This window comes from Akebia trifoliata, chromosome 5 (genome assembly GCF_017979445.1).
Source record: "Akebia trifoliata isolate Shusen 1 chromosome 5, ASM1797944v1, whole genome shotgun sequence".
NCBI lineage: Eukaryota > Viridiplantae > Streptophyta > Magnoliopsida > Ranunculales > Lardizabalaceae > Akebia > Akebia trifoliata.
This window is the reverse complement of record NC_141379.1, coordinates 30,820,132-30,964,310: the sequence shown is the minus strand read 5'-3', so window position 1 is coordinate 30,964,310 and position 144,179 is coordinate 30,820,132. Positions and strand designations below refer to the sequence as shown.

The following is a 144,179-nucleotide window of genomic DNA, read 5'->3' as shown; positions in this document are numbered from 1 at the left end:
ATTAAAAATTAAAAAATTCAACGAGAATCCAATTTTAAACTTTAGTTAACTGAAATCTTAAAAAATCTAGAAATTGATTCTTATCAAATATATATCTAGAAATATACTAAAATTAAAACTCTAAAAATCGAATAAATCTTTAAAAAATCTAGAAATTTTTTTTTTTTATTTGTATTGATTTTTTATATTGTAAAATAAATTAATTTTCAAATAAATATTTAAATATTTAAAAACTAAAAGCGTCATTATTATTATTATTATTATTATTATTATTATTTTATTAACGTTTTCTATTTTAAAAATTAATTTTAAAATATTTTTTAATAATTACACGTCTCTTAAAAATCTAGAAATTGATTCTTATCAAATATATATATATATATATATATATATATAGAAATATACTAAAATTAAAACTGTAAAAATCGAATAAATCTTTAAAAAAATCTAGAAATTAATTTTTTTTATTTGTATTGATTTTTTGTATTTTAAAATAAATTAATTTTCAAATAAATATTTAAATTTAAAAACTAAAAACGTCATTACTTAAGTACCGGTTTTACTAAATTAATTCTATTAAAAATTAAAAAATCCAACGAGAATCCAATTTTAAACTTTAGTTAACTGAAATCTTAGAAAATCTAAAATTTGATTCTTATCAAATATATATATATATATATATATATATATATATATATATATATATATATATATATATATATATATATATATATATATATATATGTATAGAAATATACTAAAATTGAAACTCTAAAAATTGAATAAATCTTTAAAAAATATAGAAATTAATTTTTTTATTTGTATTGATTTTTTTTCTATTTTCAAATAAATTAATTAAAAAATATTTCAACATGTAATTTTAATTTTATTGGTTCGATTTTCTCTTTTAAAAATTAATTTAAAAATATTTTTTTTAATAATTATTATTAACAAATCTGGTTTCTATTTCAATTCAAGCGGATACGTCTTTTCTCATAACGTTTAATACTTTTTTTTATTTGGATTTGAATTCAAGAGGATACGTCCCTTCTTAAAACGTTTCAGACATTTATCTTACGTTTTTTTAAAAAAAATATATATATTTTTTTAATATTATTATTAACTAATTTTTTTTATTTGAGTCTACTTTTCTATTTAAAAATTAATTTAAAATTATATTTTTTTAATAATTATTATTAACAAATCTCTTTTTTATTTCGAAAAAAATATTTTTTAAATCTTTGTTCATGACTCTTCGTTCGTTCACGATCCAGTATGAATCTTGAATCCTTTATGTACAACAATCTCCTTATGAAATCCACTAATCTCTCTCTCTCTCTCTCTCTCTCTCTTTCTCTCTATTTCTCTCCAATGTTCTTGCAACCCCACTTACAGATTCTTAAACAATCCCAAATCCCTCAAATAACAATCAAAAATCATTCTCATTTGATTCCAGCAAAGCTTAGAATTCCAAAAAAGGAGAAAAAAAACAGAGTCCCCTCAAGACGAATAGGTATCTTCTTATTTCTTTGGTTTGCTTTATTAAAGGTTGTTTAGTATCTAAATATTTTATTCTTTTCTCTTGTGGGTTTGTTTTTCTTCCCCTCATTTTATTTTGTGGATAACCAATTATTTTTGTTATTGATATCTATATGGTTTCATTGGGTATGAAATTAGATCTGAATATTATCTAAAAAAAGGATTAGATTCTTTAATTACTGTTCTATAGATTTTTCTTTATTTCATATATGTTTCTTTATTTATTCTTAGAATGTAGAATTCACGTTTTATTTTTTTTTCTGGAATTATGGTGTGAAATATGAGAATTTGTTCTGTAGGCGAGATTTTTGGGATCTAAGTTTATCTCTTTACAATGCCGATGTCCACTTAAGAATTCATGTTTGTTAGATAATTAATTCTGATCATGATGCTTCTTATTTATATCTGGAATTGGGTTTTTTTTTTTTTTTCTTTTTGTTCACTGTTTATTGCTGCAAATATTCATGGTGGTTTAATTTTTTATGGCAATTTTCATTAATAAAAATATAATTTCTAGTATGATTGGAGGGTGGATCGCTAATATATTTTTATTAATGATCTCAAAATCGAAAGTTGGCATTAAATAATTGTGGTGCTTCCTTCTTCTTGTTATTCTTTTTTATGTGTGTGTGTGTGTGTGTGCACATATGATAGATTTGAGATTCACGTGTTTGATCAAATTCCTAATAGAGGTTATGGTGACAAAATCAGGACATTATGTGTATATATATGTGTGTGTGTGTGTGTATTTCAGATTTTTTATGAATGGTTTCAGATTTTTCACCTCAAATTTCATGTATTTGTGTTAGAAAGTTGTTTTTAAACTTTAATCACTACTAACTATTTGACAATGCATGAGTGTTTGATCAACCGTTATATGGAGATCTTATCTAAAAAACAAATCCGTTATTTTAGGCTAACACTCCCATAATGTTATCTTCTTTTTCTTTTTCACTTTTTTTTATTATTTATCTATTAATTTTTTTTTTCTTTGTATGCAATGTGTGCATTTTTCATAGTGGGATTTGAGAATCTCATAAAGAATTTATAAATATTTTTTTAAGATTCATTATGTGTTGAGTAGCTTAATTATTTTTTTTAAGTCCTTTTACTTTTCTTTCTTTGAGTCCAAAGTGGATTGAGTTTTTTATAAGGAAAATCATGGGATTTGAATTAAAAAAAATCATTGGGAGGTAGAATTGTAGGAAACTAAAAAACTTGAGATTTTCTTATTGGGTTTACAATGTGAAATTCTAAATATTTATTGTTCTTTTAAAATTAAATCCTAAAATTATGTCTTTATTATCTCATAGCATCATCTTCAAATGTAGGACATGACTATTTTCAAGACAACAGCTCGTAAAAGAGTAGCACACTCTCGATATCGATTTGACACCCGTATTTAGCACAAATTATGGAATTGAATAACACTAAAGACCCGTGATATATTGCATGCAAGATTTGCAATAAAAAAGTTATTCAGGTTATATGAAAATATGATTGTCATAAATGCAACAAAACGGATGTTGATATTTTATACAGGAAAAATTTATAAAAATTAAATAAGAATATATTGAAGTTATTGTATCATATAAATATTTATATTTGTAATCATTCAAAAATAAAATTTTTATCTTATTGTTTTAATAGGTATATGATACGTTTATATGTTGCTGATGATACTGATAAAGTTTGGGTGACACTATTTGATACTGAGGTAGAAAAGTTATTCAAATGTTACGTCGATGTTCTCCGAATATTAAAGGTAATAAAATTTTAAACTACAAGGCTTACTTCAAAAATCAACTATTATTGTTAATAATACTATTACTAAATATAGATTGTAACTTACAAATTTTATATGTGCATTTACATTTTTAGGAAAGAAGACTTTCTAAAATTTAGCAATATTTTAGATAGTTGTTTATTCAAAAATTATCTTTTTGACATTAAAGTTCAACAGTACCAAAGTGGCAGCCATTTAAATATGTCATACCCTTGTGTGGGAATCAAGAATCTTGACGAATGAATATCTTAGATATGTACAGAGTCAAATGAAGAATAAATGAGATATAACAAAAGGTATATAAGAATGTTGGAATATAATATTATGCAATAACACTGGTGTAGGTTGGGATGATGTGAAATTTTAATTTATTGTAAATGATAGTTGATGATTGATGGTTGATGGTGATTTGGTAGATTGATGCTCATGTTGAGGCATGGTTGTATGATGATATGGGTTCAAGAGTTGAGTATGATATAATATGATTATAGAAGTTAAGTTTTTATCTCAAGATTTTCAATTCTAAAACTCCTTGTAGGTTTTTTTTTTTTTTAATTTTTTAATTTTTTTGGGAATTTCAATTTTTGTCTTGTATCTGTTCCAACAAATGGTGATTGGTTTCTTTCTTGAAAGCCCTTGTGATTTTGTAGATTGATAATCATGTTGAGGCATGGCTGTATGATAACATGAGTTTAAAAATTGACTATGATGTACTATGTTTGTAGGAGTTTTGTTTATATATCAAGATTCTTAAGTCTTGGGCTTCTTCTACATTCTCTTGACCCATTCAATGAATATTGGGTGAGTGATTCTTATCATTATACTTTTAAAAATGAGTGTATCTCCACTTATGTATTTGTGAAGTTAAGGATATAAAATAAAGAGGGTATTAAATTTAATCTCCAAATCTAATATTGCTTACTTAAATTAAAATCAAGACTGTTTAATTCATAAATGTCTTCGTCCTACTAAATATATTGTTTAATTCATTATTTTTCAGTTTGAATTTTGGGTCATATAGCTTGCACGTGCATCGCACATGCAGGACCCACTAGTCTCTCTAAAAATAAGATTGATTTTCTTTTATTAGATGATATATCCAATTTAATTGTATAGTCCAATGCAATTTCTATCTCGACTCGATGCATTGGGATTTGACTCCGAAACTATAAGAGTTGACTCTGGGTTAAGTGGCTGCAAAACCCAACCGAGTCAATTCTAGTGGACGAGTTCTAAAACTATAAGGTGGATGGGTTGGCAACTTAGCATGTCAAAGCTTATCTTTAGAGAATAGTGATAGTTTCTCCTCTCAAGAAATCCTAAATTGATTACTCTTCTTAACCTATTTTTTTTTTTTTTTTGATAAATAGCATTCTATTCATAAAACAACCAAATCGGTCGAGTTGACCAACTTGGGAAGACCTTACACAATAGCGCTACTCACGTTCAGATCCGCAAATCCCATCCCACTTGTACAAAAAGTCCTCAAAAAATAGACCCCTAAGCTCCTTATACACCTTAGACCAACAAAAGATAAAACCCAAGATAAACATGATCGTGTCTAGACAATCTTTTTGTTTTCCTTCGAATATACGCTTATTCCTTTCAAGCCACACCCCCCAACAAATTGCAAAAGGCGTAATATTCCAAAGCAATTTCTTTGTGCCACCAAACGAATAGCCCACTGACGACCAACCAATGAATAAATTCTTAATTGATTCCGGTAAGCATGTTGAAACCCCATATAAGTTAAGAAAATGAGTCCAAATCCCATGCGAGAACTTGCAATGAATTAAGAGGTGATCCGATGATTCTCCATTTTCCATACATAGCACACAACAACTTGCCCCACTCCATCCCCGTCGCATCAACAAATCTGTCGTTTGTATCCTTCCTAGAACCGCCGTCCACGTGAAGAATGCAATTTTGCTTGGCACCTTTGGACCCCAAATTGAGACATGAGGAAAAGGCGAGTCCCCATTATTGCACAAAGATTGGTAAAACGAGCGTACCGAGAATCTTCCATCCTTGCTTGCTATCCAAACTCTTTCATCTTCTCTTCCCGTACGGAGGTCGATACTTGAAGCCTCACCAACTAACCTACCAACTTCTTGAAGTTCTAAGTCATCAATGTCCCTTCGAAGTCCAAGATCCCATTCCACACCTCCATCCATAACTCTTCGGACAGATGTGATTGGTTGCCCTTTCTTCGAGGAAATGGAATACAAGGCTGAGAAAGTCTCCATTAGAGGTCGATTACCACACCAAGTGTCTTCCCAAAATCTTACTCGGTTGCCTTGACCCACCCTGAATTTTATTCTCATATTGAACAGTGGGATGATCCTCATGATACTCTTCCACAGCCCGCATCCATAAATTATCAAATCTTGTCCAAAAGACTTAAACTATTACATATAATAAATAATAATAATAAAAAACAAGAATATTGGTACTTTGAGTGTACGGGAACTTAACCTATGAATCTCAAAGTCTATTTAATACAATATCCGAATAGAAAATTCTTGTGTGTCCAAAGAAGGAACCTAGAGAGTCAGGGGATAACCGCCTCTTTTAAATAGTGAAAGTTGTCTAGTTATATAGCATGATAAGATACGTGTGCGACCTCAAATAGTTTAGTAATGTGAAGAAGATCACAATGATAAGAACGATCCATTACAGCGATGTTGATGAACTTCAAACTTTGAATAAAAACATTTTGTTGGTCAAAATACTCTAATTATATGTTATCTCTCAAAATGCAATTCTATAAAAACATGTTGTTGGATTTTTTTATTGGACATTAAATACATTGGGCACGTTAGATTGAAAAAAAAAGGGCTTGTTAGGAGCCTGATGAGTTTTGAACTCCAGCCAAAACATGCCTCGTAGACACTTTCTTATAAAATAGGAATGGAAAACTCAGATAAAAAATAAATAAAAAAATTCAGGTTAATCCAATGTGTTAGAAATGAATGGTCACCGAACTCCCAAATTTAAAATTGAAATTTACCGACGAAAAATAAGAAATTTTTTTTTCATATTTTTGATTGCCACAATATGACGCACAGGAAATTTCCTTACTTATTAAGAAAAATACTTTTCATCGAACCAATTGAATTTTTTCCTAACATTAGTCAACTTGAAAAATCAATTAATCAACTTGTCATGTATTGAAGACAAATAAAATAAGGATGAAAATTCTATCCCCTAAGAATTAGCTGAAATGATAAGGGCGACTGGATTTGCTCTATCACACCTTCGATTCTCTATATGCCTCTCCACATAAAGTGGTTATTTTAAATGTTGTACACGTGTAGGGTGTTTGGTACGAGCGGCCTGCCAAAGCAAAAAAAAGAAAAAAAGATGAAGATTCTATTCAATATCACTACGTCATAATTCGCCAAAAACGACTGTCCCTACAGTCGCAAATGGAGTCGTTTTAAAAGGAGTGATTTTTTAACTACGACAGCCTAAAACAGTCGGAAAAAATGACTGTCCTTGACAATCGGCAAAAAAACAACTATCTTCGATAGTCGGAAAAAACGACTATTGCTACAGTAAAATGAGGACATAACGACTGTCAGTGATTGTCGCTATAGGGTTTTTTTTGTTTTTTTAATTTATTTTACACCTACCCCCCTCACATGTTGCTAAATATTGGAGATACCCCCATATTTTGAAATTGATGACCTAGACCCCCAACTAACAACATGAAAAGACCCAAATGCCCCTCGTCTTTTAACTTTCATAACACTAACTATTTTCTAACTACCAATTATGCAAATCTAACTACCAATCCAAATTCTAGTCTACAATTTAAAATTATCGAGAATCCGTTATTAGGATCAATCTCAAATGCGTTCTTCAAGTCCAATGTCCAAATCAAGTGTCTCTATGTATGCTTCGGCTCTCCGGAAAAATGCTTTTACATTAATAGGTTCAAGCTTCAATACCTATTTTGAAACAAGTGAAGTAAATATAACAAATTTATTAAAACAAAATAACTTTGACGTGGACCAATCAAATGGAAATGCAATCAAGATTACCATTGAGCACAGCTTAGCGACTTCACTAAACTTCTTCAACTTAAGTTTGCAGGCAGCATTGAAAAACTTCCCCGGCTGCTTCTACTCTTCATTGAAAGTGCTATCGAACTCTACATATTTTGCAGCCTAACCGAAGCAGTCATGGAAACCATCTTGCACAATACATTGAAAAATATAAAGGGACTTGTAGAAAAACTATCGACTCACATTGAAAAGATTTCACGAAACCAAACAACCAACAACATTGTAGAAAGACACAATGGATAAGTAACTCTTGCAATGGAACTAAATAGACCATCAAAATAACAAAGACTATCAAAAGATTACCTTCAACTCTTTTTGAATTGACAACCGTATTCTCCTCTCTCAGCAAAAATTTCAAATCCACCTGAAAAGTAGTTCAACAAGTACATCAAAACAAATTCATCTTTTAACATGCATATTTACACAATACAATTAGCAACACAAAATTAGGAAAAATCAAATGGCATTGAGTGCACATGACCAATTTCAATACAATGCAGGTAAAAACTTTGCATCTATTAAAAAAACTGATGTATCAATTTTCAAAGAATTTGTATATCGAATCAAAGTAGTAACTAGGCATCTTATAAATCTTCAGAAAGATCTCCTTTGGAATGTCCATTTTGAAACTGTTCCAAACTCTATAAATAGACTGTTGAATTGAAGATATTAACCAGTGAAGATATGTATTACTGATTTCTACTGAAATTAATTGATTACTGATGCAAGGAACTAACACGGTGTGTTGCCCGGAACTGCAAGAAGACAAATGGAATGCATTGTAAAGATATAAAAAGTCAGGGAAAAAACAAAACAGATTTAGTAAGTTAAAGCATGCATCTCCAATTTAATTCAGATTTAGTTGCCAAATCAAGCTAACAAGTAATAATTGGTTTAACATATTAAAAAACATAATAGAAACACTCACATGGATTATCAAGACTAGGAAATTGACCATTGGGATTTTATTACTATTCTGCATGGAAAACAAATAGACACTCATTCAATAAAGCATTAATTCAAGGCATTTATACACGGTTTCAATGTCTACGTACGTGTTTTGGTCGCTCGGCTATCAGTAGCCATTAAAAGCACAAATCAACAATCTCCAACTTAATCAAATTGGAAAAAAAAATTCCTTTAATCAATAAATCTTGGTTGAAGATGCCATACCTTTCCAGAAGACTGCCCATACCCGGAATAACCGTATCTGTATTCAAGAGCATTCAAACAGAAAAACTACAGATCAAATTTCAGATGTAGTTTGGATTCAAAATGCTTACTTTTTGTTATTTACATGATTTCTACCATTGTAAGTAAAATATCATTAAGTTTCATCCAACCACCATACATAAATTTCTCAACAATACTCCAAGGCATAAGGCAGTCTAATCCTATATACCAAGGCATATCTCGCCATCACCTCAACACCAAGGCCTCCTACAATAACATATCGAAGCTAAAGATGACGACATGGTAGAAATTCAAAGCTTTATCCTAAAAAAAATTTAGGATCATCCAAATGAATAGTAATGCTAGCAATATGAAATAACTCTTCTAATTTGAAACAAGACCCCTCTTTAATCCGCCATCAGAAAGGGAAACCACAAAACCAATAAATAATTAGTGAATTATTTGCATACAAATACAAACCATGTTGATTGGGCTTGTTTCTCAGCAAGTCAGGGTTGTACTCATAGTTAATAAGATGAAGCTACATCAAACTCTAATAATTTTATAAATGAGCAAAAGAACTAATGCACAACAAGGAACTAGATTTATTAAATGTAGGGTTTTTTCTTGATAGGGGTGCTGTCCTTATATCTAGTTAGGTAAAATTGTATATAAATTTCTCCCTAATTCCTCACAATTCCAATTTTAAAGTGTTATGGAGATAAAACCCTGAATTATGGTGTTTGCAATCCATTTCTTGAACACATAGCAGTACAGTTGTAAATGCAACTGAAAAACATGCAAATTGCAGGAAAGTGATTGATTGCTTATTTGTGATTAGTATTAGGGTTTCATTAGAAAAAGGAGCAAAGTGAGATACTAAAAATGTGGAAACAGCAAAATGAAACAATAGAAACCACAAACTAGCACCTCTTAACAATGATTCCTACTTTTAAAAAAAATCCTCAAATAAAGAGACCCCCTAAGCACCTCGTGGTGCTGGACAGGAAGAAAACCACTTATTGAAACAGTTCATGAATCATGCCTTCCAACATAAATTTTTTGTTTAAATGTTGAATAAAAATCATGGGCAAGGTGGAGAGAATGTGAAACATACTTGGGATAGGAAGTAACAATCATTGAAATAAGTACTTGAAAAATTCTGAATTTAAAACTGTATTCATGTTCAATGAACTATCATACACTGTTAAGTCTCAATGAACTCCTTGTTTGACCATTAGCAAGTAGAAGCGGCTTAATGTTTTTTTTACTTTTAATAAGTAAAGATATTTCATTAGTTAAAATACGAAGAAAGGGAGTCAAGGCACACAAATATAGAAAAGGGTACAACTTAAAAATAGGTCCCATTTAAACCAAAAGTTTTCAAAAGCAGACCCCTTTGAACTCCTTAAATATTTTGCTTAAAGAAAAAAGGAAAAGAAAAGAAATTGGAAGTCCAACTATGGACATGAGAATTTCCCAAAAAGAATGCACCTTTCCTTCAGAGACTATTTTGTTTATCTCTTTCAGATTCTCCAACATAAGGAAAACAGGGTAAAAGACCATACAATTCTTTTACCTGATTGAAAGTTTTTTCATCATTGTTTTACCTATTGGTGATGAAGCAAAATTTTCCACGTCAACAGCCAACATACTGGGCTGCAAGGTAGTGAATTTTACATGAGAAGCAAGTTCCCAGTGAATGCACATATTTTAAAACCAATAACTTCTAAAGAATGAAGTGATAACTTTTCAACAATAAAAGAGGCAAAAATTGATATGTGCATGTTGAGCTGCAAGGTAGTGAATTGTGATTGTGATTGTGATTTCTACTCATCGAACATGGATTTAACATGAAAATGTGCATTAACTGGATCTAAAGAAATTCAAGGTGTATGAGACAAATCCACTAGAACTAACCTGAACAAATGTTTATTCAAATGCAGCAGCCATAAGACTATCCTGCTCAAAGGAAAAAAGAAAAGAATAAATAACTAAGAAAAAAAAAATGCACAACTGCCTAGTAGTTCAATAGGAACAATTGACATAAGGCTCATGTGTCAAGTAAAGAAAACATATTTCAAAAGATTTGAATTGCATTATAAAAGGCATTTTAAGCATTGAATGAAATAATACTTCAAGAGGTCATGATAAGAATGTTTCAAAAGATCTTTGCAAGGAAAATATTCTCTAAAACGTAAACCTCAACCTTCTAATCCATTTTTCAAAATAGAGAGCCTTTGAGATCATTCTCCATAGTTTATATTATTCTTTACGTTGATTTTGGGCTTGAACTCGTTTTATTTTCTCAATAATCACTGCAACCTACTTTCTCTTGTGCTTTAGATTTGTCCTAAATTCCTTCTACCATGATATCTGTAGACGCGTGATTTCGCCATTACGACGACCACATCTACAATGGTTTGGAGTCGCCACCATTCATTTTGTAAGTGGGTGTGAATGGTCACCCGATGTGCATTTTTTAAGAAAATGTGACATTTTGGCGTTTAGTGACTCACGATGGATAAAGGGGTAGTCAAACCTCGAGATTTGGGTAAGCGGCTCGGTTGAAGAAAAGGGAAGGTGTTAGGCACCCTTTCCTCCCCGCCACGTGGCGGTAACCTCAAATAATTCGATCATTTTGTTTTTTTAAAAGAAGGTGAAAAATGTGCCACGTGGGTGCATTTGTTCCCTAAGTAGGGATTCATTTTCGGCTTGATCATAGGGTCATTTCATTAATGAAAATGACCCATATGAACCTTAGCCTTGGGGCCCAACCATCAAAAAGGGTAAAATAAAATAGAAGAAGGGGGTGTTAGAAGAGGGAAAGAGTAGAAGGTTAGAGAAAGAGAGGGGGGTGTGCTTCAAACCCACCTTGTATCTTGTTTCTTCTTTTCTTCTTCTTGCTTAAGTCTTCTTGAGTCCTTAGTATAATATGAGAGTATGAGGATGGGAAGAGGTGATTAGAGAGAGTAGGGATTTCTTTTGTTTTAGTGAGACTTGTAGAGGATTTGTGAGAGAGAGTTGGTAAACTTGGTGAGAATTGGTGATGGTTGTTAGTAGAGAGAGTGTTGGGGAGAAGTTTTGTAATGAGAAGTTGGGGGCCATTTTTGGGAAGAGGAGGAGGGTATTTATAGATGTTTAGGAGTTATTTTAGGGATATAATGGGGTGAAGTGAAGAAAATGGGTAGAATGGTTATGAGTTTGAGAGAGAAGTGGGTGTAATTTAGAGGAGATTGGAGGGTATTTAGGTAAGGGGGGTTAAATGGGTGAGTTTTGACCCAAATGGTTTGGATCCTACCCAACCCATTTGGGTGGAGTGTTTGGTGAGGTAAGTTTAAGATGGTGGTTGAGATTAAATGGTGTTTGGTTTAAGAGAATGAATGATTTAAAGAGGTGGTTGATGATATTTTGGGAGGATGAAGGAGATGATGCCATGTGTTAAAGTGGGTGGAAATGAAGGGTTGGGATAGGTTGATGGGAGAGGTTGAGTGTTTGACTTGAGAGGATGGTGTAGGTTTAGGTTGTAGATGTAGGTTTTGTAGGGAATGATGAGGGTAGATTAGGGGAGGTATAGGTTAGGGGTGTGGGTAGATGTGTTTGATTTGAGAGAAAAGGTGATGGGTTGATGTGTGGGTAGATGGGATTTAAAGCAAATTAATGGGGTAGGTAGTTGGGTGAGGGAGGTGAGATGGGGTGATGACATGTGTCATCTTTTGATGATAAAAGAGTGATTGGTTGATGTGGGTTGTGGTTTATGGGTTAGGGTTGTGGGTTGGATAATGAATTGGATATGATTAATGATTTGTGGGCTTTGTAGTGTTGGGCTTGGGTTTTAGAAATGATTTTTACGAATACGGAGGCGGAGCGGTGATAGTAGAGGAGGGGTAGGCATCTCAAGTCTCACCTTTTTAATTTTTAATTTTTTTAGATTTTTGCAATCATTAATTTGATCAAAAATGCCACGTGTTGGCGAATCGGGCTTTTTAGGCCCGTTAGTGAAATTTATCGAAAATTTGACGTTTTTTATTTTGGAAGCGGAGCGGTGAATGTTGGGAAGTCGTAAGGTAGGCCGAGTCCTTTTGGTGGCCTCCTAAACCATTGAGAGGTCTTAGGGGCCTCGGTTTGGTAAAAATGTCCATTTTCAATGAGTTGGGCCCTTAAGGCCCGTTGGCCCATTTATTTGGAAAATCGATATTTTTGGGCCCTTTCGAGAAGTGGCCCGTTCAAATTGAGGTGTCTACAGCTGCCCTTCTTTGCAGGAATTGCGTGCAAAGAACTGCAAAGAATAGACTAAACCCCTATTTGTACGGGCCAGAAAAATTCTGTAAAAACACGATCTTAAATTATCGATTGTATTGAAGATTTTTGTGGAAAATGGTTACTCAAGCACGGGGTCTGATAGAGTTTTGCCTTATTAATTCATTGATCTCGATGGCGCGGAGCTCGTGTGAGATCTTTGATTTGATGAAAATTTGATGAGTTTTGAAATCCGACTATTTCTTCGATCGTGTTTTGACAAATCGGAGTTGAGTGCAACTCGAGAGGTTTTTTGAAATTCTTTTGATTTTTTTTTTTTTTTTTTTTTTTTTGTTACCTTCTTTTGTTGATTTTGCTCTGTTTCTATCATACGCTAACCCTCTCAATTCATGCATTGTCCTTTGATACCTTTGATCCTTTCAACGGTGCAAGCACTAAGGTTGTTAATAGTCGCCACAAATCCAAGAGAGTTTTGCCGTTGGAGCACAAGCAATATGGTTGTTAACAGCTGTCACTGATCCAAGAGAGAGTTTTGCAGTTGGAACCGAATCGACCAAGACCTGTTGCATTGGTGCTACTCTCTTGTAATATCAACATGTTGTTCTGACTGGAATTTGGAGTATTTACTCGCAGTAGAGAAACACAGTTACCAGGATCTCTACCATTAGCAATATGTGCCATTTCTTGCACAGCACCGCCGTTAGAAAGAATATCCCACTCACTTCTAAAGTTCTCATCGCGAAGGAAATTGAAAACTCCCTTTGGTGAGACTGGAAACTAGAAAGAAGTAGCTGCACTTAGCACAATACCAGGAGGCCTGTTGAGATCATCTATGTTTTTTCCAATCATGGCCCTTACATCTTCAGCGCCACTTCCCGATAATGTTGTCCATGTGTGAGCAGTAGAAGCACTTACACCAGAACAAAAACTCATCACCATTCTTTCAGCTAACTTCAACGTATTCTTTCGCCCTTCTTGACTTGTGATCACACCAACATCTCCAGCGGGCATGTTACTAGCCATAACATTTGCAAGGTGTTCACATTGTTGATCTAGGGTAGCAACCCAACGCTTTGCGCCAAACCCAAGGCTGGAGTTTAACCAGTGTTTTATATATACTATGAACTGCTTTATCATCCACTTCTACGTGTTCGACCCATATAACCTTGGAGTAACCATTTGACATTTCTTGGATTAAACAACCTGATGGCCTTCTTCGACATCTCGATATCGGGCTAGGACGCAAATGATCCGAGGAAACATCGACCACCGTCCAAATCCCCTTGACATGTTGTTTACAATACCTTACAAAGAAATTTTCTCAAGTCAGAACCAGAGGTGAAGGGACTTGAAATTCTACTGTCATCACTTGAAGGGCCCCATTGTAATTTTCTGCTACGCCTATTGATACGACTTCAAGAGTTGTTGCTTTTGAAACAATGTTAGAAAACACGGTGGACCACTGATTCACATCCCTAAGGATCTCAACAAGGTTAATGTGATTCATGATAACAACGGCAGTTTCTCGAGAAGCTTCTGATTTCGATAGTTTTGGTCCAATTCCCCTCGGGAATGTTTGTATGTACTCATCTTCACTTAGAATCTCATAAGCATCGTTACGGCCACGCATCCATAAGGATTTCCCTAGTTAGGTCATTCTTATAAACTCTTCCATTGCTACAACTGTAAGTTCGATGATCAATGGTTTATTACCTCAGTAGCCCCAGAGAGTGATCTTAGGAGGGGTTTGCCTGCGGTCCCTTCTTCGATGCCTTCGCGTCTTGTCTAGTGAGTCATGATGATGAGTCAGGCTGAAAAATTGATGATGAGTCGGGCTGCCCGAATCCGTGCTTTGTAGGAACGTCTTGACTCTTTTTACAGAATGTTGAAAGATTAATGCAAAGAAAATAGGTTTTGTACTTACTTGGCCTCAGGTGTATCTAATGCTTTGAAAACTTGAAGTTTGAATAAGTCCTAGAATCTTCATCATCGACCAAAATAGTAGTTTTTTTTTTTTTTTTTTTTTTTTTTTAAATTTTATGAAATATCTTTATCAAATGAGTACGATAAATTCAAAGTTTGTAAAACCTTTGGTTGCGACGATCTTGGTATTTTTGCCAATCACAGAGGATATAAACGTCAATTACTCTTTTGATTCCTTTAGAGTCATTCCCAGTGCCATGGTGTTGGAAGACTATTTTGGGTCTCGGGATTTTGGAAAGATTTTGCCGTTCACAGTTTATACTCTTGCGGGCCAGGAGTTGTTTTTTTTTTTTTTTTTTTTATTTATATTTTTTCATTTTTTTTTAACCTTTATTGCCCCTGATGCCAATTACGGTTTTCATCAGACCCGGTTTCCACATTTTTACGCATTGACGTCCTTTTTGGGATTTTCATCGTGCTTGTGGCTTTGATCTTGCCATAGTCTGATTCTTTTACTCATAGCGCCCTTTCAGGTTTTCACTATGCCCTTTCAGACCATGCTTGTATTTTTCTAGATTTTTCATTACAACTCTGCTCGGAGTCTCTGTGTCTTTGTGGCTTGGTGACTTAAGTTGAGCTGCAAGATCGACGACTCTACTCTTGTAGGGGTACTCTTTTTTTTTTTTTTTTCGAATATCCGATCTGGATTCCCCTCTCGAGTCTTCCAACGACTGATAAGACTTTGAGGTCCGGACCAAGTTGCAAGATCATTGGTGTTGTCACTGTCGTTATGTTGCCCTAAAACATTTCCTGATCAAAAATGACTTTAAGTAGGACGAAATGTTGGCTTAGGCTTATGGTAGTGGAAGGTTACAAAAAGGTTAAGGTTTGGATCTTAGTTTATCTAAAAGTGGAATAAACATGGGGTTCGTCTATTTTTGTTTCGGAAAAGTGATCTATGTCTCCTCCCAGCGTCTCTCGAACTTGTTTAGGCTGGAGATTTGGGTCGAGCCAAGATCAAGTGTTCGAGTTTTTGATTTTCTTGATTTTTTGTTTTTTTAGCCGTTCACAGTTTATCCTCATGCGGGCCAGGAGTACTTTTGATGCTTTTGATCTTTCTATTTTTTCTGATCTTTTTTTTTTTTTTTCATTTTGTAGTTGTTGACTTGCCCCAGTCTTAGGTTAAGAAATGAACGTGATGGCTCAAAAGGGTTTACTAGGGTGTGATGGTTTGTTTGGGATAACAAAAATGGCCTTTCGTCATCTCAGGGTCAGGTCTTAAGCGTAATATTTCTTAACAGTGTCAGCATTGATCGGTTGCGGAAAGACTTGTCCGTCCATTTCTGTGAGAATCAGAGCTCCTCCCGTTATCACCTTCTGTACGATGAATGGTCCCTCATAGTTTGGTCTGAACTTTCCTCTGGCGTCTTCTTGAATTGGTAGAATCTTCTTTAAGACCAGGTCTCCTGGCAAGAACTCCCTAGGCTTAACTTTCTTGTTATAGGCACGAGCTATTCGTCGTTGATAGATCTGTCCATGACAAATGGCTGCAAGGCGTTTCTCTTCAATTAGATTCAACTTGTAGACACCCGAATTTGAGCGGGCCCTCGACGTAAGATGCCCCCAAAAATCGAAAATTGGAATGGGCCCTGAAGCCCAAACCTACACGAAATCCAATACGTTTCAATTAATAAATGTTCGAGGCCATTCACGTGGCCCATGGACCCGCACACCTCACCACTCTCATACATCCTTAAAATCAACCCAATCCAACTTAAACCCAATCCAACATAAACCCAACCCAACACTATTCTACAACCCAACCCAAATCTATCACCTAAGCCCAAAACCCTACCCAATCCATTATCTAAGTCCACAACCCTACCCAATCCATTACTAAAGCCTAAAGCCCAAAGCCCAATCCACTACCCAAACTCAATCTAACCCATCATCATTCAATACCCAAACCCAACCCAACCTATCAATCTCATCAAACCAATCACTAAGAGATGACACATGTCATCATCTCCTTCCACCTCCCTCATCTAATCAACTCAACCCATAACCCTACCCTAACCTAACCTATTCCCCATCCTCTCATCATCAACAACCCACAACTCAACCCATAACCCTACCCTAACATAACCTATTCCCCATCCTCTCATCATCAACAACCCACAAATCAACCCATACCCTATACACCCTAACCTATCCCTCATTCTTTAACCACCCACATCACAACCCATATCTATCCATCACTTTCCCTTAAAACACTCCCATAAAATCACCTCAACCCATACCTCCCATACTCTTCTCTCTAATCATCTAACCACCATCACCAATCAACCAATCTCTCCATCTCTCCATTTGCCACATGTCATCATCCCTTCAATCCTCTCAAAATCAAACCAATCACCACTCATCTCTCCAAATCAAACACCATACTTCTTCAACCATCTCAACACTCCTTCTCCAAACAACTTCCTTACACCACCACTCCTCCCATCAACCATCATTCATCTCACCCCACCAAACACTCTACCCAAATGGATTTGGATAAGATCCAAACCATTTGGGTTAAAACACAACCCATTTTTCCTCATTACAAAAATACCCTCATTTTCATCTCAAATTTCATACCCTTTTCCTCTCAAACCCATGCCATTAACCACTACTCTCAACCTTCACCCCATTATACCCTTAAAAAACCTCTCAACCTCTATAAAAACCCCTACATTCTCCCCATACAACAACTAATGAAAATTTAAAAAAGAATCCTACAAAAAAAAACTTCAACTCTCTACTATACTCTACTCTCAACACCACTCTCAAATCTCAACCTTCTCTCAAGCAAATCAAGGAAGCAAGTCTAAGTCCACTCAAAAGAAGAACATCAAGAAAAGTCTTGAAGATCAAGATTGGGACAAGGTGGGTTTGACAAAAGGGACACTCCCCTCAACTCCCCTCCCCTACTCTCCCCTTCTCTACACATTCACACACACCACCATGATTTAAATCACCAAAGGGCCCCTTCTTCTATAAGGGTGCCCTCAATGATTTGAATCAATATCGAAAGCCCCTCACACTTGAGGGCATACATCAAATACTTTCGATTTTCTTTTCTTTTCTTTTTACTTTGGAATACCGAATCCGAGGTTACCACATCACGTGGATGGAGTAGGGTGCCTAACACCTTCCCTACTCCATGAATGGACCCCCTTACCTTGAATCAAAGGTTGGACCACGTGCATCATCCTACGAGAGTCATCACATAAAAAAATGATTTAATTTTCAAAAAATGAGACATCGGGTGACCATTCACACCCAATTCCATATTTGAATGGTGGCGACTCCAAAACACCCCAAAGTGGAGGGATGTTTGAAAAACATTCGAAATCCCGTGTCCACACAACTGATCGAACCGAGCTTGAATCCATTCAGTCTCATCTAACTCTGCTTCTTTTAAGATTCGGAGGGAGGGAATCTCAACCTCTACGGGTAAGACTGCTTCCATTCCGTAGACCAATGAATACGGAGTTGCCTCAGTCGAAGTTCTGAACGAAGTACGGTAGGCGTGTAGTGCAAAGGGCAACATGTCGTGCCAATCTTTGTATGTAACTGCCATCTTCTCGATTATTTTCTTGATGTTCTTGTTGGCTGCCTCAACTGCTCCATTCATCTTAGGTCTGTAGGGTACAGAGTTGTGATGAGTGATCTGGAAGTCTTCACACATTTTGATCATATCTTTGTTCTTGAAGTTCTTAGCATTGTCAGTTACCAATCCGCTTGGAAGTCCATACCGACAAATGATGTTGTTCTTGACAAACTTCATGACGTTGCTCTTGGTAACATTGGCGTATGATGCAGCTTCTACCCATTTTGTGAAGTAATCGATAGCAACAAGGATGAAACGATGCCCATTTGCAGCTTTTGGCGAGATCTGCCCAATGACGTCCATGCCCCAGAGTGAGAAGGGCCAAGGAGTAGTCATATTATGTAGTTCTGAAGGTGAGGCATTGATCTTATTGGCATATATTTGACATAGATGGCATTTGCGGACATGCTGATAGCAGTCACTTTCCATTGTCGACCAATAGTATCCCATCCTCATGATCTTCTTAGCAAGCATATGACCATTCATGTGAGGTCCGCAGACTCCTCCATGTACAGTCTCAATTAGTCGTTTCGCTTCTATTTCTGCCACACACCTAAGTAAGATCTCATGGTGCGACTTCTTGTACAGAATACCGTTGCTCAAGAAAAATTGTCCTGCTAGCCTCTGAATGGTCCTTCTATCATTTGGTGTTGCGTCTGAGGGAAGTGTTCGATCTTCAAGATATGCCTTGATGTCAAAATACCATGGCTTTTCTTCAGATTCTTCTACTTCAACGGGTAAGCAATAGGCTGGCTCATCTTGAATTCCAATCTCAATAGGGTCGATGATTAGGTCTTCCGAGATGTTGATCATAGAGGCAAGTGTAGCTAGTGCATCTGCAAACTGATTCTTAGCTCTCGGCATGTACGTGAATGAAATCCTATCGAAGCGTGAGCTTAGTTCTTCCAGGTACTCGTGGTAAGGAACCAGTCTTTGCTCTCGGGTCTTCCATTCTCCAGTCGTCTGATAGACTACTAAGCTTGAATCTCCGAAAACATCGATTTCATCTACCTCGAGATCCAGTGCTGCCTTCAACCCTGCTATGCATGCTTCGTATTCAGCCTCATTGTTGGAACATTGAAATTTTAGTCTGATTGCGATTGGCACGTGGGATCCACCTGGCTTGATCAGAACTGCCCCTATTCCGTTTCCTTTCTGATTGGCCGCTCCGTCGAAGTACATTTTCCATCCTGGTTCCTCATTATCGTCTTCAACCTCAGTGATCAGTATGGCTTCGTCAGGAAAGTTAGTCTTTAATGGCTCGTAATCAGGCAACGGGTGCTCGGCTAGGTGGTCGGCGATTGCTTGCCCTTTGATGGCTTTTTGAGTGACATAGGTGATGTCAAACTCAGATAACAATAGTTGCCATTTTGCAGTGCGACCTGTTAATGCTGGTTTCTCGAAAAGATACTTCAGGGGGTCCATTCTAGCAATAAGCATAGTTGAGTAACTAAGCAGATAGTGGCGTAGTCGTTGAGATGCCCAGACTAATGCGCAGCAAGTCTTCTCAAGTGTTGAATATTTTGCTTCATACTCGGTAAATTTCTTGCTGAGATAGTAAATGGCTTGTTCTTTCCGTCCTGATTCATCGTGTTGCCCTAGCACACACCCCATTGACGTTTCTTGTACCGAGATGTACATCAGCAAAGGTCGCCCTAGAATAGGAGGGACTAGGACTGGTGGATTGAGCAGATATTGCTTAATCTTGTCGAACGCTTCCTGACAGTCCTTGTTCCATTTCTTCGGTGTGTCTTTCCTGAGTAGTTTGAAGACTGGCTCACAGATAGGCGTAAGTTGTGCAATGAAACGACTAATATACTGTATTCTTCCCAAGAATGCCCGAACATCTCTCTCTGAAACGGGTGCTTTCATCTCGAGGATATACTTGGTTTTTGTCGGATCTATCTCGATGCCTCTTCTGCTGACGATGAAACCCAGTAGTTTGCCCGATGTTGCCCCAAATACACACTTTGCTGGATTGAGCCTCAAACTGTACTTTCTGAGCCTGTCGAACAACTTCTTGAGATTCACCAGATGATCTTCTTCAATGTCGAATTTAGCAATCATGTCGTCTACGTAGACCTCCATTTCCTTGTGGATCATATCGTGGAATAGTGCGGTCATTGCCCGTTGGTAAGTCGCCCCTGCGTTTTTCAGCCCGAATGGCATGACTTTGTAGTGGAAAGTACCCCATGGTGTGATAAATGCAATCTTTTCCTGGTCTTCTTCCGCCATTTTTATCTGGTTATAGCCTGAAAAGCCGTCTATGAACGAGAACATGCCATGCCCAGCCGTACTATCGACTAGAGTGTCGATGTGTGGAAGTGGGAAATCATCCTTAGGACTGGCCTTGTTTAGGTCCCGATAGTCAACACACATGCGTACCTTCCCATCTTTCTTGGGTACTGGGACGACATTAGCCAACCACTCAGGGTACGTAGAGACTGCAAGAAATCCGGCTTCGAACTGTTTCATGACTTCGTCCTTGACCTTGAGAGTCCATTCTGGCTTTAATCTTCTCAACTTCTGCTTAATCGGCTTACTTCCAGAGGCAATTGGTAGCTTGTGCACGACAAGATCTGTGTCCAATCCCGGCATATCCCTGTACGACCATGCGAAGACATCTTGATAATCTTGTAAGAGTTTGATCATTTCTTCCTTTTGTCGTGGCGTTAATAAGGTTCCGATCTTGACAATTCGTGGGTCATCTTCGGTACCAAGATTGATTAAATCTGTATCCTCAATGTTTGGCTGAACACCTTTCTCGTGACGTTCTACCAAGTCTTTGATTTCTTTAGGCGGGTACTCTATTTCGTCCTCAGACTCTTCTTCGATCCCCATGAGGTCAAAGTCGAGTTCAAGATCGAAATCATACTCATCCCTTTCAAATTTTGTTTTATTTGGGTACTCATTTGATTGAGACATATCCCTTGAAAACTCTTTTTTTGATTTTTGGAAAATATCTATTTTTTTGCAACTTTGAAAGCTTTTTGATTTTTTTGACTTTGATAAATTTTTGATTTTTTTGCTTTTTGAGGAATATTTGTTTTTTTGTTGCTTTTCGAATACCTGAAATAAGAAGAACAATCATGCGAATTCGTTAATAAAGATAGGGAGCCCTCAAAACAGTCTTTACCCGAGGACGAGGGCTCGTTATGATCCTCGGGCAAACTAGATTCGTTTAACGACGTTTTTTTTTTGGAGGCCTCAACAGCCTCAAGGGTCAATGGGAATTCCTCCCAATTGTTCAGAACTTCCCCTTCTCTGAGGGGGCGGATGAGATGTGAAAGTGATGTGTTGGGTGATTTGGTCGGTGGTTCGGAGATAACCATGATCTCCGATTGATTTTTGTCAGATTGGGGCATGGTCCCTCCCAAGCTTGGTGGGATGACGACTGATGCCCAGTCAATGCCCGTTGAAAAGGGTGAGTCTTCCTTTTGGTCGGTAGTGATTTCCACGTTGGTGGATTTTAAAACGGTCTCGGATAGACTTTCGTTGGAATCCCCATTGAATAGAACATCAATGCCTTCTACGAAGGATGGTTGGGACTCAACAACTGAGTCTTCTTGAAAGTGCAGTGGTGCGATTTTTACCGTTTTTGCCCTTTTTGCCAATGGTGGTTCCGATAGGTTGTCGGGTCTGATATGAGACTTTGAGAAGCTAACGCTAATGTGAGGGACTCGGCCGAGGTTCCAGACATTCGATTCCCGATTTTGCTTTCTTGCTAGTCGAAGTTCTTTCTTCTTTTCTTTCATTTCTGCTATATCCTTCTTTGTGGGCCTAAACCCCAGACCAAAATAATGAGTATCCTTTCTTGCTTCGACCGGTGTAGCTCTTCCTCTTCCTTCTGGTCCCAACCCCTGCTTGGGTCGATAACCTGCCCTCTTCATGATCCGACCAATCATAAGGTTTGCTCTTGATAGCTTTGCTCTTACCTTCTCCTTCCCCTTCTCGATGTGATTGACAGCCGCGAATTGGTACGAATGGTAGAGTGCCTTGTCCTTCGTCATCTCTATATCAATAAATGGCACGTCCGGAGCTCTGCCGGCCGGGATCAAGTTTTCTGCCAAAACGGATATCATCCTCTGTCCCATGATGAATTTGACTCTCTGGTGTAGAGAAGAAGGTACTGCCCCTGCTATGTGGATCCATGGCCTGCCCAGTAATAAATTGAAGGTTGTCGGTATTTCCATGACTTCAAATGTTACTTCGAAGGTGCACGGGCCTATTGTGATGGGTAAATCCACCTCTCCCAAGGAGTCTCTTCTTGAGCTGTCAAAGCCTCGGACGACCTTGTTGTTGGGTTTCACATGAGACCAATCAGTGTTGAGCTTCCGGAAGGTTTCAAGTGGACAAACATTAAGCGCTGAGCCATTATCAATCAGCACCCTGGCAACCATCATGCCCTTGCATATGACCATGATGTTTAGTGGCTTGACGTGCCCCGTTCCTCCAGGCACAAATTCATCTTCAGTGAAAATAATGGGATTGGGGGCCATTATCTGGCCAATCGTTTGTTCTAGTTGCGTAGGTGAGGTAGTTGCAGGTACATGCGATTTTTCCAAAACTCTCAGTAATGCCTCTTGGTATTCTTCTGACTTTTGCATTAGACCTAGGATACTGATTTGAGCTGGCTGTTTGTTCAATCTATCCACTATATTATGCTCTCTCTTGAGGACGAGCTTAATAAAGTCTGTGGCTTCTTTGTCTGTCACTTTCATTTTTTCTTCCGTCTTCTCCTCCTTATACAGCTTACCCTTTCCCTTTGCTTCTCTTTTCTCTTCGTCGGTCACCCCTTTGCCTTCTTCCTTGATTTTCACCCCATTTTTCGATATTTTTTTGTATCGCCCTGCCCTTGTCATATGCCCAATGTCGGCCACCATTGCTTTCTTCATGGCTTCAACCCCGGAGGTTGTGGTGATGGTTGTCTCGTAACTCCAGGGAACTGCCTGGATAGAGTTATAAGGGAATGGTTTGGGTGAGTGTATGGTCATGGGAGGTGGATCGGGTTTTACATTGAGGATGAGAGGTGGTGGCGATGGTTTTGATGGAGTGTATGGGATGATGAGCGGTGGTGAAGATGAGGTGTATGGTATATGGAGAGGGGGTCGAGTTGATCCTTGGGAATATGGTGGTGTGTAGGGTATAACCAGGGGAGGTCGGGTTGAATTTTGATGATGGGGTGATCCGTAAGGTATAACTAAAGGTGGTCTGGTAGCGGTATTTTGATGAGGGGGATGGATGGTGAGGTTGGCCATTCTGAGAGGTAGCTGTGAATTCTGCAATGAATCTGTATAACGGTTGACTGTGTTAACCGTTGACGTCCTTGATTCCTTCGTGAAGCGTACCCTGACTTTTGCACCGATAGGCGCTATCAAATCCGAGGGATTGAAGTCGAGTTCTCCGCAGATGACATTTACCCTATGCCCACTCCCCTCTCCATTGTGAGTAGGTAGGGGGTTTTGATTGATATTCTGTTGTTGGGGTGGGTTGGCAGGTCCATCCAGTATGAGTGCCTTTTTATCTATCAAATTTTACACCTGGTGCTTGAGTTGCCAGCACTGATCAGTAGAGTGCCCCGATGCACCCATGTGAAATTCACAAAACAAGCTGGGGTTATACCCTGGTCCTTTCGCAGCCTCTGGATTTGGTGGTCGTTTCGTGAGGTACTCTCCCCTAAGCAAGAGCGGAAGTAATTCTGTCAACGTCATAGGCAACCTGGTGAATACTCTGTTTACCCTGTTGGGTCGTGCTTGTTGATTTTGCCCATACTGTGGTACTGGTTGTACTTGCAGAGGAACTGTCTGAAAGAGATTCTGCGGTGCTGGAACCCAAGCAGTTCGAGGTACTAGCGCCCAAAGGACTTGTGGTGCCTGCGGCCTCTGAACTGCTGCCTGAATGAAAAGAGGTTGGCTGGGTTGTACATTGTTGATTTGAGTTTCCTCTTTCTTTTTGACAAAAGGCACGAACTTCTTCTGTGCCGATGTCCCTGCTGCTGCACTTAGGACTGTGAAGTCAAATATTAAACCAGTTCGGATCCCATCCTCGACCCGGTCTGCCACTTGAACAAGATTGGAGAAAGTGCCCGTGGTATGTCCAATCAGATGCGTATAAAAGGCATGCCCTAGTGTTGAGATGAACGTGGTGTTCATCTCTTGTTCAGTCATTGCAGGCTTCACTTGTGAGGCGGACTCCCGCCATCTTTGGGCATACTCTTTTACTGTTTCCCTCTGTTTTCTCACCATTTTAGCCATGTCGTTTCGATCCAATCCCACATCCGTATTGAACCGATAATTATGCCAGAACATTTCAGCCAAGTCTTGCCAACTTTTGATAAGCGTATGGTCTAATCCGGAAAACCATTTAAGTGCTGGCCCTGTCAAGCTTCTTTGAAACAATTGCACCAGTAGCCTGTCATCTTCGCCGTATTGGCACATGGATCCGCAGTATAGTTTTAGATGTGACAGAGGACACCCCACCCCACTGTACTTCTCAAACTCCGGACATTTGAACTTGACCGGCAACTGTGCATTAGGATAAAAGCAAAGGTCCCTGAATCTTGTTCCTCCTAAAGTATTTGTACCTTTCATCCGTCTCATTTCTTCTTGGAGAGACTCTATCTGCTGGGCCATTTTGTTATCAGTGGCATTTTTGGCCTCAGGCACCCTGAAGTCACACTCATCATCTGGGATTACCACCGGAGGTGGTTGATTCTGTGGGATGTAAAGTGGAGGGCCCTGATACATTGGCACCGTAGGAGGTGTGGTGGTCTGTTGATCTGGTCGTGTCTGTTCAAGGGGTTCTGGATTTGATCCAGATGCTTGGTGCTGAGCGGCTTGCGCTTGTAAGAAGTTAGTATTACTAAAAACAGCCATCAACATTTGTTTTTGTCTTTTCGTTGTTTCTATTAACTTCGCTATCATTGCATTAGCTTCAGCAAGTTCACTTGTCGCAGGTTGTGGGTCCTCTGAGTTGCTCATAGTTGATGTAGATCGAAGGAAATACGGAGGCTTCTCAGGTTGTTTGTACTTCTTTCGTTTGGCCACCTTTGGGTACAGAAGACCAAGCATTACTATCTTGTTTACAAAAAGAAAAATGCCTGACATTTTATTAGGTCGAGTTTTAAAGAAAGAGTTCTTTAGTTTGGAGCCGACATTAACACGAAGTTGGCATTAACACGGGACTAGCAAAATATTTTGAAAAAGAATTACATCAACACAGAGTTGGCATCGACACGGAGTCGGGAAAACATTTTGAAAAATGTAGTTTCATCAGCACGGAGCTGGCATCGACACGGAGTCGGGAAAAGAAATTTCATCAGCACGGAGCTGGCATCGACACGGAGTCGGTAAAATTTAAAAACAATTTCATCAGCACGGAGCTGGCATCGACACGGAGTCGGTAAAGCATTTTGAAAAAGTGAAATTTCATCAGCACGGAGCTGGCATCGACACGGAGTCGGTGAAGCATAAAAGAAATTTCATCAGCACGGAGCTGGCATCGACACGGAGTCGGTAAAATTTAAAAACGATTTCATCAGCACGGAGCTGGCATCGACACGGAGTCGGTAAAGCATTTTGAAAAAGTGAAATTTCATCAGCACGGAGCTGGCATCGACACAGAGTCGGTGAAGTATTTTAAAAAGAAATTTCATCAGCACGGAGCTGGCATCGACACGGAGTCGGTAAAATTTAAAAACGATTTCATCAGCACGGAGCTGGCATCGACACGGAGTCGGTAAAGTATTTTGAAAAAATGAAATTTCATCAACAAGGAGCTGGCATCGACACGGAGTCGGTAAAGTATTTTGAAAAAGAAATTTCATCAGCGCGGAGCTGGCATCGACACGGAGTCGGTAAAATTTAAAAACGATTTCATCAGCACGGAGCTGGCATCGACACGGAGTCGGTAAAGTATTTTGAAAAAATGAAATTTCATCAACAAGGAGCTGGCATCGACACGGAGTCGGTAAAGTATTTTAAAAAAGATTTCATCAGCACAGAGCTGGCATCGACACGGAGTCGATAAAATTTAAAATGATTACATCAGCACGGAGCTGGCATCGACACGGAGTCGGTAAGACATTTTGAAAAAGAAGATTACATTTTGAATTTTGTACACCAACCCATTAAACAATTTATGCCATGATTATCCACAAATAAACTGAAAGAAATTTCATTGAACTATTGAAAATTGTTTGACAAATAGGATTTTCATTGAATTACAACTTTCAAATAACCCTGTTTTACATTCTTTTACATGGACGCTTGGATTTGTTTTGATCGTCATCAGGATTGCTGGGACAATTAGGCTTGCTTCTTTTGGTTCTAACGACTGACTCTTTGAACTCTGCTGGTCCATCTGGATACCCTAAGGTGCGCTTGTTCCACGCCTTCTCAATGAGATGCACTAACTTTTCAGTCAATGGTTCGGGAGAAAAGAATTGTTTGTGTTGAGGTAGCGAAAACTCTATAGGTACTCCGTACTGTTCTGGGATCAAAGCAGGTTGGTAAAAAGATGTCTCCTCTAGTCCGATCAAACGGACATAATAGGATCCTTTGGTACCTAAAACAGGGTAGTCCGTCATCCACCAAGGGCATCTCAAACCAATATGACGTGCAAGACGAGAATCCAACCATTTGCCCCAAGCCTTGACTGAGTTGTGACGCACTAACATGTTTCTCTTGGAAAAGTGCTCGGGCCTATACTCGAGGGTTGAAGGAATGTCCACAATTTTGAGACGGTCGCAGAGCCACATATAAAGTAGGTGAGGGCTTCCTTTGAAATCCCTTCCCTCACCCTTTTTAATGGCATCCAAACCTGAGAAGGTTTCAGCTAGAATCAAAGGTACGGGATTGGCTTTTCTAGAGAGCTGGGAAGCTATGTCTATGAAAGACTCAGGAACGGTTTGACCCTCGCTTTTGGAGGTCAGTATGTATTGGGCTAGGATTCCTAAACACAATCGATAGTCTCTAGTGGCTCTCCAAGCATCTGGCTTTACATGGATGGGATGACTGCGGGAGTGGTATGGACTCAATAAGGGTATTAAATCCAATCTCCCGTTACGGACTAAGGCCTTGGCTTCTTCCTTTGAAATGTTTAGGCCTGTGGCGAGTTCACCCGAATATCCTGTCTTCAATGAAGGCCTGACTAGAGGACCTGAAGTAGATATCCCCATGATGCCACAATAGTCTTCATGAGTAGGACACAAGTGCATATGCCCAATGTGGAAGATGTGAAGATAAGGATTCCAACGCTTAGCCATAGCGTGCAAAAGGTTCCAATCTATCTCAAACTCGTGGAAGTACAGAGCGCATCTCAACATGAATTTTGCAAAGTTGAATTTCTCTACGGTGTGCATCCCCGTGATGGTTGTTTTGACCAATTGGTCGATTGGGTTATTGCCTGCAGCCAGCATCCTGAGTTGACACAAGAAAATAGTTCAGTACATTTCCAAGGTCTATGTAAAACTACTTTTCTTTTGAAACACTTTTTTGAAAACGCTTTTCTTTTTTGAAATTTTGATTTGCATTTTGATTTAAATGGCCCAGCCTATCATGATCATTGGATCGAGATGGACTGGGTCATTATTGAATTTTTGCAAGAAATTGATTCTTTATTGGGTCGGTGTACCCATTTTAATTTCTGAAAATAAAATTTTGACCCTTGAGGACAATCATACACTTTGATCATTCACATACATCAATCGTCGAGTTTCTTTCAACAACCCGGGAACACCCGTGATAAGTTCGAGTCGTGACTTACAGGGAAGGCTTCTAGACTCTAAGCTTACTACTGCAATGCATTTTTATCTGGCCACTCTTGCCCAAGCACACCTATATACCTCTCAAGCGTACTCAATCAGACGGTACGTGGTGACTTGGTTTGATATACCGTATAGGTGACAATCTAAAACTTCAATTCACTTCTCTGAAGCCAAAACAACCAGTTTGATCCCCAGTTGAGAGGTGGCGCACGATGCTGAGCAAAGGCCCGCTTAAGTACCTCTCGTCTAGAATAGACGTAATCTATCCCCCTCGTACAGTAGGGTACAGCGGGGCAGGATCTTGCTTAGGCACTGGTTTTGACCAAGAAGTGCAATTGATGTACTTAGATTTATCTTTTATATACCTATGGGTACGAGTCAGGAGTTGTAGTTTTCATAAATGGTTTTCGCATCCCGCGAGGGGACCGACCACGTACTAGTACTACGTTGGCAATCGGGACATGTGACCGTGCGGCTTACAATAGGACAAAGGCTCAGGTCGCTCCAACATGGGTGTATCAAATACCTTTCAGAATCACCTGATCAAACGGTATTGATTCCCCAGTTTTATATACCTTACGGTACGTGATTGGAGTTGTGGTTTTCATGAATGACGTCGCATCTCCGAGGAGACCGGGCCACGCACTAGTGCCACGTTGGCTATTAGGGACATGCAAGCGTGCAATACAGTAAAGTAAACGTGCTAGTGGTGTGTGCAAATAGGATAGGGTGCGCCCGGGGCATTTTTCAGATGAGTGGGCCCGTTGGCCCGATCATAGCCTATTAGATAATTTGTCCGTAAGAGTCGCACATTCATCATCAACCAATCAATTTTTTTTTTTTTTTTTCATCATTTTTTTTTCAATTTTACGAATGAACTAATCATAAAAGGACTTCTCTTTTTTCATTATAGTCCAACCGATGATCACTTTGAATTTTCATTTTGATCAATCAAAAAGTGGTGAGCGATACGCCCTGAGTTTGAGAAAGATGATCCGTTTGATCTTTTGAAGCTTTAAAACTTAAAATAAAAATAAGTTCCAAGAGGAAAGTTTCCAAGACTAATGTAAGGAACATGTTGAGCAAAAAAAAAAAATTTTTTTTTTTTTTTAATTTAATTAATTTTTTTTTTTAAATTATTTTTTTTTTAATAAAAATTTTTATGTGCTCATTTTGAGGCACATTGCCTCTGGTTTTTGGCTTGGGCCAAAATTTTTTTCCTTTTTTATGCTTTTCTTTCCTACTCATTTTGTATCGCGACGAGACGTCAAACGGAAATGGTAGCGTAAACGATAATAAATGAGCTCAAAAACCGATTCTGAATTGTCAAAATGTTGCTGACTTTGTCACATTTGGTAGAAAATTTTGTTCTACCCCAAATCGATATGCACTAATAGCTAATCGGAGATCGGACGAGAAAGTTATGATCATTTTAAGTTCGACTGTCCATTCGGCCAAAAAAGAAGAAAAACGACTTTTTTTTTATTTTTTTATACTCATTTTGAGGCACATTGCCTCTGGTTTTTGGCTTGGGCCAAAAAAGAAATTTTTTTTTTTCATTTGTTTGGTGATATACATGCTTAAAAAGACATAATCGGGGAAATAAAGTGAAAATCGGTTTTTTTTTTTTTTTTTGTTTTTTTTTTTCAAGTGAGTAAGTAAATAAAGGAAACCTACCTAAAAAATAATTACAACAAACACAACAAGTATTGTTAGCTTGCAAAAATAAAAAATAAAAATAAAAATTGAAACATTTCCTTTTTTACCAAAATAACCGAGTTGACACGAGGGTGGAGCCTTTACTCCCCAGTGGAGTCGCCAAGCTGTAGACGCGTGATTTCGCCATTACGACGACCACATCTACAATGGTTTGGAGTCGCCACCATTCATTTTGTAAGTGGGTGTGAATGGTCACCCGATGTGCATTTTTTAAGAAAATGTGACATTTTGGCGTTTAGTGACTCACGATGGATAAAGGGGTAGTCAAACCTCGAGATTTGGGTAAGCGGCTCGGTTGAAGAAAAGGGAAGGTGTTAGGCACCCTTTCCTCCCCGCCACGTGGCGGTAACCTCAAATAATTCGATCATTTTGTTTTTTTAAAAGAAGGTGAAAAATGTGCCACGTGGGTGCATTTGTTCCCTAAGTAGGGATTCATTTTCGGCTTGATCATAGGGTCATTTCATTAATGAAAATGACCCATATGAACCTTAGCCTTGGGGCCCAACCATCAAAAAGGGTAAAATAAAATAGAAGAAGGGGGTGTTAGAAGAGGGAAAGAGTAGAAGGTTAGAGAAAGAGAGGGGGGTGTGCTTCAAACCCACCTTGTATCTTGTTTCTTCTTTTCTTCTTCTTGCTTGAGTCTTCTTGAGTCCTTAGTATAATATGAGAGTATGAGGATGGGAAGAGGTGATTAGAGAGAGTAGGGATTTCTTTTGTTTTAGTGAGACTTGTAGAGGATTTGTGAGAGAGAGTTGGTAAACTTGGTGAGAATTGGTGATGGTTGTTAGTAGAGAGAGTGTTGGGGAGAAGTTTTGTAATGAGAAGTTGGGGGCCATTTTTGGGAAGAGGAGGAGGGTATTTATAGATGTTTAGGAGTTATTTTAGGGATATAATGGGGTGAAGTGAAGAAAATGGGTAGAATGGTTATGAGTTTGAGAGAGAAGTGGGTGTAATTTAGAGGAGATTGGAGGGTATTTAGGTAAGGGGGGTTAAATGGGTGAGTTTTGACCCAAATGGTTTGGATCCTACCCAACCCATTTGGGTGGAGTGTTTGGTGAGGTAAGTTTAAGATGGTGGTTGAGATTAAATGGTGTTTGGTTTAAGAGAATGAAGGATTTAAAGAGGTGGTTGATGATATTTTGGGAGGATGAAGGAGATGATGCCATGTGTTAAAGTGGGTGGAAATGAAGGGTTGGGATAGGTTGATGGGAGAGGTTGAGTGTTTGACTTGAGAGGATGGTGTAGGTTTAGGTTGTAGATGTAGGTTTAGGTTGTAGATGTAGGTTTTGTAGGGAATGATGAGGGTAGATTAGGGGAGGTATAGGTTAGGGGTGTGGGTAGATGTGTTTGATTTGAGAGAAAAGGTGATGGGTTGATGTGTGGGTAGATGGGATTTAAAGCAAATTAATGGGGTAGGTAGTTGGGTGAGGGAGGTGAGATGGGGTGATGACATGTGTCATCTTTTGATGATAAAAGAGTGATTGGTTGATGTGGGTTGTGGTTTATGGGTTAGGGTTGTGGGTTGGATAATGAATTGGATATGGTTAATGATTTGTGGGCTTTGTAGTGTTGGGCTTGGGTTTTAGAAATGATTTTTACGAATACGGAGGCGGAGCGGTGATAGTAGAGGAGGGGTAGGCATCTCAAGTCTCACCTTTTTAATTTTTAATTTTTTTAGATTTTTGCAATCATTAATTTGATCAAAAATGCCACGTGTTGGCGAATCGGGCTTTTTAGGCCCGTTAGTGAAATTTATCGAAAATTTGACGTTTTTTATTTTGGAAGCGGAGCGGTGAATGTTGGGAAGTCGTAAGGTAGGCCGAGTCCTTTTGGTGGCCTCCTAAACCATTGAGAGGTCTTAGGGGCCTCGGTTTGGTAAAAATGTCCATTTTCAATGAGTTGGGCCCTTAAGGCCCGTTGGCCCATTTATTTGGAAAATCGATATTTTTGGGCCCTTTCGAGAAGTGGCCCGTTCAAATTGAGGTGTCTACAATATCAATTTTCAATAATAAAAAGTATTTGAAAACTCTCACGCAAACATATTTATTTATCTACTGTTCTAATATTAAAAGTGATATTAGCCCATGTTATAGTATTTCTCCCATTCCTATTCCTTAGGATTCTTACGGAAAGCACATACAGAACAAAGAGATTGCAACATATGGTTTATGATAGGTTTCACTGTCATCTGAAAATAGGGTGGTTCAACAAAGCAAATACGCAAAAGCTCAAAGAAAGGCCATTCACAAAGAAACTTCACACTGTCCCAAGACCTACAAGTGAGAAGTATACGACCCTGAAGTTAACAAATAGAAAGTTGCAACTCAAGTTTCCTCCCATATCCCTTTACAAGTACATCGATTTCTCTGTTTAATAGTAAGAACAAGATTTATTGCCCAGAACATAATCATTACTTTAAAAAACGGCCCACAGCTCATAATGCAAGATGTTTTTAGGTGTTTATCCAGTTGTTACTACTCATATTGGGTTCCCCAAATGGTTTCTAAGCATAAATCCAATGTTTGCTTCACCAAGGGAAAGATGCACACCGGTGCTTAATCACCAAGTATACTACATAATGTCACCAATGATTAAGGACCACAGATATTGAGCACTCACATCTTTTGGAGTTGAGGTGCCACCATACCACATGCCTCGTGATAAACACTAGGTATGCTACATAATGACACCAACGCTTGAGAGCTTATGCAATGGCATAGAACTCCATACTAACCCATATAAGGAGGAGAAGGTACAGTTGTAGGAGTAGGTCTCAAGCAAACAAACCCATTGATTTCTCAATCGGCTAACATTTTCTGAAAGACAATGCCACTCTGCTCTACTTAATTATATATCACTTTCCTTTCCAAAATGGACATGGACATGATGGTGATTTCTTCTAAATAAAGAAAATTGGCCACTCCACCCCCACGTTGCATATTTAGGTAAAAGAGTCACTAATAAAATGTGATGTGGCCCCACCTCTAAAATAATTTATAATTATCCTACTCATGAGTATGTCATTGGAAAATTATTTATAATGATTAGCATGTTAAGCAGTCTCACTGAATTCCTTATTACTAACTAAAATGTTTCATTAATTTCTATATAATGAAAATCATCCACTGTTTTTCATTTAATGCAACATACAAGTTAAAAGTAGCAAGGTGTAAAGAAATGGGATGATGAAAAAATGAAAAGTAGTTGAGTCCTTACATTCATGGTTAGCATCTAGCTGCACATTTCCTTCTTTAAAGTAAGGGGCTCTCACCTGAAACGAACCAAATTAGCTGGCTGGTCTTAGTTTAGGCACAACAACATACGTGTTACAAAAACACGCTCAAAGGACCTAATAAAAGCCACACAATCTAATTGATCATTTAATAACTGCTACCATTTACTATTATGATCAATCCAAAAACACCAAGAAAATTAGGGCCTTCAACATATAATGGAAGTGAAATCAATAGAGCAGAATTTGATGCAATCAAGAGAACTTTGAAGTTTGTTCAAGCTTTGGAGTTCTTAAAGAACAACTCACCAAGCAATGAAAAATATTTTGCTAAACCTCAAGCAAGATCAACCAAGAGCTTTTGCTGAAACAGGGAAAGATTGAAATCTTGCCAATAAAAAGGAAGGTCTGTAGACAAGGTGGGTCTATCAAAACTTGATTAAAAATAAACACTTCTGGAACTCTAGTCCTACAATGTGCAAATCAAAAGTTTCTATAAAAAGGGAGGTCTATAGACAAGGTGCATTTATTTTTTTAATCAGTAAAAGGGGAATTTTAATACAAAGAGGGGCAACAAATAGCATAATCTAAATATAATTCAAACATGTGATAATTCTCACCCAACTAACAATATTGGAACATTTTGGTATGTTTATGAGAATTAAAAAATATTTATAAACTAATACATGTTCTAATCCTCAATCTAAAGAACAAATGTACTTTCCTTTAGAAAATTGTTTAAAATAATATTAAGGTTTGCTCAGATATTAAATAACAAATAAAAAAAACATTTTAAAGTAAAATTGGATGGCAAAATTATCTTTGTGTTCGACATTGTAATTTAAACATAATTCAAACATGTGATAATTCTCACCCAACTAACAATATTGGAACATTTTGGTATGTTTATGAGAATTAAAAAATATTTATAAACTAATACATGTTCTAATACTCAGTCTAAAGAACAAATGTACTTTCCTTTAGAAAATTGTTTAAAATAATATTAAGGTTTGCTCAGATATTAAATAACAAATAAAAAAAACATTTTAAAGTAAAATTGGATGGCAAAATTATCTTTGTGTTCAACATTGTATCCAACATGGAAAATTCTTATAAAATGGAGTTTCATTGCTAGATAGCCAAATCTCATATTTTACATCAAAATAAGAAATGAGAAATGATAATTCTCTTTTCTAGATTTGGTGAATCAGAAACAAACTAAGCACCAAAAACACAAAAAGAATTACTAATTCACTCTATCCACTCTATTCCAAGAAAAAGCTCCACTATTCTATTTGACTTGAACTATGTTATTTCTTGTTTTTTTACCACCTATTTTAGTCTCTGATGATTGAAGAATAAATACAAGATAAACAAAAAAAAATCCAAATTCATGGTTTGTAAACCTACTCCCCTATGTTACTTAAATTTAGAAGAAATTGATGGTGTGCTAGCAAATACAGAGGAACCATGTCAAGAAACCTAAACAATTTGCATCTCAAAACCCTAGAGAGTTGAAATCAAATGGATCTAACAAGTGAGGAAAATCTAAGGGTACTTGAGATAGATTATACCTTGAAGAGTGAGGAGCACCCTAGCAGAAACTCAGCTTCCAATCTTATAGAGATGGAAACCCAAAAAGTTGAAATCCGCTTCGTCTGAGAGAGAATTTGAGAGAGATCAAAACCCTTGAGAATTGAAATCCTATTGCGTTTGAGAGAAAATCTGAAAGAGATCGAAACCTTAGAGGGTTCAATCCGATTGTGTGTGAGAGATCGAAACCCTAGAGTGTTCAAATCCGATTGCAATTGGGTCTGAGAGATATCGAAGTGTGAGACAAGATAAAATGAAATAAAACCCTAGAGAGTCGAGTGAGAGAGAAGGTAATTTGTGATGGTAAGCTGTGGAGAGAGAGAAAGTGTGTGTGTGCGCGCGCGCGCAAACCCTAGAGTGGGAGAGAACGAGAGGCAAGGACGAGAGACAGTGTCGTTCTTCTCTCAAACCGGGGAAGAAAGGGTTACTTATTTTAAAGTGGCTATTGGCACCCCAACTTTTACTTATTACTGTACGTAATTATGTAGAAACGACAGCTAAAAATTGTCGCAATTAACGACAGCTTTTAGCAGTCGTTTTTACCGTAATTTTTGCGTCGCGAAAAGTGCAATATGACGTAGTGTATTAACAACGTAAACGAATGTAAAATGTCCTAAATGATGAACTTTAATGAAAAAGATGGACTTGATTTATATAAACGAATCTAATTTCGCTTAATTTGATGGGACAATGTAGATTATTTTAGAATTTCTTTATTTTTTTTTTCTTTTTAAAAAATAAGAATAATGATATATGAAATTATAGTATTAAAAAACTCAAAATTTTAATATTTATTCACTTTCACTCAACAAATGCTGTACTTTTGTCCGAGAAGGTAGACCACAACTTCCATTTTTTGCTAGAGAGTATCCCTATATCGACCATTTCATAGGGCATAAGAGTAAAATAGCAGTTAAAAGTCAATGTACCATAGGGTATTCGCGATAAATTGATAATTAACAAAAACGGTGATTAAATGATAAATCAGTGGCATGATGCCACATGTATTGGGAAAATCGAAGTTATTGGCTACGAGAAAATTTTGGAAAAAATGAGTTAAGCAATCAAGTGTTTTGATTTTAATATCTTTCCTTTATATATGTAGTATCATAATTGATTTATCATTTCATCTCCACTTTTGTACATTGATAGTGAATTTGGACTCGTAGTATATGGCGAGACGATAATAGCTCCATCACAAGAAGAAACAATGCTATAAGGATACTAGAAGGTGACATGTACGTGGACATGTATCAAAAAGAATTTATTTATAATTTAAATTAATGATTAAAGGGTTATTTTGAAGATTACATAGTAACAAAGATATTTTTCTAATTTTTAAAATTATTCAACATGATTTTATAGGGTCGTGGAATTTCAATTTTCTTTTTTTTTTTTTTATTTATTAAAATGACTTTAATTATATTAAATTTAAATGTTGAGGTGGAGACATTTTTTGGAATCCAAATTTTTGTATTGAACCACCTCCACTTGGCCTTCTCTCATGTAATAGTAAAGATTTAGTTATTAAATGCTAGTCCTACTTGACTATCCCAATTTATATTTATTTTGTTTTAAAAAAAGCTATGTAGTTTGAACATCTGAAAGGCCTTCCTTAAAAGCAAAATTTAGCATGGACAGAACCTACCCACAAACTGGCACGAATGACATGAAATCCATCTGTAAAAAATGAGTTATAGAAAATCTATAATCTAATTATCCTACCAGCTATCTCTATCAATAAGCCAAGGTAGAAGCATTGTAATAAATACCCATTTTATAGCAGTGGACAATTAGGCCCATTTAGTTTAAGCTGGGTCCGGAAAGGCCCAATTTATTTTTAGGATTGGAGGGTTGGAGCATTTGATGGCTCTGACTTTAGTTTTGGTCAAAAGCAAAACTTCACACTTCTCTCCTCTCAGGAAGGCCAAATATGACTCTGAAAGGATATAGGTGAGAAACTATAGGTTCGAATTTCAAGCTTATCGTTCGTAGTGTGAGTTTCTCCTCCTCTTAAGAAATCCTACACGTGTAAAATTGGAAAACTATGGTTCGGATGTCAAAACTCAACGTTAGTGAGAGCTTTTCCTCTTCTCAAGAAATCCTACACGTGTAAAATTGGACTGGTTCTTGATAACTCCAATCTAAAACTGCGATTTGATTAACGAACTTAGAACATAGTCAGCTGATTAGGTTTAGGTCTTCGGGATATTTTGAATCAAATTTTTGGATTTATGAATTTTTTTTAATCTCTTGAAACTTATTATGATTTTAGGTCTCGTTTCAAAGATTTGTAATTCAAGTCGAAATTATAAAATTATAAAATTTGAATTAATTAAAATTCTAACTTATTTAAATTATCAAATCTTGTGAGATTTAAATCATCACATATATACTAATTATTGTGAATATATTGGAAAGACTAAAAATTGGTACATTGGGTTATTTATAAAAATATGATCAACCCTTGACGAATTTACAATTCCGAATCACCAATCATTTTAATTATCAAAACATGAATGACAATGATTTCAGAGGTTTTAAAGTGACAATTTCACATGTTTAAAATGACTTGATACATAATTGCCTTCAGGTCTGGGAATATTTTGATAAAAATGTTTGGTATTTGAATTTTTTTCTCTTGATACTTATTATGATTTTCAAATGTTTGCTTAATCTACAATTTAATCAACTTGTGTAACTTAATTAATTTAATTTAAATGATCTCTCATCCAAATCTATTTAAAGTATCAAATCTTTTCCTAAAGATGTAGATTATTACATATGATAATTATTATCTTTGAAAGACTGAAAATTGGTACTTTGAGAGTATGGAAATTTAACCCATAAATCTAATTTTGTGTTGTTTTCGAGTAGCGTTAGAAAAAAAAAAAACAAAAAAAAGTTACATGTAGGCTTGGCTAACCTCAAATAATTTAATAATATGAAGAAGATCGTGATGATGAGGATAACTAGGATCAGACCACGTTATTGATCGAACTTAATTCAAACTTTGCATATAGGAAAATTATTGTTGGTCAAAGTAATCCAACCATTACCTCTCACAATGTCTATAAATACCCATCTCCTCCTCCAAATTAAGAATTCACATCTTAAATTAAATCACAAGAAAGAGCAAAGCAAGCAAAGGAGAAGAAAAAGAAAATGGCACCCAAATGTGTTGGTGGTAAGATCAATGGTTTTAATAGTTTAATTTGTATTATAGAAGTATGGTGTAAGAGTTAGTATTTATTTATTTTCTGGTTTGTGTGTTAATGGCAGATGGTAAGAGTGCATGGCCAGAACTGGTTGAGGTGAAAGGAAAGATTGCTGAAGCGACGATCGAGAGAGAGAACCCAGCTGTGAACGCTATCATTGTAAAAGAAGGACAGAGTGTTATCCTTGATTTCCGTTGCGATAGGGTTTGGGTTTGGGTTAATGTGCATGGCATTGTAACTCGTACACCCATTATTGGTTAATTAGCAATAATTAAGTGTATGTTTAAAGTAATTATTTACAATTATTATCTGTAATGTTGTAACACTGTTAAAGTTTTAAGGGTGCCCCATGAAAAACTGGAGCTCATATTCTCCAAGTATGGACTGCAACTTATATAATAAGAGTGGCTTTAATAAAATAGTGTGATTGAGCTCTTTTATATGATCTCAAGTCTCTCTCTCTCTCTCTCAAATCAAGCGTAGATTTCTTGGCCAGATCAGATTTTGAAAATCAAAATCAGCCCCTACCCCCTCAAAAAAAAAAGGTTTTGGTCCATGACTTTTAAATTGGATGACGATCTTGTTGGGTTTTTGAACCCAACAAAATGCAATCGACGATGACGATTTGATATGAAACAATCAACGCCGCACAGCCCTTCGATCTAGGTCTGAATACCTGCTTAAGAATCACACACGGTATGCAAGATAACAATCACACACAAGCACACGACACAATGATTTACGTGGTTCGGCTATGCCTACATCCACGGGCGGCAACGGTCTGTTTTATTATATAAAGCAAAGTGAAAGGTTACAACTCAGAAAACCAGCGTTTCTGTGTTCTCTAGCAGCCCCCAAAAAAAAAACTCTATTTACTATCTTTTTTTTTTCTTTATTAATCTATCTCTACCAAAAAAACAGCAACCCGTTACTTCTCCTGATATCTCGGCAGGATAGGCACCCACGTTTTTTCTCATGTAAAGATAAGAGAGAGAGAGAGATAAGGGAGAAAGAGTTGTGTTGTTGTTGGACTCTTCCAACACCAATCTTTCCACCGTTTCATAATTCGAGTCAAACTCAACAATCTCCACCTCTTGACAAAGAATTACAAGCTACTACCAATCACCAATACCATTACCACCATGTTCCAAAGAATCACATCCTCCACCGAGGCAACTATACTTCACACTAGGAGTCAAAACAAGACCATACAAGGTCACTATGTCCCGAAAGACCCAATACCCCTTATGGGGTCATCAACAATGAGAAACACGAATCAAGTTCAAGCAATGAGAGAATTTGATCCCAGATACAATTTTGGTCAACATGTCCGCTGGATTGTCCTTGGTGTCGATTTTTTCTAGTAAGACCTCACCATCCTCAATGATATCACGAATGTAATGATACCTCACATTGATATGCTTCGTTCTGGCATGATACACTTGATTCTTGGCTAAATGAATAGCACTCTGACTGTCACAACTGACAGACACAACTTCTTGTGAAATGCCCAAGTCACCAATCAAGCCCTGAAGCCAAACAGCTTCCTTTACTGCCTCAGTCACTGCCATGTACTCAGCCTCTGTCGTAGACAACGTAACTGTAGCCTGTAACATAGACCTCCAACTGATAGGAGCCCCACACATAGTAAAACAATACCCTGACGTAGACCTCATCCTATCCAAGTCACCAGCATAATCAGAATCGACGTATCCGTAAACCTGCATCTTCCTCTCTCTCTGGAAGATAAGACCAATATCTATGGAGTCACATAGATAACGGAGAATCCACTTCACTGCTTGCCAATGCTGCTTTCCCGGGTTACTCATATACCGACTAACAACACCAACAGCTTGAGCAATGTCTGGACGTGTACACACCATAGCATACATTAAACTCCCCACTGCACTAGCATAGGGTACCTGTGACATGTACTCTCTTTCTCCTTCTGTAGTAGGAGACATCTTCCCTGATAACTTGAAGTGGACAGCCAATGGTGTGCTAACTGCCTTAGAATTATGCATCTTAAATCGGTTAACAACCTTTTCTATATATTGTCTCTATGAGAGACACAATCTGCCCTTCTCCTTGTCACGTTGGATTTCCATCCCCAATATCTTCATGGCAGCCCCTAAATCCTTCATCTCAAACTCCATGCTCAACTTAGACTTCAGTAAGTCAATCTCATGTTTATTCTTCGCAGCAATCAACATATCATCAACATAGAGTAAGAGATAAATATAAGAAGTATCATTGAGTTTCTTGTAGTAAACACATGGATCGTACTTACTACGTGTGTATCTCTGTTTTTTCATGAATGCATCAAAACGAAGATTCCACTGCCTTGATGCCTGTTTCAAGCCATATAATGACTTCTTGAGCTTACACACTAAGCTCTCTTTCCCAACAACTCTATAACCATCAGGCTGTGACATATAAATATCCTCATCCAAATCACCATGCAAGAAGGCCGTTTTGACATCTAACTGCTCGAGCTCCATATCAAACTGCGCCACCAATGCTAAAAGGACCCGGATGGAAGTGTGTTTCACCACTGGAGAGAAGATCTCATTATAATCCACACCTTCCTTCTGTGCATATCCCTTAGCCACTAATCTTGCCTTGTAACGTACACCTGAAATTTTTTCATTGGGATTTGGAGAACCATCTTTTACTGTATAAACCCACTTGCAACCGATCGCCTTCTTCCCATGTGGAAGCTTCACAAGCTCCCATGTATGATTCTTATGAAGAGATTTCATCTCTTCATCCATGGCTGCCCTCCACTCCTTACCATGTGTGTCTGACATAGCAAGCCTATATGAAGAAGGCTCATCACCAACCGCCATTGATACATATGAAACATAGTCTTTCAAATAACTTGGTTGATGCTTATTCCTGGGTTCCCTCCGTTCTGCTAAAGATGGCTCACTTTCTTGTTCTTGTTGTTGTATAGGTTCATCTATAGAAACACCCACCTCGACATCTGTATCAGCCCCATCAACATTAAAATCACTATCATCACCCCCTGTGGATGAAGAATCTCCTACATCTGTTGTAGTACCATGATCTAAAGTATCTAAGGGCTTAGATGAAGATGGCTCTGTGACATCATGAGATGGTGTCTTTGGAGCACCAAACTCCACCTTCAAAAAATCATCCACTGTATCATCACTGCTCGGACCCTCCTGAGAATCCCATCCTGTAAATCTGTGAACACTGATCATAACCTTTTCATCAAAGGTAACATCACGACTAATCACAAATTTATGTTCCTCGGGGCACCAAAGCCTGTACCCCTTAACTCCATCTGGATAACCAAGAAATATCGCCTTTTTGGCTCTCACACCTGTCTTGTCATCCCTGTCATGGAAATATGCCGGACAACCAAATACATGTAAATTAGAATAATCTACACAATGACCAGTATATACCTCCATAGGCGTTTTGAACTCAATGGCTGTGGAAGGACTTCTGTTCACGAGATAGCACGCCGTAGTAACAGCTTCAGCCCACCAAACTTTACTCAGTCCTGCATTAGACAACATGCACCGTGCTCTCTCTAGCAAAGTACGATTCATCCGCTCTGCTACTCCATTCTGTTGAGGTGTGGACTTCACTGTGAAGTGTCAGACAATACCCTGCTCTTCACAAAACTGTTTGAGAGGATCTTCTTTGTATTCTCCACCATTGTCAGAACGTATGCACTTCACCATTTTACATGTTTGTTTTTCAACCATGGCCTTCCATATCTTGAAAATACTAGTGACTTCATTTTTATGCTTCATGGTGTACAACCAAACTCTCCTCGAGAAGTCATCTATAAAAGTCACGAACCACCTCGCACCGCCCTTAGAAACAGTCCTATTTGGGCCCCAAACATCCGAATGGATGTAATCAAGAATACCTCTAGTGCGATGAACACCCGTGCCAAAAGAAACTCTGCACTGCTTCCCAAAGATGCAATGCTCACAAAAGGCCAGCTTGCACGTCTTGTCCCCGCCAAGCAAACCTCGTTTGCTAAGGATGTCCAGACCTTTAGAACTCATGTGCCCTAACCGCATATGCCATAACTGTGTCTGGTCCATCTACTTCTGACTTACTGCTTGAGCTACCATAGCTTCACCTGTTTCTGCACTCCCACATAGAAGATACAAAGTCCCATGAAGTTCTCCTTTCAAGATGCATTTGTCGCCCCACATGATTCTCAGGAAACCACCGCCCCCTGCGTATCTGTATCCCATGGCATCAAATACACCAACTGAAATCAGACCTCTTCGCATGTCTGGCACATGCCTAACCTCTGTCAAGGTACGAATAGCCCCATCATGACATCTAATCCTTACTGTCCCTACACCTACAGTCTTGCAAGCACCATCGTCTCCCATCAAAACTGTACCTCCATTCACTGCCCTATATGTAGTGAACTGCTCACGGTATGGACATATATGAAACGAAGCTCCCGTGTCTAGAAGCCAATTCCCTGCACGAAACTCATTCTGGGTAGCGGTCAACACCTCATAACTCAAACTGCCAATATCTGTTGCAGCCACACATGAATCTATCTCTGCGATGGATGCGCTGTCTGAAGAGTCATTTGCCTTTTTCTTTTCTTCCTTAGCCAAACGCTTAGGACAATCTGCAATGTGATGACCTGGTTGCTTACAAAAGAAGCAATCCCCTTTCTTGCCTTTTCCTCTAGACTTGGAACGATTCCTGTTACCTTGGACCCTTTGTGCAGGTCTACCTCTATTGACATACATACCTTCATCAGGCTTCTCATATGCAGAACTCCTCAACGCCTTATCTTGTAAGGCAGCCACAACCTCGTCATAAACAAGCTTGTCTTCTTTCTCTTTGGTTCCACAAAGATTGTCAATAAACGCATCATAGGAATGAGGTAAACCACACAACAATATCATGGACTTGTCTATATCATCCAACTTAAAGTCTATATTCTTCAAATCAGTCAAGACCTTATTGTACTCATTGATATTGTCGATTAGGGACTTCCCGGGGTCTATACGGAATCCGTAAAGTTTCCGTTTCATGTATAACTGTGTCAATAAGCCTTTCTTCAAGTAAATCTTTTCTAGTTTTTCCCAAAGATCTTTCGCCGTCTTCTCATCCTTGTACTGTTCTGCCAAGTCGGGTATAAGACTCAAACGTATGGTGGATCGAGCACACTCGTCCAACTCCACCCAAGCATCCTCATCCCACTTCTCGGGTAAAGGATTGGGTTTCCCACGTAAAGCCTTTGATTGCTTCACATTCACCAAGATGTCTCTTACCACAGTCTGCCATTGTGAAAAACTGTTCTTCCCATTGAATTTGACGATGTCAAATCCATGAATTCTTGCAACCTTCGATGAACCCGCTGATTCAGTCATTGATTAAAAAAAAACAAATATCAAACACACCCCGGAAGTGCTCTGATACCAATTGTTGGGTTTTTGAACCCAACAAAATGCAATCGACGATGACGATTTGATATGAAACAATCAACGCCGCACAGCCCTTCGATCTAGGTCTGAATACCTGCTTAAGAATCACACACGGTATGCAAGATAACAATCACACACAAGCACACGACACAATGATTTACGTGGTTCGGCTATGCCTACATCCACGGGCGGCAACGGTCTGTTTTATTATATAAAGCAAAGTGAAAGGTTAAAACTCAGAAAACCAGCGTTTCTGTGTTCTCTAGCAGCCCCCAAAAAAAAAAACTCTATTTACGATCTTTTTTTTTTCTTTATTAATCTATCTCTACCAAAAAAACAGCAACCCGTTACTTCTCCTGATATCTCGGCAGGATAGGCACCCACGTTTTTTCTCATGTAAAGATAAGAGAGAGAGAGAGATAAGGGAGAAAGAGTTGTGTTGTTGGTGGACTCTTCCAACACCAATCTTTCCACCGTTTCATAATTCGAGTCAAACTCAACAGATCTCTAAAATTTCAAATTCAGATTTAACCATGAAAACTTTAAGGGAGAATTTCAGAAGTTGAAATAATTCACATCAGATAAAATCCCATAATTTTGAAACTCGTGAGCATAGTAACAAAGTTTGGATTCAGTGAAGGGTTTAATTTGATTAATTAAGGAAGTTTCAAAATATTTTAGTAGATTTGTTACCAAAACCAGCCATTTTCAATTTCTTTCTAAATCCTATCTTCTTCTTAATGTTTGAATGTTGAAAAAATTAATGAATCACTTGAGGGATCGTCAATTTGCCAAATTATTTGACTTAACATTTAATTTGGAGAATTTTACTATTTTTTGAAAAATTCAGAGAATTTTGTGACTGTGGTTGTGGGTCGATTCAATACTGATGGAACCAATAAACTCACCAAATGAACTTGGAAAATTAACAAATCACTAGTCAACTTTGCCAAATGAGCTTGAAACTTAACCATCAGGGTTAGAAAACTTGGCTGAGTATTCAACTATAATAATATTTTGGTGGAGAACAAAAATAAATATTTTTAATAATATTGAAATCTAAAAACTAATTTTTAAATTTTATAAATTTAACATATTCTTGCATAAGTAAGAGGATGAGCATCGCTCAAATTTATAGATTTTCCTAGTGTTCTAAAATTTATTATGGAATCTTTAAGATGAGAGTTACAAACATCAAAGGAGGGGGACAGTCACCTGATCAGCCCTCAGAAGATTACTTTGGCACATATACCTCCAGCATTGCTTCTAATTCAATTCCATGGTTACAAGTGTACTAAAAATTAAAAAAAGCAAGAGTGATTGGCTAGTGGAGAGAAATTTCTGAGCGGTCTAAGAGATTGGATTTTATTTTATTTTTCTTCAAGACACATGGACACCATGCCAATGGTTACTCAGCTTAATTAGCACATAGATTTCGAAACCTCAAATCTCTGTTCACATCATAAGTAACCTTTCTTAAGCCAACTTTCTTTACTATAATCAAATTGTTTAAAGACCACTTAAGGAAATTGTTTAGGAAAGTTTTTTTTTTTTTAATTTCATTTTTTTGTTAAAAGTCATACCAATATCATGTTTGACAGTTTGAACCACAATACCATTTATTCTATTTAATTTTCAAAATAGTAGAAGATTTGACTTCGAATAGAGTGAAATGAAAAAAAATAGGTTTAATTAGTCAACTCAAATCTTTGTGATAAGGCTTTATTGGCTTTATTGATATGACCTACACTTCCAGATTTTTTTTTTTCTTGGTGGGTCGCATGCACCTTCCCACCCTGTCACGCGACAACAGGTAACCCTTACTATCTCAGCTAACCCTTGGTGGGTACGTACACTTCCACTTATACACTTGTATTTCATACTAAATTTTCTCTTAACAATGTGTTTTAGATAAGATTATCTATTAACAATTATTACTCTTCATAATTCAAATGAGAAAATGTCACATATCTACCACTTTATATTTAAAATATTGAAGGTTGGTAATTAGTGTGTACGACAACTCAAGTAAAATCCCAAAAATTCAACCCATTTAGTTCTATGACTGACCCAGCATTCACCCTGCTCAGATTGAAATCCAACAATATATTAATAATTCCTGTAGGTCAAAAAAAAGGTGCTTGGTAATAAATTTGAGGGTGATTTAGGTAATACCCCCTACAAGTTTTGCTCAATATTTGAGATGCCCCTGTGATTTCAGACAATGATATGCCCCTTGAAAATGACCTACATGCCCTTATTTCAACCTAATTATCAAATCTTCAGTCGCTAGGGTAAATTTTTTTTACCATTCGACCTTAAGATTCCATCTCTTTAAACCTTACTTCAAGGACAAGTAATTTGGTGAAAATCTAGGATTTTCTACAAGAAGGTTATGATGAGGTTCAAAATGAGGGATTGAATATAACTTTTTAACAGAGGTTGAAAAGCCTATTTAGCTAAGAAAAAACGTTTAGGAGCATCAAGAAGATGGAATTTCAGGAAGAAAAAAAAAAAAAAACTTGAGTTTTTGGCAAGAGATTCAAGGAGAGGGTATTTAAGTCATTTTCTGTCAGCCTTCAATAATAGACCGAGATCAAGGGACATATTGTCTGTTTGATAATACAAGGTTTCCACAAATATGGACTATAAAATTTGAACACCAAATCGGTTTGTTGGTCAAAATACGCCAACAATAAGCTCTCACAATACTGTTCTATAAATACCCATATCCTTAGAAGAACTCTCAAATCACAAGGAATAGCAAAGCCGAGAGAAGAGAAAAAATGGCATCTGAATGTGGTGGAGGTAAGATTAAGATCAAGTTTAAGTAGTTTATATATATGGTAAAGCGTCCAGAAACCCTAAAGAAAGCCAAATATTGTGCCCAACATTTTTCCAAATAAAGGTTAGAAGTTTCAAAATGGGCTGATTTTTTGTGAGGGTGATTTCTATGATGAAGAGATCATCCTCACCAAAAATCAACTCATTTTAAAACTACTGACCCTAATTTACATGTTGTAGAATCGTGGACTGCTTGATTTTTGTAAATCACTTTTGATGCGGTTAAAAGTTTCGGAATAGCTAATTTCAATGAGGATGATATCCTCATCATAGAGATCATCTTCACAAAAAAATCAACTCATTCCAAAACTTTTAACCCATACATTGAAAAAAATGTTTAGCTCACTTTAAGGCTTTCGAACACCATCTATATATAATTATATATAGATATGTGGTGTAAGAATACGTGTTTAAATATATGTTAATTAATGGTAGATGTCAAGAGTGCATGGCCAGAATTGGTTGGGGTGCAAAGGAATGTCGCTAAAGCAACGATCGAAAGAGAGAACCCATCAGTTAATGCGATTATTGTGTTAGAAGGATCGTTTGTTACTCTAGATATCTGTTGCGATAGGGTTAGGGTTAGGGTTTGGGTTCATAGCAATGGCAGGGTAACATGAGTGCCCGTGATCGGTTAATTTAGGCTATACAAGCATATGGTAAAATTAATAAAAAGTAGTTCTTAATGTAATATTATTGTTAATGATGTGATGTGAGAAATGAAGCAAGCGCCACTTGTCAGCTAGCTTAATTGGCAAAGTCGTTATAATGATGATACCATAGACTTAAGTTTGATATTGAGTTGCTTATCTCATTAAAAACAAGCCTATTACCCAAAAAAGAAAAAAATTGAGATATACATTTGGAGAATCTTGATTTATTTTATGCATGAGGATGATCATGCATTTCTCTTGAGACTATATCATTAATATTGGACAATATCAAGTCCACCAACCACATACCACGTCATGACCCCACTAATTACCACTTATTACCTTTTTCTTTATAGACCACTTTCTCTTTATAGGTATCAAAGGCGTTCTAGTTTTGGAAGCCGATTCTGTATAACACACATTCCTGTAGCAATCTGTATCGCACTTTGAATGGTTGGAAGAGTTCCTCATTAGCGATAGAATTAGATCTCACTACTTAAAATCTGGGGAGATCATTAGCTGTTCATTTTTAAAGACTTGGATCTCAATAAAAAAAGCATGTTTTTCGAATTTTTTTATATCAGATCTAAGTCGTGGTCACAAGAGGCTGAGATGTTGAATTTTTTTTTAAAATACCTCTCTCCCATCCTTTGAAAGTGCATTACAAAGTTGCTACTGGAATGTGTGCTACAAGGATCCGCTTCCTCTATTTTTCCACAAAGAAAAAAATGGGTTGGCATGGTGTCAAATCCATAACATAATAATAATGGTAATATCTTAGAACTTAGAGTCGTGATGAATACATGCGGTCTTTGTACGAGGTTGAGTACGCAACTGATGTGGCAAGGGCACAAAATAATAGATTGTTTTCATCGGGATACATTGGAGAAAGATGTGCAGTTCCATGCTCTTGCCACATCAAACCACGTACCCAACCGCCGGTATTCACCATTATTCTAGAACTTTTGTGGTGATTTTTCAATCACACACGTCTTGAGATTGGTGTATTAATTTTGATGATAACAATCACTGCTCGAGATATAGGTATAATAACAAATAACAAACATTCTTTGAGATATTTTATAGAACTTTGGCTCTTCGGCCGGGGATGTTATGTGTTTTGCTTGTTACGTTTGACTTGGAGAGTTTCCTTTGGATCTGGTAGCTCGATTTCATGAAGTTTGGCCGATCTACATGTAATGCTTATGTTCTTGGTCTTGTGAAGTTTGGTTGAGCTGCATTGATTATATTATGAAAATCGTGAAAATTTGGAGTTCAATAATCATTCATTTTTAAATCTAATGGAAGTCATGAACCTTACATGCCTGATTTGATTTGTTGGTTAGTTTATTTATTTATTTTAATATGACCTCTCCATTGGAAAGATTAATATAGGGACCTGTAAGAAAAGAATAACACAAAGAATCCGCCCCATTTTATATTGAGGTGACTTAAATTGTTTCACTGTGTCATTTGACTTTCTTTTTTCTTTTCCTAACGGGAAAGCAAGAGTTATTTAATCTTATATATCAAGTAAATTCTCATGAAAATCATCACTAAATATAAAGCAAGTCTTAGAGATGGGAATTATAAGGAAAATGAAAACACCTATCATAGGATTGTGAAACAAATATTCTAGTTGGGTTTAGGAGCGGAGCCAGGATTTATTTTTGGGGGGCAATTATTTGGCCAACACATTTTGTCCTATATGAGTTAGAAGTTTGGAATGGGCTGATTTTTGGTGAAGATGATCTGTATGATGAAGAGACCATCAGCATCAAAAGTGCTTTACAAAAAATGGACGGTCTACGATTCTTACACTTGTAAACATGGGGTTAAAAGTTACAAAAGTGGCTGATTTTTTGTGAGGATGATCTCCTCACCATAGATACTATCCTCACAAAAAATTATCTCATTTTGAAAATTTGACCATTGAATATTAAATTTAAAATTGGGAGTTCGATATCCATCCATTTAAACACCTTGGATCAAACTTAAGGCTATGTTTAGATTGACAGAAGTGGAGAGAAGAGAAACTCATTAAGAGAAGAGAAGAGAAACTCAATTTCTTTTCACCATGTTTGGATTGAGAGAACTTGGGACAACTTTGAAATTTTAAAATATCTTAAAAGAGATTTAGGAACAGAGTTGGAATTATAAAATATTTTAAAATGATTTCTCTCCATTTCTCTCCTCTTCTCTCCACTTTTGGAGAGAAAGAAAAAATGAGATATAAATTTGGATGGTCTTGTTTTATTTTATGCTATAGATGATAAGGTGAATATACCATGAGCCACAATGTTAATGGTACCATGATGTATTTCCCTTGAAAATATATCATTAATGTTGGACGGTATCTTAAAAAAAAAAAAAAATAGAAAGAGAGTATGACCCCACTTGCCACTCATTACCTTTTTTTTCATTGACTATTTTCTCTTCGTAGGTAACAAAGTGGTTCTATTTTTCTACATCAAATTCAGAACATGACGATGATGGTAGTGTCTTGGAGTTTATTGCAGTGATTTTTCAATCACACCCCTCTTCATAGGCGTATTAATTGTAACGATAACAATCACTGGTCGTGATAGTTACAATAATCTTGACAAATGACGATCATTCTTTTAGATATTTTCTAGATCTTCGGCTCTACAACCCGGGGATGTTGTATGTTTTGCGTTTTGCATGTTCCATTTGGCTTGGAAAGTTCCCACGGGATTTGGTTGCTTGACCTCATGAAATTTGGCCGATCTACATGCAATGCTATGCATATTTTCTATGTTTTGTAGTTCCTTGTGGTAAAATTTGATGATTGAGAGAGTGCCACAGGACTGAGGCATCAAAAATCCCTTCATTGAAACTTAATAGTTCAATGATCATTCATTTTTATATCTGATATGGGTCATGAACCTTAAGTGGTTGATGTGTTAGTTTTTTTTTTTTTCCTAACATGGCCTCTCCACTATGAAAATATTATTATAGGGATATACAAGAAAAAAAGTACTACAAAGAATCCTCCCCTTATTATGTTGGGGGTATCTGGCGAAGATCTAAACACTTTGATTTTGTTCCCTCCCCCCCCCCCCTCTTTTTTTTGTTTTTGATTTTTCCTAATAGGAAAGTAAGAATTATTTAACCTTATTTGTCAAGCGCAAAGCTAGAAAGATGTGGGTGACTAGATTTGCAAGGTCTTTATGAAAACTATCACTAATCATAAAGCAAATACTACAAATAAGAATTATAAGGAAAATGAAAGCACTTATCATGGGATTGTGAAACAATTAATCTAGCTAGATCATCTTAAATTTCATTGGATTGTAATTTATTGTTATTGGGTCATAGTGGATGGTTCTAGCTGTGTTGTTTATATTGTAACAAAAAGTTGATATTGGTAAAGGTGGAGAAATTTGAAACAAACAATAAAGAAGATAATGATTCACTCATTATTGCATCTTACGTAAGTCTAAGTGTTCAATTCCATATATCAAGTAAGGCATGAATGATTTATTCTTCTAATGGCCTCCAGAAAATTGACAAAATGCACTTGAGGATTATACCGAGTTTTCATCTTCTATCGGTGGAAATAAAATTTAGAAAATATTTTAAACAAATTTGACTATGAATTATAGACAATTTTAGTTGAACATAATATTGTTTTGGCCCAGTCGACACAGGAATATAGTTGGGACCATGATAAAGATTTATTCAATTTTTTGTTTTGAGTTTTATTGTGGTGGTGGGCGGAGTCGGTGCTGGCTATCCTACAATTCTTATCAAGAATTTATGATGATAAGAGTAAAGCATTATGTCTGGGTCCCTAAGCGATGTGATGTGTTCAGATAAGAAATATCTAGTAGTACTAGTAGCATTAATACCTATTAAATAAATCCAATATTCGAAAGAAATTATAAAATAAATCCTCAAAGATAATTATTGAGAAATGTATATATTTTTTGAAGATAATTCTTGAAGATAATCCGCAAAATACATCAAATTTTAATGTATATATATATTTTTCTTTAAGAAATCTCATTTCTTGAATGTGCACAATTAAATATATGTTTAACCAATCGATCAACAATGTAAGAAATGAAACAAGTGTCACTTGTCAGCTAACTTAGTAGATAAAGTCCTTGGGTGATGATACCATAAATGTGGATTTTATACTCGCCAACCTTAAGTTGTTGATCTAATTTAAAACAAGATATTTTACAATCACACAAAGAAACATAGTGATTTCACGTAGTTCCCTCAAGATTGAAGTAGGTCCACGAATCATGTTGATTCTACTATGAAGAAAAAACTAATAATTACAGATTATAACCTCTCACCAAAAATGAGAAATATAAATATTCAAGGAAACCTAACGAGGATTTTACATAATATTTGTGAAATTACGAAAATACCCTTGAAAAAATTTCTTTCGAGGATCGTTGTCCCCCCCTCAAACCCCCAACGAGCTCAACACTAAGGCTTCAACTTAGGTGGGCAAAACTCGAGCCCGTTGGGCTGAACTTGACCTTAGGATATGGCTGGGCATAGTTAGCTTGGTTCCACCTTGGGTACGGGCAACAAAAAAGAATGTCTAACTCAAATTAGGTTAGGTGCAAACATAGGTATCAGCCAACCCAATTTGCTCGAACCCAAACTTAATATGATTATAGTTTAAAATATTTTTTGTCTTGATTTCTTTCACACTCGTAGTTCATATATCAATGTGTATGCTTATGTATATCTAGATATCAAAACTAATGTATGATTATTTTCATTAGATAAATAATTACTTTGTTATGGATGCTTTGTTTTAAGTATAATTCTGCATTATCATACAAATATTATAACTTTAAATATTTTTTTCTTTTCTTGAAAATTGTGATTATTAATATAAAAAAATGATTAATGTAGTTAATCTTATTATTTTTCTTCTATCTTTAAATTCTCTCATAACTTTCTGTATATAAATTTTGAAACACATGAATTTTTTACACGCCACTTATCTTTATAAATTTTTTTACCAATACCAAATTACCTAGTAATAATGATGAATGAATTAACCTGACTTGACTAGGGTCCGGGTTGAGCTTTTCATGCCCGAGGTTGGGTTGGGCAAGGGCGTGGGTTGATCCCCAACATGGCCCAACCCGCTCGAGTTGTAACCCTACTCAGTACCAAGCCTGACCTATGTAAACATATGGCTTGACTTACAATACCTCCTTGTTGACCACTACTATCAAGCTCCACAAATCACAAAAATTTGGCCATTTTTTTTGTATTGGGAAAGCAAGAGTTATTTTACCTTACATGTCAAGTAGGACTGCAACTTGGGTGGGCAAAACTCGAACCCGACCTAGGATCATGTCTGGGCATAGTTAGCTTGAGTTCGGCCTTTGATTCGACAAAAAAATAAATACCCGACTAAAATCGGGTTGGGTGAGAGCATATGTATCGGCCAACCCAATTTACTTGAACCCTAACTTAATATCATTAGTGAAAGCGCCCTCGATTCGCGGGTTGTGGATTCGCCTTTTTTGGTGTTTGGGAGTCGTCACCTAGTTATTATGGTCTAAGAACCGAAACATTGACTCTAAATAGATAAAAATACTGATGTACAAAAAGAACGGGTCCGGGGATCACATTATAGGATTGGAAGGTGTTAGGTACCAATCTTGTCCAGCAAATGTCGGTTTCTATTTTTTTTTTCAAAAATTATATTGCTAAAAAATGACCTAAACAATAAAATAAATAATAATAAGAAAAAGTTTACCTGGGGTGATTGTGACTGCGATTCCCTTAGTATTGGCGGAGTGCGTTCTCGTGTGAGTTTTCCTATTTTTTTTCAGTCAATAGATCCGCTTCTGATCTCCAAGATGAGGTATTTCCCTTCTAGATTTGAGTATTTTCTGATTTTTGAGTGTTTTTTAAGGGTTTCTAAGTGTTTTTTGAGTAAAAATTGGGGTTTGGATGTTACATAGGGACTTAAGGCTTCAGATTTAGGATTTTGGGAAAGTTGGGAGAGTTTCTGACTTCTCTTTCCTAGGGTTTTTCTTTACCTGTGAGATTGGATTGTAAAGACTCTTATTTATAGACTTTTTTTGGAAGTTTTATAATTTGACTAAGTCTCTTTAAGATAAGATTAATTAAAGTTTTGAATTAAGGTTTTGAATTAGGGTTTCTATTCTTACGTTCAATGAAAGAATACCTTTTTTAGTTTTTTTTAGAACACCCTTGTTTATATTTTAATTCTTTGGGACCCCAAATGGAGAGGCCTTCTAATAAATATCAGGTAGGCCTTACTTGAATAAGTAGACCACCACTTAAAATTTGGCCCGTTAGCTTAATTAATTGATTTTATTGGTTTAAAATTTTAAATTTAATTTATTAAGATTTCACTTTACGTTCATTAATATTCTAATCGTTAATTTTGAAATTTTGAATTTTTAGGGTTGAAAAATTATCGTTTTGCCCTCAAAGAAGACTTTTGGGTTGAGAGATCATTTTTTGATGTTTTAGAATATTTTGAAATCAGTTTTTCGTAAGGAATTTAATTGGAGTATCAATTTGTGCCATTTATGGGTTTTTGGCCTGAAATGGTCGTGGACCCTATGAGGGGTATTTTCGTAATTTTATCAAATTTTGTAAAAATTAGCGAAATAATTTATTTGGTTTTAGTTGGTTGTTTTATGTGTTCGAAAAGATTTTCCTAAGCGTAACGTAGGCTCTAGGGACATTTCGATGGAAGGGGTATTTTGATAATTTGATAAATTTTGGTATTTTTTCTCATAAAGATTTTTTTCGCAAAATGATGATTTCTATGTTTTTGGGTTATATTTTCTTCATGCAGCGTGATTTCTAAAATTTTGCTTATTTGAGATACCTTATTCAAATTTCTGAAACATATCCACTAACAAAAAAAAAAAAAAATTGAAATATTCATCCATCATTGGGAACCGTCGTAATCGGATTAACAAATTGATTAATCAGGCGAGTGCGAAAATGGGGTGTCTACAATTAGCGATCACTAAATATACAGCAAACGTTTGAGATAAGACTTGCGAGAAAAATGAAAGCACTTATCATGGGTTATGAAACAATTAATCTAGCTAGATCACCTTAAATTTCGTAGGATTGTAATTTATTGTAATTGGGTCATAGTGGATGGTTCTAGCTGTGTTGTTTATACTATAACAAAAAGTTGAGATTGAAAAAGGCGGAGAAATTTGAAACAAACAATAAAGAAGATAATGATTCACTCATTATTGCATCTTACGTAAGTCTAAGTGTTCAATTCCATATATCAAGTAAGGCATGAATGATTTATTCTTCTAATGGCCTCCAAAAAATTGACAAAATGCACTTGAGGTTCATACTGTGTTTTCATCCTCAATTGGTGGAAATAAAATTTGGAAAATAATTTAAACGAATTTGACTATGAATACTAGACAATTTTAGTTGAACATAATATCGCTTTGGCCCACTTGACACAAGAATATGGTTGGGACCATAATAAAAATTTATTCAATTTTTTCTTTGAAATTTTTTGTGGTGGTGGGTGGAGTCAGTGATGGCTATCCTACAATTCTTATCAGGAATTTATGATGATAAGAATAAAGCATTATGTCTGGGTCCCATAAGCGATGTGATGTGTTCAGATAAGAAATATGTAGTAGTACTAGTAGCATTAATACCTATTAAATAAATCCAATATTCGAAAGAAATTATAAAATAAATACACAAATATAATTATTTAGAAATGTATATATGTTTTGAAGATAATCCGCAAAATACATCAAATTTTAATGTATATATTTTTTTTATTTAAGAAATCTCATCTCTTGATGTGCACAATTATATATATGTTTAACCAATCGATCAACAATGTAAGAATTGAAACAGGTGTCACTTGTCAGCTAACTTAGTGGATAAAGTCCTTGGGTGATGATACCATAAATGTAGGTTTGATACTCGCCAACCTTGAGTTGTTGATCTAATTAAAAACAAGAGATTTTACAATCACACAAAGAAACATAGAGATTTCACGTGGTTCCCTCAAGACTGAAGTAGGTCCACGAATCACGCTAATTTTAGTATGAAGAAAAAATTCATAATTACATATTATAATCTTTCACCAAAAATGAGAAATATAAATACCCCAGAAAACCTAGCAAGGATTTTACATAATGTTACTGAAATTACGATTATACCTTTGCAAAAAAAAAAAATTCGGGGATCATTGTCCCCCCCCCCCCCCCCCGCAATCACGTTAATTTTACTATGAAGAAAAAATTCATAATTACATATTATAATCTTTCACCAAAAATGAGAAATATAAATACCCCAGAAAACCTAGTGAGGATTTTACATAATGTTACTGAAATTACGATTATACCTTTGCAAAAAAAAAATTCGGGGATCATTGTCCACCACCCCCCCCCCCTCCTCAAACCCCCAGCGAGCTCAACACTAGGGCTTCAATTTGGGCGGGCAAAACCTGAACCCATTGGGTTGAACTCGACCTTAGGATATGGTTGGGCATAGTTAGCTTGGGTTTGACCTTGGGTACGGGGAACAAAAAAGAATGTCTGACTCAAATTAGGTTGGGTACAGACATAGGTATCGGCCAACCCGATTTGCCCGAACCCAAACTTAATATGATTATAGTTTAAAAGTATTTTTTATTTTGATTTCTTTCACACTCATAATTCATACTTCAATATGTATGCTTTTGTATATCTAGATTTCAAAACTAATGTATGATTATTTTCATTAGATAAATAATTGTTTTGTTGTAGATGCATTGTTTTAAGTATAATTCTACATTATCATACAAAAATTACAACTTTAAATATTTTTTCTTTTCTTGAGAATTGCGATTATTAATAAAAAAATAATTAATGTAGTTAATCTTATTGTTTTTCTTTTATGTTTAAATTCTCTCATAACTTTCTGTACATAAATTTTGAAACACATGGTTCTTTTACACGCCACTTATCTTTATAAATTTTTTTACCATTACCAAATTACCAAATTACCTAATATTAATGATGAATGAATTAACCTGACTTGGTTAGGGTTCGGGTTGAGCTTTTCATGCCCGAAGTCGAATTGGGCAAGGGCATGGGGCGCGGGTTGATCACCAACATGGCCCAACCCGCTCGAGTTGTAACCATACTCAATACCGAGCTTGATCAATGTAAACATGTGGCTTGACTTACAGTACCTCGTTGTTGACCAATACTATCAAGCTCCACAAACAATAAAAATTTGGAAAACAAGAGTTATTTTACCTTACATGTCAAGTAGGACTGCAACTTGGGTGGGTAAAACTCAAACCCGACCTAGGGTCATGTCTGGGCATAGTTAGCTTGAGTTCGGCCTTTGATTCGATAAAAAAAAAATACCCTACGGAAATCAGGTTGGGCGAGAGCATATGTATCGACCAACCCAATTTGCCCAAACCCTAACTTAATATCATTAGCTATCACTAAATATAAAGCAAACGCTTGAGATAAGACTTGCGAGGAAAATGAAAGCACCTATCATGGGGTTGTGAAACAATTAATCTAACTAGATCAGCTTAAATTTCGTAGGATTGTAATTTATTGTAATTGGGTCATAGTGGATGGTTCTGGTTATGTTGTTTATACTATAACAAAAAGTTGATATTGAAAAAGGTGGAGAAATCTTAAACAAACAATAAAGAAGATAATGATTCACTCATTATTGCATCTTGCGTAAGTCTAAGTGTTCAATTCCATATATCAAGTAAGGCATGAATGATTTATTCTTCTAATGGCCTCCAAAAAATTGACAAAATGCACTTGAGGATCATACCGTGTTTTCATCCTCAATTGGTGGAAATAAAATTTAGAAAATATTTTAAACGAATTTGACTATGAATTATAGACAATTCTAGTTGAACATAACATCGTTTTGGCCCACTCGACAGGAGAATATAGTTCGAAGCATAATAAAAATTTATTCAATTTTTTATTTTGAATTTTATTGTTGTGATGGGTGGAGTTGGTGCTGGCTATCCTACAATTCTTATCAGGAATTTATGATGATATGAGTAAAGCATTATGTCTGGCTCCCATAAGCGATGTGATGTGTTCAGATAAGAAATATCTAGTAGTACTAGTAGCATTAATACCTATTAAATAAATCCAATATTCGAAAGAAATTATAAAATAAATCCTCAAAGATAATTCTTGAGAAATGCATATATTTTTTGAAGATAATTCTTGAAGATAATCCGCAAAATACATCAAATTTTAATGTATATATATATTTTTTCTTTAAGAAATCTCTTCTCTTGAATGTGCACAATTAAATATATGTTTAACCAATCGATCAGCAATGTAAGAAATGAAACAAGTGTCACTTGTCAGCTAACTTAGTAGATAAAGTCCTTGGGTGATGATACCATAGATGTATGTTTGATACTCGCCAACTTTGAGTTGTTGACCTAATTAAAAACAAGAGATTTTACAATCACACAAATAAACATAGAGATTTCAAGTGGTTCCCTCAAGATTGAAGTAGGTCCACGAATCATGCTAATTCTACTATGAAGAAAAAACTCATAATTACAGAAAATAACTTTTCACCAAAAATTAGAAATATAAATACCCTAGAAAACCTGACAAGGATTTTATATAATATTAGTGAAATTACGAAAATACCTTTGCTAAAATTTCTTTCGGGGATCATTGCCCCCCCCCCCCCCCCAAATCCCCTGCAAGCTCAGCACTAGGGCTTCAACTTGGGCGGGCAAAACCCGAACCCGTTAGATTGAACTCGACCTTAGGATATGGCTGGGCATAGTTAGATTGGGTTCGACCTCGGGTACAGGCAACAAAAAATAATGTTTGACTCAAATCAGATTGGGTGCAGACATAGGGATCGGCCAACCCGATTTGCCCGAACCCAAACATAATATGATTATAGTTTAAAAGTATTTTTTATCTTGATTTCTTTCACACTCATAATTCATATTTCAATATGTATGCTTTTATTTGTCTATATATCAAAACTAATGTATGATTATTTTCATTAGATAAATAATTGCTTTGTTTTAAGTGTAATTCTACATTATCATAGAAATATTTTAACTTTAAATATTTTTTTCTTTTTTTGAAAATTTTGATTATTAATAAAAGATTATTAATGTAGTTAATCTTATTATTTTTCTTCTTTCTTTAAATTTGCTTATAACTTTCTGTATATAAACTTTGAAACACATGATTCTTTTACTCGCTACTTATCTTTATAATTTTTTTTACCAATGCTAAATTACCTAGTATTAATGATAAATGAACTAACCCGACTTGGCTAGGGGTTCAAGTTGAGCTTTTCATGCCCGAGGTCGGGTTGGGCAAGGGCGTGGGTTGATCCCCAACATGACCCAACTTGCTCCAGTTGTAGCCCTGCTCAGCACCGAGCTTGACTGACGTAAACATGTGGCTTAATTTAAAGTACCTCCTTGTTAACCAGTACTATCAAGCTCCACCAACCACAAAAATTTTGCCATTTTTTTCCTATTAGGAAAGCAAGAGTTATTTTACCTTATATGTCAAGTAGGGCTGCAACTTGGGTGGGCAAAACTCAAACCCGACCTAGGATCCTGTCTGGGCATAGTTAGCTTTGATTCGGCCTCAGATTCGATAAATATACATATACCAGACTCAAATTGGGTTGGGTGCGAGCATGTGCATCGGCCAACTCGATTTGCTCGAACCCGAACTTAAGATCATTATAATCTAGCTATCACTAAATATAAAGCAAGCGCTAGAGATAAGACTTGTGAGGAAAATGAAAGCACCTATCATGGGGTTGTGAAACAAATAATCTAGCTGGATTACCATAAATTTCATTGAATTGTAATTAGTTCATAGTGGAGGGCAGAACCAATGGCTGCATTGTAGATACTGAAAAAAAATTGATATCGATAAAGGTGGAGAAATTTGAAATAAACAATAAGGAAGTAAATGTGTAACTCACTCTTGCATCTTAAGCAAGTCAAATGTGCTTGAAAAACCCAAGGGGTTGGCCTAGTGGCTGTGCACTTGACAAGCATTTGAGGTGGGTCATGCGTTTGAAACCCATGAAGGTATGAACTTCTTTGGGCAACCCTCTAGGTCATGTTGAACCTTGACTCAACCTATTATTGCACATAGGATTTTCTAAGAGGATGATGCGCATGACCCTGGGAGTAGTCCCATTTTAAAGTTGGGGACACCCACAATATAAAAAAAATTGTGTTTGGGGATCATACTCCGTTTTCATCATTTATTGGTGGAAATCAAATTTAGAAAATATTCTAAAAGAATTTGACTATGAATTACATACAATTTTTATTTAGTGGAAAAAATGGAAAAATCATCATTTCTCAATATATATATATATATATATATATATATATATATATAGTAATAAACTCATGGCAAGAAAATTATTAGTATATTGTAAATAAGCAAATTATAGTGTAAGATACATAAAATTTTGTCATTCTTCCTAGATTTAAATACTAAACACTGAAACTTGGTATCTAAAAAATTGAAAAGACGGGTCTAAATCTTCATAGATTCAAATCAATTGATCATTCTTCAAATTTAAATCACGATTCTTTTTTATTTTATAGTATCGTTTTAGCCCACTCGACACAAGAATAGCTAGGACCATTTACCTCTTTTTTTTTTTTTTCTTTTGATTATTTTTTTAGTGGTGGGTGGGGGTGGCAATGAGTTGGGTCGAGTCAGGTTGTGTTCGTGTCGTGTTGAGGTCAGGATATTATGAAAATTTATCAAATCCAAACCCAACCCATTCATAAATAGGTATACCTGACCCAACCCATATATATCCTATTTAATCAAATTCTAAGCTTTATTGAAAAAAAATAAATTCCACTTTTACCACCAAAAATAAAATATCAATACTAAAACTAAAGTCACACAACCGTAAACTATGTTCAATGGTGAAAAATAACTTTCTTTTGATTTTTTTGTTACAAAGTTCATAGAATTTTATCCTTTACAATCATGTGATATTAAATCATGTTTTTGGATGCCATAAGGTGATGTGGTCAAAAAACTTTCCTTACTAACTTAGCAAGGAAAGTGTTTGTTTAATATTATTATTATTATTATTATTATTATTATTTTTGTTAAAAAAAGTGTTTTCCATTACCACATGAAACATAATAACTTTACTTGTTAAGATCTTAAATGTTATTGAGGGTCATTTTGTCAATATTAGGAATCAAACACTACATACCTCTAGATTTTAATGTAAAAAATGAAGTAAAAAATATAAATAAATAATTTATTAAGATAAACGTTTTTTTCTTTCCCAAACTAAACATGATCATTTATTAATTTAAAAATATCTTAAAACACTCTTTTATATTTTATAGAATTTGATAATATAAAAAAATATACGTTATGAAAAAGTTTTAAGAAATTTTAGAAAAAAAATGAGTAATTTAAAAAATTATTAATATATTTAAAATTGTACGTTGATGATAAAATAAGTGTCTAAATCGATTAGACGGGTTGACATCTAGAACTCAAACTCAACTCATTTAATAATAGCATTAGACGGATTGATCCTATTATGACTCAAACTTAATTAGGCTTAAATCAAATCCACTTACTTTGTGTCAACTTGGAGTGGTGTTGGGATTGCCACCCATAAGTGGAGTCGGTGCTGGCAATGGCACGATTCTAATCTTACTTAGGCAGTTTTATTACCCAGTTGAAAAATATTAGTAGTAGTAGCATTGATACTTATGTTGCATTCACCATTAAAGGTGGTTGTAATTGCTTAAAAAACATCATACATTAAAGGTGGTTGTATTTTTATCATTCTTAAAAATGATACACCCCTGATGCGACAAAACTGCACTTTTTTACGGGGAAACGTAACTCTGTGTCGTGAAAACAATTTCTTCTATTATGTTATTTTTAAGATGGACTTAACTAATATTTTAAATTATAGATAGGGACTTACAATGTAAAATTACAATCCTAGGGACTACAATCCAATTAAGCACTTTAAATCTGTTAAAATCATAAAAATGTCCTTTTATTATTTTAAAGATCTACTTACTTAATATTTCAAATTATAAAAAGTCCCTTATAATATATGTGATATAAAATTCGACTTTCTATTTTAAAACATTTCTAGAAAATATGAATAAATCCTAATTAAAAATTTGTGTAATACATGTTAAGGGTGCAACTTTGGTCATTCATTTTTGTAACCCAAAATCAAATCGCAACTTGTTTTAAATCGAACCAAACCACCCAAAAGCTATTAATTTGATTCGATTCTTGATTTAAACCGGACAAAGTTGCACCTCTAATACATGTGCATTTGCACATGCCATCTACTATCAATTAAAAAAAAAAAAAATCTCAACTCAATGACTCAAAGTCAATGATATTAAAATAAAAAATAATATTCATTTTTCTTCATCAAATGATATATCTTTACTATTATAATGAGAGAAGGCGGAGTAAAAGTGGTTGGACACCAAAATTGGGATTTCAAAAATGCCCCTACCTTAACATCTAAGCTTAATATGATCAAGGTCATTTTGGTCAAGAACCAAAATATCATTTTTATTTTATAATCTACAAAATCACTCTTTAATTAATTTTTAAATTACAAATAAGCCCTTTTGAGACATGTGCGTTAATGTTCATGCTACCTTCTAGTCCAATATAATTACGGCATAAAATGAGTTGATTTTTATCCGAGTAATTCAAAAATCTGAATTTAGTTGGTTTGGTCCTTGGAGTAGATCGGAATTAAAAAAAAAAAGGGTCAAATATGACTTGATGTGTCATGATCCAAGTCAGATCCCTTGGATGTAGGAAGGGCACAAATCCATCCATATACTAATTGCATTAATCCAAATTATAAGATTTCTTTGAAAATTGTATTTTTAGATTTTCAAAATATCTTTTTCTACTCCTTTAATATAGCATAAATTCTTATAAAATAAAATGATTATAATGGTAAAATATAATAATATAGCAATTAACAAACATGTATAGAAGAAAACAAGGATCGAAATAAGAGTGAAAAAGCATCTATGGTTCCTATTCATTTCCATGTCAGGAAAGTGACATCCAATGAGTTCCCATGGGTTAGGTTTGGGCAACTCTATCTAAGGTTCGTGCAAAAAAAATTTGACAGAATAAAACTACGTCGGGTTTGGGCATAGACATCCGGTTGCCAAATTTTCCCGAATCTAATCATAATATAATTATAGTTTAAAAATATCTTTAAATATCATTATTTCAGTCTCATTAATAATTTACATTTCAAACTTCAGTTGATGACTGTGTATACTTCTCCACTCTCAGGTGAGTCATACCTCAGTTAAGTCTCACGACCCGTTTATATTCATAGTTCTCCTTTTCTCCAACAAATGTATTTTGGAGTAGTTGGTTGGTTGGCATGGTATAGAGCATTGGTTCGTATAAATCGTAGGTTTTAATCTATCCACCCTTATGGGTGAGTCATAACCTGGTTAAACCTTGCAACCCTCTTATATTCATAGTTCTCCCATTCTCCTAAGTCTTTTGGAGTAGTTGGTTGGTTAACATTAGTTAATCATCATCATCTTTTTATTAACACTTGCTTTTAGTTTTCTTTATGTGATGTTGAAAAATATATTTTTAGGTCAAATAATTATAATTCCATATTTTTACACACCCCTTATCTTATATAAATCATTATAACTAAACAATTATTGAATATTAACGAGGAATGAGCCAATCCAATCAACCCAATAAAATATAAATACTAAAATTGAAATCACACAACCGTAAGCTAAGTTCAATAGAGAAAAATAATTTTCTTTTGATTTTTTTTTCAAAGTTCGTAGAATTTTTCCTTTACAACCAGGTGGCATCAAATCATGTTTTTGAATACCATAAGGTGACGTGGTCAGAAAGTTTTCCTTACGAACTTTGTAAGGAAAGTATTTATTATTATTATTATTATTATTGGCTAAGCAAAGTATTTTTCATTAGCACATGAGACATAATAGCCTTATTTGATAAGATCTTAAATGTTATTGAGGGTCATTTTGCCAATATTAGAAATCAAACCCTGCATACTTGTAGATTTTAATGAAAAAAATGGAGTAAAAAAATATAAATAAATAACTTATTAAGATAATTTCTTTTTCAAACTAAAATTTAACCATTTATTAATTTAAAAATATCTTAAAACACTATTTATATTTTATAGATTTTGATAAATAAAAAAAAATGTCATGAAAATGTTCTGTGAAATTTTAGAAAAGAAAATTGAGTAGTTTAAAATTTTATTGACATATTTAAAATTATACATTAATAACAAAATAAGTATCTAAATCGATTAGACGGGTTGACACTTAGAACTAAAACTCAACTCATTTAATAATCGTTTAAACGGGTTGATAGACCCAAACCCAATTAGACTAATATCAAACCCACTTACTTCATCATAGGGATGTCAATGGGTACCCATTTACTCGGAATCGAATCGGAATCGAAACTGAAAATCCCGATTCCGATTCCCTTTTTACTAGAAATAATTAGAGTCGGGTCTAATATGGAACAAAATCGATAGGAACTGAAACCATTAGGTTCTATCTGATGAATACCAGTGGGTAATTAGAACCAATTTATTTTGTCATTTATTTTTACATTATACATGATTCAAGATAATCCTATATTTTAAAATTAACATATATGATATAAAGTTATTCAAATTTCATATAAATTAAATATTTGAGCTTAAGATGAGTCATTTCTTTTTAAATTTATTACTTGTAAAAGAAATAAATCTTAATATTTAAAAATAGAATTTATTAAATTATCATGATAGTAAAACAAATTATTATTAAGTTGATGCTTTACAAATAATATGTTATTTTTTAAAAAAAAAAATTTTTATATAAGATTTTGCAATAATTTTTCTCATTCGATTCTTGAGAATCGAAATCAATGGATACCCGTGATTTTTTATGAGTCTAGTTCTACTTGTTTTAAAATCAAAATCGAAATTAACAAGAATCTGAACGATAAAATATAAAGGTTATAGATCCATATATCATTGGAATCGAATCGAACCGGAATCAACTCATTCACATGCGGACTTCATCATTTTGGAATGGTGTTGACATTGCCACCCGTCAGTGGAGTCGGTGCTGGCAATGGTACGATTCTGAAAAGGAATCTCTGGAGGTACGAGTAAAGCACAATAACTGAGTCCCAGCAGCGATGTAATATTTTGACGTGTCAATAACAGAAGTATCTAGTGGTACCAGTACCATTTAAACTTACGTTACAGTCACCATTCAAAGGCCTGCGATTGCTTAAAAAACATCATATATTAAAGATTATTGTATTTTATAAGAGCACATGCGTGTATGGATTCAGAATAAAGATTTGCTGTTTCCAAATTTATGTGCCAAGTTGTTGAACTAATGGTATGCATGGTGCCATGTGTATTTAAAAAAATATATATATTAAAATAAAACATTTTAATTTTAAAAAAAAATTAATTTTCTCTCTACCGACCAATCGCTGTTTCTCTGTTGTGAAATAAAGTTGGTTTGGTTCAATAAGAGTTGCAAACAGTCGACTCTACTCTCCGTTTCTCTTCGATCTCTTCATTGTGATTGAGCTTCATCAAATCAGCCGATAATCTCTCTCTTTCTCTTCATTTCTCTCCGATCTCTTCATTGCGATTGAGCTTCATCAAATCAGTCGGTAATCTCTCTCTCTCTCTCTCTCTCTCTCTCTCTCTCTCTCTCTCTCTCTCTCTCTCTATTGTGTTTGTGTGCAAATGTACATTTTCACGTACTGTCTTTCTCTTCCCTATGTAGCTCTCCATTAATGCCTGTCTTCAACCACCAGCCAAAGATTCATCATCTTCAAACTCTTCAATCTCTATTTTTATTTATTTCTTTTTTGAAACTGTTAAATCTTTGGGTCAGCCTTTGTCTTAAAACGGATGTCAAACCATCCGAAATCTCCAACAAAAGCCATACGTAGATCATCCAAAAGAGTGCAGTGTAAGATATATTTGAATGAAACTAAAATAATTTTCATTTTGACCAAATTCTATCATCAAAAATAAAATATCAATACTAAAACTAAAGTCACATAACCGTAAACTAAATTCAATGGTGAAAAATAATTTTTTTTTAAATTGTGTTTTTCAAAGTTTGTAGGATTTTTTTCCTTTACAATCATGTGTGATTAGATCATGTTTTTGAATGCCATAAGGTGACGTGGTCAAAATTTTCCTTACTAACTTAGCAAGGAAAGTATTTTTTAATAATAATAATAATAATAATATTATTATTATTATTATTATTGGTTAAGCAAAGTATTTTTGGCCCGAAGGTGCCTAGTAGAGTTGCCTTCTTCACATGGACAACTTCTTTAGGATGGATCCAAACGACGAATTTGTTGATGCGGTGGGGGTGGTATGGGGCAAGTTGTTGCGTTCTATGTATGGATAATGAGGAATCTTCAGATCACCTCCTCCTTCATTGCAAATTCACGTATGGAATTTTGGCGCATTTCTTTAAGTTATTTGGTTTATTAACTTGCATGCCCAAAACAATAAAGGGCCTTTTCACATGTTGGTCATCGAGTGGATTTCCGTTTGGTGGCATGAAGAGGTTGCTTTGGAGTATTACATCATTTGCAATATGTTAGGGGCTGTGGTGAGAGAGAAATAGCCGTATCTTTGAGGGGAATAAAAAAGATGGCACAGAAATGATTATTTCCATTATGGGCCTTTTGTTTTGTTGGTCCAAAGTTTTTAGAGAATTTAGGGGGATTTTCTTCGAGGATTTTATATATAATTGGGATGGGATGTTTTGTATTTCTAAGGAATAGCATCTGTTTGTAAGGTCTTGCTAGGTTGGTCATCTTGACTGTCCTAGTTTTGTTTTTTAACTTACGAATATATTGCTACTTATTAACAAAAAAAAAAAAATTTACATGAGACATAATAGTTTTACTTAAGATCATTTTGCCAATAATAAGAGTCAAATATGGTGTACCTCTAGATTTTAATGAAAAAAATAGAGTAAAAAAATATAAATAAATAATTTATTAAGATAATTTATTTCACAAACTAAAACTTAATCATTTATTAATTTAAAAATATCTTAAAATATCATTTATATTTTATAGAATTTGATAATAAGAAAAAAGTTATGAAAAAATTCTATGAAATTTAAATAAAAATGAGTAATTTTAAAAATTGTTAACATATTTTAAATTACACATTAACGATAAAATAAGTATCTAAATCGATTAAACAGCTTGAACGTTAGAACTCAAATACAATTCATTCAATAATCGTGTTAGGCAGATTAATATTTTTACGATCCAAACTCATTTACTTCGTATCATTTATGAGTGGTGTTAAGATTGTCACCCGTAAGTGGTGTTGGTGTTGGTGCTGTCAATGGTACGATTCTGATTAGAAATTTATAATGGTAACAATAACTGGGTCCCAGAGGCGATGTGATATTGTGATGTGTCGAGATGAGAAATATCTCAATGATACGATTCTGATAACAAATTTACGATGGTAATAATAACGGGTATGGATTAAAGAATAAAGATTTGCTGTTTCCAAATTTATGTGCTAAGTTATTGAGCTAATGGTATAGTGCCATGTGTATTTAAAAATATTAAAATAAAACATTTAAATTTTAAAGTGCTCTGAAATTTTAACTTTCTCTCAACTCTACTGACAACAAGAGTTGCAAACAGTCGACACTACTCTCCGTTTCTCTCCGATATCTGCCTTGCGATTGAGCTTCATCAAATCAGCCGGTAATCTCTCCCTCTCTCTCTCTCTATATATATATAGGGTCCCGTTCAGCACCCTAAGCTTTACCACACATTTTAACAAACGTGTTTTGTCTTACATGGGTTAGAAGTTTTGGAATGGGCTGATTTTTGGTGAGGATGATCTCTATGATGAGGAGATCATCCTCACCAAAAATCAGTTCATTCCAAAACTTCTAACCCCATCAAAAATGGTTTACAAAAAATGGACGGTCCACGATTTTTCAACGTGTAAACATGGGGCTAAACATTTTAGAATGAGCTGATTTTTGGGGAGGATGATCTTCTAATCATAGAGATCATCCTCACCAAAAATCAGCCCATTCCAAAACTTCTAACCCATGTAGGACAAAAAACGTTTGTTAAAGTGTGTGGTAAAACTTAGGGTGCTGAACATTTCCCATATAGGGTCCCGTTCAGCACCCTAAGCTTTACCACACATTTTAACAAACGTGTTTTGTCTTACATGGGTTAGAAGTTTTGGAATGGGCTGATTTTTGGTGAGGATGATCTCTATGATAAGGAGATCATCCTCACCAAAAATCAGTTCATTCCAAAACTTCTAACCCCATCAAAAATGGTTTACAAAAAATGGACGGTCCACGATTTTTCAACGTGTAAACATGGGGCTAAACATTTTAGAATGAGCTGATTTTTGGGGAGGATGATCTTCTAATCATAGAGATCATCATCACCAAAAATCAGCCCATTCCAAAACTTCTAACCCATGTAGGACAAAAAACGTTTGTTAAAGTGTGTGGTAAAACTTAGGGTGCTGAACATTTCCCATATATATATATTGTGTTTGTGTGTAAATGTACATTTTCACGTACTGTCTTTCTCTTTCCTATCTAGCTCTCTATTAATGCCTGTCTTCAAACTCTTCAATCTCTATTTTTATTTATTTATTTATTTCTTTTTTGAAACTGTTAAATCTTTGGGTCTGCCTTTGTCTTAACATGATTGAACATCATTTAATTCTATTAAGATTGATGAACATGCGAATGGAAATTTCCTTCATCTTCTTATCCAAAAATCATATTTTGTCTGGGAAGGATGGATTAGATATAATCTCATGGTTGGAGATGAGGTAAAAAATTTATCCAAGACGTTAAAGATGATTAGTTTCGGGAAGAAAAATCAAGCGTTCATGACTATAGGTTGAACCTGTAATCTGTTCAGAATAAGAATAAGAAGGGGATGCGTTTTGTGAGGTTGTGGTCATTGGGTCGTCACTCAAGAAATCCATTGCGATGGGGCTAGGGTTTGGATTGATAGTCTTGGCATAGTAATACGGGTGCCCCTAATTGGTTAAGGCTTTAATAGCTTATGTTAAAATTAATCATAATTGTCATTTGTAATATAACAATAACAATGTTACAATTGAAGTGTGTCCCCCATGAAAAAATGGGGAGGAACTCATTCATTTTCCTCTTTGAAGCAGGAGGAAGGGATTGAATGAGGCAGGCCTTTAAAGGACCGAGTTTGGGTAATTATTTGAGCCTTAATCTTAGGGTTCAATTTAAATGCCATAAAAGGGTTGGGCTAGGGCATTAAGAAAGAAAATGTTTATCAAGCAGAGGCGTTTAGAAAGAAATCCCTTCATCAAGGTTAATTAAGTAATTTTCTCTTTTACTCGTAATAATAAAAATCTGTGTTTAAAAAAAAAAAAAAAAATCACAATTTCTATCATTGTGGTGGATGAAGAAAAAGTATTATTTTTTTTCATTTAATATATAAAATACATTTGTATACTTAATTTTTTTTCTTTTACTTTTGAATTTATCAAATGATTTCCCAACTTTTGATGACTATTTCTGAAGTTTTTTTTTTTTTTTGTCCAAATTATTCCCGCGGACTTTGTCACCATGCTTTTATTTCCCTTTTTCTTTCTTCTTTGATTTATAAAAGCAAAATTTAATAGGTGTTAAGGTCTTGTTTGCTAATAGTTTCTGTTGTGGGAAAGTTGTCAAGCATAAACGTTGAAACATAAGTTGAGAATTGCATTTTAGTTAAAATCATCTTTATTATTTCCTAAGATTTTCACTGCATTTCACACTGTATCGACATGTACGTGCACATGAACCGTAGATGCCTTACACCTGTATCTCGGTGAAAAGCATTTGTGATTTCGTATACACATCCACGTCAGCATTTTCTTTTCTTAGAAGGGTTGTGATTATCTGACTTACCCACGTGGAGTATTCAATTCACACTCTTGATGTGACAAAACTGTACATTTTTATGGGAAAACGTAATTCTGTGTCACGTCATTGGCATCCAATGACTATGTCACATGGGTAAGTCAGATTCTTCTTAAATTTTGAAAACAATTTCTTTTATTATTTTATTTTTAAGGTAGACTTAACTGATATTTTAAATTATAGATAGGGACTGACAATGTAAAATTACAATCCTAGGGACTAGAATTCATTAAGCACTTAAATCTGTTAAAATCGTTAAAATATCCTTTTATTATGTTAAATATCTCCTTACTTAATATTTTAAATTATAAAAAATCCCTTATAATATATATGATGTAAAATTAGATTATCTATCTTAAAATATTTCTAGAAAATATGAATAAATCCAAACTTTAAATTTTTGTAATACATGTTAAGGGTGCAATTTAGTTCGACTTGGTTTGATTTGAAGTCAAATTGAAATTGAATCGACATAGGTCGATTCCACTAAAGAAGAAACATAGTCGAGATCAACAATTGGATTAGATTGCATGATCAAATTTTGATCATAGAGACTTATTCCCTATTTTGTAGCTGAGATCAATAGTCAAAATATAAATTTTATCCTGTATGGAAATCATAAAAAAAAAAAAAAAAAATCTAGTAAAAAAATATTTTACAAAAATTAAAATCAAAATATTATAGAACATTAGGAATAGTCGAAAACCATATCTAGTGCATTAGGAATGGTTGAAACAGTTCCTAAATGTACAAAAATTAAAAAAAGTAACGATTGTAATAGTTGACTTTTTTCTTTAAAAAAAAAATTTCGATCCTATAAAAATTGAAATTGTGAATTTTTAATTAAACAAAATTCGGCTTGGTATTTTTTAATATAAAATAATTTCAACTTGTAAATTTTCATCCCTTTAAAGGTCGAAAATTGAAAATTTTTATTCTTAATTTTTTTTTTAAAATTTAAAACAGATTTTTGATCCTTTAAAAGTCGAAATGAGTTCCTATCAATAATTTTGTAAAAATTAATAATTTTTCTACTAATTAATTAATTGATTTGATTTTTTTTAATAATTTCTCATATATATATATATATGGGTCCCGTTCGGCACCCTAAGTTTTACCACACACTTTAACAAACGCGTTTTGTCTTACATGGGTTAGAAGTTTCGGAATGAGCTGATTTTTTGTGAGGATGATCTCTATGGTGAGGAGATCATCCTCACAAAAAATCAGCTCATTCCAAAACTTCTAACCCCATCAAAATTGATTTACAAAAAATGGACGGTCCATGATTTTTCAACGTGTAAACATGGGGCTAAACATTTCGGAATGGGCTGATTTTTGGGGAGGATGATCTTCTAATCATAGAGATCATCCTCACCAAAAATCAGCTCATTCCAAAACTTCTAACCCATGTAGGACAAAAAACGTTTGTTAAAGTGTGTGGTAATACTTAGGGTGCTGAACATTTCCATATATATATATATATATATATATATATATATATATATACTAGCAATTAAAAAAAAGGAAAAGGAATTTCAACTCAATGACTCAAAGTCAATGATATTAAAATAAAAGGTTATATTCATTTTTTTTTTTAGTAAATGATATATCTTTACTATTGTAACGAGGGAAGGCAGAGTAAAAGTGATTGGACATCAAAATTAGAATTTCAAAACCTACCTTAACATTTAAACTTAATTAGATCAAAGTCATTTTGATTAAGAATCAAGAAAATTGAACTCCCCCTAACTACACATTGATTAATTTTTTAAAATTTTAAAATATTATTTTTATTTTATAATTTTTAAAATTAAATTTTAATTAATTTTTAAAATTATAAATAAGCTCTTTTGAGACACGTGCGTTTATGTTCATGCTATCTTCTACTCATGTAATTACGGCATAAAATGGGTCAAATTTTACTCCAATGATTCAAAAATCCGAATTTAGTTGGTTTGGCCATTGAAAGGGTCGAATTTTATCCGAATGATGCAAATATCCGAATTTAGTTGGTCTGGTCACTGGAGAAGATCGGAATTAAATAAATAATAAATAAATAAAAAAGGATCAAATTTGATTTGATGTGTCATGTTCAAGTCAGATCACTTGGATAGCGGAAAGGTACGGATCCTATTGTTTAGACGGGTTGACAGACCCAAACCTAATTAGACAAATATCAAACCCACTTACTTCGTCATTTAGGAATGGTGCTGAGATTGCCACCTGTAAGTGATGTCGGTGCTGGCAATGGTACGATTCTGAAAAGGAATCTCTGATGGTACTAGTAATGCATAATAACTGAGTCCCAGTAGCCATGCGATATTGTGACGTGTCAAGATCAGAAATATCTAGTGGTACCATTAATACTTACGTTGCATTCACCGTTCAAAGGCCTGCGATGGCTTAAAAAACATCATACATTAAAGAGTATTGTATGTTATGGGAGCACTTAAGGGTGTGGATTCAGAATAAAGATTTGCTGTTTCCAAATTTATGTGCTAAGTTGTTGAACTAATGGTATGGCGCCATGTGTATTTAAAAAATAATAATAAAATAAAACATTTAAATTTTAAAGTGCTCTGAAATTTGAACTTTCTCTCCACTGACCAGAAATAAAGTTGGTTTGGTTCAACAAGAGTTGCAAACAGTCGACTCTACTCTCGGTTTCTCTCCGATCTCTTCATTGTGATTGAGCTTCATCAAATCAGCCGCTAATCTCTCTCTCTCTCTCTCTCTATTGTGTTCGAACAAAAGCCATACGTAGATCATCCAAAAAGAGTGCAGTGTAAGATATATTGGAATGAAAGCTTAGAGGAATATGGTTTCTTAAACATCATTGATAGGGATTTTATTTTAATTATTTAACTCTGGGTTTTAGAGGGTATCAGAAAAGTATAACAGATTTTCATTTTCAAAGCCTTTAATATATATTTTTTTCTTCTGTTCTTTAGAATTTTAACTGATGAAGTTTATTCACTTGGTGCTAGCAGGACGCGTATTGTTGCTGCTACTGCTCTCCATGGAAATCTTGTGTTCTTTAGTGGTTGAGTCCATCAAGGGTTTGTTTGTTCCTCTTAAGCGTCAGATCTCTTATCTCAGAAATTATGATAAGAACATTGTCAACCTCAAGAATGAAGCGAATCGTCTGAGTAGAATGGGAACTGATGTACAAAACTCAGTAGATGAGGCTCGCGGGAGATCAGAAGAAATCAATGAAGTTGTGAAGAAATGGTTGGTCGATGTAGACGCTATTGGGGTGGAGATGACGAGTCTAGAGGAACGTGTGAGTGAGAATAAGAGATGTTTCAAGGGATTGTGTCCAGATTGGAGATCACGTTGCCAGATAAGTAAACAAGCAGTGCAGATGTTACTTCTTGTCAATGATCTCCAAGCGAAGGGAACTTTCAGTACTGTTTCTCACGTTCCACCTCCTCCAAGTGTCGAACCAGTGCGGACCGATTGTGTAGTGGGGTTGCGATCAAGGGATTTGGTTATGAATCGAGTCATGAATGCATTACGCGATGAGCACATCAGAACGATCGGGTTGTATGGGATGGGCGGAATTGGGAAGACAACTGTTGTCAAGGAACTAAACAATAAACCCGAAGTAAGCCAACTTTTCAAGAAAGTTATAATGGTGGTCGTGTCCAACTCCCCAGATTTCCAAAGAATTCAATATCAAATCGGGGAGAGGTTGGGATTGAAACTTGAGTCTGACAGTGCTCCACAAGTAAGATCAAATAAACTACTCAAGAGGTTGCAGGATGAGGACTCGGTTCTTATAATATTTGATGACGTGTGGACGACATTCGAGGTTGCTGATGTTATAGGAATTCTGACTGGAGATGAACACTTGGGTTGCAAAATCATCATCACGACAAGAATACATGATGTTTGTCGTGGAATGGGAATTCAATCGGTAATCAAAGTGGAACCCCTATTTGAAGATGAATCGTGGGTTCTATTCAAAGCAAAAGCAGGTGATGTCGTTACGAGGACTACTTTAGCTCCCCTTGCACAGAAGATTGTAAGAAAATGTCAGGGTGCACCGTTGGCAATCGTCACACTAGGGTCAACTTTGAGAGATGTGGAGGAAGAATTTGAATGGAAAAATGCATTAAGGGCATTAGAAAATCCTGACCCAATTGAATTAGAAGATATAATTCCAGAAGTGATCAGATCGTTGAGATACAGCTACGACAATTTGAAGGGGCCAGAAATCAAGCTCTGTTTCTTGTTCTTTTGCCTATTCCCGGAGGACCACATTATTCCTTTACGTGAGATCAGAGATTATGGAATAGGAGAAGGGTTTTTGAACGTAGATGGAAGTTTGGAGGATGCATCAAACAAGCTGTATGCTTATGTTTCAAGATTAAAGGCTTGTGGTCTGTTAACAGATTCTCCTTTGGGTGGTACCGACACTGTGCAAATGCACGATGTAGTTCGGGATGTCGCTATATCAATTGCATCAGATGAGGACAATGGGTTTTGGGCAAAAGCAGGGGTAAGATTGAGAAAGTGGTCTGAGACGGAGATACTAAACCGATACAAGCGGATTTCATTAATGCGTAGTGAAGGTATTGAGCTCCCAAGTCCATTAGAATGCCCACAACTCCGAACCCTATTACTAAATGAAAATAAGAATTTAGAAATAAATCAAGATAATTTCTTTGAAAGGGTGAAAGCACTTGCTGTCCTTCATCTAAGCAGCACTTCTCTGAACTCAATCCCAAAATCACTTGGATACCTCACAAACCTTCGGATTTTGCATCTGCGAAATCTGCAAAATGATTTGATTAACATATCTGTACTTGGAGGATTGAAGAATCTAGAAATACTTCGTATGTCGAATTCACTTATTAAGATTTTGCCGGAGGAAATTGGTAATCTCACCAATCTAAGGTGCTTAGATTTGACAATGACGACACAGTTGTCAAGAGTTGCACCAAATGTTTTGTCAAGGCTGACTAAGTTGGAAGAATTGCGCATGGGGGGAAGCTTTAAGAAATGGGACATGGAAGAGGAATGTTCAAGTAGTAGTGGAGGCCAAAAGAATGCTAGCTTTGCAGAGGTAGCATCATTGGCAAATTTGGTGGAACTACAAATCGAGCTAACAACAGAGGGAGTTGCGTATGCAGAAATATCCTGCTCATGGAAAAATCTAAACAGCTATCTTGTATGTGTTGTTCCCATGGAAGAAGACTATTTCCGGTTTGGAGAATTTTGGGACTTTAGGAGAACGGGGGACCCAAGGTTATTACGAATCTATAAAGGGAATCCGAATCGAGTGAGCCAGTTATTATTCGAGAGAGCCACTTCTTTAATCTTACAATCCTGCTATGGTTTCAACAGTGTTACAGACTTGGATGCAGTAAGGGGTTCCAGCCACTTGAAAAGTCTTTCTATTATTAGATGTGATGAGATAGAGTATCTAATAAGGATCGACGAGGAGACTCCACAAGATTCATTTATATGTTTGAAGAAATTAATTATCATAAAGATGGGAAACATGAAGAAAATTGTGTATGGGTTATCATCCCCCAAAACCTTCGGAAATTTGAAAGTTTTGGAAATTGAAAGTTGCAATAAATTGAAGAGTCTCTTCTCATTCCGCTTAGCACGCTATCTCCAACGACTAAGTAAGTTGTCAGTAGAGTTCTGTGAAGAATTGGTGGAAATAATTACAATAGAAGATGATGAGGAAGAGGAAGCAGAGGATCATCTGGAAGGTTTGCTACCTCAGTTAAAATCTGTTAAACTATTTGGGTTAAATCGTCTAACTAGCATCTGCCGAGGAAGTTTTCTTCAAAATTGTCCTGTGGACTTCGTTGAAGTGTATGCATGTCCAAATTTGAGTAGGCTTCTTTTCAGATCAGAATTAGAAACTTCTCGAGTAAAATAATGTGAGAGCAAAGATCCCTTAATAATAATTCCTTCTTTTGATTTCTATTATAATATTTTACTAATTTTATGAGAATCTGATTCAGTGCCAATTTTTTAATTTTTTGATACAGGTGGATCCACGTTAGACGGTTAAAGTGCTTCTCTTCTTGGTAATTCATCGTTTCTCTCTGGTCTCTCACAATTTTTTGCTAAAATGGAGCAAAACATTAATTTCAGCTTGTGTACGTATTTAGGTTTGCTAAAATGTAGATCTATTTAATGCGTCATCAAATATTTTTTTTTCTTCCATCATAACTTCTAATTTACTATGTAAATTGCAAAATTAACTTCATATTAAATTTTTTAAGATATTTAATTATTTATCAAAAACAAAAAATAAAATTAATGGTCAAAATACTCAAGGTCGAATTGGTCAAAATATTCTTCTAGCGGATCCTTGTTCTCCGCTTTCTCAAAAGTGCTACTGACCAAGGTATCGATCATGTTGACTTCTTCAAAATCATCCATGTCAGTAGATTGAAACTTATTTTGGAAGACATTCATTTTGACCTTCATGTCCCCAAATGATAGGGTCATGATACCATTGCGACACTTGATGACTGCATCGGAAGTGGCTAAGAAAGGTCTTCCTAAGATGACTGGAACATGAGAATTTGGGTTAATGACAGGTTCAGTGTCAAGAACTACGAAGTCGGCAGGAAAGTAGAAATCATTTACCTTAATGATCACATCCTCCACTATTCCCTTGGGAATCTTCACCGATCTATCTGCTAGACTCAGAGTGATATCCGTAGGTTTAAGTTCACCTAAACCTAATTGCTGGTAGACTGAAAAAGGCAGAAGATTCACACTAGTCCCAAGATCTAATAGACATTTCTCAATCATCGTATCTCCAATGTGCACAGAAATTGTAGGACAACCTGGGTCCTTGAATTTAGGAACAATTGTCTGTTGAATCAGACAGGAAGACTAGGCTGTCATCATAGCCTCTCTTGGCACAAGAGTTTTTCGCTTCACTGTGGTGAGATCTTTGAGAAACTTGGCATATGAGGGAATTTGACGAATTGCGTCAAGGAAGGGAATATTGATTTGAACGTTTTTGAATACTTCTAGAATTCCTTCCAATTGTTTTTCCTTTTTGTTGTCTAGAAGTCTATGAGGGAATGGAGCTTTGGGAATGATCACTCGACTTTTGAGAAAAGGAGGTGTTTCCTTAGACTGGTCTTCTTTTTTTGTGGAAGGTGCACTAGAGGTTGTTTCTTTGGATAGAACTTCCTCAGGCATTTCAACTTTATTGTCCACCAATTTACCAGATCGTAAGGTGTGGACGGCTTAGACAGAATTAGATGGACCTGCCTGACTATTGATTTCATACTGTCCTCTTGGAACAGTTCCTGCTGGATTAGGCACAGTTTGACTGGGAAACTGGCCTTTGTTTTTCTCTCCTATGGATGAAGTTAACTGACCCATCTGAACCTCTAAATTTTTAATTGCTTGTGCAGTGACCTGGTTGGTCTGAGAATGACTCTGGGTAGTTTGGATTCGTTGATGTATGAGTTGCTGTTGTTGCTTTAATATCTCAGCCATCATTGATTCCAATGCTGAGTTTGGTTAAGCAATCAGAGGAGAGTAATTGGTCATAGGGTCGACAACGATCGCCCGTTGATAAGAATTCTGAGGTGAAGAATAGGATGGTTGCGGAACCAAAGATAGGTTCGCATTGGCATGAGTTTGACGATTGAAATTTTTCTGAAACCCTAGAGGACCTCCTGATTGGATAGGTTCACTTTGTCGATAGGAGAAATTGGGGTGAAACTTATTATCGGGATGGTACGTCTGACTATAAGAGTTAGGAGTGGGTTTCCTATATGTGCTGTAATATCCAACAGCATTGGCTTGCTCTGACTGCGAGGGAGTCAAAGTGGGACAATTCTCCGTAGAATGATTGAAATTCTCACATAGCTGACATGATGAAAATGTCTCTGTGGCGACTTGTAGAATTGGAGTGGTTTCGTGGAAATTGGATTTGACACTAAAAGCGTCGAACTTCTTATTGAGACTTTGTAAGCTACTCACAAGGCTATTCATGACATTCTTAAGTTCAGAATCAGACTTAACCTCATACATGCCTGGCTTTTTGACTCCTAAATCTCATCTATCGAAATCTCCTATGTTTGTGCTCCAATTTCGAGCATTCTCAGCCAATTCGACTAAGAATTCAGAAGCTTGATTAGGAGTTTGATTCATGAATTTACCCTGATGCATAGACTCGAGAAGAATACGCTGGACTGTTGGGAGACCTCGGTAAAAGAAATTGACTAACTGGGCTTTGTTTATCCCATGATGTGGACACTTGACAAAAAGGTCATTGAACCTTTCCCAGGTCTGGGAGAATTCTTCATCCGGTCTTCCTTTAAATTTCGAATGGCATTTTTGAATTGTTCCGTCTTTGCCATAGGGAAGAATTTGGCCATGAACTTTCTCGACAACTCATCCCATGTAGTGGTAGAGTTGGAGGACAAGGAGTTTAACCAAGCCGCAACATGGTCTTCGAGAGAGAGCGGGAATAACCTAAGCTTGACATTCTCATCGTCGAGGTGACCATTTTTGAATGTCTGGCATAAGGTTAAGAATTTATTGAGGTGATTGTACGGTTGTTCGCTCTCGAAACCATGGAATTTGGGCAACATATTGATGGTGGCTGCCCGAATTTCAAATTGTGCCACGTTAGCGGCAGGTAAAATTATACATGATGGAGGGTTAGTAGTAATAGGTGCGAACAACTCATTGAGCGTTCGTTGATCCTCATGGATGTGATGAGGCGGAAGTAGATGTGGATCCATTTCTGGGACTGGTGGAGTGAGAACAGTGTTGCTTCCTCGTCTAACCTTAGGTAGTGGGTGAGACCTTGTGATCTCTGGATAAAAAACAATTGGATTTTTCTGCGATCTCCTACCTAACATACACTACCAAATTGCACACAATAGGAGGGAGAAATTCACACGTGAGAACTGGGTGCCTATTACTAGACAGCTCCTAATTGGTTCAAAGGATTAATCAAAGCCTCCAACCCAAATCTTTGAAATCGGAACAGCCAGTTTAATCTCCAGAGGAGAGGTGGTGCACAATGCTGAGTAAGGGCACTCTTAGATCACCTTTCGTCTTGAATAGACGTAGTCTATCCCCTGAATTCACGTAGAATTACAGGACAAGATTGCGCTTAGGCACTGTTCATGATCAAGAAGTGCAATTGGTGCAACTTTTGATTAGCTTTGCTTAATGAGCTCGATGGAACCTAGAGTCAAGTCTAATTAATTTTAATTAATTAATTGGTTGTGAATTTGATTTTCCTAGAAGGACAAGATATCGGTAATGAACTCCGATTCTTATCTTATGGTGCCATCCTCGTAAGGGTACCCTTGTTACTATGTGCAATCCAATGTGTACAAATTAGTCACTCAAAAGCAATACAGAAACTCACTAGCGAGTGATACGTGAGTGTTTCGAAATTTACCTCCCGTTCTAGACGGGGGATGATCGAGTTGAGTCGACTCGGGCCACCAACACCAAATTTGGTGTACGAACCCGAGGGACTGAGATAGTTTCGTCCCACTATCGTCCGTCCTTAATTCTATTACAATCCGAGCCCTCTCAGATGAAATTAAAAATTAATACAAGTTCAAGTTCCTAATACAAGTTTTTTTCTAAGAAAAATAAAAATGCAGAGAAAATTTGAATTTGCTGATCTTCTTGGTGATAGAATCAATTCAGTGGATAAAAAAATTCCACGTGTCGCCTTTCGTCAATTTCCGTTGACTTCCGTCGAGTCCTTCACCTGAACAGAACAAAATTATTCAAATCAGAATACTAAGAAAAAAAAATCAATATGACCATTACAATGTCCATGATGTCAGAAACTTGTCCAACAAAAATCAGCAAAACTTATTGTCACGTCACCGCGGAGCCCTTAGGGACAACCGCGGCGCGGTAAACTTTTGATGAAAATCGATTTTTCAAATTAGAAATGGTTTTTTATATCCTGAGGATTGTAATGAAATTTTTTTCAATTTTTTTTTATGTTCGTTTGGCTTCTGTTTCAAGCAAAACACGTTCGGTTCTGTTTCGGATACTTTCCGAATTGGAAAATGAATCAATTCGCTGTCCCCGGCAGCGGGGCCAATTTTAATCGATTGTAAAGCTTGCTATAGAGATGTAAAGATAGAGATGTGAACTAAGACTTTGGGCAAGTCGAATTCATTCCACAGGGACAATGAAGATTCAAAGATTCATTCGGTTATAAACCAAAACAAAGTTTTGAAACAGATTGATTTAAAAACAGAATTGATTAGTAGAAACAAAGAAGCAAATAGCAACTAATTTGTAAAAGAATTGAAACTGAAAAAGAAAGATTGAAAATCTAAAAGAGAGAGATTAGAGAAGTCAAGTAAACCTTTGTAAGTAATCCATAATGTAGATAAATTCTTAAATTAACTCAATCCATGGAGCAAGTCATTGCTCATGACTCGGATGGTGGAACAATTAAATCCTTGAAAGTAATTAAAAGACAATCATGAAAACACTAGCATGATTGAGATTGCCCAACTTATCTTCTGATTTTTCACATAGCATAGCCATTCTTGAACTTATCTAAGTAATGGCTATCTAAGTTGGATCAGAATTATAAGTTGGATTACGTTAATCAGAAGAGAGTTTTCAGAATTAAAACATGTAAGCAAAACAAGAATTTAAATCTACACTAGAGGGATTAATTTGCTATGGCTCCCTTAACTTCTCTAATGAGAATTTAGCCAATCATCGCAAGAACTAAAATTGCAGAAATTAATAAAAGAGAAAAGAGAGAATGGGTGAAGAAGATGATGATTGATCCGAAATTCTTCTTTTATAGCTCTCCCAAAAATTACACAAACAATGAATGGTTCACTCTTGATGTTCTCACTACACTCAAGATCTCACCCAAAGGAAATTTACAGAGAATTAAAAGCAAGAAAAACCAAAAATTATGGAAGAAGAGAAGGAGAGAAGAGCCCCTTCCTTTGAAATCAACCTCCCAATTTATAATGTTCGTATTCGGGTAATCGGAGTGATTTGGCGGATAATTCGATTTGAATGACCCAATCAGTTACAACCACCGAAGCTTCTGTGAAAATCTCGAGGGCCAATTCCTCTAAATGACAGCGGCGCGGTGACGTGGCGCCCAATTTCCTCGAGATTTTGCCGGATGCTTCTTCTTTGCTCGTATGTTGCAACAGTAATTGTTACACCTTTTGTTGGTTTCCGAATGTGCCATTTTTACCTGAAATTAGTAACAAACTATTATTAGCCATATTAATTTAGGATTTAATGAAATTTATTATTATTTTAAGGGAACTAGTACTAAAACTTGATAATCTTTGGTGAAATTAAGGTCCCAAAATGAGATTATTGGGACCTTATCAGTAATTTGGTGAAAATCTAGGATTTTCTACAATAGGTTATGAAGAGGGATTAAAGATAACTTTTAACAGAGGGTTGAAGAGCCTATTTAGCTAAGAAAAAAATGTTGAGGAGCATCAAGAAAATGGAATTTCAGGAAAAAAAACTCAACAGTTTTTGGCAAGAGATTGAAGGAGAAGGTATTTAAGTCATTTTCTGTCAGCCTTCAAGAATAGACCGAGATCAGGGGACATGTTGTCAGTTTGGTAATACAGGGTTTCCACAAATATTCACCAAAACATGAAGGGGTATGTTTAAATATGCCTAAATCTTTTAAAAGGTTAGATGGGAAAGGGGATTCACGTTTCGTACAGCCCAAATAATTGGAAAAAAGAAAAAAGAAAAGAAGAGAAGCAGTAGGTGAGGATGGACTTCAAAATTTGAACGCCAAATCGGTTTGTTGGTCAAAATCGCCAACAACAAGCTCTCACAATACTGTTCTATAAATACCCATATCCTTAGAAGAACAATCAAATTACAAGGAAGAGAAAAGCCAAGAGAAGAGGAGAAAAAATGGCATCTGAATGTGGTGGTGGTAAGATTAAAATCTAGTTTAAGTAGTTTATATATATAGGGAAGTGTTCAAAGGCCCTAAAGACAGTCAAACTTTGTGCCCAACATTTTTTAAAATAGGGGTTAGAAGTTTGAAAATAGGCTGATTTTTTGTGAGGGTGATCTCTATGGTGAAGAGATCCTCACCAAAAATCAACTCATTCTGAAACTTTTAACCCTAATTTATATGTTGAAGAATCGTGGACCGCCGATTTTTATAAATCACTTTTGATGCAGTTATAAGTTTTAGAATAGCTAATTTTTAGTGAGGATGATATCTTCATCAAAGAGATCATCCTCACAAAAAAAAAAAAAAAAAAATCAGCTCATTCCAAAACTTCTAACCCATACATTGAAAAAAAAATTTGGCTCTCTTTACGACCTTCAAACATCATTTATATATAATTTTTTTATAGACATGTGGTGTAAGAATACATGTTTAAATATATGTTAATTAATGGCAGATGGTAAGAGTGCATGGCCAGAATTGGTTGGGGTGCAAGGGAATGTCGCTGAAGCAACGATCGAGAGAGAGAACCCATCTGTTAATGCGGTTATTGTGTTAGAAGGATCGGTTATCACTCAAGATATCCATTGCGATAGGGTTAGGGTTTGGGTTAATAGAAATGGTAGAGTAACACGAGTGCCCGTGATCCGTTAATTAAGGCTTTACGAGCTTATGGTAAAATTAATAAAAAGTAGTTTTTAATGTAATATTATTGTTAAGGAGTACTGCCCCAAGAAAAACTAGAGGAACTCATATATGTATTCTCTAAGTATGTGCTATGTACTATAGTTAAATAAGTGTGGCTTTAATAAAATAGGAGGGTTCCTTCATCCCTTTTTGATAAGTGGCTTTTTACTTATATGGTTCAGTAAGGTAGTAAAACCAATAAATCATAGATTTTATTTTTAGTATCACCATTTTGTGGATATAAACAAGTATATAATTTAGGATGAAATTATTTTCAAGTTTTTTGATAAACATAAATCGATCCAACCAAATTGAATCAGGGTCCATCGTGCGACCAATATGTCATGTTCTTTGTCCGATTTATGTATTCAATTTTAAAACATTGATATATTCATCCCCCAAGAAGGATAGAGAGGATAGACACCATAGAATGAGGACAATGAAGCTAAGACCTAGTGGTGTCAATGGGCAGGTTGTTATGGTTTACGGAGCTTGATAGTACTAGTTAATAAGGAGGTATGATTTTTGTTTTTTTTTTCTTCGATTGACCATGTTTTCTTAACATGGGTTTGGCCTGCTCAGCCTATAGTGTATGGGGATTGTTCAATAAAATTAGAGCAAATCATTTTTGGGCCAATAAGAGTCAAACCCATTTTTAAGAGGAAATGTTTGAAATAAGGGTGGAGCCATAGATCTACCAGCCTGACCTATTTGTAATTTTGTCTTCAATTTTAACATAGAAAATTTAAAAAGTAGAGGTAGCTTAATTGGGTATACGGGCACGACCAATTTATAATTTTATGTCTTCTATTTTAGCACATAAAGTTTAAAAAATAGAGGTAGTTTAATTGGGTATTTGGAACAGAAGTTAAGGTATCATTCTCTTTTATATCTTTTGTCCATTTTGGTTTATGTAATGTGGTTTACAAAATTATTTCCAAATTTCTATCCTCAATTCACATGTTCTCCAGAGAAGAAAACACTTTTTGTTAATGGAAATAACATCTACGATTATTTGATTACGACTCATGTGTTTATTGGAGGCTTAAATAACATGAGTACATGTTAATAATGTTGCTCTGAACCTTAGGTTGAATGAGTTTGAAAAAATATAAAAAAATTAAGGTTCTATCACGATTCAGTTTTTTATAAAAATGGATTGGGCTTGTTAGACTTAGGGTTGCATATCCAACGCTTAATTCTCTGTGTTATTCATTAATGAATCAAACTTCAGATATGTGAATTCTTTAAGGGCACTCATGGTTTAAGACATGAATCTCTTCTTTGTAGAGCTATTAATTTGCCCTTGCTGAAGAGGTGCTCAACAGATAGATGAATAACTTGTTGATTTGAGGAGGGGGAAAGGTTTTCTTAAAGAAAATGAGGATGGAGGAGGGGTCAGGTCAGATGATCAAGAAGAGTAGATTATCATTGCAAAGAACACAAATAGGGTTTTATAGAGAATAAATTATTAGTAGAGACAAATCCTCTGCTCCAAACAAATATCATCTGAATCTTTTATTGTATTATTAAATCTGTATTTTAAGATGGAGTTTGACTATAAACGATTCAAGGCTCTTTGGGCCAATAATACAAAAACATACTTCTTTAAAATTCAGACTTCAGAAGATTTAATCTTGTTTGTTTCATTCCACATTCTAGACTTTAGAATCGAATTTTAGATGTTTTGAACCAACGATAGGGAATGTTGGATGAATCTAGAAGTCCTGAACCAGAAATTAGAAATAAAAAAATAATAGTTCAAAACTTCAGATTTCAACCTTCATAAGTGTTATCAAACACAATCTAAATGATGGTGAGGCTAATGTGCAGAAAGACATGGCACGCAGTTAGGCATTGATTTAAGAATAATACTAAAATGTTTAAATAAATAAATAAATAAATAAAAGACACAATTGACGTGGAATGTGTACATAGCCATACATTATTTTTCTCGAGGTACACAAAAAAAAAAATCAAGGATTCTGTGCACATTCAATTTTATCGTCACAAATCTCAAGATAGTGCAAATTTTTACATCTAAAAAAAACCAAAGGCCTGAAGATCACCAAATTTGAGAGTTTAATATTTTAAATCTTGCAAGAATGACAAATTTGTTTCTTATATTTCTAACACCATAATTTGTTTATACAAATATTATTGATTGCCTTGTGAGGAGTTTCCCAATATATATTTGTTGATTTTCCCATTTTATTTGTTAACATAAAATTGTCAATAATTCATAGTGTAATTAGTTTGCATTTTCACCAACGGAGGAGGAAAATAGAGTATGATCTTCAATGCGTCTATATCTTTCATCAATCATTTTGGGGACATTAGAATTAAGAATCGATGTTTGGAGTAGAACACTTGTCATTTTTGAGTATAAGTCTGAATCATTCATCTTCTTTCTTATTGTTTCCTTAAAATTTCTCTATGTTCGAGTATAATATGTATTTTTAAATAAACAAAACCACTAAAACTTTTTAATAATATTTTCCCATCCCCTTTTTAAGTAAGTATTTATATTAATCATAAGCCCATTCATAAGGTCTTTCATAGGCCCACCCATAAAGCCTCTTCCTAAACCTATATATCCATTGGCCCGCCCTGGAGCCCGAATATTGTAGGGCTGGGCTCCGGATTTAATATCCTTCCGTAGCCCGGTCCAAATACGAATTGGCCCATTTGTAACCATACCCCCAACCCATCGTCTTCAATGCGTCAGTCTCCCCAAAACCCAATTTGCTCCACCCTCACCCTCTCTCTCTCTCTCTCTCTCTCTCTCTCTCTCTCTCTCTCTCTCTCTCTCAAATGATTCAAACCCTAACCATAATCAACTTGACATTCGAGATCTAGAGAGAGAAAAACCCCTAACCATTGAATCGCTCCGCTTGTTTTGCGAGTTTGGCAACATAAACGAAGTTCTCACATTCTTTGAAACAACAGGAGGAATCCAAACCTAGGTTTTTCCCCAGACCCATTTTTATTATTATTAAATAAGGTGTTGGCATTGGATCGGATTTGGTTCAATGATACATTGATCTGATCCGATCGGATCAGAACGGATTCAATTCAACAAGTAAAAATTATGGATCGATAATGATATGATACTAATCTAGTATCAAACCGATTTGTTGCCAGCCCTAACAACAACTAAAGATATGTTGAACCAATAGATCAACAATGTAAGAAATGAAGCAATTGCTATCTGTCAATTAGTTTAGTTGGTAAAGTCCCTAGATATCGTAGACTTAAGTTTGATACTCACCCAACTCGAATTGTTTATCTCATTAAAAATAAGACTACCACAAAAAACAAACAAAAAAAAGTGAGATATAAATTTGGAGATTCTTGATTTATTTTATGTATGAGGGTGATCATGTATTTCTCTTGAGACTATATCATTATTATTGGACAACATCAAGTCCACCAACCACATACCACAAAAAAAAGTAGAAAAGGATCATGACCCCACTTACCACTTATTACTCATTACATTTTTTCTTTATTGACCACTTTCTCTTTATAGGTACCAAAGGCGATCTATTTTTGGAAGCGGATTCTCTATAGTACACGTTCTTGTAGCAACCTGTAGCACACTTTGAATGGTTGGAAGATTGCCACATTTGCGACAAAATTAGATCTCACCATTTAAAAATTTGGGGAGATCATTAGCTGTTCATTTTTAAAGACTTGGATCTCAATCAAAAAACATGTTTTTTGAATTTTTTTTAAATATCAATTCTAAGTCATGGTCGCAAGAGGCTGAGATGTTAATTTTATTTTATTTTTTAAATATCTCTCTCCCATCCTTTGAAAGTGTGTTACAAGATAGCTACACGAACGTGTGTTACAAAGAATCCTTTTCCTCTATTTTTCCACAAAGGAAAAAATGGGTTGGTTTGTTGTCAAATCCATAACATAATAATGATTGTAGTATCTTAGTACTTAAGAGTCGTGATGAATGCACGTGGTCTTGGTACGAGGTTGGATATACGATTGACGTGGCAAGGGCACAAAATAATAGATCATTTTCATCAGGATACATGGTAGAAAGATGTGCGGTTCTATGCCCTTGCCACATCGGCCACGTACCCAACCGCGTACCAAGACCGCATGCATTCACCATTATTCTAGAACTTATTGTGGTGATTTTTCAATCACGCACATCTTGAGATTAGTGTATTAATTTTATAGAACTTTGGCTCTATTGCCGGGGACGTTATGTGTTTTGCATGTTACGTTTGGCTTGGAGAATTTCCTTTGGATCTGGTAGCTTGACCTCAAGAAGTTTGGGCAATCTATATGTAATGCTTATGTTCTTATTCTTGTGAAGTTTGGTTAAGCTGCATTGATTATATCATGAAAATTGTGAAAATTTGGAGTTCAATGATCATTCATTTTTAAATCTGGTGGAAGTCATGAACCAAACATGCCTGATTTGTCTGTTAGTTTTTTTTATTTTATATTAAAACATGGCCTCTCTACCATGGAAAGATTAATACAGGGAACTGCAAGAAAAGAATAATACAAAGAATCCGCTCCATATTATATTGAGGTGACTTAAATTGTGTGACTGAGCCTTTTGACCTTTTTTTTCTTCTTCTTTGCTAATGGGAAAGCAAGAGTTATTTTATCTTATATATTAAGCGGGTTCTCATGAAAGCTATCACTAAATAGAGAGCTAGTGTTAGACATAGGAATTATATAAGGGTGGAGCCAGGATTTACTTTTGGGAGTAATATATATATATATATATATAGGGAGTCATTTTGGTGCCAATTATTTAGTCAACACATTTTGTCCTACATGGATTTGAAGTTTTGGAATGGGTTGCTTATTGGTGAAGATGATCTGATGAGGAGATCATCCTCACCAAAAATCCGTCCATTCCAAAACTTCTAATCTCATCAAAAGTGTTTTATAAAAAATGGATGGTCCACGATACTTACACTCGTAAACATGAGGTTAGAAGTTTCAGAATTGACTGATTTTTTGTAAGGATGATTTCCTCACCATAGAGATCATCCTCACAAAAAATTATCCCATTTTGAAAATTTGACCATTGAATATTAATTTTAAAATTGGGAGTTCAGTATCCATCAATTTCAACACCTTGAATCAAACTTAAGGCTATGCTTGGATTGAGAAAAGTGGAGAGAAGGGAAACTCATTAACAAATAAGAGAAACTCAATTTCTTTCCACCATGTTTGGATTGATAGGAGAGAATTTGGAACAACTTTGAAAATTTAAAATATCTTCAAAGAGATTTAGAAGTGGAGTTGAAATTATGAAATATTTTAAAATGGTTTCTCTCAATTTCTCCCCTCTACTCTTCACTTTTGGAGAGAAAGAATGAGATATAAATTTGGATGGTCTTGTTTTATTTTATGCTATAGATCATAAGATGATAAGGTCAATATATCGTGAGCCACAATCCTAATGGTACCATGATGTATTTCTCTTGAAAATGTATCATTAATGTTCGATAATATCTTACCACAAAATAGAAAGCGAGTATGACCCCACTTACCACTTATTTCCTTTTTCTTTTTTGAGTAATTTCTCTTTGTAAGTAACAAAGTGGTTCTATTTTTCTACTTGCAAATATGGGTTGGCGTGGTGTCAAATTTAGAACATGACGATGAGGGAAGTGTCTTAGAGCTTATTGCAGTGATTTTTCAATCACACCCCTCTTGAGATTGGTGTATTAATTGTAACTATAACAATCATTGGTCGTGCTAGTTACAATAATCTTGACAAATGACAGTCATTCTTTGAGATATTTTTTAGAACTTTGGCTCTACAACTGGGGATGTTGCATGTTTTGCATGTAACATTTATCTTGGAAAGTTCCCTTGGGATTTGGTGGCTTGGCCTCATGAAATTTGGCCGATCAACATGCGATGCAATGTATATGTTCTAAGTTTTGTAGTTCCTTGTGGTAAAATTTGATGATTGAGAGAGCGCCATGGGGTAGAGGCATCAAAATCCCTTCATTGAAACTTTAGAATTCAATGATCATTCATTTTCAAATCTGATGGGTCATGATCCTTAAGTGGTTGATGTGTTAGTTTTTTTAATCTAAAATGACTTCTCCACTATGAAAAAAATTAATATAGGGATATATAATATAAAAAAAAAAGTACGACAAAGAATCCGGTCCTCATTATATTTGGCTAAGATCTAGACACTTTGATTCCCCATCCCTTTTTTAAATCTAGCATGGGTCATGAATCTTAAGTGGTTGATGCGTTAGTTTTTTAATCTAACATGGCTTCTCCACTATGAAAAAATTTAATATAGGGATATATAAGAAAAAAAAAATACTATAACGAATCTGGTCCTTATTATATTGGGGTATCTGGCGAAGATATAAACACTTTGATTCCCCCTAATCTAACATGGGTCACGAACCTTACGTGGTTGATGTTTTAGTTTTTTAATCTAACATGACTTCTCCACTATGAAAAAATTAATAAAAGGATATACAAGTAAAAAAAGTACTACAAAGAATCTGGCAAAGATCTACACTTTGATCCCCCCCCCCCCCCTCTTTTTTTTTTTTTTTTTAAGTAGTTGTTGAGTTAATTTTTTAATCTAACATGACACCTCCACTATGAAAAAATTAATATAAGGATATATAAGAAAAATAGTCCAACAAAGAATCTGGTCCTTGTTATATTGGGGGTATTTGGTGAAGATCTAGACACTTTGATCCCCCCCCTCCCCTCCCCTCCCCTTCCTTTTTTTAATCTAACATGGGTCGTGAACCTTAAAGTGGTTGATGTGTTAGTTTTTTAATCTAACATGACTTCTCTACTATGAAAAAATTAATATAGGGATATACAAGAAAAAAAGTACTACAAAGAATCTGGTCCTTATTATATTGGGGTTATCTGGCGAAAATCTAGACACTTTGATTCCCCCCTCCCCCTTCTTTATTTTAAGTGGTTGATGTGTTAGTTTTTTAATCTAACAGGGTTTCCCCACTATGAAAAAATTAATATAGGGATATACAAGAAAAAAAGTACTAAAAAGAATTAGGTCCTCATTATATTGGGGGTATCTGGCGAAGATCCATCTAGACGCTTTTTTGTTTTTGTTTTTTTTTTCTTTTCTGAGTGCAATCATACACTAAGTGCAAAGAGGATTTTTGAGTGAAGTTTGTGGAGTGCAAATGGTGGCATATTTGATTTCACAATCTTCTTTTTTCAAAAATTCTATTAATTGAGAACATCATAGTCTTTATCCACAGACATTCCACTTGTGCATATTCGAGTAATCTGTGTGGTTTCTTGTAATAAAAATAATTCCCATTTATTTTTGTTAAAAACAAAATTATAGAAAAACAAAGAGTCGACCCCAAATTTTTGGGAAGGATAGAAACAAATCTCGTCACAGACCAACTCAAGCATTTGACATAGACAAATCTAACACAGTGTGCTTACTTCTTAAAGTTTTTGACCAATGACTGATTAAGGTTTGGATCTCATGGAAGCCTTAATGGATAATAATAATCTATTTCATTTTATTTAAATGACTCGGTGTGAAATCAGTCACAATCAGAGCACTAATGATCGTCCATAGTCTGTATAGTGGAAGAAAAAAGCCAAATGTGCACCTTGAAATTTCATAAAATCGATTGGGTGGGTATAGAAACTAAAGGTGGGAAACAAACCCAAAATAAATAAGATAATTTTCTCTGCAACTGTATGTCTTGTAGACTATGTAATCACATACCTAGGATTAGGGTTCCTTTTCACCACTTTCTGCCCATATTTGCGCCAGCGGTACCCATCATCCAAGACGGTGATGTGAGTTTGAAGAGGAAGAAGAAGACAAAGATGGAGATCGATTTGTGCTGAAACGAGGTTAGAAACGAAGAAGTGGAAGAAGAAGACGAAGATGGAGAACTCTCTGTCGAAGAGGAAGAGAGTGAAGAAACGAAGACGAAGATGTCGTTCGATCTGTCGAAGAGGAAGAGAGTGAAGAAACGAAGACGAAGATGCCGTTCGATCTGTCGAAGAGGAAGAGAGTGAAGAAGAAGACGAAGATGGATGGAGAAATCAGATCTGAAATTTTGTTTTTATTTTTTTATTTTGTTAACGGGGAGGTAGTTCTAAATTTAGAAACTTCATCGTTTTAAAATCAAATCGCGAGCTGGACCGTCTATCAAGTGAATATCGAACGGCTGTCTTCGTGAGTCGCGATGTGAGTCGCAATATGAGTCTTAGGAACGCGACCCATATATAAATATATAGGGAAGGGATCGGTGAACAAAATCTGGGACAAAGATCCATACAAATTATATGGATCGTCGGATCGCGATAGATCTAACGGCGTAGGTCTATTTCACGGATCAATAACACACATGTTAATAATTTCACTCAATACTTTTACAAATTCTAAACACCTCCCCGACCCAAAATCTCCTCTTCTCCTTCGTTTCAAACTCTTCCCTAACTCAGTCTCAAAACCCTTCTCTCTTCTCTCTTCTCCTTCATTTCAGATTTCTCTAACTCAAACCCTTCTCTTCTCCTTCGTTTCAGATTTCTCTCTTCTCTCTTCTCCTCATTTTACCCGAAATCCTAACTCTCTTCCTCTCTATTGCGACGACGACGACGAACTACCGTTCCCTAACCAAAATCTCCTCTCTTCTCTTTCGTTTCAAACTCTTCTCTAACTCAGTCTCAAAACCCTTCTCTCTTCTCTCTTCTCCTTCATTTCAGATTTCTCTAACTCAAACCCTTCTCTTCTCCTTCGTTTCAGATTTCTCTCTTCTCTCTTCTCCTCATTTTATCCGAAATCCTAACTCTCTTCCTCTCTATTGCGACGACGACAACGAACTACCGTTCCTCTGCGACTCTCTGACCTCAACGACAACGACGAACAAGATCCACTCTCCTCAACAAGATCCTAACTACAATAACAACAAGAATCAAACAAAATAATATATTTCTTCTCTTTTCAGGTTCGATTTCTTACCAGATTTTAGGGTTTATGCTTGAATCATTTGAAAATTTTCTTATTTTTATTCTAGAGATAATTGATTTAAGAACTAGGGTTTCATGAACATTAGTTTGTTCTAATTTCATTTTTCCAAGGTAATGGATCTAATTTGGATGGAAATTTGATTGAATGAGTATACTAAATGAGATATTTATATACTCAATTATTTTTATTGATATCTAATAATCAAATAGTCGATTGCTTGGATGTTTACATCATTTTGAACTTTGTTCTAATTATTGGATTGCTAAATGAAGAAAATATAAAAGGTGCAAAAGTAGATACTTGTCAAATTTTTTTTTCTTCACGAAGTTCGTGGTTAATTTTCTTATGGAGGGTTGAAATTGTTTGATATTCTAAGGCATCCTTCCTTCGCTTTTTTTTGAGATAAAAATAAAATATATAAATTTGCAATGAATGTTGTATTTTGTACACTAGCCATACATCCTTTACAATATGTCCATATGGAATCTTATTAGTAATCAAACCTTGAATGCTGCTTTGGAACATGGATTATAATTGTTTGAAGTTTGTATGATGATCTTATTTCCACATACCAAAACAATGAATGAATACGTCTCTTTTATTATAAAACTTATGTACTTTGTTAAGTGCTCTGGTCTATGCCTTCTAACACACAATCAAAATGAGTAATCTTTAATGAACACCTATTTCCTGTTGTTTTTCTTTATGAATGATTTTAATGTGGTGGTTTCAATAGAAGAAAATTATTTTATGTTTTTCGGTGTGTTCGGCTAAGTTTTCCCATCGAACTATGACATCTTCAATATATTCATTGGAGTTTTTATTTTCATATTTGTTTTCTTCATTAACATATGTATGTAATCTACATTGACTCAGTAATACTAAATTATGACAAAGCTCGTGCCCTGCTCACGTGCAGAACTTTCTTGTTGACATAAAAGGACCTGCATTGGCATTTCTACTGATACTTGCATTTGAAAGAGGAACGAGGAAAAACATACCAAAGTTTGAGGTACAACTCCAACTTGCATTTTTCATTGTATGTAAAAATGAAAAGTTTTTCATCTTCAAAATCAAGGGATTTGGTTGATTACATATTTATAAATTGAATCGAATGTTGCAAATAATTTATAATTAATTTTTTTTATTTTATAAATCAAATATTATTGGGTATTTGATAATCTAATTTATAAATTTATAATAAAATGTTATTGTGTATTCGATAATCTAATTTATAATTTTATATAAAAAAAATTACACATGCACGCATGCACACACACACATCAATTACTGTACTCTGTACAGTCAAAGATTGAGAACACAGGGCTCCCTTACCGTGGGACTGAGAACTGTGCGTTCTTCCGGCTATCTATAAGATAACCTGACATCGCCTCCTGGTTTCTCTCTTTGATTGTACACTGTGCAAAAGTCAAAATTACAAATCAAAATAGTTTAGTATGCTCTCACGTTGATAATTAGTTAAATTAATTAGATGTATATTTGGATGATATTTGTTTTAGATAATTGGTTACTATCTGGGAGTTATCATGGATACGATTGACGTTGATTGTGGGAGTGTGCCTGTCGATGAAAATTTGGAGAGTGTGCATATCGGTGAAGATATGGGGAATTTGCCTATCGGTGAAGATATGGGGAGTGTCCCTATTGGTGAAAACATAGGATCATCATCGGCCATACAAGTAGATATTGGGGAACTTATTCAATTCCAAAGTCCCGGCAAAGATGTTGAAAAGTTAAATACTCCGTATGTAGGGATGCTTTTTTATACTATTGAGGAAGCGAAAAAATACTATGAAGATTATGCACGTCAGGAAGGTTTTTGCATTCGTGTACGAAGTACAAATAAAACAGTACGGGGTTCAGATCAGGTGACCGGAGTAACATATGTTTGCATACACGAAGGTAAACATGCCTCGAAAGCGCAAGAAGAGACGATAACACGTGGAAATGAACGGGGCAAGAAGAAGATTTCCAAAAGTTGTTCAACTTTTAAATGTGGATGTGAGGCATACATGCGCATCGTATTCGATAAATATACAGCAAAATGGAAAGTGTCTCTTTTCAATGACAGTCATAATCACAAGTTAGTCACACCAGCAAGGAGAATGAAAATGAGATCAAATCGAAGTATGCCGAAAATTGCTAAAGATTTAGTTGAAATATTCCAAAGAGAAAATATTCAAGTTAGTAAAGTTCCAACAATTCTTGGTGGGGATCTGATTGGTTTCAATGATAGAGACTGTTACAACCACCTGAGGGATGTTAGGCATAAGGTGTTGGAAAAAGGAGATGCAAATTTTGTACTCAATTACTTCATGAAAAAACAAAATGAAAATCCGCAATTTTTCTATGCAATACAGTACGATGATGATAGGAGGGCGACAAACTTTTTTTGGGTGGATGCTAGGTCAAGATTATCATATGAGTATTTCGGTGATGTCGTTACATTTGATACAACTTATAGGACAAATAAGTACGAGATGCCGTTTGCTCCATTTACTGGGGTAAATCATCATTTTCAGTCAATTCAATTTGGATGCGCTCTTCTACAAGATGAAACAGAAACTACTTTCATATGGTTATTTGAGACTTGGCTTCAAGCTATGAGAGGACGACATCCAATTTCGATAATCACAGATCAAGATTTGGCAATGAGAAATGCAATTACCAAAGTTTTTCCCAACACCCATCATCGCCTATGTATTTGGCACATCAGGAAGAAGTTTGCAGAGAAGTTATCTCATAAATACTTTGAAGGTTCTAATTTCAGAAGTGAGATGGAAAAATGTATTTGGTCGACATACACAGGGGACGAGTTCGAAAAGCAGTGGAATAGCGTGATTGAGAAAAATAGATTAGAAGGAAATGAATGGCTTCAACAATTATTTCAGATACGAGAATCTTGGGTCCCTACTTATAATCGAAGCATTTTTTTTGCTGGTATGAATACCACTGGGCGTAGCGAAAGCATTAATGCATTTTTTGATGGATTCGTTAATTCGAAAACAAATCTCAGAGAATTTGTTATCAAGTATGAACAAGCACTGAAAGATATTATGAAAAAGGAGAGTGATTTAGATTATGAGACAGAGCACAAGTTTCGATGTGTTAATGACAAGGAGTTACTTTTGAAGCATGCCGCAAAAGTTTATACTAAAGCTATGTTTGACAAATTTAAGAAAGAATGGATCCAAGTTTTCCGGTATAAAGTTGAAAGAAAAGAAATGGAAGATGGATTTCAAACATTTTTAGTGAAAACTAAGTGTGGCGAGTCTGAAGAGTTTCTTTTGAAATTCAATTTGGATACCTACAAGGGTACATGCGAATGTAAACAATTTGAGTTTCTTGGAATTCTTTGTCGACATTTTTTAAAGGTGTTTACACACCTTGACATTGATGAAATACCGTCACACTTCATTCTTGAAAGATGGCGACAAGGGGCTAACAAATTTAGGATGACGGACGCACATATAACAAGCGACGGGAAAGAACTATCAGACACAATGAGATTTGCCAATATGTGTCAACAAGCTACTAAATTGGCCAGTTTTGCAACACCTTCAACGAAAGCATACACATTGTTCATGAATACTTTAAATGAACTTTCTCAACAAATTTGTGAAATTCGACGTGAAGAAATGTCAAGTATTGTGGTTCCTGCAATTGAAGGCAGACATGATCAATGTAATAATAACCCATCTCAATTGTTGCTTCTAAATCCAAACATTTCGCAAACAAAGGGTAGGAAGAAAGATGAGAAAGGAAAGGGAAATGTTGATAGTACGGGTAGATTGAAAAGTGGTATTGAGTTGAGCCAACAGAAGAAGAAAAGAAAATGTGCACTATGTCACAAACTTGGACACGACAAACGAATATGTCCTACAAATCCAAAGAGAAAGAAGATAGATTCTACTGTCCAAGGCAATTGTAATTCTTTTTTTAAGTTAATTTCTTAGTTCCATTTTTTTAACTAATCGAGTAAATTATAACAAATAGTCTTATTTATTATGTTTTCCTCAGATAATGATGATATACAAGAATTGGACCAGGATATGGAAAGTGATCATGGGGCATTTCTTTTGCATTAAACAATTGGTAATCATTTGTGTTTTCTTTTGATATCTTTTGCTATGATGTTTATGGTATTTATTACATCACATTATTTAATTTGTAATTTTCTTAAATTATGCAACTAAAGGTACTGGCCAGAGGTATCGACCTCGGAGATTTGATTACATAACTCTCAAGTATGCTCTTAGATGAAAATGACGTGTTGGTAAGACAGCTAAGAGCGAATTGTCAAAATTTTAACTGGAAAGTTGTCGTTGAAACATTTCCACACACACATGATGTTCTTACAGTGGTTTATCGTTCAGATGGGAAGCAGTTGGCTTCCAGTACATTAGATGGTCAAATCCATTTCTGGGATCCTATAGATGGCCTGTTAATGTACACAATTGAGGGACGCAAAGACATTGTTGGTGGGTGTCTCATGACTGATCGGAGATTGGCAACCAATTCAAGCTTAGGAAAGTATTTTACAAGCCTATGTTATTCTACTGATGGCAGTTACATTTTAGTCGCGGGAAGTAGCAAATACATATGCATGTATGATGTTGCAGATCAGGTTGGTTTGCATCCATTTATTCTTTTATGATTTACAAATTAAAATATAATATTCACTTGTACTTGTTTGCTTTTACATAGATTTCTCAAATCTGTTTTTTTTTTTTTTTTTTGCTTTTTTTCCTTTGTTTGTGTGTCAATGTATGAATGACAGTTGTTTTTTATGAACCGAATAACGTAATAGTTTGGATTGTTTCATATCACACCAGGTATTGCTACGTAGGTTTCAAATAACCCACAATCTATCCTTGGACGGAGTTTGAGACATTTTAAACTCAAAGAAAATGACAGAAAATTGCCTCTTAGATTTAATTGATGATGAGAATATCGATGTAGAGGAAGGTGTTGACAAACAAACCCGTGGAAAGCTGGGGTATGATTTACCTGGATCCATGCCAAACGCTGGAAGGCCTATTATTGGGACTAAGTGCTTGAGAATATCACCGACTGGTCGATGTTGGGCAGCAGCAACAACAGGGTGTGTTTTAGTCTATTCAATTGATGAATCCTTTGTCTTTGATCCCACTGATCTCGACGTCAATGTCACTCCAGAGGTACTTTTTTCCTCACTTAGTATTTTCCCAGTCTTCTTTCTTCTGACCTTGCATCTCAGAAGACTGTTCATGCCACAAGAAATGATAGTTGTAGAGTTCTCAATTATCACAACATGTACTTGTTCAATCTGACAAACTTATTTATTTCATATTTTCAGGCAGTTGATGCAGCTTTTAGTAAGGATTAACATCAGAGGGCGTTCTTACTCAATCTCCGTCTAAATGAAGATTCTCTAATAAAAAAAGGCATTGTTTCTGTGAATCCAGTAGATATTCTGGCTGTTGCTTCATCAATCCCCTTAAGATATTTGCAGAGGTTAATTGAGGCATTTGCAGACCTTCAGGAAAGTTCTCCACATTTGGAGTTCATTCTTCGATGGTCTCAGGTCTGTCTTTTAGCCATAGTTTCTAAAGCTTCTGTTATTATTCATGCTGCTAGGCATTGTTTATGCATGTCGGGTTTCATTGTTATTAATTAATGATTGGTTTGTATTGCAGGAGCTATGTAAAGCTCATGGACACTCTATTCAGCAAAATTTAAGAAGTTTGCTTCCAGTTCTAAGATCCTTGCAGAAGGCAATTACCAAATTGCATCAGGATCTGGCAGATACTTGTTCTTCCAATGAATACTTGCTTAGATATTTATGCTCAATTGATGGGCATCCTTTGAATTTGGTAAGTACTTGGGTAAGCATTGCTTGGGAAAAAAAAAATATTAGGTTCAATTTATTTATCGAAAACTTGCTTAGATATTTTTATTACATTTTTTTGTTTTTGTTTTTTTAAATTCCAAAAAACAGATATAGGAAGGCATGTAAATCTTTTGAAATATTAGGTTTCTTATTTTATTATCAAATTTTACTAAAATTGACTGATTTAAGCTCTGTTTCTTAGATTTCATTTCACAATGAAGATGAACTCAAACGATATGAAAGATTTATGTGAACGAAATCAAGGTGTGGGAGAACTTCATTCAATCTTAAGAGGAAAGGTTGGTGGGTACATTGTGTTTAAAGCTGTGGAGAAGGACATTATAGATGAAAAAGTAGATTTGTGCAAAGTAGATAATAGAACTCCCTATACACAATACATGAATTACCATCTCATCCTTGCATCGGCTTCTGGTTCGAGGTATAAAACAATGCGTTTTTTTCCTTCTAATTACTCTCACTATTATGAGTTTACTAAATTTTGATTAATTTCTTCATAGATATATTCTTGAAGGGAAGAAAATAATGAAGCCATTTCGTCTTGGTTTCTATGCTTGGAAGGAGTCTACAACATTACATGGAACACTTAGAATGATTGAGAAAAAACAATTTAACAAAGGAGATGGTTGATCTTAAAGGGGAGCTTCATGTTTCATTTGCGGATCTTTTGAGATGCTTGGTAAGCTTAGAAGGGAACAAGAGGGGAAGATTTACGTGTTCTCTTACAGTCTCTCTTGAGAACCTATATCTTACAAACACCTCGTGGAAGCCTTAAGGACTTCTCGTCGTCAGATTCGAACAAAAAATCATACCCATCTAGTACTCTTCATGAGATAAAAACAGGTATTTTTTAACAATAAATTAATTGTTCAAATACTTCAAACCTTGATCCAATTCAACTTTAAGACTTGGTTCAATCTTGATTTGAGACTTGAAAGGTAGTCCAAGTCTTAATGGATTATAATTTTTCCTAATTGGGTATTTCTTTGTGAATCATACAGAAGATGGGTTTATGATCCATTGTAGACAATGGAAGTGCAATCAGAATCTGTGGAGGCATGAAGGAGGGAGAAAACAGAGTCCAATACTTCTGATTAATGGGTACTCTGCAGAGAGTTTTTGGCTACCAACCAACCAAAAGATTTGATTCAATCTTTATTAGAAAATGGGCATGAGGCATGGTTACTTCAACCAAGATTAAACCCTCTCTATCCTTTGAATGACTTCATGATCGAAGATATTGCAAAGTTCGACATCTCTGCCGGTAAAAATAAAAATGAATAAGAATATTTAATTTTAGAGTCTTAATTACTCAGTTGATCATCGTGAGCTATTCTCATCGATAACTATTTTTGTTGCAGCAATAAAAGATTGATGAGTTTAATGGGCCATATGTAAAAGTGCATGTGGTTGCACATGCCTCTACGAACCATATAGCGTCTCTGTGTTGTATTAACTCTTCTATGTTCTTCAAGCTCAATGCCTTTTCTTTAGTTAAGATGAGGCTCCCTCTCATACCGGTAAGTCTTCTACATGTCCCTCTCACAAACACACATAACGTTTTGGTATTATGCATCGATGGTTTCACCTTTTTGGTCGCGTTGTATCTAAGAGGGTGAGATTCCTCCCGTGTAGCGGAGTTGAACTCAAGAACCATTATCCCTACCTTTAAGAGTTCCTTGTATGGGCATTTGGTTCTTGTTGTCAAAAATAGTAGTTACGGCACACGCACTCTTGGGATAACATGCATTTTTATATGTTTCCACAAGCACATACATACGTACATAAAGAAATAACTAAGTCTGAATTTTCTGTCTCCAACCTACAGATCTCAATGTGGATACTAGGCAAAAACAGAATTTTACCAATGTTCAAAAACCTCAAAGACAAGTCGTCCTCATTGCCTCGAGAACCAACTCTTTTCAAGGGTATGGTTCGAACTAATTTGGATCTTTTAGGCCTCTATTCTAACCAACAAATATGGGAGGTAAGACAAAACTAATTCTAATCTTCTAGTAATCATCATATCAGACCTCTCGTTCTCATTTGGGTTTGTCCAACAGTGAGTGATGAAGGGAACAATTGGAGTGTTGGGTAGTGCCAATTATTCTGCCTTGGAAGAGTACTACTTAAGAGAAATAGAATTCTTGTTCTAGATGAAGCAACGGCGTCAATTGACTCGGCAACAAAAGCAATTCTACAGAGAGTTATTAGGTAGCAATTCTATAGAAGGGTTTTCATTTTAAAATTTTCATTTTATACTTGTCCTTAGTCCTTTTTTACTTGTTCAATATTTGCAGATCTTAGATGATACCTTCGCATCCCAGATGCAACAGTTGCTTCGAAATGCACTACAAGAGAAAGATCTTGAGCCACCCAGATCAATAATGGAAGTACGATCAGTGCTCTGCAAGGATGCTGTGAATCACATCGAGTCCAACTACTATCATTAGATAGCAACAACAGAAAAAGGTTAATAAAAAAAAAGAATGGAGAACGGATAACTCAAAAACCCTTTTAGTTTTCCTTATTTTCTCTACACACTTTTATGCATAGATGAGCTTTTTTTTGTCATGTGGAGGGCTGCAATGGCCAATCTAGGCTGCCCAACCTATGGTTTGGTCCTTTGGATTGCTGTCTTGGGCCTATTCTTGTCCATGGCTATGCCTGTACACAGCCATTCTATTTCTGACCAGGCAAGAACATTGGAGCGAGAGGCACACCCGGCCTTAGATAATTTCACTTCGAAGATTAGTACTCTTAACTTGGAACGTGTACGTCAAATTAAAAGCCGATTGGTTGCAATTACTGGCCGTGTTCAAAGGGTTGGTGTTCTTCTCAATTTGTTGAAGTGTTAGAATTTCTGTCTTTTTTATATGAGGACTGCTTATTGAAGTCTCTGATTGGAATGGAAAACTCTGGCTTTTTTGAATGGATTTGTTCTCTTTGTTATTTGTTTAAACCAATTTTATTCAAAATGCCTGCATAACTCCTCAAATTTGTTTATTGATTTATTCTATAGATTCATCTTGAAAAGATTTCGTTGCCAAAATTGAATTTAAGAAGTTTAAGGAGAGGAAGTTGAAACCTTGAGTGAGTAGAAGATATTCTTCCAGCGTGTGATCTTGTTATGTTTAAACATGAATCAACCCAACTTTAATATACAAAACAGTAGTAAAACAACCACAATTTGACAATAAAGAAGTTGACAAATAATGCCACTAGTGTGCTTAAGAACAGAAAAGTGTGAAAATGGAAATGTTTATTCATGTACACATTTGGGGTGGGAGTGGGGGACAGCTACAAAACAGCCCTTATTGTACCTGAACCAGCAAACCAATCAAGAAAATAAGAAAGAATAGGCTTGCGTGGAAATTCATGAACCCTCACAGTAAATTTGGTGTCACAAGGTGAAATCCGACATAAGAATAGGTAACGGTGTGCACAGTTATTTATCTTGTTTGAAGATTTCTTGTTCAGGTGGAATCTGTTGTGCAGAGGGTGACTGCTCCCTTGGGTGTTGGGGGCCTGTTTTTTGTTTTGTTTTCCTCTCTGCTGCTGGTGCCTTTTGACCTTTGTTTGTTGCTTTTTTTTTTCGTTAGAGGACTCCTTGTCCTCTTTTTCAATAAAACTTCTTCGTTTTCAAAAATAAAAATCGAGTCCATTACTTACCTCTTGGATCTTTTCAAAACCTCGTCTTCAGAGTGGGCCTGCTCTAGAACTTCAGACCATGTAAAGTTAACTGATATCATAGTCAACAACAAAGCTCATTGGCTAAGAGAGTCAGTTGCTTTGTTTTTCTGTTTCTCATCATCCTCAAAACCTTATCCTCCTCATTAAACAAACACACACATCTCTTCCCAAAAAAGTTGTGTCAGCTGAACAAATATTATTCTTCAATTCATTTCTAAGTAATGCTGTCAGTAATTGAACCTGTGCACTCAACCAGGGGCAGAGCCAGGATTTTGCCCATGTGGGGCCATTTTTTTGTGTGGGGGCAACTAAGACTTAAAAAAATAATTCTGGGGGCAATAGTGGCAATAGCTCACTAAACTTTTGATTTTGAAATTTCTTGTTGGGGCAAGTGCCCCTGCCCCCAATGTCAATCCAATCCCTGCACTCAACATGATATATTACTTAGTACGTTGTATATTTCTTTTGTGCTGAAGTTGTCACCAAAACCTAAAAACTCCAAACTTCGTGGATTTTAGTTGGAGTTTAATAATTCTAGGACAATTACATGCCTATTTACATAGCAAAAAAAAAAAAAAAAATTGAATTGTACTTGTCCAAATCATCTCAATCAAATTCTCTTATTATTATTATTTTTTTATAACGGGTGTCCAGTCCAACTAAGGGGGACCAGATGAGCCAGGGTCGGAACCAAGACATATGGAAGCGTTTGGATTAGAAATTTGCTATTAAACCATCCCCTCTTGTTAATTCTCTCTCTTATTGAAACTTACTCTTGGAAGCTTCTTTTTTTCTAACCATGTGGAACTCTAGCATTCCATTGTTAGTCCTAATAATAATAAATGGGAATTGTTGCATAAATTTGGCAAAGCATAGAACGTGTGACAAATATCAAACACCCTTCCACGCCATAGTTTCAGTTTTATACCTAATAAATTATAACCTCAAGCTGCAGCTATTGTATACGACAACAATGATGGCAAATGCCTTGTTACAACAATTTTATTCCCAAACTCAACAGCTTGCATTGAGGTAGGTATTATATGAGGCATTACCAACATGTCTACGAGGGCATCTTTTCTACTTCTACTAGGCACTCTCTAGTGTTTTGTGTGAGTGTGCTTTACCCAACTGGATAGTTCAATTAACTGGCCATGGTTAGAAGATAACCAAAAACAAAAACAAAAAAAAAATCAATAGAAATTAGATAGTTTTTGCCCTGATAGCTGCACAATCATGGTTTTTAACTAAAACAAAAAAAAAATTCAATAGGTCTTTAACTACAATCATGGTTGTCGCTAAAAGAGTAAGTTTTGAAAAAAAATACTTATTTTACACTTGCCCCCTCAACTCTTTCTAAATATTGGAGATACCCCTGTATTTTAAAATTGATGAAATGCTCCCTCATGTCTTGCTGAATATTGGAGATACCCCTGTGTTTTGAAATTTATGACATGCCCCCTTGACTCCAGTCAGCAATGTGAAAAGACCCAAATGCCCTTCCCAAACTTAATCCAATATATAATCAAACATCCAAACAATGCCCTCATCTCCTTCAATTGGCTATGTTTTTTGCAAGGTTTCTCCCCCGACTCTGCCTTCTTCAATGCCCTTTTCGATATCCTCCTCAAAGCTAAGGCTTCTAAGGTCGCCCACTCCTTTCTCGAATCAACCCATTTTGTTCCCGAACCCGGTTATCTAGAATCTCTCATATGATGTCTCTTAGTAGACGGAGCCATCCACAAAGCTCTCCACACCTTCTCTTAGCTAAAATAACTAATTAAAGGCATAGTTCATCTGCACTACGGAGGCATTTAATATCATCAGCACTCAACTTCAGTGCTGCAAATAAAAACATGTTAAATTCTCCCATTTTATCCTTCATACATATTAAACAATCATAGAGAGAAGTATTGTAATTAACATGCCTTTAACAACAATCTCATTTTAAATCATAAGGAAATCTTACCTGATTAATGGTTTTGAATTTTGATAGGTCCAGAAGACAATTAAAATATTAGAAATTGGGATAATATCTCCAACAATAGGTCGACGATCAAAAGCAAAAAAGCCTTGAGATTTGAGAACCCTATAATCGCAAAATTCAAGTACCATAAAATGAAGAACCTTGGAAAACCCTTCCTGTGGCAATTTCTAATGTTTCAATTTGCGAGGATTGTCATTATGAACATCAACCATGAAAACTAGACCATAAATAAATTAAAATTTTGAAAAATATAGATTTAGATATTTAGTTTCATTGAGACTTAAAAGGGATAAATTGGATAACAATGATAAAAAAAACAAAACTAATTAGGCTTTCAAACAACATCATTGAAAGATAAATTAAATCAAAAAACAAATAAAATCTATATATCACAATCAAAAATCTTTGTGTAACGGAAGATTAACGTATAAAGCGTTGCTTTTTAGGGTTTAGATTCAAAATAGAACAAATGCAATAAAATCAATACAAATTCATAAGAATCTATATGTAGACACCCCATTTTTGCACTCGCCTGATTAATCAACTCGTCAACCCGATCGCAATGATTCCCAATGATGGATGTGTATTCCATTGCTTTATTTTGTTACCAGATGTGTTTCAGAAATCCGGATGAGGTATCTCAAACTAACAAAATCTTAGAAACCACGCTATGCTAGGTAAATACGACCCCAGAAACATAGAAATCATCATCTTGCAAATCAAAAAGAAGCTTCACGATAAAAATCACTAAAAACTATCAAATTACCAAAATACCCCTAATCTCAAAACAACCCTAGAGCCTACGTTACGCTTAGGAAAACTCATTCAAACACATAAAACAACAAATCAAAACCAAATAAATCATTTCGTCAATTTTCACAGAATTCGACAAAATTACGAAAATGCCCCTCATAAAGTTCACGACCATTTCACACAAAAAATTTCATAAATAAAACAAAATAATATTTCCATTGAATTCCTTACGAAAAATCGATTCTAAAACATCTTAGAACATTAAAAACCGACTTAAAACGTGAAAAGTCCTCTTCGGGGGCAAAACGGTAATTTCACAATTTTCATAATTAAAAAAATTTGAAATTAATAAATAAAACATTAAATAATTAAAGTAAAACATTAATGAAATTAATTTAAAATTTTGAACCTAAAAAATCGATCAATCGGACTCTCAGGCAAAATTGTTGAGGGTTCGTGGGATATTTCTTTAAGGACCCCTCCATTTGGGGGTCCAAAGAATTAAAGAAATAATGGAAGGGGGTTCTCCAAAAATTTAAAGTCAATCAAGCAAGACTGTAGTCAAAGTATTAAAGTCAATCAAGTGAGACTAAAGTCAAAAATTAAAGTCAATTAAGCAAGACTAAAGTCAAGATATTAAAAGTCAATCAATTAAGACTAAAGTCAAAATATTAAAAGTCAATCAAATAAGACCAAAAGTCATAATAGAGATCTAATTAAATAATAACTCTATCTAATAGAGTTCTAACTAAAAAATAATTCTACCTAAAATAATTCTAATTAAAACACAATTCTACCTAAAACAATTTTAACTAAAACACAACTCTAATTAAAAGATCTCTAATTAAACACTAACTCTATCCAAATCAACCCTAAAAAACATCTATAAATAGAGGTGCTCACACCCTATTTTCGGATCAAATAATAAACCCTAGGAGAAGTAGGTCTAGAAGCTCCCCTAGCCCCCCATAAACCCTAGTTTTGGAGCCCCAACTCCTTAGCTAACATCCCTCCTTCAATTTTAGTCTAGAAAACACCCAAAAGCCTTCTAAAAACACCCCCGAATCCTCAACTAAAGTCAAGGTATTAAAGTCAATCAAGGAGTTCTTTTTGTCAGATCTGAGGGAACCAAGTCCTTGCCATCGGAAAGGTAAATTTTTATTTATTTTTTTTATCTAGGTTTTAGCAATGTAATTTACTTGGGAATTTAGTAGAGACCGGCTTTGGCCGGGCGGGGTTGGTGCCTAACACCTTCCAACCCCGTAACTTGATCCCCGAATTCAGTTTTTTTATGGTAGATTAGTTCATTTTATCCATGTTAGAGTCAGTTTGGTTCCTAGACCACAATAACTAGGTGGCGACTCCCAAACCTCAAGGGTCAAAAGCGGATCCGCGCACCCCGCGGATCGAGGGCGCTTTCACTATACTGTCAAAACAAATTGACAAAGATGAATATGCGGGGTTTTGTGAGAAAGAGATCCTTAACTCAGAGATTTGATTTGGGGTTTGTATGAGAATAGAGGATGATCTGGCATATGCAATATATTGGTGATTGTATAGAGTTGCACCTTTGTAACCCCACTTGCAAGCCAAGCCTATCTTCTCTGCAATACACCTATTGGTGTTTCAAAGGCAAATAAAAAAATATGAGAAACTCAACAAGGGAAACTATCTATCATGGCCCGATTGGAAAAATTATGCGAGTAGGAAAATCAAGTATAAATCACAGAAATTGGTGACTGTATATAGAGAAGACCGAGATGGACTCTTCAAACATTTTACTATCCACTAAGATCAAGTCATGATAATCTGACTCCCCCACGTGCCATACTCAATCAATTATGATTCCAATAACACTTCATACAATTCTTCCTTTAATCTTATTAATAAGCACAACTCATCATTGTATGCTATAATATATAGTCAATAGACTACACACCGCATGAAAGTAAGAGCAAGTTGGCACCTCTTCCACTTAGTACAGAAATAAGCTATTCTGAATTCTAATTATGAAACACGATTCCTTCAGCCAACTCCAAATATTTGAGATAAGGCTTCCATAATGATGATACAGAAATAGCTCGAGAAGACTGAATTTTAGAAAGAGAGAGAGACTCAGAAACATAAATATACCTTAAAGCCACCAGCACTGCCTGCATTTATGATAAGATCTAGTTGTAATGCTTGGATAGAAGCATGTGTTACAAGAGATGCAAAAATTGTTCCTACACTATCAACTCCTGGAAGAAAAAAAACACGTAGTGAGCTCCAACAATCAAATGACATTAAAAGAAAACTAAGGCCACTTAGCATGGCAAAGTTGAGAAATCACGTGTGCCTTCAGATCTATGATATATTCATAAAAGGGCAACCGTGCAAAGTAGAATCAAATAGTTTTTTTTTTTTTTTATGACGGACACCCATAGTTTTTTTTTTTTTTTTAATTTATTTATTTAAGAAAATACACTTTTCAATAACATACTATATCATTAGTACATAGGATGCCACTTGGAGCGGTCATCTCATTTGTGTGAGTGCTTATGAATGAGGCTTGTTCAGCTTTGGAGGCAAAGCAAAGGATGAATTGGGCATCAGAGGGAGGAATGGGATTGCTATGCATCTCTACGCACTCATGATGGTTAGATGGATTTCAACTCAAGCAAGGGACTTTTGTAAGAGTAGATATGAACAAACTTGGATTGACATTATTTTAAATAGTATTGAATAGAGGAATGAAATTATTTCTAATGGGCCAATGCATTCCTTATTCTAATGAATATTTTGAAGTTATTTGTGCTGTTTTAGTGTCACCCGAATGTATATATCCCGAGTCTTGGCAATTGGTAAGAAGTAAATACAACCGTAGATTAAGCAGTTGATGGAGTAGGACAAGGAAGAGGGATGGGGTTGGTTGGGAATTCAAGGCCTGTGTTTCTTGTCTTTCATGTATGTATTTATCTGTTATAGTTGGAGAAGTTTGGGCAGGTCTTGTGAAGGATAGGATATTTGTTCTGGGTGAAATAATGAGAGCTCTGTCCATGTATCTATTTTCTTGATTGGGTTGTAAAAGAAAGCAAGCAATAGAAAGGGAAACCAAGAACCATTCCAAGCAGATCACCACCCTCAAACAACTCATACATGTGTTCCAATTTCCAATATGCACACTAAGAACAAAACAATTAGTAAAGCTGGGACAAAATGGTAACAAAGCAATCTAAATTTTTTCCTCCACATTTAGATATGCACCTATCTCTTGACAAGAGAACCCATTGCAAAGAATAGAGAACTCTCCATCTTCCTCTATATTTTGCTATGCGCTATTAAATTGTACAAAGATTAATAAGAATAATGTCACAAGAACCCATTACCCCTTGAGCCCTTGAGAGTTGTGTGTTCACAATTGTCTGGCTCAGTATATCGACCTTGGGATTGAGATGCATAATCCAAGTGTGAACCCTGCATGCACACCCACTCACACAAACATACATACTACCACAGATTAACAATCACTCAACAAAACCTTAACTCCACCATTTGGGGTTGGCTACATGAATCCTAATCCAACAATATTGTCATTCAACTATATCTAGATCCATATTCTAAACCAAAATTTATGGTGAAAACCCTTAAAAGTGGAGGAATATAGTGGGTCCACAAAAATATCTACTAGGATTTTTTATTTTGTGGTTCTCTTCTTACCTTTTGCTATAGCATTTTGCTAGAGAAACAACTTTTCATAGTCTTGATGAAGAGTTTCTGGTTTCGACATCATAGACTATTGAGAGGCAACTTCAATCCAAAATTAACAAGCTTGATCAACTATGAACATGAAATCAATAGAGTAGATAGCTTTAATTCAGAGGTAAACCATGAAAAGGATAATACATTTGATCTTGCAATTCTAGATACAACTCTGTTTTTGGACTGTTAGAATTTTATGTTTGAATTGAGTTTTACGTTTTAAAATGTAAATAATTATGGTTTACTTCACATATGTTCATTTAGGCATTTAAGAAGGCATGGAAGAAAGCTTGTTCAACAACAAATATTGTTACTTTACATGTGTTCATTTATGAGATCTATGTGTACAGTAACATAAAGCTATAAACAGAAAATAGTAAATCCATGTCAATATTTTATATGAAAAATATCACTCATAAAGAAGTAAAGACCCCTTAAAAGAGAAGAATCGTCTAGATCTGGTTCTAGGGAATACTAAGGTATAAGCATTCAAAACAAAGTGCTCCCATTAGAAGCTAGGGTTATTTGGGTGGGAATACATTAAGGAATAATAAGTTGGTGAATTTCAAGGCCACGGAAAGGAGAACTAGCACACAGCCATCTTGTGACAAACCCACAACTTAAATTTAGAATCCTTTCATGTGGGCTTACCTAGCATATGTTACATGGCCACCTCAAAATTGGTGGTGTATCCATGTCAGATACGATTGTTTACAATGGACTAATTTAATTAACATGTTATGTACCTTATATAACAATGCCATGATAGATCAAACAAAATATTTGTACACATAAAGCTGATGAAAAGCTAACAAGACATTGCAACAACATAAGCCAATTAGATCATTCATTCATTGAAAATCTAACAATGGTGCACACAAACCATGAGCTTCCAGTCAAACAAGGATGAATTTTTTTTTATCATACTACTAAAACCTGTATTTGTAACAATAAAATTGTATACAAGCCCCCCCCAGCCCCTCCCCCATCAGAAAATTGGAAAAAAAGGCAAGAATTTGCATCAATCCTTGTGTCTATTTTTTGAATGTGCTAGTTTTCATGCCTGTTGTGTCTCCTTGATGTTTCAACCTTTCAAATGACTATGCACATTGGTCTTGATCATGTTGGTTTGTGTCTCAACCTTAAGATCTCATTTTTCCAACACCTAATAGCTCTCCATGGTTAAACAATTACTTGATCAGATTATTTCAGTGGTTCAATCCCAAGGCTTCTACATATGTATATATATTCTCTAATTGAGATCTTTTGAACTAATTAATGAACTAATGATTAAGATCATTCAATCACACTTGATTTTGATGGAAGGCATGTCCCTATCAACTGAATTCTCTTAGAAACCTCAATTAAGATCATATTCTAAATCCATAGCTATAAATCGTATAACTGAGAATTATTCAGGATGGTGAATCCTCATAAGTTATAAGACTTTAAACATTATTTTGTAGTTATGATTTTCAGAGCGAATACATCGGTAAGTTGGAAAAAGGAGAAAGAAAGAGAAAACAAAAGCAGGACAACATAAATTACAAAATAGAAAGCATAAATACTTTAGTTACTGAATAACTAAAATCAAAAGTTGGTTAAAATCTAATAATATTGTACAAATTAAAAAGAAAATAAATTTCTGCGAGACACAAAATTTTCAGCAATAACTAAAATGTGAATATTTATTTAAAAACTTTATACAACATCAAGGGATCTGGAAAGTTTCAGATCAAATGATTACCAAGGCAGCATTCATGGTTCGATTACTAATAAGATTCCATATGGACATATTGTAAAGGATGTATGGCTAGTGTACAAAATACAACATTCATTGCAAATTTATATATTTTATTTTTATCTCAAAAAAAAGCGAAGGAAGGATGCCTTAGAATATCAAACAATTTCAACCCTCCATAAGAAAATTAACCACGAACTTCGTGAAGAAAAAAAAATTTGACAAGTATCTACTTTTGCACCTTTTATATTTTCTTCATTTAGCAATCCAATAATTAGAACAAAGTTCAAAATGATGTAAACATCCAAGCAATCGACTATTTGATTATTAGATATCAATAATAATAATCGAGTATATAAATATCTCATTTAGTATACTCATTCAATCAAATTTCCATCCAAATTAGATCCATTACCTTGGAAAAATGAAATTAGAACAAACTAATGTTCATGAAACCCTAGTTCTTAAATCAATTATCTCTAGAATAAAAAAAAGAAAATTTTCAAATGATTCAAGCATAAACCCTAAAATCTGGTAAGAAATCGAACCTGAAAAGAGAAGAAATATATTATTTTGTTTGATTCTTGTTGTTATTGTAGTTAGGATCTTGTTGAGGAGAGTGGATCTTGTTCGTCGTTGTCGTTGAGGTCAGAGAGTCGCAGAGGAACGGTAGTTCGTTGTCGTCGTCGCAATAGAGAGGAAGAGAGTTAGGATTTCGGATAAAATGAGGAGAAGAGAGAAGAGAGAAATCTGAAACGAAGGAGAAGAGAAGGGTTTGAGTTAGAGAAATCTGAAATGAAGGAGAAGAGAGAAGAGAGAAGGGTTTTGAGACTGAGTTAGAGAAGAGTTTGAAACGAAAGAGAAGAGAGGAGATTTTGGTTAGGGAACGGTAGTTCGTCGTCGTCGTCGCAATAGAGAGGAAGAGAGTTAGGATTTCGGGTAAAATGAGGAGAAGAGAGAAGAGAGAAATCTGAAACGAAGGAGAAGAGAAGGGTTTGAGTTAGAGAAATCTGAAATGAAGGAGAAGAGAGAAGAGAGAAGGGTTTTGAGACTGAGTTAGGGAAGAGTTTGAAACGAAGGAGAAGAGGAGATTTTGGGTCGGGGAGGTGTTTAGAATTTGTAAAAGTATTGAGTGAAATTATTAACATGTGTGTTATTGATCCGTGAAATAGATCTACGCCGTTAGATCTATCGCGATCCGACGATCCATATAATTTGTATGGATCTTTGTCCCAGATTTTGTTCACCGATCCCTTCCCTATATACATAGGGTATTTGTATATACATAGGGTCAGGATCAAGGGACATATGAAAAAACATATCTAAAAACAATGAAACATTAATAAAATTTTAAAATATGGGTTAGAAATTTTGGTTTGAGCTGATTTTTTGTGAGGATGATCTCTATGATGGGAAGATCATCCGAAAAAAAATCAATCCAATCTGAAACTTCTAACCCCATTAAAAGTGATTTAGAATGTGAACTGTCGATTTTTTACCAATTTTTGTCAATAATTTGTAAATCACTTTTGATGAATTTATAAGTTTCAGATTGAGCTAATTTTTTGTGAGGATGATCTTCTCATCATAGTGACCATCCTCGCAAAAAATCAGCTCAATCCAAAACCTCTAACCTATATATGGGGGCGGTTCAAGGGACATATGTAAAAATAATGATTTTTCAAAATATAGGTTAGAGGTTTTGGATTGAGCTGATTTTTTGTGAGGATGGTCACTATGATGAGAAGATCATCCTCACAAAAAATCAGCTCAATCTGAAACTTATAAATTCATCAAAAGTGATTTACAAATTATTGACAAAAAATTGACGGTCTACATTCTAAATCACTTTTAATGGGGTTAGAAGTTTCAGATTGGACTGATTTTTTTTCGAAATGATCTTACCATCATAGAAATCATCTTCACAAAAAATCAGCTCAATCCGAAACTTTTAACCCATTTTGAAAATTTATTAATGTTACAATGTTTTTACATATGTTTTTTCATATGGCCCTTGATATATATATATATAGGGTCAGGATCAAGGGTCATATAAAAAAACATATGTAAAAACAATGTAACATTAAATAAATTTTCAAAATATGAATTAGAAGTTTCGGATTGAGCTGATTTTTTGTGAGGATGATCTCTATGATGAGAAGATCATCTGAAAAAAAAAATCAATTCAATCTGAAATTTCTAACCCCATTGAAAGTGATTTAGAATGTGGATCGTCCATTTTTTATCAATAATTTGTAAATCACTTTTGATGGATTTAGAAGTTTCAGATTGAGCTGATTTTTTGTGAGGATGATATTCTCATCATAGTGATCATTCTCGCAAAAAATTAGCTAAATCCAAAACTTTTAACCCATATTTTGAAAAACCATTGTTTTTACATATGTCCCTTGAGCAGCCTCCTATATATATATATATATATATATATATATATATATATATAGGGTCAGGTTCAAGGGCCATGTGAGAAAACATGTAAGAAAACTTTCGGCGGTAAATAAAATTTTAAAATATGGGTTAGAAATTTTAGATTGAGCTGATTTTTTGTGAGGATGATCTCTATGATGGGAAGATCATCCAAAAATAAAATCAGCCCAATCTGAAACTTCTAACCCCATTAAAAGTGATTTAGAATGTGGATCGTCGATTTTTTTTCAATTTTTATCACTAATTTGTAAATCACTTTTGATGGATTTAGAGGTTTCTGATTGAGCTGATTTTTTGTGAGGATGATCTTCTCATCATAGTGACCATCCTTGCAAAAAATCAGCTCAATCCAAAACCTCTAACCCTTATTTTGAAAAACGAAAGTTTTCTTACATGTTTTCTCACATGGCCCTTGAACCTGACCCATATATATATAGGGAAATGTTCAGCAACAAACATTTTGACAAACATTTTTCAAAACATGGGTTAGAGATTTTGGAATGGGCTGATTTTTGGTGAGGATGATCTCTACGGTGAGGAGATCATCATCACCAAAAATCAGCCCATTCCAAAACTTCTAACCCCATCAAAAATGATTTACAAAAAATGGACGGTCCACGATTTTTCAACTTGTAAACTGGGGCTAGAAGTTTTGGAATGGGATGATTTTTGGTGAGGATGATCTCCTCACCGTAGAGATCATCCTTATCAAAAATCAGCCCATTCCAAAACCTCTAACCCATGTTTTGAAAAATGTTTTGCCAAAATGTTTGTTACTGAACGGGACCCATATATATATATATATGGGTGGCATTCAAGGGCCAATTTTTTAGCAAAACATGGGTTAGAAGTTTTGGAATGGGCTGATTTTTTGTGGGGATGATCTCTACGGTGAGGAGATCATCCTCACCAAAAATCAGCCCATTCCAAAACTTCTAACCCCATCAAAAATAGTTTACAAAAAATTGACGGTCCACGATTTTTCAACTTGTAAACATGGGTTAGAAGTTTTGGAATGGGCTGATTTTTGGTGAGGATGATCTCCTCACCGTAGAGATCATCCTCACCAAAAACCAGCCCATTCCAAAACCTCTAACCCATGTTTTGCCAAAAAGTTGGCCCTTGAACGTGACCCTATATATATATGGGTCCCGTTCGGCACCCTAAGTTTTACCACACACTTTAACAAACGCGTTTTGTCCTACATGGGTTAGAAGTTTCGGAATGGGCTGATTTTTGGTGAGGATGATCTCTATGGTGAGGAGATCATCCTTACCAAAAATCAGCTCATTCCAAAACTTCTAACTCCATCAAAAATGATTTACAAAAAATGGACGGTTCACGATTTTTCAACTTGTAAACATGGGGCTAAACATTTTGGAATGGGCTGATTTTTGGGGAGGATGATCTTCTAATCATAGAGATCATCCTCACCAAAAATCAGCCCATTTCAAAACTTCTAACCCATGTAGGACAAAAAACATTTGTTAAAGTGTGTGGTAAAACTTAGGGTGCTGAACATTTCCCTATATATATATATATATGAGGTCCGTTCGACACCCTAAGTTTTACCACACACTTTAACAAACGTGTGTTTGTCCTACATGGGTTAGAAGTTTCGGAATGGGCTGATTTTTGGTGAGGATGATCTCTATGGTGAGGAGATCATCCTCACCAAAAATCAGCTCATTCCAAAACTTCTAACCCCATCAAAAATGATTTACAAAAAATGGACGGTCCACGATTTTTCAACTTGTAAACATGGGGCTAAACATTTCGGAATGGGCTGATTTTTGGGGAGGATGATCTTCTAATCATAGAGATCATCCTCACCAAAAATCAGTCCATTCCAAAACTTCTAACCCATGTAGGACAAAAAACGTTTGTTAAAGTGTGTGGTAAAACTTAGGGTGCTGAACATTTCCCATATATATATATATATAGGGGACGGTTCGACGGACGTGTTGAAAACCGAATGAGAAAACAATGTTTCTCAGACGTTGGATTTACGTCAATAGACGACTGAGACGCGTTCTGACGTCATTCCCATATTAGAAAACGAGTTTTAGAGTTTTTAAAAAAACTCCCTCATTTCTCTTTTTTATTTTTTTTTATTTTTAAACAACTCTCTATTTTATTAAACGAATAGAAACGCGACAGAAAGAACACACCCTTCGTTTTGCTCTCGACAGAAACTCAACCCTGAGAGAGAGAGAGTGAGAAATAGAACCCACAAGACAAACAGTAAAGAAGACACGCAGATTAGAAACAAACAATTAAAACCCTTTTTCAAGAGAGTAACTTTGAAAAAATGGGTATCTTATTTGGGTTGGGTATTTCAATTTTTCTTTGGTCTTTTGAACAAAAACAAGTTCATTCCTTACCAAAAACAGTGAAACCCCATGAAATTCTAGGTCTTTTCAGGGTCACCTTCTTCAGTCAAAGTAGTTAGTCATCTCTGTTTTTCATGGATCCCAAGAACTCAAAGCAACCACAAGAGGTACCTAAGTTCTTGAGTCTACCACAATCAGATATGGGTGAGAACAAAACAGCAGAAATCAAGGATTTTCAGATTGTTGTTGCTGACAAAGATGAGGGTAAGAAACAATTAGCACCCAAGAGAAGCTCAAACAAAGGTAGACACACAAAGGTGGATGGGAGAGGGAGAAGAATAAGGATGCCTGCTTTATGTGCAGCAAGGATTTTCCAATTAACAAGAGAATTGGGTCACAAATCTGATGGAGAAGCCATACAGTGGTTGTTACAACAAGCCGAGTCGAAGGGTTTTCTGTCGAGATGAATGGGTTGGATTTTATATCGAGACGAGAGAGAGAGAGAGAGAGAGAGAGAGAGAGAGAGAGAGAGAGAGAGAGAGAGAGAGAACTAGTTCGTTTTCGATTGATGGAGACGAAAACGCTGGTTTTCTTTCTGTCGAAAGGTGTTTTCTATCGAGAGCAAAACGAGAGAATTTCTGTGAGAGAATTTCGTTTGAAATAGAGTGAGTTGAAAAAAAAAAAAAAAAAAAGAGTTTTTTATAAAATCTTAAAACTTCGTTTCTGATTTGGAAAATACGTTTGAGTGCATCTCAGCCGTTGTTTCGACAAAATCTAACGTCCCTCATACATGGGCTTCTTATCTGGTTTTGAAGACGTCCCTTGAACCGCCCCCATATATATATATATATATATATTGTAGTGGTATTAATGGATAGTCGAAATCCGAATTCGAATCCGAAAAATTGGATATTATTCGAAATTTTCGGATATCAGATTCAGATTCGGATTCGGATGTTATTTTACTATTCGAATGAGTTTCGGATACGAATTCTGATATTGCGACATCCGATTCGATAATATCCGCTCCGATATAATATGTATATTACGTATTTATGTTACACAACAAAACTTTTTTTTTATACATATATGATGTTGTATATTCATGTTATACAACAAAACTTAAACTTTAAAACTTCATCTTCTCCCAACCAAAACGCATAAGAACTAGCCTCTTCATCAAAGTGGTTTCGACTCTGCAAGCTCGATAACCACCGTCTTCTCCGGTCGGTGATCGTTCAGGTACATATTCTCTTTCTCTCTCTCTCTCTTTGTCAGTAAAACCCCTTTTTTCTCGACTGTGCGAGCTCCATAACCACCGCCTTCTCCAACCAACGAGTATCCAAAGATACGTCCTCTCTCTCACACACACACACACACACACACACACACACACACACACATAGCAAAACCCCATTTTATTCGACTTTTAAGATTGAAATACTTGGAAGATTACCATTTTTGGAGTTGAAAAAAAAAAGGAAAATCGATTTGTTCTTTTTTATTTATTTATTATTTATTTTTTTTATACAGATGGACTAATTGAGGATGACGGTATTTTGTAGGATTTTTTTATCGAATCGGATATTATCGGATATCCGATATACTTTTCGAATTCGAATTCGAATACAATGTTGTTAGTGATATCCGATCGGATTCGAATTCGAATTCGGATATTATTGTTTTTTTATTTTCGGATTCGAATTCGGATATAGCACTATCCGATCGGATAGCTATCCGTTGACAGCCCAAATATATTGTGTTTGTGTGTAAATGTACATTTTCACATAGTCTTTCTCTTCCCAATCTAGCTCTCCATTAATGCCTGTCTTCAACCTCCAGCCAAAATTTCCTTTATCTTCAAACTCTTCAATCTCTATTTTTATTTGTTTCTTTTTTGAAACTGTTAAATCTTAGGGTCAGCCTTTGTCTTAAAATGCATGTAAAACCATCCGAAATCTCCAAGAAAAGTCGTACCTAGATCATCCAAAAGAGTGCAGTGTAAGATATATTGGAATGAAAGCTTAGAGGAATATAGTTTCTTTAACATTATTGATAGGGATTTTATTTTATTTATTTAACTCTGAGTTTTAGAGTGTATGAGTAACAGATTTTCATTTTCAGAATTAAAATTTATTCATCTTCTAGAATTAAAATTTTTATTCATCTTCTAGAATTAAATTTTTTTTTCTTGACATGTTTAAAAAGTAAAGATTGATGAAGTTTATTCACTTGGTGGTAGCAGGACTCGTATTGTTGCTGCTACTGCTCTCCATCTTTATCGATCTTTAGTGTTTAATTTACAAAGATGGCCTTGGAACTCTTGTCTTCTTTCGTGGTTGAGCCCATCAAGGGTTTGTTTGTTCCTCTTAAGTGTCAGATCTCTTATCTTAGAAATTATGATAAGAACATTGTCAACCTCAAGAATGAAGCGAATCGTCTAAGTAGAATGGGAACTGATGTACAAAACTCAGTAGTTGAGGCACGTGGAAGATTAGAAGAAATCAATGAAGTTGTGGCTAAATGGTTGGAAGAAGTAGACGCTATGGGGGTGAAGATGACGAGTCTAGAGGAAAGAGTGAGTGAGAATAAGAGATGTTTCAAGGGATTGTGTTCAGATTGGAGATCACGTAGGCAGATAAGTAAACAAGCAGTGCAGATGTTACTTCTTGTCAATGAGCTCCAAGCGAAGGGAACTTTCAGTACTGTTTCTCACGTTCCACCTCCTCCAAGTGTCGAACCAGTGCAGACCGATTGTGTAGTGGGGTTGCGATCAAGGGATTTGGTTATGAATCGAGTCATGGATGCATTACGCGATGAGCACATCAGAACGATCGGACTGTATGGGATGGGCGGAATTGGGAAGACAACTCTTGTCAATGAACTAAACAATAAACCTGAAGTAAGCCAACTCTTCAAGAAAGTTATAATGGTGGTCGTGTCCAACTCCCCGGATTTCCAAAGAATTCAATATCAAATCGGGGAGAGGTTGGGATTGAAACTTGAGTCTGACAGTGCTCCACAAGTAAGAGCAAATAAACTACTCAAGAGGTTGCAGGATGAGGACTCGGTTCTTATAATATTTGATGACGTGTGGACGACATTCGAGGTTGCTGCTGTTATAGGAATTCCGACTGGAGATGAACACTTGGGTTGCAAAATTATCATCACGACACGAATACATGATGTTTGTCGTGGAATGGGAATTCAATCGGTAATCAAAGTGGAACCCCTCTTTGACGATGAATCGTGGATTCTATTCAAAGCAAAAGCAGGTGACGTCGTTACAAGGACTACTTTAGCTCCTCTTGCAGAGAAGATTGTAAGAAAATGTCAGGGTGCACCGTTGGCAATCGTCACACTAGGGTCAACTTTGGGAGATGTGGAGGAAGAATTTGAATGGAAAAATGCGTTAAGGGCATTAGAAAATCCCGACCCAATTGAATTAAAAGGTATAATTCCAGAAGTGATCAGATCGTTGAGATACAGCTACGACCATTTGAAGGGGCCAGAAATCAAGCTCTGTTTCTTGTTCTTTTGCCTCTTCCCGGAGGACTACCCTATTCCTTTACTTGACATCAGAGATTATGGCATAGTAGAAGGGTTTTTGAACGTAGACGGAAGTTTGGAGGAAGCATCAAACAAGCTGTATACTTACGTTTCAAGATTAAAGGCTTGTGGTCTGTTAACAGATCATGGTTGGGGTACCGACTATGTGCAAATGCACGATGTAGTTCGGGATGTCGCTATATCAATTGCATCAGATGAGGACAATGGGTTTTGGGCAAAAGCAGGGGTAAGATTGAGAAAGTGGCCTGAGACGGAGATACTAAACCGATACAAGTGGATTTCATTTATGCGTAGTGAAAGTATTGAGCTCCCAAGTCCATTAGAATGCCCACAACTCCGCACCCTATTACTAAATGAAAATAAGAATTTAGAAATAAATCAAGATAATTTCTTTGAAATGGTGAAAGCACTTACTGTCCTTGATCTAAGCAGCACTTCTCTGAACTCAATCCCAAAGTCACTTGGATACCTCACAAACCTTCGGGCTTTGTATCTGCGAAATCTGAAAAATGATTTGATTAACATATCTGTACTTGGAGGATTGAAGAATCTAGAAATACTTCGTATGTCGGAGTCAATTATTAAGATTTTGCCGGAAGAAATTGGTAATCTCACCAATCTAAGGTGCTTAGATTTGTCATGGACGAAGATTTTGTCAGGAGTTGCACCAAATGTTTTGTCAAGGCTGACTAAGTTGGAAGAATTGCGCATGGGGAGAAGCTTTAAGAAATGGGACATGGAAGAGGAATGTTCAAGTAGTAGTGGAGGCCCAAAGAATGCTAGCTTTGCAGAGGTAGCATCATTGGCAAATCTGGTGGAACTACAAATCGACCTAACAATAGAGGGAGTTGCGTCTGCAGAAATATCCTGCTCATGGAAAAATCTAAACAGCTATCATATATGTGTTACTCCCATGGAACATGCCTATTTCCGGAGTCATACATTTTGGGACTTGAAGAGAACGAGGGACCAGAGGAAATTCGAAATCTATAAAGGGAATCCGATTCGAGAGAGCCAGTTAGTTACTCTTAAGGTATTATTCGTGAGAGCCACTTCTTTAATCTTAGAATCCTGCTATGGTTTCAACAGTGTTACAGACTTGGATGCAGTAAGGGGTTACAGCCACTTGAAATATCTTCGTATTAGAAGATGTGATGAGATAGACCATCTAATAAGGATCGACGAGGAGACTCCACAAGATTCATTTATATGTTTGGAGATATTAATTATCACAGAGATGGGAAACATGAAGAAAATTGTGCATGGGTTATCATCCCCCAAAACCTTCGGAAATTTGGAAGTTTTGGAAATTTCAGCATGCCATAAATTGAAGAGTCTCTTCTCATTCCGCTTAGCACGCAATCTCCAACGACTAGGTTATTTGTCAGTAGCGAAGTGTGAAGAATTGGTGGAAATAATTACAATAGAAGATGATGAGGAAGAGGAAGCAGAGGATCATCAGGAAGGTTTGCTACCTCAGTTAAAATCTGTTACACTGGTTGGTTTAAATTGTCTAACCAGCATCTGCCGAGGAAGTTTTCTTCAAAATTGTCCTGTGGACTCCGTTAGAGTGGATGGATGTCCAAATTTGAATAGGCCTCTTTTCAGATCAAAATTAGAAGCTTCTCTAGTAAAATAATGTGAGAGCAAAGATCCCTTAATAATAATTCCTTCTTTTGGTTTCTATTATAATATTTTACTAACTTTTTGAGAATCTGATTCAGTGCCATTTTTTTAATTTTTTGATACAGGTGGATCCACGTTAGACGGTTAAAGTGCTTCTCTTGTTAATTCATCGTTCCTCTATGGTCTCTCACAATTTTTTGCAAAAATGGAGCAAAACATTAATTTCAGCTTGTGTACGTATTTAGATTTGGTAAAATGTAGATCTATTTAATGCGTCATCGAATATTATTTAATAAAAAGATACAAATTTAGTGAAAATTACGAAAAAGGTAATAAACCGATCATTTAATGGCCGGTTTTTTTCTATCTCTATTTTTCTCTCTTTTTTTATTTTTTTAATTTAAAAAAATCAAATTTTTTACATTTTAACCAGCCATTCAATGTCCTCTAAATTTCTCTCTCCTCTTTCTCTTTCTTTTTGTTTTTTTAATTAAAAAAATCAAATTTTTACATTCTAACTGGACATTCAATGTCCTCTAAATTTCTCTCTCTTCTTTCTCTCTCTATTTTTTTTTTAATTAAAAAAATCAAAATTTTACATTATAACCGGCTATTCAATACCTTCTAAATTTCTCTCTCCTTTCTCTCTCTCTCTCTCTCTCTCTCTCTCTCTCTCTCTTTTAAATTTTAAAAAACGAATTTTTACATTTTAAACGACCATTCAATGTTCGCCAAATTTCTCTCTTTATTTTTTAAATTAAAAAAAAATGAATTTTTACATTATAAACGGCCAATCAATGTCCGTTGAATTTCTCTCTCCTCTATCTCTTTCTCTCTCTATTTTTTAAATTAAAAAAAAATGAATTTTTACATTCTAAACAGCTATTAAATGCCGTTGAATTTCTCTCAGAATTTTTTTAAAAGGAAAAATTATAAAAAAAAAAACCAAATATAATAATTATTTAACAAAAAGATACAAATTTAGTGAATAGCTGTTTAGAATAGCCATTTCATTTTAAAAAAATTCTGAGAGAAATTCAACGGACATTGAATAGCTGTTTAGAATGTAAAAATTCTTTTTTTTTTTTTTAAATTTAAAAAATAGAGAGAGAGAGAGAGAGAGAGAGAGAGAGAGAGAGAGAGAGAGAGAGAGAGAGAGAGAGAAATTCAACGGACATTGATTGGCCATTTAACATGTAAAAATTAGTTTTTTTAATTTAAAAAATAAAGAGAGAAATTTAGCGGACATCGAATGGCCATTTAAAATGTAAAAAAATCATTTTTTTTTAAATTTAAGAGAGAGAGAGAGAGAGAAAAGGACAGAGAAATTTAGAGGATATTGAATAGCCAGTTAGAATGTAAAAATTTGAATTTGATTTTTTTTAATTAAAAAAACAAAAAGAGAGAAAGAGGAGAGAGGAATTTAGAGGACATTGAATGGTCGGTTAGAATATAAAATTTTGATTTTTTAATTAAAAAAACAAAAAGAGAGAGAAATTTAGAGGACATTGAATGGCTGGTTAAAATGTAAAAAATTTGATTTTTTTAAATTCAAAAAAATAAAAAGAGAGAAAAATAGAGAGAAAAAAACCGGCCATTGAATGGCCGGTTAAAGTGCTTCTCTTGGTAATTTATCGTTTCTCTTTGGTCTCTCACAATTTTTTGCTAAAATGGAGCAAAACATTAATTTCAGATTGTGTACGTATGTAGGTTTGCTAAAATGTAGATCTATTTAATGCGTCATCGAATATTATTTTTTCCTCCATCTTAACTTCTAATTTACTATGTAATTTGCAAAATTAACTTCATATTAAATTTTTTAAGATATTTAATTATTTATCAGAAAATAAAATAAAATTAATGGTATGATTTTGCTCAAAATTTTATGGTACTATTTTTTTAAATTATTTACCCTTAACACTGGTGATTAGGGAATAATCATTTTGTAGCTTCATCAATGTGTGAATTGGGAACTAATTTTGCAATTTTAACCAAATAAGAAGGCTTTAATTTGATTCAGGTGAAATATTTTCGTAATGTTCAGTAAGAAATTACCATTATCGAAACTTTATCCAAATAATTTGGGATTGGCTGAATAAATCTTGTTTCTTTATTGAACTTTGTCTAATGTCTAGTCTTATGTTAATTCAAATATCTTTGTACCCACTTTTATTACCTTGAACATCAATCAGCATCCTTTTTTTTTCTCATTCTTTAGAATGTTCCAGTTACACGTTCCTTTGTTAATATTTATAACATGTACCAAATATTTTTACATGAATCCTGATTCGTTGTTTAAAACGGAAGTCTTGGAGGTCTAATAACAAAGACCAATGACAACATGAGATAAGAGTAAACATTTGGGTGCAGATTGATATAATTTTGGAATCTTTGTTATTGTTTTAGTTTCAAAAAATGTAGACATCAATTATGGTAAGACAAATATTCAAAGAGAACAAAGAAAATGGTTGAGACCTCTAATTCCATAAACAAAACATGTTTGTTCTTTCATTTTCTTCTTCGTTTTTTTCCTTGATTTTTTTTTTTTTTAACATTTTCATCTAAAAGATTAGTATAATTGTACGGCGAGGGATACTACACTTACAATTGGTTTCTATCTACAGGCCAACTTGTTGATGGACCAGATTCTTCATTCGATGGCGGGCGATGAGTATTGCAAGAGTTGGGAGGGATCTTGAAATGGCTAGAAAAAATTACCAAAATCAATTGTTTCCCAATTTAGTGGTGAAATGCTCCTTAATGTAGTACTTAGTTTCGTGGACATCTTTTAGTGACATTTTGCACTTAACGGCTGTAGACGTTAGCTTTCTGCAAAATACAATTAACTGTATTAAACACTTGTGAAATTGAGTTGTTTTCATTTCAAGTGTGGTATACTTAGATAATCATTTTGATTGTTTAATTCTGTAGAAAATAGATGGTGATGGGCCTCCTTCCAAACCATTTATATGCCGAACAAAGAGTATTTTAAAATGGTAAGGAAGGACTAGGATTGCTTCCTAGGTCTTGACTTCGAGTCTTTATATACCCCCTCTACATTTGACTACTTAAACGGTGTCACGTGATAGGATGTTGGATGTGATGTGACACGCAGAGATTAGTTTTGCAAAAGTTCCAATTCCAGTACTCTGTTCATTTTAATGCTCAAAACATGTTTTCAAGTGAGTTCGTTAGTAGGTATTTTTATTTAAATTGATGATCTTGCTGATAATAAAGTGACAAATTCATTGGTAAATTTAGAGAATAAATTTCATTGATAAAAGTGGCAATCTCACTCATAAATTTAAAGACAAATATCCTTATTTTTTTTAACGATAAAATTTCCAGCAATTATCATCAAGTTCATCAACTACCAGTAAACTCGCTTGAAAACATATTTTGATAATTATAATGTTTTTATAACGTTGGGTAATAACTTGAATCAAACTTGTGTAATGTTTGAATGGTGTGTTTTAATCTTTAATTAATTAGGGTATGACAAATAATTTAAGAAATTGGAATGTAAGAAGCACTTCATGTTCGTTACCAAATTTCCACTTTTTTTTTTTTTTTCCTTTCTGATTTTGAAGGTTTAAAATGTCAAAACGTATCGTCAAGAAGTCCAAAACTCCAAAAATAAATGGAAAATCCACGTGGAAAGAACCTGGAAAGTAAGAGTCAACCCCTTCTTTTTGACTCTGCTAAAAGTTATGAAGTTATATGAGATAACCTCCTCTGTTTTCAAATTGAGGACATGCCCCCTACCTTGGTCTTCACTGAGAGACTATTGAAAAATTATCTAAATGCCCTTGTTTCAACCTCTAGCCAAATATCCTTGATTTATCTCTCAAAAATCTATCATTTTACGCTCTTCAATCTCTAGTATAAATTATTTTTTACATTTTTATCCTCGTCTTCAATCCAATAAATGTTTTTAACCTTATCTCAACCCCTTTTAGAAAATCCTTGATTTTTTACTCAAAATTCCCTAATCAACTTATCCATAAATCCTACTTTCTTCTTCATTTTCAAATAATTTAGTTGATAGAATCCTAACATAGAGATGAATTAATAAAAGATTAAGAATAAATCAATTTTGAAAAGAAAAATCAAGGGTTTTTGGCTAGGTTGAAGAAGATGTCGTTTAAGTTATTTAAGTAATTTTCTTTAGACAATTGAAGTAGACCAAGTTCAAGAGGGCTATGTCATCAGTCTTAAAACATGGGGTGTACAAATATTTACCAAAATGTGGAGGGTACGTCCAAAGTCTAAATCACCCAAGACATAACTTTGGATGATGGGGAAATTATTAAAAAAATTTTAATTCGCAAAAAGAACCAAATTTTTTAAAAATCATCGATGGGAATCATTTTCGGTCCTTTAAGGGCCGAAAATTTTCTCTCTCCATTATTCTCTCTCCAATCAAGATCAAGATCTCACGATCACAATCTTAATCATGATCAAGATCGTGATCAAGAACAAGATCGTGATCGTGATCGTGATCGTGATCAAGATCGTGATTATGATTATGATCATGGTGGTTTGTGCATTAAACCAAAACAAAAGGGTACATTAAAATCCAGATTTGTTCAGATTCTATGTACTCCATTAATTGTTTGAACAAGGTGATGATACCTTCTTGGCAGTATGAAGTGATTGCAAACATCCAGATTTTGGCAAGATTGTGCTTTTCCGTTCCATTGAAGGAAAACAAATAGAGTGGCATATTTTTTGGCAAGGCATGGGGTTTGTGGGAATGAATTTTTTTTTTTTTTTTGTAATCGAGGATGTTGATTCAATTCTTCAAGAACTTATGAACATTGTAACTGATGATCTATCATGTAACTATATTCGAGTTAAAAGAAAAGCTCTAAAGTTTGGACATCTGAAAGGCCTTAATAGCAAAATGGAGGCCTTAATTGCATGAAGTCCATATGCAAAAAATGAGTTGTAGAAAATCTATAATCTAACCATCCTTTGCAATTATCTCTATCAATAAACCATAGACATCGAGAGTGTCTGTTCTCAAGAGCATAGTAACAAAGTCGGTTTGAGAATAATTCGGCTATAGAAAACTTTGAAAAAAGTTGGAAAAAATCAATAAAGTTAGAAAAACATTGGATAAATTAAAAAAAATAACTTTTCTAAGTATAAAAATATATATTTTACATATTAAAGAAAAAAATAACAGTTAAACAAATGCTAAAAATAAAAACAATCTGTGATTTTTTAAAAAGTCATGAGTAAATCAGGATTTAGTCGTGGTTTTTTTGAAAATTCAAAGATTTTTGTCAAAACTTCGTGATTTTTCAAATAAATCATGATTTTTTTAATAAAAAAGTTGTATATTTTTGTCAATATGCTCAAGAGTGATAGTAAGCCAAGATACTAAGAAACAAACACTGTAATAAATACCCATTTTATATAAGTGGACCGAGAATTGGCCTGACCAATTGGTGTAGTGTTAGGATTTGGCCCAGCACATTAACAGCTCGAAGTTGGTGCGAGGAATTGAGTATTTGTAGAGAGGCTCTGACCAGGAATTGGATTGACCAATTGATGTGGCGCTATTGGGCCCATTTAGTTGACATACTTGGTCAGGAAAGGCCCAATTTTTTTATAGGATTTGGCTCGGCTTGTGATATAAGCTCAACGGACGAGCCTGGATCATTAGATGCATGGGATGGACTTGGCCCAGCCCATTAATATCTCTAGGTTTGTGAAAGGGATTGGGTATTTGAAGAGAAGCTCTGACCTTAGTTTGGGTCAGAATCAAAACTTGGCACTTCTGTCCTCTCACGAAGGTCAAATTTGACTGGAAGGGTAGGTGAGAAACTATGGGTTCAAATGTCAAAGCCTATCGTTAGTGAGAGCTTCTCCTTCTCTCAAGAAATCCTACACGTGTAAAATTGCAGTGTTTCTTGACAATTCTAATGTGAAACTGCGATTTACTTCATGAACTTTGAACATAGTTAGCTAATTAGGTTTGGGTCTTTGGGATATTTTGAATAAATTTCTGGGTATCGAGGGGTATTTTGATAAAAAAAAAAAAAGGGCATTTTCAGTATAAAATCCAATTTCCAAAGTGTATTTATTGCAATTTAGGGCACATGTTAACAAAATTCAATTTTTTTGGGCGAATTTGCATTGTTTTTTTATGTCTTGAAACTTATTATGACTTTGGGTTTAATTTTAAAGTTGAATTGTGCTGCGGTGACACCAATGGAAACTCAAAGGTGACAAAAACTCGTGGTGGCGTGCACATTACTGTAGATGCTTTTCCACGAGATACGAATAAAAAGCATCTACGATTATGTGTACGCCACCACATCATTTTTATCATCTTTGTGTCTCCGTTTGTGTCATTCCAGCATTTTCCTTTAAAGTTTTGCTTAATTTGTAATTCAAATCAAAGTTATAAAAATTTAAAGTTTGAATTAATTAAAATGATTCGTAATTTGTTTAAATTATCAAATATTGTCCAAAAGATTTAAACTATCACACATATAATAATTATAATGATGCTTAAAAGACTAAAAATTGGTACTTCGGGTGTAAGGAAACTTGAGCCATGAATCCAATAAGCCAAATTAATTTTAATTAAATGATTAGCCTAACAATTAAGTCTGTTAGAGTTGACTATCTTCTTAATGGAAAATTCCTTAAAGCTCAAAGAAGGAACCTTGAAAGTCAGGGTTTAACCGCCTCTTTTGAATGATGAAAGTTATAAGGGTGATGTAGACACCATCTTGAGATATCCCTATGTTTTAAAATTGTTGATATGTTTCCCTTGACCTTGATCTTCTCTTACAAACTAAAGAAAAATGACCTAAATGCCCCCATCATATTCTTGAGTAAAAAAACCCTAGATTTTTTCTGGGAGAAAAATTTGCCATATTCAAACTCTTAAATCTCTATTGTAAATTTTTTATATATCCGTTCATCCTCATCTTCAATTTATTATTTTCAACTTCACCTTAATCCCTTCTAGAAAATCTTCAATTTTTCTATCCAAAATTCCATCATCTTCAACTTCTCCAAAAATCATATCATGTTTTATAAATTTGAAGGATGAAGAAGATATAATCTCAAAGTTGGAGAAGAAGGTAAATTTTTTGACCCTAAGAGGTTACAAATGATTAGCTTCGGTAATAAAAATAGAGAGTTGCTATTGCCACATCATTTATTACTAACGCCAGACCAACTATGTCCAATTTTTTGATGATTTATATAGGAATTGGTGCAACATTAGTAAAAGTTGGTGTGGCAATAGCAACTATCTAAATATATAGGGTTTGGGGTTACATGGTTGGAGATATGGATATTTAAGCACATATTTCATTAGTCAATTATAGTAGACTGGATTCAAGAGGGCTATGTTATCAGTTATAAAAAAAAATGGGGTTATCCCAAATATTCACTAAAACATGGATGTGTATGTCTATATCACCCAAAATTGTTACTCAAGGTGGTTATATAGAAAGAGAGAACTTTGAAATGATACATGTAGATCGTAGACCACGATAAGGATGTTGATAAATTCGAACTTTGAATATAATGCCATTCTATAAATACTCATCTCCTCTTCCCAAGAATTCTTAAATAATAAAGAAGTGCAAAGCGACGAAAGCAGAGAGAGAGAGAGAGAGAGAGAGAGAGATGGCATCCCCATGTAGTAGTGGTGGTAAGATGATCTAATTTCAGTGATTTAATTATTAATAAATGTTCTATAGATATGGTGCAAGAATAAATGTTCGTTAAATTTTTTTTTTTTTTTTTTTTTTGTCGCAAATGGTAAGAGTGTATGGCCAGAACTGGTTGGGGTACAAGGGACGATAGCTGAAGCAACAATTGAGACAGAGAACCCATCTCTCAATGCGGTCATTGTGTTAGAAGGATCATTTGTCACTCAAGATATCCATTGCGATAGGGTTAGGGTTTGGGTTAATAGGCGTGGCACAGTAACACGGGTTCCCGTTATTGGTTAAGGCTTTAATGGATTATGTTACAATTAATTACAATTATTATTTGTACTGTAATAATAAAGATGTTACAATTAAAGTGTGTCCCCATGAAAATTGGGTTGGAGTTCATACATTTTCCATGTGTAAGCAAGTACTGCATCCTAAAATAAACTGAAATTCATTTCTTGGAGACATTTTGAATATTGAAGGTGAAGGAAGGAATTGAATGGGTCGGGCCTGTAATGGACCGAGCTTGGGCAAGGACGTAAGCCTGACCCAGCCCAGCTCAACCCATTCATACTTTAACAAGTACTTTGTTTAATTAAACGATGATATGATGTACCCTTCGCAGAAAAAAAAATGTAAGTTTAAACTTTGAAAAGCCCTTGAAATCTCCGATCGGATTTGTTTCGGATCCATCATTTCCAGACCCAATTGGATCAGATTGGATATTATTTTTTAAAATTTATATAACGTAGTAGATTAGGTCATGCAATAAATTTTCAAAGAGGATCGGATCTGGAACACCAAATATTACATCGGATCAGTTCCAAAACTTCAAATGGTAGATCAGATTTGGTCCGGATGTAATAAAGGTAGTATCCAATTGGTATCAATTTAGGGCCAATCAGACTCTAATTCAATGGACGCTGTTACAGGGATTTCTTTCTAAATGTCACATTTTGAGGTGTTAGCTTAGCAATTCACTTACTAAAATCTTTCTTTCTTAATACCCATTCTCCAATCAAATGTTTAATGATTTGATCTTAATGATTTCATTATTGATCACAACGATTCAAGTTCAAGTATCAAGATCGATGATTTATAATCATTGATCTAGACAGTGGTAAAAGGTCAATCTCAACAATTTAAATTGTTGAACTTGACGATTTTAATCTTCTATCTCAATTATTGAAAAGGGGTGAGGGTCACTAATTGCACTATAAATTAGCATCCAAAAGTTAAGGGGGTGTTTAAAATGAAATCCTGCCCTAAAGTTTATTAAGTAATTTTCCTTTCTCTTTATTCTTTTCTGATTTATAAAAGTAAATTTCAATAAGTGTTTGGTACAAGTTAAGGCCTTGTTTGCCCACTAATTTCCATTGTGGGGAGCTTGAAAACAGTAGTCCCGAATTGCATTTGAGTTCATTTGGTATTTGGATACCATGTTAGTGAAGTGTTGTTTCGTATGTACAAACCAAGTTTTTTTTTTTTTTGGCGTACGAATAACTTTCAAGGTAAAAAAGAATAAAAATACAATCCATGATCCCAAAAATCATTTTAGTTTCTTTCTAATTAAATTTGTAAAATGAATCCAATGAGAGGGGATCCTCTATAGCCCGATTCTCCTGTAGCTCTTGTTCCACAGTTCATAGAATATAACATTGAGCAAAAATAATAAGTCAGTCCTCTTGTAATTATTGTTTAGATCAGATTTAAAAATAAAAATCTTAAAAAAACATTTATTTTAATCAAATCAAGTGTTTGAAAATTGACGGTCACAAATTTCCTATATTTAACTAGCCGGATGTAACTGTCCTAATGATATGGCGAACCCTCCATCATTGATAATTCTACAGAGAGTTACAGGAGAATCAGGCTACAAATGATTTGCTCCCCAACCCAATTAAGCACTTTAGTTAATTTGTGAGAATAATAAATATATTCTTTGATCACCTCACTTAATATTTCAAATTATGAAAAAGACCTTACAATGTATTACTATATAAAATCAGATGATTATTTTAAAATGTTAAATATTTAAAAAAATAATAAAAAAATTGATTCCTCGGTAAGCCCTAATTTTTGTAATACATGTGCCACCTACTAGAATCCTCTACCTCCTAAAAAGGAAATTAATTTTCTTACGTTTTCTATTTTACAAATTAATTTAAAAATATTTTTTTAATAATTATTATTAACAAATCTTTTTTTTATTTCGTTAAAATAGAAAAAATCAATACAAATAAATAAAAAAATTCTAGATTTTTTAAAGATTTATTCAATTTTTAGAGTTTTAATTTTAGTATATTTCTATATATATATATATATATATATATATATATATATATATATATATTTGATAAGAATCAATTTCAAGATTTTTAAGAGACGTGTCCATGAAATAAAAAAGAGCTTTGTTAATTTTTAGATTTTTCAGAGACTTGTCTGCGAAATAAAAAATAGAGTTGTTAATTTCTAGATTTTCAAGAGACGTGTAATTTTCAAATAAATATTTAAAAATTAAAAATGTCATTACTTAATTACCAATTTTAATAAATAAATTCTATTAAAAAATCCAATGAAAATCTATATAGAAATATACTAAAATTAAAACTCTATATATCAAATAACTCTTTAAAAAATCTAAAAATCAATTTTTTTTATTTGTATTGATTTTTTCTATTTTCAAATAAATTAATTTTCAAATAAATATTTAAATATTGAAAAACTAAAAGCGTCATTATTATTATTATTATTATTATTATTATTATTATTATTATTTTATTAACGTTTTCTATTTTAAAAATATTTTTTAATAATTATACGTCTCTTAAAAATCTAGAAATTGATTCTTATCAAATATATATATATATATATATATATATATATATATATATAGAAATATACTAAAATTAAAACCCTAAAAAGTGAATAAATCTTTAAAAAATCTAGAAATTAATTTTTTTATTTGTATTGATTTTTTCTATTTTAAAATAAATTAATTTTCAAATAAATATTTAAAAACTAAAAACGTCATTCCTCATACCGGTTTTAATAAATAAATTCTATTAAAAATTAAAAATTAAAAATTAAAAAATTTAATGAGAATCCAATTTTAAACTTTAGTTAACTGAAATCTTAAAAAATCTAGAAATTGATTCTTATCAAATATATATCTAGAAATATACTAAAATTAAAACTCTAAAAATCTAATAAATCTTTAAAAAATCTAAAAATTAATTTTTTTTTGTTTGTATTGATTTTTTCTATTTTAAAATAAATAAATTTTCAAATAAATATTTAAATATTTAAAAACAAAAAGCGTCATTATTATTATTATTATTATTATTATTATTATTATTATTTTATTAACTTTTTCTATTTTAAAAATTAATTTTAAAATATTTTTTAATAATTACACGTCTCTTAAAAATCTAGAAATTGATTCTTATCAAATATATATATAGAAATATACTAAAATTCAAACTCTAAAATCGAATAAATCTTTAAAAAAATCTAGAAATTAATTTTTTTATTTGTATTGACTTTTTGTATTTTAAAATAAATTAATTTTCAAATAAATATTTAAATTTAAAAACTAAAAACGTCATTACTTAAGTACCGGTATTACTAAATAAATTCTATTAAAAATTAAAAAATCCAACGAGAATCCAATTTTAAACTTTAGTTAACTGAAATCTTAGAAAATCTAAAAATTGATTCTTATCAAATATATATATATATATAGTGAGCGGTTCAGCAGCTCCATTATGTTGCCCCCACATGGTGCCACACATTTTTCAAAACATAGGTTTGAAGCTTTGGAATGAGCTGATTTTTTGTGAGGATGATCCCTATGATGAGGAGATCATCCTCACCAAAAATCAGCCTATTCCGAAACTTCTAACCCCATCAGAAGTGATTTACAAAAATTGGATGGTTCACGATTCTTCAACTTGTAAACTTGGGTTAGAAGTTTCAAAATGACCTGATTTTTGGAGAGGATGACCTCTTCACCGTAGAGATCATCCTCACAAAAAATCAGCCTATTCCAAAACTTGTAACCCCATCAAAAGTAATTTATAAAAAATGCGTGGCACCATGTGGGGCACCATAAGGGGCTGCTGAATATATATATATAGAAATATACTAAAATTGAAACTCTAAAAATCGAATAAATCTTTAAAAAATATAGAAATTAATTTTTTTTATTTGTATTGATTTTTATTTTATTTTCAAATAAATTAATTAAAAAATATTTCAACAAGTAATTTTAATTTTATTGGTTCGATTCTCTTTTAAAAATTATTATTGACAAATCTGGTTTCTATTTCAATTCAAGTGGATAAGTCTCTTATCATAACGTTTAATACTCTTTTTTTTTTTGATTTGGATTCAAGAGGATATGTCCCTTCTTAAAACGTTTCACACATTTATTTTACGTTTAAAAAAAAAATTAAATATTTTTTAATAATTATAATTAGCTAATTTTTTTTATTTGCATCTATCTTTCTATTTAAAAATTAATTTAAAATTATATATTTTTTAATAATTATTATAAACAAATCTCTTTTTTATTTCGAAAAAAATATTTTTTAAATCTTTGTTCATGACTCTTCGTTCATTCACGATCCAGTATAAATCTTGAATCCTTTATATACAACAATCTCCTTATGAAACCCACTAATCTCTCTCTCTCTCTCTATTTCTCTCCAATGTTCTTGCAACCCCACTTACAGATTCTTAAACAATCCCAAATCCCTCAAATAACAACAAAAAATCATTCTCATTTGATTCCAGCAAAGCTTAGAATTCCAAAAAAAGGAGAAAAAAACAGAATCCCCTCAAGACGAATAGGTATTTTCTTATTTCTTTGATTTGTTTTATTAAAGGTTGTTTAGTATCTAAATATTTTATTCAAAATATTTTATTTTTTTCTCTTGTGGGTTTGTTTTTCTTCCCCTCATTTTATTTTGTGGATAACCAATTATTTTCGTTCTTGATATCTATATGGTTTCATTGGGTATGAAATTAGATCCGAATATTATCTCAAAAAGGATCAGATTCTTTAGTTACTGTTCTATAGATTTTTCTTTATTTCATGTATGTTTCTTTATTTATTTTTAGAATTTAGAATTCATGTTTATTTTTTTCTGGAATTATGGTGTGAAATATGAGAATTTGTTCTGTAGGCGAGATTTTTGGGATCTAAGTTTATCTCTTTACAATGCAGATGTCCACTTAAGAATTCATGTTTGTTAGATAATTAATTCTGATCATAATGCTTCTTATTTATATCTGGCATTGGGGTTTTTTTTTTTTTTTTTTTCTTTCTGATCACTGTTTATTGCTGCAAATATTCATGATGGTTTAATTTTTTATGGCAGTTTTCATTAATAAAAATATAATTTCAAGTATGATTGGAGGGTGGATGGCTAATATATTTTTATTAATGATCTCAAAATCGAAAGTTGGCATTAAATAATTGTTGTGTTTCATTCTTCTTGTTATTCTTTTTTATGTGTGTGTGTGTGTGTGCACATATGATAGATTTGAGATTCGCGTGTTTGATCAAATTCCTAATAGAGTTTATGGTGACAAAATCAGGACATTATGTGTATATATATGTGTGTGTGTGTGTGTGTGTGTGTGTGTGTGTGTGTGTATTTCAGATTTTTTATGAATGGCTTCAGATTTTTCACCTCAAATTTCATGTATTTGTGTTAGAAAGTTATTTTTAAATTTTAATCACTACTAACTATTTGACAATGCATAAGTGTTTGATCAACCGTTATATGGAGATCTTATCTAAAAAACAAATCCGTCATTTCAGGCTAACACTCCCATAATGTTATCTTCTTTTTCTTTTTCACTTTTATTATTATTTATCTACTATTGTTTTTTTCTTTGTATGCAATGTGTGAACATAGTCAAAGTTTATAAACATTTTTCATAGTGGGATTTGAGAATCTCATAAAGAATTTAGAAATATTTTTTTAAGGTTCATTATGTGTTGAGTATCTTAATTGTTTTTTTAAGTCCTCTTACTTTTCTTTCTTTGAGTCCAAAGTGGATTGAGTTTCTTATAAGGAAAATCATGGGATTTGAATTAAAAAAAATCATTGGGAGGTAGAATTGTAGGAAACTAAAAAACTTGAGATTTTCTTATTGAGTTTACAATGTGAAATTCAAAATATTTATTGTTCTTTTTAAATTAAATCCTAAAATTATGTCTTTATTATCTCATAGCATCATCTTCAAATGTAGGACATGGCTATCTTTAAGACAACAGCTCGTAAAAGAGTAGCACACTCTCGATATCAATTTGACACCCGTATCTAGCACAAATTATGGAATTGAACAACAATAAGGACCCGTAATATATTGCATGCAAGATTTACAATAAAAAAAGTTATTCAGGTTATAGGAAAATATGATTGTCATAAATACAACAAAATGGATGTTGATATTTTATACAGAAAAAATTTATAAAAATTAAATAAGAATATATTAAAGTTATTGTATCATATAAATATTTATATTTGTAATCATTCAAAAATAAAAATTTTATCTTATTGTTTTAATAGGTATATGATAGGTTTATATGTTGCTAATGATACTGATAAAGTTTGGGTGACACTATTTGATACTGAGGTAGAAAAGTTATTCAAATGTAACGTCAATGTTCTCCGAATATTAAAGGTAATAAAATTTTAAACTACAAGGCCTACTTCAAAAATCCACTATTATTGTTAATAATACTATTACTAAATATAGATTTTAACTTACAAATTTTATATGTGCATTTACATTTTCAGGAAGAAGACTTTCTAAAATTCAGTAATATTTTGGATAGTTGTCTATTCAAAAATTATCTTTTTGACATTAAAGTTCAACAGTACCAAAGTGGCAGCCATTTAAATATGTCATACCCTTGTGTGGGAATCAAGAACCTTGACGAATGAATATCTTAGATATGTACAGTCAAATGAAGAATAAATGAGATATAACAAAAGGTATATGAGGATGTTGGAATATAATATTATGCAATAACACTAGTGTAGGTTGGAATTATGTGAAATTTTAATTTATTATAAATGATAGTTGATGATTGATGGGTGATGGTGATTTTGTAGATTGATGTTTATGTTGAGGCATGGTTGTATGATGATATGGGTTCAAGAGTTGAGTATAATATAATATGATTATAGAAGTTAAGTTTTTATCTCAAGATTCTCAATTCTAGAACTCCTTGTAGGTTTTTTTTTTTTTTTTTAATTTTTTTTTAATTTTTTAATTTTTTTGAGAATTTCAATTTTTGTCTTGTATCTCTTCCAACAAATGGTGATTGGTTTCTTTCTTGAAAGCCCTTGTGATTTTGTAGATTGATGATCATGTTGAGGCATGGTTGTATGATAACATGAGTTTAAAAATTGACTATGATGTACCATGTTTGTAGGAATTTTGTTTATATATCAAGATTCTTAAGTCTTGGGCTTCTTTTACATTCTCTTGACCCATCCAATGGATATTGGGTAAGTAACTCTTATCATCATACTTTTAAAAATGAGTGTATCTCCACTTATGTATTTGTGAAGTTAATGATATAAAATAAAGAGGGTATTAAATTTAATCTCCAAATCTAATATTGCTTACTTAAATTAAAATCAAGACTGTCTAATTCAATGCCTTTGTCCTACTAAACATATTGTTTAATTCATTATTTTTCAGTTTGAATTTTGGGTGATGTAGGACCCACTAGTCTCTCTAAAAATAAGATTGATTTTCTTTTATTATATGATATATCCAATTTAATTGTATAGTCCAATGCAATTTCTATCTCGACTCGTTGCATTGCGATAAAACTCCGAAACTATAAAAGTTGACTCTGGGTTAAGTGGCTGCAAAACCCAACCAAGTCAATTCTAGTGGACGAGTTCTAAAACGAAAAGGTGGATGGGTTGGCGACTTAGCATGTCAAAGCTTATCTTTAGAGAATAGTGATAGTTTCTCCTCTCAAGAAATCCTAAATTGATTACTCTTCTTAATCTATTTAAACTATCAAATCTTGTCCAAAAGACTTAAACTATTACATATAATAAATAATAATAATAATAAAAAACAAGAATATTGGTACTTTGAGTGTACGGGAACTTAACCTATGAATCTCAAAGTTTATTTAATACAATATCCGAATAGAAAATTCTTGTGTGTCCAAAGAAGGAACCTAGAGAGTCAGGGGATAACCGCCTCTTTTGAATAGTGAAAGTTGTCTAGTTATATAGCATGATAAGATACGTGTGCGACCTCAAATAGTTTAGTAATGTGAAGAAGATCACAATGATAAGAACGATCGATTACAGCGATGTTGATGAACTTCAAACTTTGAATAAAAACATGTTGTTGGTCAAAATACTCTAACTATATGTTATCTCTCAAAATGCAATTCTATAAAAACATGTTGTTGGATTTTTTTATTGGAGATTAAATACATTGGGCAGCTTTAGATTGAAAAAAAAAATGGCTTGTTAGGAGCCTAATGAGTTTTGAACTCCAGCCAAAACATGCCACGTAGACACTTTCTTATAAAATAAGAATGGAAAACTCAGATAAAAAATAAATAAAAAAATTCAGGTTAATCCAATGTGTTAAAAATGGATGGCCACTGAACTCTCAAATTTAAAATTGAAATTTACTGACGAAAAATAAGATTTTTTTTTCATAGTTTTGATTGCCACAATATGATGCACATGAAATTTCCTTACTTATTAAGAAAAATACTTTTCATCGAACCAATTGAATTTTTTCCTAACATTAGTCAACCTGAAAAATCAATTAATCAACTTGTCATATACTGAAGACAAATAAATAAGGATGAAAATTCTACCCCCCAAGAATTAGTTGAAATGATAAGGGCGACTGGATTTGCTCCTTACGTCACACCTTCGATTCTCTATATGCCTCTCCACATAAAGTGATTATTTTAAATGTTGTACACATGTAGGGTGTTTGGTACAAGCGGCCTGCAAAAGCAAAAAAAAGAAAAAAAAGATGAAGATTCTATTCAATATTAACAATGTAAACGAATGTAAAATGCCCTAAATGATGAACTTTAATGAAGAAGATGGACTTGATTTATATGAACGAATGTAATTTCGCTTAATTTGATGGGACAATGTAGATTATTTCAGAATTTCTTTATTTTTTTTTCTTTTTAAAAAATAAGAATAATGATATATGAAATTATAGTATTTTGAGTAAAATCAAAATTTTAATATTTATTCACTTTCACTCAACAAATGCTGTACTTTTGTCCAAGAAGGTAGACCACAGCTTCCATTTTTTGCTAGAGAGTATCCCTATATCGACCATTTCATAGGGCATAAGAGTAAAATAGCAGTCAAAAGTCAATGTACCATAGGGTATTCGCGATAAATTGATAATTAACAAAAACGGTGATTAAATGATGAATCAGTGGCATGATGCCACACGTATTGGGAAAATCGAAGTTATTGGCTACGAGAAAATTTTGGAAAAAATGAGTTAAGCAATCAAGTGTTTTGATTTTAGTATCTTTCCTTTATATATGTAGTATCATAATTGATTTATCATCTCATCTCCACTTTTGTACATTGATGGTGAATTTGGACTCGTAGTATATGGCGAGACGATAATGGCTCCATCACAAGAAGAAACAATGCTATAAGGATACTAGAAGGTGACATGTACGTGGACATGTATCGAAAAGAATTTATTTATAATTTAAAATACTGATTAAAGGGTTATTTTGAAGATTACATAGTAACAAAGATATTTTTATAATTTTTAAAATTATTCAACATGATTTTATAGGGTCGGGGAATTTCAATTTTCTTATTTTTTTTATTATTAAAATGACTTTAATTATATTAAATTTAAATGTTGAGGTGACGACATTTTTTGGAATCCAAATTTTTGTATTGAACCACCTCCACTTGGCCTTCTCTCATGTAATAGTAAAGATTTAGTTATTAAATGCTAGTCCTACTTGACTATCCCAATTTATATTTATTTTGTTTTAAAAAAAGCTATGTAGTTTGAACATCTGAAAGGCCTTCCTTAAAAGCAAAATTTAGCATGGACAGAACCTACCCACAAACTGGCACGAATGACATGAAATCCATCTGTAAAAAATGAGTTATAGAAAATCTATAATCTAATTATCCTACCAGCTATCTCTATCAATAAGCCAAGGTAGAAGCATTGTAATAAATACCCATTTTATAGCAGTGGACAATTAGGCCCATTTAGTTTAAGCTGGGTCCGGAAAGGCCCAATTTATTTTTAGGATTGGAGGGTTGGAGCATTTGATGGCTCTGACTTTAGTTTTGGTCAAAAGCAAAACTTCACACTTCTCTCCTCTCAAGAAGGCCAAATATGACTCTGAAAGGATATAGGTGAGAAACTATAGGTTCGAATTTCAAGCTTATCGTTCGAATTTCAAACTATGGTTCGGACGTCAAAGCTCAACGTTAGTGAGAGCTTTTCCTCCTCTTAAGAAATCCTACACGTGTAAAATTGGACTGGTTCTTGATAACTCCAATCTAAAACTGCGATTTGATTAACGAACTTAGAACATAGTCAGCTGATTAGGTTTAGGTCTTCGGGATATTTTGAATCAAAATTTTGGATTTATGATTTTTTTTTTAATCTCTTGAAACTTATTATGATTTTAGGTCTGGTTTCAAAGATTTGTAATTCAAGTCGAAATTATAAAATTTGAATTAATTAAAATCCTAACTTATTTAAATTATCAAATCTTGTGAGATTTAAATCATCACATGTATACTAATTATTGTGAATATATTGGAAAGACTAAAAATTGGTACATTGGGTTATTTATAAAAATATGATCAACTCTTGACGAATTTACAATTCCGAATCACCGTTCATTTTAATTATCAAAACATGAATGACAATGATTTCAGAGGTTTTAAAGTGACAATTTCACACGTTTAAAATGACTTGTAACATAATTGCCTTTAGATCAGGGAATATTTTGATAAAAATGTTTGGTATTTGAATTTTTTTTCTCTTGATACTTATTATGATTTTCAAATGTTTGCTTAATCTACAATTTAATCAACTTGTGTAACTTAATTAATTTAATTTAAATGATCTCTCATCCAAATCTATTCAAATCTTTTCCTAAAGATGTAGATTATTATATATGATAATTATTATCTTTGAAAGACTGAAAATTGGTACTTTGAGAGTATGGAAATTTAACCCATAAATCTAATTTTGTGTTGTTTTTGAGTAGCGTTAAAAAACAAAACAAAAAAAAGTGACATGTAGGCTTGGCTAACCTCAAATAATTTAATAATGTGAAGAAGATCACGATGATGAGGATAACTAGGACCAGACCACGTTATTGATCGAACTTAATTCAAACTTTGCATATAGGAAAATTATTGTTGGTCAAAGTACTCTAACCTTTACCTCTCACAATGTCTATAAATACCCATCTCCTTCTCCAAATTAAGAATTCACATCTTAAATTAAATCATAAGAAAGAGCAAAGCAAGCAAGGGAGAAGAAAAAGAAAATGGCATCCAAATGTGTTGGTGGTAAGATCTATGGTTTTAATAGTTTAATTTGTATTATAGAAGTATGGTGTAAGAGTTAGTATTTATTTATTTTCTGGTTTGTGTGTTAATGGCAGATGGTAAGGGTACATGGCCAGAATTGGTTGGGGTGAAAGGAAAGATTGCTGAAGCAACGATCGAGAGAGAGAACCCAGCTGTGAACGCTATCATTGTAAAAGAAGGACAGAGTGTTATCCTTGATTTCCGTTGCGATAGGGTTTGGGTTTGGGTTAATGTGCATGGCATTGTAACTCGGACACCCGTTATTGGTTAATTAGCAATAATTAAGTGTATGTTTAAAGTAATTATTTACAATTATTATCTGTAATGTTGTAATACTGTTAAAACTTTAAGGGTGCCCTACGAAAAACTGGAGCTCATATTCTTCAAGTATGTACAGCAACTTATATAATAAGAGTGGCTTTAATAAAATAGTGTGATTGAGCTCTTTTATATGATCTCAAGTCTCTCTCTCTCTCTCTCAAATCAAGCGTATGACATCTATACCCATGTTAATTGGTAGATTTCTTGGCCAGATCAGATTTTGAAAATCAAAATCAGCCCTTACCCCCTAAAAAAAAAAAAGTTTTGGTCCATGACTTTTAAATTGGATGACGATCTCTAAAATTTCAAATTCAGATTTAACCATGAAAACTTTAAGGGAGAATTTCAGAAGTTGAAATAATTCACATAAGAAAAAATCGCATAATTTTGAAACTCGTGAGCATAGTAACAAAGTTTAGATTCAGTGAAGGGTTTAATTTGGTTAATTAAGGAAAGTTTCATAATAAAGTCGGAATTTTTTTTGGAGATTATACAAAATAATTTAGTAGATTTGTTACCAAAACCAGCCATCTTCAATTTCTTTCTAAATCCTATCTTCTTTTTGATGTTTGAATGTTGAAAAAATTAATGAATCACTTGAGGGATCGTCAATTTGCCAAATTATTTGACTTAACATTTAATTTGGAGAATTTTACTATTTTTTGAAAAATTCAGAGAATTTTGAAACTATGCTTGTGGGTCGATTCAATACTGATGGAACCAATAAACTCACCAAATGAACTTGGAAAATTAACAAATCACTAGTCAACTTTGCCAAATGAGCTTGAAACTTAACCATCAGGGTTAGAAAACTTGGCTGAGTATTCAACTATAATAATATTTTGGTGGAGAACAAAAATAAATATTTTTAATAATATTGAAATATAAAAACTAATTTTTAAATTTTATAAATTTAACATATTCTTGCATAAGTAAGAGGATGAGCATCGTTCAAATTTATAGATTTTCCTAGTGTTCTAAAATTTATTATGGAAGCTTTAAGATGAGAGTTACAAACATCAAAGGAGGGGGACAGTCACCTGATCAGCCCTCAGAAGATTACTTTGGCACATATACCTCCAGCATTGCTTCTAATTCAATTCCATGGTTACAAGTGTACTAAAAATTAAAAAAAGCAAGAGTGATTGGCTAGTGGAGAGAAATTTCTGAGCGGTCTAAGAGATTGGATTTTATTTTATTTTTCTTCAAGACACATGGACACCATGCTAATGGTTACTCAGCTTAATTAGCACATAGATTTCGAAACCTCAAAATCTCTGTTCACATCATAAGTAACCTTTCTTAAGCCAACTTTCTTTATTATAATCAAATTGTTTAAGACCACCTAAGAAGATTGTTTAGAAAAGTATTTTTTTTTATTTATTTCATTTTTTTGTTAAAAGTCATACCAATATCATGTTTGACAGTTTGAACCACAATATCATTTATTCTATTTAATTTTCAAAATAGTAGAAGATTTGACTTTGGATAGAGTGAAATGAAAAAAAAAAGGTTTAATTAGTCAATCCAAATATCTGGAATAAGGTTTTATTGGCTTTATATATTTGGCCTACACTTCTAATTTTTATTTTTATTGTTTGCTTGGTGGGTCACATGCACCTTCCCACGCTGTCCAACAACAGGTAAGTCACCTTTTTGGTTCTGGGGTATGTAGCAATTCGAAGGTGAGACTTGAAAAGCAAACCCAATCACCCTTGCTATCTCAGCTAACCCTTGGTGGGTACATACACTTCCACTTATACACTTGTATTTCATACTAAATTTTCTCTTAACAATGTCACATATCTACCACTTTATATTTAAAATGTTCAAGGTTGGTAATTAGTGTGTACGGCAACTCAAGTAAAATCCCAAAAATTCAACCCATTTAATTCAATGACTGACCCAGCATTCAGCCTGCTCAGATTGAAATCCAACAATATATTAATAATTCCTGTAGGTCAAAAAAAAAGGTGCTTGGTAATAAATTTGAGGGTGATTTAGGTAATACCCCCTACACGTTTTGCTCAATATTTGAGATGCCCCTGTGATTTCAGACAATGATATGCCCCTTCAAAATGACCTACATGCACTTATTTCAACCAAATTATCAAATCTTTAGTCGCTAGGGTAAAATTTTTTTACCATTCGACCTTAAGATTCCATCTCTTTAAACCTTACTTCAAGGACAAGTAATTTGGTGAAAATCTAGGATTTTTTACAAGAAAGTTATGATGAGGTCCAAAATGAGGGATGGAATATAACTTTTAACAGAGGTTGAAAAGCCTATTTAACTAAGAAAAAACGTTTAGGAGCACCAAGAAGATAGAATTTCAGGAAGAAAAAAAGAAAAAAAACTCGAAGAATTTTTGGCAAGAGATTCAAGGAGAGGGTATTTAAGTCATTTTATGTCAGCCTTCAAGAATAGACCGAGATCAAGGGACATATTGTCCACTTGATAATACAGATTTTCCACAAATATGGACTTCAAAATTTGAACACCAAATCGGTTTGTTGGTCAAAATACGCCAACAATTAGCTCTCACAATATTGTTATATAAATACCCATATCCTTAGAAGAACTCTCAAATCACAAGGAATAGCAAAGCCAAGAGAAGATAAAAAATGGCATTTGAATGTGGTGGAGGTAAGATTAAGATCAAGTTGAAGTAGTTTATATATATGGGAAAGCGTCTAGAAGCCCTAAAGAAAGCCAAATATTATGCCTAACATTTTTCCAAATAAAGGTTCAAAGTTTCAAAATGGGCTGATTTTTTGTGAGGGTGATTTTTATGATGAAGAAATCATCCTCACCAAAAATCAAATCATTTTAAAACTACTAACCCTAATTTACATGTTGTAGAATCGTGGACCGCCTGATTTTTGTAAATCATTTTTGATGCGGTTAAAAGTTTCGGAATAGCTAATTTCAATGAGGATGATATCCTCATCATAGAAATCATCTTCACAAAAAAATCAACTCATTCCAAAACTTTTAACCCATACATTGAAAAAAATGTTTAGCTCTCTTTAAGGCCTCCGAACGCTATCTATATATAATTATATATAGATATGTGATGTAAGAATACATGTTTAAATATATGTTAATTAATGGCATATGGCAAGAGTGCATGGCCAGAATTGGTTGGGGTGCAAGGGAATGTCGCTAAAGCAATAATTGAAAGAAAGAACCCATCAGTTAATGTGATTATTGTGTTAGAAGGATCGTTTGTTACTCCAGATATCTATTGCGATAGGGTTAGGGTTTGGGTTCATAACAATGGCAGGGTAACATGAGTGCCCGTGATCGGTTAATTTAGGCTATACAAGCTTATGGTAAAATTAATAAAAAGTAGTTCTTAATGTAATATTATTGTTAATGATGTGATGTGAGAAATGAAGCAAGTGCCACTTGTCAGCTAGCTTAATTGGCAAAGTCGTTATGATGATAATACCATAGACTTAAGTTTGATATTGAGTTGCTTATCTCATTCAAGACAAGCCTATTACCCAAAAAAGAAAAAAATTGAGATATACATTTGGAGAATCTTGATTTATTTTATGCATGAGGATGATCATGCATTTCTCTTGAGACTATATCATTAATATTGGACAATATCAAGTCCACCAACCACATACCACAAAATAGAAAAGGGTCATGACCCCACTTACCACTTATTACCTTTTTCTTTGTATTGACCACTTTCTCTTTATAGGTAACAAAGGCGTTCTATTTTTGGAAGCCGATTCTGTATAACACACATTCCTGTAGCAATCTGTATCACACTTGAATGGTCGGAAGAGCACCTCATTAGCGATAGAATTAGATCTCACTACTTAAAATCTGGGGAGATCATTAGCTGTTCATTTTTAAAGACTTGGATCTCAATCAAAAAACATGTTTTTTGAATTTTTTTATATCAAATATAAGTCGTGGTCACAAGAGGCTGAGATGTTAAATTTTTTAAAAAATACCACTCTCCCATCCTTTGAAAGTGCGCTACAAGGTTGCTACTGGAATGTTTACTACAAAGGATCTGCTTCCTATATTTTTCCACAAAGAAAAAAATGGGATGGCATGGTGTCAAATCCATAACATAATAATAATGGTAATATCGTAGAACTTAGAGTCGTGATGAATGCATGCGGTCTTTGTACGAGGTTGAGTACGCAACTGATGTGGCAAGGACACAAAATAATATATTGTTTTCATCGGGATACATTGGAGAAAGATGTGAAGTTCTATGCTCTTGCCACATCAACCACGTACCCAATCGCCTGTATTCACCATTATTCTAGAACTTTTGTGGTGATTTTTCAATCACGCATGTCTTGAGATTGATGTATTAATTTTGATGATAACAATCACTGCTCGAGATATAGGTATAAGAACAAATAACAATCATTCTTTGAGATATTTTATAGAACTTTGGCTCTTCGGCCGGGGATGTTATGTGTTTTGCATGTTACGTTTGACTTGGAGAGTTTCCTTTGGATCTGGTAGCTTGATTTCATGAAGTTTGGCCGATCTACATGTAATGCTTAAGTTCTAGTCTTTTGAAGTTTGGTTGAGCTGCATTGATTATATTATGAAAATCGTGAAAATTTGGAGTTCAATAATCATTCATTTTTAAATCTAATGGAAGTCATGAACCTTACATGCCTGTTTTGATTTTTTTGGTTAGTTTATTTATTTATTTTAATATGACCTCTCCATTGGAAAGATTAATATAGGGAACTATAAGAAAAGAATAATACAAAGAATCCGCTCCATATTATATTGAGGTGACTTAAATTGTTTCACTGAGTCATTTGACTTTTTTTTTTCGTCCTAACGGGAAAGCAAGAGTTATTTAATCTTATATATCAAGCAGGTTCTCATAAAAATCATCACTAAATATAAAGCAAGTCTTAGAGATAGGAATCATAAGAAAAATGAAAACACCTATCATAGGATTGTGAAACAAATATTCTAGTTGGGTTTAGGAGCGGAGCCAGGATTTATTTTTGGGGGACAATTATTTGGCCAATGTTTTGGCCAACACATTTTGTCCCATATGAGTTAGAAGTTTTGGAATGGGCTGATTTTTGGTGAAGATGATCTATATGATGAGGAGACCATCGTCACCAAAAATCAGCCCATTCCAAAACTTCTAATCGCATCAATAGTGCTTTACAAAAAATGGACGGTCCACGATTCTTACACTTGTAAACATGGGGTTAAAAGTGACAGAAGTGGCTGATTTTTTGTGAGGATGATCCCCTCACCATAGATACTATCCTCACAAAAAATTATCTCATTTTGAAAATTTGACCATTGAATATTACCCCACTTGCCACTCATTACCTTTTTTTTTCATTGACTATTTTCTCTTTGTAGGTAACAAAGTGGTTCTATTTTTCCACATCAAATTCAGAACATGATGGTGATGGTAGTGTCTTGGAGTTTATTGCAGTGATTTTTCAATCACACACCTCTTCATTGGCGTATTAATTGTATCGATAACAATCACTGGTTGTGATAGTTACAATAATCTTGACAAATGACAATCATTCTTTGAGATATTTTCTAGATCTTTGGCTCTACAACCCGGGGATGTTGTATGTTTTGCGTTTTGCATGTTACATTTGGCTTGGAAAGTTCCCACGGGATTTGGTTGCTTGACCTCATGAAATTTGGCCGATCTACATGCAATGCTATGCAAATGTTCTATGTTTTGTAGTTCCTTGTGGTAAAATTGATGATTGAGAGAGTGCTACAGGACTGAGGCATCAAAAATCCCTTCATTGAAACTTAAGAGTTCAATGATCATTCATTTTTATATCTGATGGGTCATGAACCTTAAGTGGTTGATGTGTTAGTTTTTTTTTTTTTTTTTTTTTTCTAACATGGCCTCTCCACTATGAAAATATTATTATAGGGATATACAAGAAAAAAAGTACTACGAAGAATCCGCCCCTTATTATGTTGGGGGTATCTGGTGAAGATCTAGACACTTTGATTTTGCTGCCCCCCCCCCCCCCCCCCCCTCTTTTTGTTTTTGATTTTTCCTAATAGGAAAGTAAGAATTATTTAACCTTATTTGTCAAGTGCAAAGCTAGAAAGATGTGGGTGACTAGATTTGCAGGGTCTTTATGAA

At 34.5% G+C, this 144,179-nt stretch overlaps 4 protein-coding genes, 4 long non-coding RNA genes and 1 pseudogene across 29 annotated transcripts; 6 read left to right on the top strand and 3 right to left on the bottom strand.

Moving 5' to 3' along the window:
* Positions 1-6,449: 6,449 nt before the first annotated feature.
* LOC147402157 (uncharacterized) lies at positions 6,450-35,101 on the bottom strand. 9 transcript variants are annotated; one of them, XR_015178822.1, is made up of 10 exons: positions 34,698-35,101; positions 33,108-33,162; positions 10,489-10,530; positions 10,179-10,227; positions 8,451-8,605; positions 8,324-8,371; positions 8,133-8,150; positions 7,699-7,759; positions 7,372-7,523; positions 6,450-7,278 (listed from the first exon to the last, which is right to left on the bottom strand). It is a non-coding gene; the product is annotated as an uncharacterized LOC147402157 (long non-coding RNA). The 9 variants fall into 9 exon arrangements; XR_015178820.1 differs by having other exon boundaries at positions 8,569-8,605; XR_015178823.1 differs by lacking the exon at positions 8,133-8,150.
* Positions 26,571-31,152, bottom strand: LOC147402158 (uncharacterized). Its single transcript, XM_086443688.1, has 2 exons — positions 30,494-31,152; positions 26,571-27,825 (listed from the first exon to the last, which is right to left on the bottom strand). The coding sequence occupies exon 2, from the start codon at positions 27,822-27,824 to the stop codon at positions 26,652-26,654; it is 1,173 nt and encodes a 390-aa protein (XP_086299814.1). The 5' UTR covers position 27,825; positions 30,494-31,152; the 3' UTR covers positions 26,571-26,651.
* Positions 35,102-37,763: 2,662 nt separating the features above from the next.
* Positions 37,764-38,103, top strand: LOC147402156 (uncharacterized). The gene is made up of 2 exons (XR_015178245.1): positions 37,764-37,903; positions 37,999-38,103. It is a non-coding gene; the product is annotated as an uncharacterized LOC147402156 (long non-coding RNA).
* Positions 38,104-64,504: 26,401 nt separating this feature from the next.
* On the top strand, positions 64,505-121,306 carry LOC147402150 (disease resistance protein At4g27190-like). Of its 4 annotated transcripts, XM_086443686.1 has the most exons (5): positions 64,505-64,643; positions 66,672-66,734; positions 71,947-74,859; positions 74,971-75,009; positions 121,025-121,306. In XM_086443686.1, exon 3 carries the CDS (start codon positions 71,976-71,978, stop codon positions 74,856-74,858), a length of 2,883 nt encoding a protein of 960 aa, XP_086299812.1. In that variant the 5' UTR covers positions 64,505-64,643; positions 66,672-66,734; positions 71,947-71,975; the 3' UTR covers position 74,859; positions 74,971-75,009; positions 121,025-121,306. The 4 variants fall into 4 exon arrangements, with proteins under 4 accessions (XP_086299812.1, XP_086299809.1, XP_086299810.1 ...); XM_086443683.1 differs by lacking the exon at positions 121,025-121,306 and having other exon boundaries at positions 74,971-75,148; XM_086443684.1 differs by lacking the exons at positions 64,505-64,643; positions 121,025-121,306 and having other exon boundaries at positions 66,276-66,734; positions 74,971-75,148.
* LOC147402155 (uncharacterized) lies at positions 80,101-81,756 on the top strand. The gene is made up of 2 exons (XR_015178244.1): positions 80,101-80,888; positions 81,370-81,756. It is a non-coding gene; the product is annotated as an uncharacterized LOC147402155 (long non-coding RNA).
* On the top strand, positions 90,005-100,076 carry LOC147402154 (protein FAR1-RELATED SEQUENCE 9-like). 7 transcript variants are annotated; one of them, XM_086443676.1, is made up of 13 exons: positions 90,005-90,577; positions 91,520-91,612; positions 92,121-94,716; positions 94,820-94,897; positions 94,998-95,248; positions 95,457-96,476; positions 96,696-96,932; positions 97,012-97,354; positions 97,513-97,775; positions 97,873-98,031; positions 98,340-98,498; positions 98,575-98,725; positions 98,812-100,076. In XM_086443676.1, exon 3 carries the CDS (start codon positions 92,148-92,150, stop codon positions 94,575-94,577), a length of 2,430 nt encoding a protein of 809 aa, XP_086299802.1. In that variant the 5' UTR covers positions 90,005-90,577; positions 91,520-91,612; positions 92,121-92,147; the 3' UTR covers positions 94,578-94,716; positions 94,820-94,897; positions 94,998-95,248; positions 95,457-96,476; positions 96,696-96,932; positions 97,012-97,354; positions 97,513-97,775; positions 97,873-98,031; positions 98,340-98,498; positions 98,575-98,725; positions 98,812-100,076. The 7 variants fall into 7 exon arrangements, 6 of the variants coding, with proteins under 6 accessions (XP_086299802.1, XP_086299803.1, XP_086299806.1 ...); XR_015178813.1 differs by having other exon boundaries at positions 90,006-90,577; positions 94,642-94,716; positions 98,812-100,075; XM_086443677.1 differs by lacking the exon at positions 90,005-90,577 and having other exon boundaries at positions 90,584-91,612.
* LOC147402153 (uncharacterized) lies at positions 101,497-109,548 on the bottom strand. Of its 4 annotated transcripts, XR_015178817.1 has the most exons (4): positions 108,975-109,548; positions 106,313-106,763; positions 105,078-105,184; positions 101,497-104,559 (listed from the first exon to the last, which is right to left on the bottom strand). It is a non-coding gene; the product is annotated as an uncharacterized LOC147402153 (long non-coding RNA). The 4 variants fall into 4 exon arrangements; XR_015178814.1 differs by lacking the exon at positions 108,975-109,548 and having other exon boundaries at positions 106,313-108,968; XR_015178815.1 differs by lacking the exon at positions 108,975-109,548 and having other exon boundaries at positions 101,497-102,046; positions 106,313-108,968.
* Positions 113,339-113,671, top strand: LOC147402152 (transcription factor TCP20 pseudogene; annotated as a pseudogene).
* Positions 114,332-118,639, top strand: LOC147402151 (disease resistance protein UNI-like). 2 transcript variants are annotated; one of them, XM_086443682.1, is made up of 3 exons: positions 114,332-114,446; positions 115,450-118,414; positions 118,526-118,639. In XM_086443682.1, exon 2 carries the CDS (start codon positions 115,513-115,515, stop codon positions 118,411-118,413), a length of 2,901 nt encoding a protein of 966 aa, XP_086299808.1. In that variant the 5' UTR covers positions 114,332-114,446; positions 115,450-115,512; the 3' UTR covers position 118,414; positions 118,526-118,639. The 2 variants fall into 2 exon arrangements, with proteins under 2 accessions (XP_086299808.1, XP_086299807.1); XM_086443681.1 differs by lacking the exon at positions 114,332-114,446 and adding an exon at positions 114,878-115,205.
* Positions 121,307-144,179: the final 22,873 nt, after the last annotated feature.

Coding starts and splice junctions, on each gene's coding strand:
- LOC147402158 (XM_086443688.1), bottom strand. CDS start 27,824: ATGCTGGCTGCAGGCAATAACCCAATCGACCAATTGGTCAAAACAACC.
- LOC147402150 (XM_086443686.1), top strand. CDS start 71,976: ATGGAAATCTTGTGTTCTTTAGTGGTTGAGTCCATCAAGGGTTTGTTT.
- LOC147402154 (XM_086443676.1), top strand. CDS start 92,148: ATGGATACGATTGACGTTGATTGTGGGAGTGTGCCTGTCGATGAAAAT.
- LOC147402151 (XM_086443682.1), top strand. CDS start 115,513: ATGGCCTTGGAACTCTTGTCTTCTTTCGTGGTTGAGCCCATCAAGGGT.